Source organism: Perissodus microlepis, chromosome 20 (genome assembly GCF_051167445.1).
Source record: "Perissodus microlepis isolate ML-2025 ecotype Zambia chromosome 20, ASM5116744v1, whole genome shotgun sequence".
NCBI classification, from domain to species: domain Eukaryota; kingdom Metazoa; phylum Chordata; class Actinopteri; order Cichliformes; family Cichlidae; genus Perissodus; species Perissodus microlepis.
In genome coordinates, this window is record NC_140480.1 from 35,809,023 (window position 1) to 35,952,715 (window position 143,693).

At 46.4% G+C, this 143,693-nt stretch overlaps 3 protein-coding genes across 5 annotated transcripts; 1 reads left to right on the forward strand and 2 right to left on the reverse strand.

Annotated features, from left to right (window-relative positions):
* Positions 1 to 11,090: 11,090 nt before the first annotated feature.
* Positions 11,091 to 86,318, reverse strand: oprl1 (opiate receptor-like 1). Of its 3 annotated transcripts, XM_084918402.1 has the most exons (6): positions 86,065 to 86,315; positions 75,548 to 75,768; positions 40,697 to 40,784; positions 40,382 to 40,564; positions 39,831 to 39,915; positions 11,091 to 17,551 (listed from the first exon to the last, which is right to left on the reverse strand). In XM_084918402.1, exons 2-6 carry the CDS (start codon positions 75,733 to 75,735, stop codon positions 17,004 to 17,006), a joined length of 1,092 nt encoding a protein of 363 aa, XP_084774528.1. In that variant the 5' UTR covers positions 75,736 to 75,768; positions 86,065 to 86,315; the 3' UTR covers positions 11,091 to 17,003. The 3 variants fall into 3 exon arrangements, with proteins under 3 accessions (XP_084774528.1, XP_084774529.1, XP_084774530.1); XM_084918403.1 differs by lacking the exon at positions 75,548 to 75,768 and having other exon boundaries at positions 86,065 to 86,318; XM_084918404.1 differs by lacking the exons at positions 75,548 to 75,768; positions 86,065 to 86,315 and adding an exon at positions 41,503 to 44,014.
* Positions 86,319 to 107,011: 20,693 nt separating this feature from the next.
* Positions 107,012 to 108,004, forward strand: LOC146365091 (uncharacterized; the record flags this gene model as incomplete). Its single annotated transcript, XM_084917755.1, has 1 exon — positions 107,012 to 108,004. A coding segment is annotated over one exon (951 nt), but the record flags the coding sequence as incomplete, so codon positions are not given.
* A 2,649-nt stretch (positions 108,005 to 110,653) lies between these two features.
* LOC146365092 (uncharacterized) lies at positions 110,654 to 112,349 on the reverse strand. Its single transcript, XM_084917756.1, has 5 exons — positions 112,335 to 112,349; positions 112,082 to 112,207; positions 111,780 to 111,895; positions 111,372 to 111,596; positions 110,654 to 111,288 (listed from the first exon to the last, which is right to left on the reverse strand). The coding sequence occupies exons 1-5, from the start codon at positions 112,347 to 112,349 to the stop codon at positions 111,018 to 111,020; spliced, it is 753 nt and encodes a 250-aa protein (XP_084773882.1). The 3' UTR covers positions 110,654 to 111,017.
* Positions 112,350 to 143,693: the final 31,344 nt, after the last annotated feature.

Genomic DNA, 143,693 nt, shown 5'->3' on the forward strand with positions numbered 1-143,693 from the left:
CTGTGTGTGTCTTTGTGTGTCTCTGTGTGTCTCTGTGTGTGTCTCTGTGTGTGTGTCTCTCTGTGTGTCTGTGTGTCTCTCTGTGTGTCTCTGTGTGTCTCTGTGTGTGTCTGTGTGTGTCTGTTCTCTGTGTGTCTCTGTGTGTCTCTGTGTGTCTCTCTCTATGTCTCTGTGTGTGTCTCTCTCTGTCTCACTCTGTGTCTCTGTGTCTCTCTGTGTCTCTGTGTGTGTCTCTGTCTAACTCTGTGTCTCTGTGTGTGTCTCTGTGTGTGTGTGTCTGTCTCTGTGTGTGTTTCTGTGTCTCTCTCTGTCTCTCTCTCTGTCTCTCTCTGTGTCTCTGTGTGTGTCTCTCTCTCTGTCTCTCTCTGTGTCTCTGTGTGTGTCTCTCTGTGTCTCTGTGTGTGTCTCTGTGTGTCTCTCTCTGTCTCTCTCTGTGTCTCTGTGTGTGTCTCTCTGTGTCTCTCTGTGTCTCTGTGTGTCTCTCTCTGTGTCTCTGTGTGTCTCTTTGTGTGTCTCTGTGTGTGTTTCTGAGTGTCTCTGTGTGTCTCTGTGTGTGTTTCTGAGTGTCTCTGTGTGTGTGTGTCTGTCTCTCTGTGTGTTTCTGTGTGTCTCTTTGTGTGTCTCTGTGTGTCTCTGTGTGTGTTTCTGAGTGTGTCTGTGTGTGTGTGTCTGTCTCTGTGTGTGTTTCTGAGTGTCTCTGTGTGTGTCTGTCTGTCTCTGTGTGTGTTTCTGTGTGTGTCTCTGTCTGTCTCTGTGTGTGTTTCTGTGTGTCTCTGTGTGTGTTTCTGTGTGTGTCTCTGTGTGTCTCTGTGTGTGTCTCTTTGTGTGTCTCTTTGTGTGTCTCTGTGTGTCTCTGTGTGTGTTTCTCTGTGTGTGTCTCTGTGTGTCTCTGTGTGTGTTTCTGAGTGTCTCTGTGTGTGTCTGTCTGTCTCTGTGTGTATCTCTCTGTGTCTCTGTGTGTGTTTCTGTGTGTCTCTGTGTGCGTCTGTGTGTCTCTGTGTGTCTCTGTGTGTGTCTGTGTGTCTCTGTGTGTCTCTCTGTGTCTCTCTCTCTGTGTCTCTCTCTGTGTCTCTCTGTGTCTCTGTGTGTCTCTCTCTGTCTCTCTCTGTGTCTCTGTGTGTCTCTCTGTGTCTCTGTGTGTGTCTCTCTGTGTCTCTCTGTGTCTCTGTGTGTGTCTCTCTGTGTCTCTCTGTGTGTCTCTCTGTGTGTCTCTGTGTGTCTCTCTCTGTGTCTCTGTGTCTCTCTGTGTCTCTGTGTGTCTCTCTCTGTGTCTCTGTGTGTGTCTCTGTGTGTCTCTCTCTGTGTCTCTCTCTTTCTCTCTCTGTGTCTCTGTGTCTCTCTGTGTCTCTGTGTGTCTCTCTGTGTCTCTCTGTGTCTCTGTGTGTGTCTCTCTGTGTCTCTCTGTGTGTCTCTCTGTGTGTCTCTGTGTGTCTCTCTCTGTGTCTCTGTGTCTCTCTGTGTCTCTGTGTGTCTCTCTCTGTGTCTCTGTGTGTGTCTCTGTGTGTCTCTCTCTGTGTCTCTCTCTTTCTCTCTCTGTGTCTCTGTGTCTCTCTGTGTCTCTGTGTCTCTCTCTGTGTCTCTCTGTGTCTCTGTGTGTCTCTCTCTGTCTCTCTCTGTGTCTCTGTGTGTGTCTCTCTGTGTTTCTCTGTGTCTCTGTGTGTCTCTCTGTGTCTCTCTGTGTCTCTCTGTGTCTCTGTGTGTCTCTCTCTGTCTCTCTCTGTGTCTCTGTGTGTGTCTCTCTGTGTCTCTCTGTGTCTCTGTGTGTCTCTCTCTGTCTCTCTCTGTGTCTCTGTGTGTCTCTCTGTGTCTCTGTGTGTCTCTCTCTGTGTCTCTGTGTCTCTGCATTGTGACTTCTTGTGTCCTGTTTCCAGTCTGTCTCGTCTCCTCTCTCTCTCCCTGTCGTCTGCCTTTCCTCCACTCTTGTCATGTTCAACCGTTTCCTGTTTTACTGTGAAAGTCTTGTGTTTCCATGTTCGGTGTGTCTAGTTTTGCTTCCCTGTGGCGTCATGTTAATTTGTGTCAGTGGTTATGCTTCCCGTGTTGTGCTGCTCTGAGTCAGCATCTCTGTGGCTGTGTGTTTAGTAATTTCCCAGTTCAGTTTGTATTTCCTGTGGTCCAGCAGTAAGGCTGTGTTAGGCCCCCGTGAGTCTGCGCTGGGGTCCAGACATTTATGACAGATTGACCCATTTTACTAAAAGATTTTCTCCACAAACATGAAGCTAGCAGACTAATGCTTCTTAAACCAGAGCCGCCTGTCACATTTGACTCCATCTGTCTTGTGGTCAGCTCACCCTGCAGCCTGAACACAGCTGCTGTGTTTACGGCCGTATTTCTCTGAAAAGAGCAGCCAGTCTGAGCGACTGATGCTCGAGAGGCTCTGTGACCACAGCAGAGATTTCAGGTTCTAACAGGAGAAAATGAAATTCTGAAGCGGTAAAGCAGCGAGACAAAAAGGAGCATTAGAGCCATTTCATTTTTTTCATTTCATTTCAGGTTCAGTCACATTTAGCTTGAGGTGAATTCTGGTGAGTTTGTCCGAGGAGATGCTGCTCAAACAAAAACACGCTGCACTCCAAAGAAGACTGCCGCAAAGGTCATCAAGCAAATGTGCTCGCACAGAGCTGAAATGTGCTGAAAGGTAGCTGAAGAGAACACGTTGCAGCTTCTCTCAGCGTGTTTGTCACAGAGAGAAACGTGTGAGCTCTTTGTCAGCCAGCAGCGTTTCTGCCTGTGTTTGACCTGCAACTCTTAGTCCGCCTTAAAGAACACCTCACCGTGTCCTGCAGAAAAGCTGCACATTTTTCATTCTTTGTAATAAAGCTCAGCCTTGGTGCACCACGGCAAACATTATACGCCCTACTGAGAGAGAGTTCAGCCTGCCTCAGCAGCTGTTGGTCCATTTATGTTCTGCAGTACTCTGGGCTCTTCTTCATCCCTGCACGGCTTGGATCGGCACCAAACAGGACAAGAACAGACTGCAGTGCACGGTGAGGTCTGGTGCAGCCAGCACCGCTGCAGCCTGGACACAACTCCTGCCCTCCTGTAGGTGCTACAGAGCACTGCGGATGCCTGGATTTAAATATCCCTCATACATGATGTATGTGTGCAGCGAGTAAGCGGACGATATATAGTCCTAACCACTTATCCTTATCCCTACAAATGCCTGTGTCAGTGTGGTCAGTGTGGTCTGCGAGCAGTGCGTTCCTGGTATGCGTGCAGAGCTCGTCATAAAGCTGAATCTGATTCTCAGCGCAGCCACAGAGCAGGCTCGGAGCTTTCTCTGGGTTAAATCTGATTGGCTGTCAGGAGCTTTACAAACTCTTCATGTCTGAATGTGCAGCGTCGTTCTGTCTGTCATCCACTGTTTCTGTTGCACATAAGGAAGACCTGAGGACCTTGCAGTGTGAGTGCAGGCCGGCACATTACACCTCTTCTCTGCTCTGACTGCAGTCATGCTGTTTATCCTCGCAGTATGCACGGGCCTCCCAGCTGCTCCTCCTGCTGTTTGCGACTCTGAGCTCTAAGTTTCTTCAGTGCAGATCCATATTTGTGTGTGAGAGCTATTTTTCCCTCTGTTGGCTTAAAGATTATCAATCTGCTGCTGTTTTCTTTACACAGAGTTTTCTTGTATTGTGTAGCGCTGTTTTTGGTTGTGTTGCTTTATCTGTTTAATACTTCATGTTTAGTATTGGGAGCTGCTCTGATGTTTCTCATTTATTACATATCAGTTAGATAACTAACAGACATGGACCAGGAACACCTGGATCAGCACTGCGGTACGGTCCATGCTACGCATCGAGTCCAGCAGGTTGCAGAGGTCTTTAAAAAGTAAACCTAAGCAAACCTGTTTGTTTGTGGGCCTTCCTGTCTGACTCCAAGCAGTGAAACGCTCAGTTGGGCTAAGATCAGCTGACTGACTTGGCCCTTGAAGAATCTCCCACTCCTTTGCTTGAATAAACTCCTGGCTGTGTGTTTCGGGTCATCTGTATTATGAAACACACTGACACAGGCACACAGACATATATACACATGCAGATGTACACTCACCCCCCCCTCCAAACGCCTTCAATGCTTATTCCCCTCCAATGCTGACGGGGATCAAGGAGACCAGCGCACAGGCTGCAGGCCCGGATGTGCTGTCTAAATCGGCTGTCTCTCACCCTTTACCCCCCCCCGCTGCTTGTCATGTGTTTCTTTGGTGTATAAGAGTGTTTTCATGTGCAGAGGTGTTTTTTTCTGTTCTCAAACTGATCTCCCTGTTGGAGCTCAGTCTGGGGGGAGTTATTTTTTCTCCTTATCTTTCCTCATGTGGTGCATTTTCCATTGTTATACCTCTGACCTGTCTTCCCCATGTGATGTTTGTGTAATGTATGTATGGTCAGAGGGTAAGATGGCGCCGCCATTGCGTGCAATAGGTCGGCAGCCTTAACATGAAATTTCCAAATCGTGGGACTAATAAAGGTATATCTTATCTTATCTTATCTTATCTTATCTTATCTTATCTTATCTTATCTTATCTTATCTTATCTTAACACCTCAGAGTTCGTTCTGCTGCTTCGGTCACATCATCATAAACACTCGTGTCCCAGTGCCACTGGCACTGCTTTGGATCACGAGCTGTTCCACGCCTTCTCCATACTTTTCTCTTGATCTTGGCCTCATCTGTCCAAAGAATGTTTTCCCAGAGCTGTGCCGCCGTTTTTAGATGTTTGTAGCCGATCGAGCCTTTCTATTCGCGGGGCTTATGAATGGTTGCACCCTGCAGTGAACCCTCTGTGCTTTCTGTCATACAGTCTGCTCTTTATGCTGCACTTGGGTATCGACATGCCTTCCTCCTGGAGAGTGTTGTTCCCTTGGCTGACGTTGTGAAGAGGTTTCTCTGCACCATGATTCTGCGAGCATCCACCACCGTTGTCTTCCATGGACGTCCAGGTCTTTTTACCTTGCTGAGTTCACCAGTGCTCGCTTTCTTTCTCAGGATGATTTTGTCACTCCTAATATTGCAGCAATTTCTCAGACGGTTTGTCTTTGTTTGTTTCAGAGCTGCTTTGACTGCATGATGTCTGTTCACAGCAAAGTCTTCCAAATGCAAGAACCAAACATCAAATCTTTAATCTTCTTAACTGACGATGACATAATGAAGGAATTGCCCACACCATCAAACGGCCTTTCAGTCGATTGTCCGATTACTTTTGTTAAAGAGCGGAAACTCTTAAATCCTTCAAGTTTCAACTTGTATTGTCATGTACAGATAAACAGTGTAGCCACGTTTACCCATAATGAAATTCATTAGTGCTCCTCAGCTTTACATGAGCATATAGAAGTGTGCAGTTAAATTAAGAAGACAATAACAGAAAATTGCAGCAATAATAATGATAAAGAGAAAAAAGACAAAAAAGTATTGAATATTTCGAGAATTTAAGGCTAGTATTCATAGTTTGTGCAAGAGTATTTATTATTTTTCATCCAGTTTGAATGTAGATAACCTCGAATGAAAGCTGAGAGTGTGCACATGTATATGGAGCTAACAGAGAGACAGGGTGGAGAGGAGGAAACCTCAGCTGGTCTAACAACACTCACAGCAGAGGCTGCTCCTCCTACGATGCCTGAGCACATCTGGCACATCACCAAAGACCTCAATCATTTTTACGGAGCCTTGTGTGGAAGCTGCAATGTTCAGACACCACCGGGGTCATCATGAGGGCCCGTGGCACACACCCACAGCACCACCTGGTCACACCCCTGTCCTCAGGCGAACACTGTCTGAATCACAGACAAAAAAGAGCCTCAAACAGCTTCACAGGCCATCAGACTCCCGAATCAGAGACTCCCGAATTCTCCTGAACATCAGGACCATTACGGCTGCTGTGCAAATACTAGGTCACTTCTCCCAGTGGGGACAAAACGGCCCACTGGAGACATAATCCTCAGACATCGGAAAGTCATTCTTTCATGAGCTTTGCACTGGGTGGGAGTGCTTACGGAAGATGCATCGTTTGAGTGTCATAATAAGTCAGTGAGACATCCTGATGTTCCTGCGGATGCCTCGGTCTCAGGTCCTGTTGGTTTACAGTAAATATTTGCAGACGTGTGCTGCAGAGGAATGAACAGACTGAAGGCCAGCAGATGATTCGGTCCATTATTGAAAGCCCACACACAGAAACATAATCAGCAGGTAGCAGAAATGTCATTTGGGTAAAGGTCAGCAGGCTTTTTCCTCGGCGGCAGCTCTTTGTTTGTCTCTTTTCATCTTGTTGTTCTGACTGCACACCAATGAAGACCCTCATTAAGATTCCCCGTGTAGCCATCAAACAGAGGAAACAGTGCTCACTCTGCATCTCCACCCACACTGGGATGGATTCATTGTGAGAAACAGACATGAAGCTCTGCAGGTATCTGCTGCTGGTTTCTCTCTGAATGTTGATGAAGGTAATGCTTAAGCCCGTTCCTCCTCACGCTGACCCTCCACCTGCCTGGAAATGATGTTGGCGTAATTGTTGTGCACTTATTATCTGGTGGTGTCAGGCTGCAGTTTCCATTATGGATGGTTTTTGATCTGTGCTGGCAAACACGCACATACGACAGACCGGCAGGACCCAGGGTTCAAAGACTTCCAAGACACAACAAGATTTTAAAAGAAGAGTTTCAAACACAAGGAAACCAGGAAGGTGAAGACAGGCGAGACAATCCTTCACAGGAAAGGAAAACAGAAATGTGTGCTTAGACACTGGGAATCATGACAATGTGTTCCTCATCCTCATCTGCCTTTGTCGTTGCAGCATGTGTCATCGTCTAAAAGGATGTGTCTCCTGATTGGATGTATGAGGGTGGTGGGCGGGGCGCATGGCGGCGTCCTCCCACAGATTTGTGCTCAGGATTCTTTGAGCGTCTCCTGCGTTCAGCCTGTGATTATATGAAAGACGCAGATTGAACCTTTCCACAGTGTCTGCTGCAGCAGTGCTGGGACGTTCGACGCACACCGAGGACGCTGAAAGGTTCGTCACTGTCTCGTCATGGCTGGCAGCATTTCACACGATCCTCCATCGTGCTGTCACGGCGAGGATAAGAAAAGATTTCCTGCCCCAGAGTCGCTCCCCCGCTGCAGTGATTGAATGAGGCTGTTACTGAGTGGACGTCCGTGTCATAAATCAGTGGAGAGTACACAGTGCTGCTGGCTCACAAAGGCCCATCTCAGTCACTGATCCGTCCAAGGCTTATTTCTGGTTTGTAAACTGATTCATGGGACTAATTTTATTTTAAAGGTTCAAACTCGAGTAGAGCGGCCACAGAAAACTGCAGCTGTGCTCGTGGAGCCAGTCAGCTTCTTCAGCCCGTAGGCATGAACCACGTCAGGGCCTGGTGCTGTCCAACTCTTCATGCTGGAGACACTTTAATGTTTGCCTCTGTGATGCTGATTAGATCCTGTTGTGTCGTCTGGTCTTAGCTCCACTAGCCCCTGAGCATTGCTGTCCTCTGCTGCGTCTTTTCCCCATATGCTCTTCCAGTATTCCTCCACCTGCGGTCTTGGTGGGGCTGTTCTCACGTTGTTCCCGTGTCACTAAGAGTACATGTTGGATGGTTCAGTGCAGAACATCCTGTTCATTTTTGTGCAGTGGCTCCTGGCTTGCTGTCCTGTCCCTGCTCTGGTTCCTGATGTGATCTCAGTTTAATAAATCACCTTTAGCTGTCGTCAGTCGTTGGAGTCTGCTCCGTGGACCCTGACGATGCTCTTCTTATTCCACTGTACTACAGTCTATTAATCAATTCATTTATTTTAAGATCAAAGAAAAGTAATCAGCAAAATGTTTTGATAATCAATGAGCCATCTTCCAATTTAATAAATGCACGATGTTACGACCTTTCCGGGAGAACACAGGAAGGATCAGATGTGAAACTTGGGTTCAAAAACCGAATGAACAACTTTTCAGTGTGTGCAGGACGGATGATCGTCCTTTAACATCCAGTCATTCAGCACACGGCAGTCACTCACTTATACACCCGTCAGCACAAACGTGTTCATCAGCCTTCAGCTCCGGAGCGAAACAGACTCCTGGGTGAGAAATGCTGAAGGCCAAGAAAGATGCCAAGCGGATCATCATGGCCTTGCCATATTGGTCCATTTGATTGGCCTTTATTATAATTATGTATTTATTTTCTTTTATTTTCAGTTGTTACAGACGGGACAGACATGACTGGGAGAAAGAATGAAAGAAAGAGAGGGAGAGAAAGAAAAACAGAGGGGAGAAGAGAGTGAGAAAGGGGGAAGAAAACAAACAAACAAACAAAACCAAACAAAAGTAGTAGAGACATAATTTAATAAAAAGCCACCTTCTCAGGGCTGGACTCGTTTTTGTGGTTCTGGTCATATCCACCCATCAGCAGGCAAATAGGTGAGGAGGTCAAAGGTCTTAGCTGGCTTAGTCACAGAGTCAAAAACTGTCAGCCTTCTTGACCTCTCTGAAGGTCAGAGGTCAGCATGTGATGGAAGCAGATAAATATGATGGAACTTAAGCCTTGTGTGAGCTGATAACGACCTTTAGTTATCGCGCTTTGGGGTCCTTAGGGACTAGAAAAGCGCTATACAAATACAGGCCATTTACCATTTACATTTACCATTTAGTTCACACTTATCGGCACGACCTTCCCTCATCGGGTCCATCGGCTCTCAGCCACTCGCTTGATAACGTTAGGCTGCTTTTCTCAGCTAATGTTAGCTTGTGTTGCTAACTGCTGATGCTGGGAACCGAAGGAGGCACCGAGGTCCAAAGAGCTTAACCAGAGGAGCCCATGGGTTGTTAGAGGGATGCTGGGATTGTCACTGTTTAACTTCAGAGAGTTTTTCGCTGCAGCATCTTTGACCTTCCTCCACGTGAGCAGAGCACAGCGGAGCAGCCTGCACATACGTGCTGGATATACGAACTCTTTTCACCTAAGAGGCATATGCACTATGCATAACCTAAGCAGCGGGTCGATGAAAGCAGATGCAGGTCAGAGTGCCGATAGGATGAGGGTGAAAGACGAGGTGAGTGGTCTGAGGGCAGGAAGAAGAGGATGAAAGGAAGCACACACACACACACAGACGTCACACTCTGCACAGGTGAAGTGACGTCTGAAACAGATTCTCTAACACGTGCCTGACGTTTCCTTTGGCGTTTGTCTCTCCTCAGCGGCGAGCTGAGAATCATGACAATCATGACAATGTGTTCACCTTCCTCATCCTCATCTCCAATTCCACGTCTTTCCTTTCTGTTTGGAAACCAGCGTGGGATCAATAATGCGATTTATTTTTCTGTGAGTGTTTCCAGCAGTGTGACACGAGCACGGATCAGCGACTGCTCCGACACGAAGCTGACGAACGCTCTGAGAGAGGCTGCCGCTCGTGCACACGGAGGCCGTCGTGCTCGGTGACCTGCTGCTGCTCGCTGCGCCTGCCACACTACAACAATGTGTGAAAGAGAAGAAGTCTTTTGTAGTTCATGTATATTCAGCTCCAGTGAAATCATTTAACACAGTGCAGTGGGCTGAATATAAACCTAGCACAGACATTCTGGAAGTTTGTTTTTGGATGATTTCCTTGTTGTAACGATGCTTCTTGGCAATAAATCTCACAATGTTGGAAAGGCTATTTATTCCCCCATAAAAGGCGGCACATTTGTAAGGAAAAAATGGGCTGTGCATGACAAACTTGCCAAATCTTCTCTGCCAACAGCTTTTTCTGCTACTGCTAATCGAGTGCAGCATTATTTGGAGCCCTAGTTTCCTTTTCAGATAGAAGGCCAAGTTTCATATAACGATGTCAGAGACAGGCTGTGAAGTAGATGACAGCACAAGAAGACCGTTTCCTGAGCAGCCTTTAGTGCAAAGAAACTGTTACATCAAAGAAATCATTCAAACACAACTTCCTTTGCTCTTTGAGCCACGTTTATAATTTATGGTGATAAAGGAAGAAGGGAAAACTCTGCACGTCCATTTGCTGGGCAGACCTCTGATTATCCACGTGCTCGTTACTGATTGACTTTATTTCAGAGCTTCTGTCTGCGGAGCTGCTTTGAAAACATGTCCGATGTGTTTCTATTAACATTTCCCACTAATGGATTATGGAGGTGTTTGGGGGAAGGGCTCCTTGCTACTCCAGTGAGGTCCTCATCACCTGCCAGTGTGCAGCGATGAAGGCCGAGAGTTCACGCTCAAAGCACTTACTGACGAGCTGAATAAGAAAGAAGGGCACGCCGTAGGCTCGGAGCTCATCCAGCTAACTTCAGTTTCAACTTGCTGTTCTCACTGATATCAAAGTGTTGCACTTCTTAGCAGGCTATGTTGCCATGGTAACTGTTGCTTTGGAGCAGGTTACGCTCCTGATAGGAAATCAGCGGGGATGAAATCACTGCTGACTGACCAATTAGATCTCTGGAAAACAGCAGAAGCTCAGACAGTCACAGGGTCTGAAGGTTCGTCTTTATCTGGGGAGCCAGGAGTACCATTCACAGAGAGCTGGAGACTGCTGCAATCACAGCATTGTAAGAGGGTGTAACGTTATCCTTCTTCTATCCTGGATCGCCCCGAGTCTTCCCAGCTTTGACAAATGTCCTGGGGTACCTGCATTTACTCAGAGCCTCTCTGATATGTAAATGTAGTGTTTGTAACGTGGGGAAACCTGAGAGACAAAATGTTTAACCCACCGAGAACACAATGTCCAGATGAACAGTTTTTCCTTACCTGGATGAGCAACTTTTATCTTCCTTTAGAAAATGTTGTCAGTATATGTCCATGTTTCTGATTGGTCAGCAGCTGCAAACTCTGTTATGTCAGTGTGCCATAGCGGGACTGATAAACCAAGTTGATAACAACCTTTATGTGACCTGTTAGCCTCACTGATGATGTCTGACAAGCCAGATAAACAGAAGATATCCTGGATAAATATATGGATATGTTGAAGTGGACTGAGATGAAAGGAACTGGCCCCAACGAGGCGTTCATTATTGAATGAAACTGAACTGAGATCAGCAGTTGCCTGTTTAAATCTGAACCCTGCACTGTGACTGCTTCCTGAACGATGAGCTGACAGAATACATTGATGAGCTCAGACCGGCTTAATCATCATATCTTTATTCATTTAATAAGCACTGAAAATATACAGTTTAAAATTCAAGCTGAAGCAGAAGGTCTGTCTGCACTGACGACAAGCGAGCGAGCGTAAAGTTCGGTCTGTGAGTGCAGAACACTAATATGGCTGCAGCCTGGGTCACATGACTCAAACCGCTCCAACGTATTTACGATATGACCAAATATGTGCGATTAAAGCACAGCATCGTCATCATCAGGACGGTTTTCCTCCAGCTGTGTCGTGTGAGCGGCGTGGGGCGGTGTGGGTCAGTCACTCGGGTGCTGAGCTAAGTGCAGTCCACAGTAAAACACAGAGTACATTTATAGATATCTAGATATATATATATAACAGACTCTGCCCACCCCACACATTAGAAAGAGTAACAACAGAAACAACAGAAACACCAATGAAACACTTTTTTCCTCTGTTCATAAAGATATAGAAGAACAACAGCAACACGTTAGTTTTCTCTTTGTCAGGTCAGAACAGGTCAAACATTCATGTGGTCTGTAAATGTAAACTAACACGAACCGTTACAGCTGGTGACGAAGAACAACCAGAGAGGTCACATGATCGTGTTTTACACGTTCAAACAGAAAGCTGTACACGCTCCTCTCTACGTGCTACGAAAGAACGGCGAACAGGAGGAGAACGTCACGGACAAAGAGCTCACGGCAGCGTTAAAGCTCCAGAAACGGAGCCCTCGATGCTCCTACACACAGTCTGCTAGGTTTGTACGAAAGGTGACCTGTGCTCAGAAACCACCCGAGAGCAGCACACGTCCACGGAGAATGCTTTCAACCACGCCTGAGACAGACTTTTACGCCGATGACTCTGGGTCCTGCTTTGGACCTCCAAACCAGCCTTCAGCTGGAAGGAGTCCTGGAAGTGCTACTGCATTACAGTCACACCAGGAAGTGATGCAGCGTGTTAAATACACTTCACATTCTGATTCATGTCGTGGACCTGACTTCATGATGGAGATGTTTGGAAAACAGCAAACAAACTCGCTTCAGTTTGAGCTGTGGGTGGAGGTCACAGACTACCTTCATCAGTCCAGAGTAGCAGGTATACATCCACCTGTGGCTGAAGGCACCGCTGCAATCGTTCTCTGAAGGCTGATCAGTGTTCTGCATCGGCACCGGGGCCATGAAGGCAGACATGAAGCCTCATTTCTTGTCATACCAGAGGACACTTTTATCCAGTTTACTGATGACCTGAATCGTGCTGCTTAAAACCAGACAGCTTTGTTGACATAAAGGAGTTCGACAGATGGCTCCCTGAGCCCGGATGTGCGAGAAGTTTCTTCTTGTTAAAAGGGAGGTTTTCCTTCCCACGGTTGCCAAGTGCCTGCTCAGAGGCGGTCGTCTGATTGTTGTTGCTGTTGTTGTGATTTTGAAATGAATATTTGTGAGTAAACCGGTGTACCGTGTGTGCATCACAAACATTATTGTAAGTTTCATTGTATATTATGTATTTGGATGATATGGGGCAGGAATTACTCTGTTTTTCCATCACGTCTGGTTTTATCATGTGATCTGAGACAGTGAATCCAGATGCACAGGGCTCAATAATGAATGTAAGACTACATATTGTGTAGAACTGGAAATTTTTCATAAATATTAAGTATTAGTACTAAATATGTGATTTAAATGTACTGAAAAAAAATCTAAACTGGATTGAGATCCACATATTTTCAGTTTCTTACACTGGTTTCAGGATCGACCTGTCATACAAATAAGAAAAGATATTCGTCTCCCTTCAGATGAGAGATTGGCCATTTCTGAAGAGGTCATATCTTCAGTGAGAACGAGTGCTGTCCACAGACGGTTTCAGAGTACAGGTCTGAACTAGTATAAACTAAGAGCAAAGCACCATAAAACACATTGAATCCAGCCAGAGAGCGAGGTTTAGTGACAGACTTCACTTCGTATTTAAGGCAATGTAAGTTAATTGAAATGTTTCTCTCATAACGAAAGCTAAAGTAAACCAACAGAAGCATTTAAGGTGCTGCTAAGAGTGGCTGCAGCTAACGAAACCAGGCAAACCCAAACTGTCATGCTCGTTCTGAAAAACAGACCTGTATCAGTCTTAATGAATCGAGCAAACCCAACTTCATAGAGAGACACAAATATAAAAGCAAAGAGGATACTGAGCCGCGAACAGAACACGCAAGTTCTCAAAGGCCGCACAGTTTACAGAACAACCAGCATCCAGCTAAACGTAGAACCCATCTCATACAGATGAGTCTCAACGTCCCTGATTCATCCTCGCACTTCTGTTAGATAAACTTCAGGAGACCAAGGACTCTTTAATCAGATTTAGTGACAGCGAATAGAAATGAAAGTTTGATTTAAAGCATCACAGTAACACTGATCAGAGTACAAACACCAACCGATGAGCGTTTCATAGGGTTTGTTCTGTTTTTGTCAGTGGTACCTGAACGTCACACCAACATGCTCTGTGCACTCCAGTGCTGTCTGAAACTGTGCAGGATGGTAGGAATGCTCATGTGTTCCTGTTTCACAGCTAGTTTCCTCTTTAAGAGACCAAGAAGAAAGAGAGAGAGAGCCCCTTTGTCCCTTGGATTGGGGTCGGGGCACTGCAACCCTGTCCCCATGCTCCGCCCCTGTGGGGCTGGTAACACCCCCATTGTTTAAAGACCCACAGTTCAACTCTCCCGAACCCGACCTGCCTCTATATCCAAAAACCTGACAGCAGTTGCAGTTCAGTGGCCAGAGGTGGCATTTCCTGAACATCTGGGGTCATCTGACCCCTGTCAGGCCCACTCTGATTGCACCTGCGAGGTGTTTGAAGAGGACTGCTTTTGTGAGGGGGCGCTATTTTATGGCTTCAGTAAAACTACGTTTTCCCGTTTCCACCTCGGTCCGTATGTACAAGGATGGCTGTAGCTCCAAGTCTGAAAAATGAAGCCAGCGCTGAAGTACCTCAAACCTGCATTGCCTTTAAAGTCCAGCAGGGGTTGACTGTTTGGTCTATAAAAGTCTATGAGAAGATGAACATCTTGTTCAGTTGATCTCTGAACTCAGTGAACTCTTTAGTGATGAGTTTATGGTCTCAGTCGCTACTCAGGTCTGACTAGATAAAGCACAATGTTCGTTTTGGGGATAGTGGTCCCAGTAGAGTCACAAAGAACCGGGACATCGGGGTTGGGCTGCTACTCTGAGTGACCAGTGTACCTGGTGTTCAGAGTCAGATCCAACCCTCGCTCATCACTTCGTCTCGGAATGATGAAAGATAATGAAAAGTCAAGATTGATCTTCACATCATCCATCTTTTATATTAAATCTGTGACCAGTGGCACAGGGTTAGATTTACTGAGCTGCAGAACTCAGGGGCACACACAAACGTTTACAGGGATCATTTTCAGTGTTTATGAAACCGAACCTTTACCTTTTAACTTTTGTCGTTGTGTTGTCAGGTATCATATGCCTAACCTAAAAGTCGTTGTTGCCGATTACCCTCATTAACCCTACACTAGCAAAACATGTCATTAAAAAAAATGTTCCTCTAAGTCTTGGCTGAAGACAAGAAAATAATTCAACTTATTAACATTTGTAAGCAGAAGTCTTTTTGCTTATTTCTAAAACACAGGGTAAGAGTAGGAGTCGGGGTCATGGATGGAGTCGGGGTCAGGGTAGCAGTCAGGGTCAGGGTAGCAGTCGGGGCAGGGTAGCAGTCGGGGGCAGGGTAGGAGTCGGGGGCAGGTTAGCAGTCGGGGGCAGGGTAGGAGTTGGGGGCAGGGTAGCAGTCGGGGGCAGGGTAGCAGTCGGGGGCAGGGTAGCAGTCGGGGGCAGGTTAGCAGTCGGGGGCAGGGTAGGAGTCGGGGGCAGATTAGCAGTCGGGGGCAGGGTAGCAGTCGGGGGCAGGGTAGGAGTCGGGGGCAGGTTAGCAGTCGGGGGCAGGGTAGCAGTCGGGGGCAGGGTAGGAGTCGGGGGCAGGGTAGCAGTCGGGGCAGGGTAGGAGTTGGGGGCAGGGTAGGAGTCGGGGCCAGGGTAGGAGTCGGGGGCAGGGTAGCAGTCGGGGCAGGGTAGGAGTTGGGGTCAGGGATGGAGTCGGGGCCAGGGTAGGAGTCGGGGCAGGGTAGGAGTCAGGGTCAGGGCCGGAGTCGGGGGCAGGGCAGGAGTCGGGGGGGGGCAGGAGTTGGGGTCAGGACTGAGATTATTTAGACCTCACACTGTTAAAGTGTTGAAACAGCATTCACAGATGCTCAGGTAAGGCTGTTTATGTCCCACTTCAAGTGTGAGCTGCAGTTTTGAGTCTTTAACCTCAGATCAAACAGGTATGTATTTCACTTTGTATCTGCCAGTAAAAGTCCATCTGAAAGGCAGCGTTGTCTGAACGCTGAATCTCAGTTGTTGTGATTTTGTCCATCGGGAGCCAAACAAAGTCATTTTGTCAAAGCTGCTGGTGAGTCTGTTACACACATGTTGTCCTTTGGTTTCCAACTCCTGATTTTCATCACAAAGGCTCACGAGTCTGGTGGACACATTTTAACCTAAACCACAGTCAACAATCCTAAACCAAAATGATTTTTAGCGCCTAAACACTGAACAAAATGAACAAATGGCATCTCCGAACACAAAAGGTCATTAACCTCCTAAGACCCAAACTCTTCCACGGCAGCATTTTTAACTTCTCTTTGATATTTGGGCTGATTGGGGCCCGATGAATGTAAAAACAAAGAATTACCAGATTTTTTTTTTTACGTTATTTTTGTTTTTAAGAAAAATAAGAGCCACATATGAGGATATTCGTTTAAAATTTTGATAGAACAGTAGCAGTATAATGTCCTCGTAAGTGGATATCAGGCCCTTGTAGAGTAGAATTGAGTATTTTAGTCTAAATAACCCAAAATGTGATGTCCACATATGTGGACGCAGGTCCTAGGAGGTTAAACCTCAACGCGTTTCTCCACCATCTGGCATCTGGCAACACGGTGCAGTGTAAACCCCCAACCCCCCCGCACACAAGCACCATGTAGAAAGTCAAAGGAAACGTGTCCTTCCATGGGTGTCTTAGGTTTGTTGAGTCTCAGCTGAGAAATGTCGCTCAAATAAGAAATGACATTCACCTGACCCCCATATTTAACAGAATCTCGTCTTGCTCTTTTACTTCTACAAGCTGCAGATTTCACATCAGTCCAGTCACACTTCTGGCCCAGTAAAGTGCTGGCAGCAGCATATTACATCATGTGGCCCCCATTTACCAAAACCATCACAGAAAAAATGTCCTACTGTGAAGTTCTCCAGACTGAAAGCATTTCACACTTTAGGAATGATCTGCTCCTTCTCTGCATGTCTTCGTGGTCCACAGAGTTTCCGATGTTCTATTTATTTATTGTAAAAGCATCAGAGTTTCTGATTTGGCATCGGCAGCTCCTGTTAAACTCCTCCTGATTTTCATACATTCACTTCACCTCCTGCCTTCTCGTCACAGTCATCTCTCCAGGGACGCCACAGATCCAGTTTCTTTTCACAAGGCTGTTGTTTTGGAGCTCGAATGAATATTCATCACCTCTCTTGAAGCTGGATGAGAGTTTTTCCAGAGGCCAGAGAGCTGTTTCAAAGTATTTTATGTGTCCGTCTTATCGCATAAAGTTTCAAAACACGAGTCTGGGCATCGGACATCTCTGCTACTCTTCACTCTAAACTTGTCCCCACATCCCCTCTTTCCATCCCTAAATCCTTTTCCTTTCAAACTCATCCTCCTTGTCGCCCTCCCCCCCGCCCCAGGCCAGTCTCCTCGTTGGGGGGCGGGAGGGCTCGTGCCGCTAGAGAGCTGTAATCTGAGTCAATTCTGTGTTGGAGTTCCCAGTTCCATGGGTCTCTCCCCTCTGTGGGGGGTCCACCCCCACCAAGGGGAGCTCCACGCCTAGTCATGCTGGATTCGGCGTCCCTCCCCCTAGCCCCCCGCCGTCTCCGGCTTTGCAGCTGTAGGCAGCCGCCACCTCCCTGGCGATGCTCCTCATCCTGCCAGACTGCTGGGGGTCGAGGCGGAATGGAGACGGGTGGCAGAACTCTCGGAAGCAGCGCTTGAAGTTTTCATCGAGGAAGGCGTAGAGCACGGGATTCAAGCTGCTGTTGACGTAGCCTAGCGCGATGCAGAAGTGCATGAGGACCACTGTGAATAGGCTACTCAGGTTGAAGCCCAGAAACTGAGCCAGGACCATGATTTGGATCGGGGTCCAACACACCACAAATGCCGCCACCACCACCAGAACCATCCTGGTGATGCGCCGCAGGTTTCGGTCCTTTTCCTTGGAGCCAGACAGGATGCGGACGCTGCGCAGGCGTTTGACCATCAGGCTGTAGCAGATGCTGATGATGGCCACAGGGATGAGGAAGGAGAAGACGAAGACACAGGTACCAAAGACGGGATCCCAGTGGCTCTTTGGCTCGGGCAGAGCCACTATGCACTCCAAACCTACAAGTTCAAAAGAGAAATAAAGAAGAAGTATTAAATACGGGAGAAAAAGGGGGAGGGCAGGGGGGAGATGTAGGTTGGTCAGTGTATGTGTTGTTGGCATGAATGTCAAGGACAGCGGCTGATGTTGTTCTATTAAAGGTGGAATATGTTAGTGTGACGAGTTACACTTTCAAACAGAGAAGTACGGGGCAGGGTTTGTTTTGAATAACGTGATTTTATGAGTTCACAGTGACGTCGAGTGTACGGCAGCACTTCATGAGTTCCTGGTGGAGAATTGTGTGTGTTAGACTGCTTTTGATTGGATGTATGCTCCAGTTTTAGTTCAAGGATCCACAGTCCTGCACTCAGAGAGGAGTAAACCTCCAGCTACTCATTTGCAATGCAGCCGGGCAGGATGGAAGAGAACCTACAGGGAACAACGTTCCTGATATCTGCATATTAATGTGCTTATTAAAAATGCTAATTAGTATGCTAATAACAGAAACAGGCACATAAAAGCGAAAAGAAAAATGGGAGGTGCAAAGGATACAAGGTATGAATGTATGAATGAGCAGTGACAGGAGAGTCAGCTGGTTTAATCAGTTTAATCATAATACAGTCTGCAGCTGGAGAAGGCAGACAGGAAGATAAATGTGTCTGAGCCCATGGAGAGATAAGAAAGTAATGACTGCAGAGTTATGCCACAACCCAACGGAGGAGACACCAGAAGGAAAAAGAACAAAAGTTCACCGCAAACACCTGAAAATCCAAAACCAACACACTTCCAAATCAAACACAGGCATGTCAGTGGGACATCACAGCGAGAAACAGCCTCGGTTCACAACTGCACCTTAAAACAGCTCCGACCTTCTTCAGCAGGTCAGATACCTGATTGCAGCGCACCCTCATCAGTTCACCTTCATCACCTGCATTCACTAAATAACTGAAAACTGCACCTTAAAGACTCAGCTTAGACCTGAGCTCACATACTAGTCTTTTAAGTCCAGCACTGAGAACGATGACCACAGCTCATCCTTCATTTGGAGGAAGAGCCCAAACTCACAAAGATCGGAAAAAATTCCTTCCAGAAATGCAACGTTTCATACCAGAATCGAGTCCTGTGACCACAGTTATCAATCAACCTCGATTAACTGACCTGTCCATTAAATAAAGGTCTTCCTCTTCTCTTCAGGTCCATCTTCATCCTCCACCCTCCCTCCTCCACACATGTGCAAACCATCTCAGCCTCTCTGAGTCTGAGCTGTTCCTCTGATGGACTCGTCGTACTCGCACCCAGTGAAGGTCTTTACTGAGATTAAGATGCTCAGACCAAAGCGGACACGGTCATGTTCATCTAGAACTTTGACAGGGTTTAGTGTTAAAGTGCTGGGAGGAGTCAGGGGCAGCGCTTGACTCTGTTCCTGCTCAGACGAGCTCCGAGCCTGCCATCGATTCACCAAAGACGCCACAAACGGGCCTAAAAATGATTGATTACCTGTTGGCAGGTAAGTTTGCTGATATTAGCTGGTTTTGATGTTTTATTAATATGCTTGAAGAATGCAGATTACAGGCAGATCTTTTTATTCCTGAGGCCTGAGTGCAGGAGCATGAGCCACGGCCGAGCTCTGCACCAATCAGACGGGTCCTGATCCAACAAGTGTGTTTGTAATGAATTAAGAGCATTTTACAGTCCGCGGAGACTTCACACTAATTACAGCCTACTTTTAACTACAGGGGCAGCACTTTGTTTCTAATTCCTAACCATTTTCACACTGCACAGTTAGCAGAAACACTTCCTGTCACCATTAATTCAGCCATCCCTGAGAAAATGTCCTAAGAAAAAGTCACAGCAAACTCTGCAGAGCCATGACAGCGATTCAGCAGCGAGAGCAATAACCACACTCACTTCCAATTATGTCCCACTGCAGCCTCTGCTTAACCGTCTACATGATGTTAAAGCTGTTAACACAGAGTTTTCTCACCCTAAACAAAAACCAGACTGAACTGATTGTTTTTGGAGGCCACGCCCCTTTGGATGAGCTAACTCAGACCCTCGGTCCTCTCGCTTGTCATCATTCTCAGACTGTTAGAAACCTCAGAGTGTCTTTAGACGGATCTTTAAATGAGAGAACCAAGCTGTGAAAAACAGTTTTCATCAGTTGGGTGAAATTGCCAAAGCGATGTCTTATCTTCCTCCTAAAGACCTGGACAAACGTATTGATCACCACTAGACTGGACTACTGCAGTTCTCTCTGTTTGGGTCTCCAACACTCGTCTCTCCGTCGCCTGCAGTTAGTCCAAAATGTTGCTGTTGTTAGAAGACAAACTTACACCGGCTCCCTGTCCATTATCGTGTTGGTTTTAAGATTTTTAAAGTGTTAAACGGTGGCAACCTCCTCCACATATTTAACCTCAAAACAGCACTGAGATCATCCAACAGATGCTCTTGGTACAGCCGAGGTTAAAGCGTAGAGGAGACCGGGCCTGGACTCTGGAGTAACTTGATATTCGTACTTCAGAGTCTATATGGTGTTTAAAATCCCGTCTTAAAAGTCACTGTTTTACGTTCAGTTTGACGACTATCAGGTTTTTTATCAAAGTATCTGCTTCTTCATTTCTAAACCTGACGTGAATGTGTCAGTAAAAATGAAGCGCTGCAGTGAGCAGAGGAGAGCACTGATCACCTACACAGGTGTGTGAGTTCTGCACACAGGAAAAGGTTTAAACGATGGAAGACCATAAATTAATGACCACGTCCTCACGCCCGAGGACAGTGCAGCCTTAGAGACCCACGACTGGGGCACTACATAGGGATGATTTCCCATCATGCCCACATCTGTGGGTCTCCCAGATGTGTGTGTCAGTTACTAGGACAACGTGCCAACAGTAGTGCAGAACAAGCCGAGCGTGCTCAGAGGTCATGTGACGGTGGACAGGTCTACTTTTCGGTCTGTGATTGGTGGAAATCTGAGAGACACCGCTGCAGTTTGTCGCAGTTCTGGAAAAGGTCAGCCTGCACTGACTTAGTAACGGCTCTTTGTTACTAAGTGACGGCTCTTTGGACACGTCTCACATTTTTAAATGCGACGTAGTGGGTTGACCCCGCCCACCTCAGTTTGGACCTGGTGTATTTTATCTTATCTTTAAGTTCAGGAGACGGAGACAGAAGATTGACTCTGAGGTGCTTTAGAGTAGAGAGGGTCTGCGTCTGCTCCAGCGTTCACCCATCAGTGCATCACACAACAGTCTCAGCACTCTATGTCGCTGACAAGACTATGGAGATTTTTAAGCCTATTTAATGCTGAGTTTAAACACACCACTCTAGCTCCGCCCACAAACCACCCTACAATCTCGTTCACGTGACCTCTTCTGTTTCTGTCGGCAGCGCCTCACGTCTGATCCTGATTCTTTCACTATTTCTGTCAGTTTTAATTTAAGAGATATATTGATATCGTCGTGACAACCTCTGATTGTCTCTTGCTCAGAGTGAAACAGCCTTCCTTGCGCGTTCCCTCATCGCTTTCTCCTTTCTTTGTTACACAGTACGGGACCTGTAGCTTTGCTGTGATTGGCTCTAAGGATCCAGATGTTGCGATCTGTTTGTCTCTCTACTCTGTGCCAGAAACTACAGTACTAGTAAATAGGGTACTGTATACTACAGCTCAGAGTATATCTGCAGGTAGCGCGTCCTCAGTAAACCCTCCCCACTGGTCACGTTGGGTCTGTAACATCATCACACGGTCACTTCTATTTATGCTCGCTGTTAAGGTGCTGCAGTATTCTCCTGAACCACAGGTGTCGCCATTCAGTCACAACCGCAGCCAATACTTGCTCAAGTTTTCTCGTCTTTCATCGGGACCGTGGCTGTCCTCCTCAGGAGTAGAACAAATGTGCCGTGATGTTTTGTATTATCCATGTCATAAAAACTTGTCGGTTGGTTTCTGGAAAACAACGCCACGCAGAAGCACCTCTGCCAAAATCTTATCTGATGGCCACCAGATGGCGATAAGTCTTCCTGTAGAAGTGTATGTGAAACAGAACCTCCGTAATCAGTGCTGATGACTTCACGCTCAGTCATCATGGATTGGCGGTATGAAACTGCATGCTGATTGGCTCTTTTCGTATCTGAACCAAGATGGTGGCAGCAGTAAAACATCACAAACCAGCGGGGCATGTCACTGAAGCGCCACCCACCTTTCTGTGTTTGTGGATGCTGCGATAACTCCACCCTCTGAAGAGTCTGCAGCACCTGTCGCCGTGTTGTTTTGGACAGATCGGTCTGACAGCAGGGAGCTGCTGATTCTGGCCTCCATCCTGCCGCCCTGTCCTTGTGCAAGGCTTTTGACCCCAATTACTGTGAGCAGCGAGCTGTGACGGTGCCTGCAGCCGTCAGCTTTGAGGCTGCTCGACCCTCTGTTTGTTTGGAGGAGACAGAAGAGGAAGAGGAGCACAGCGAAGCTCCAAGAGCAGGTCAGCGAGGTGGAATTACACCGGAAGAAGGAGAGCAGATGGAGAAGGAGGATGGGAACGAAGATGTGAGACAGGAGGAGTTTGAAATTAAATGCAGCAGGGGATAAAGACAAAGATCTAAACTGGAAGTAAAACTAAACAGATGAGAATAAACTTACGAGAGATGAAAGAGAGACGGGAAGGAGAAATGTTTAGTGATTGAAGCCGACAGGTGAGGAAGAGGATGAAAAGAGGACGAAAACGAATCAGAGCAAAGCTGAACAGAGGAGGAGAAACAGGCAATGAAGGGGAGAAGGAGGCGGCAGAGGAGGCGGTGCAGATGTAGCTCAGACTAATAAAAGCGATGATGGGATTAGGCCGTCGCTGCAGGCCGATCAATAAGGAGCTGCCGCACTCCGGATCTCTCTGCTGCAGCGCATCGCTCCATTCAGCAGCTAATAAGTGTGCTGCGTGCGGCCACGTGTCCCAACGATTAGTTCAGCGCAGAAATAAATGTCAGAAAAGTTCCAGCATCGATTCGAATCAGCGAGTCACGGCGAACAAAGAGAGCGGCGTGCACAGAAACTGTTTTAAGGATGGATTTTATGAAGCTGAACGCCTTTCATCAGCTCACCCTGCAAACACGCCAAAACCAACTGCAGAAAAATCCATTTTTTGGGGGGAGGGGCAACCTCCCTCTCACCTGTGACCACGAGCTTTGGGCAGCGACCACAAGAACAAAACGGAAGATATGAGCAGCAGACTTGAGCGTGGGCTCAGAGCTCCTTAGCCGTCATTCCTCATGGCGGCTACAGGCTGACCTGGTGTCAGCTGACACACCTGGTCAGGATCAGCTGACTCATAGAGAACAGCAGAGTCCACCAATCGCAGTAAGTGTCTGACGCGCCGCTTTGTTGTTAGGGAGCAGAAATCCTGAATGGGGACAGCATGTTATCGACATGGAACACAAACAGGAAGTGGAAGACGCACAGGTGAGTACAGGTGAGCCAAAAGACTGTGTTGGTCTGTGTGAGTCTGTGTTGGTCTGTGTGAGTCTGTGTTGGTCTGTGTGAGTCTGTGTTAGTCTGTGTGAGTCTGTGTTGGTCTGTGTTGGTCTGTGTGAGTCTGTGTTGGTCTGTGTGAGTCTGTGTGTGTCTGTGTGAGTCTGTGTTGGTCTGTGTGAGTCTGTGTGAGTCTGTGTGAATCTGTGTGAGTCTGTGTTGGTCTGTGTGAGTCTGTGTTGGTCTTTGTGAGTCTGTGTGAGTCTGTGTTGGTCTGTGTGAGTCTGTGTTGGTCTGTGTGAGTCTGTGTGAGTCTGTGTTGGTCTGTGTGAGTCTGTGTGAGTCTGTGTGGGTCTGTGTTGGTCTGCGTTGGTCTGTGTGAGTCTGTGTGAGTCTGTGTTGGTCTGTGTTGGTCTGTGTGAGTCTGTGTTGGTCTGTGTGAGTCTGTGTTGGCCTGTGTGAGTATATGTGTGTCTGTGTGAGTCTGTGTGTGTCTGTGTGAGTCTGTGTTGGTCTGTGTGAGTCTGTGTTGTCTGTGTGAGTCTGTGTTGGTCTGTGTGAGTCTGTGTGAGTCTGTGTTGGTCTGTGTGAGTCTCTGTGAGTCTGTGTGAGTCTGTGTGCGTCTGTGTTGGTCTGTGTGAGTCTGTGTGAGTCTCTGTGAGTCTGTGTGAGTCTGTGTGAGTCTGTGTGCGTCTGTGTTGGTCTGTGTGAGTCTGTGTTGGTCTGTGTTGGCCTGTGTGAGTCTGTGTTGGCCTGTGTGAGTCTGTGTTGGTCTGTGTTGGTCTCTGTGAGTCTGTGTTGGTCTGTGTTGGTCTGTGTGTGTCTGTGTTGGTCTGTGTGAGTCTGTGTGGGTCTGTGTTGGTCTGTGTTGGTCTCTGTGAGTCTGTGTTGGTCTGTGTTGGTCTGTGTGAGTCGGTGTTGGTCTGTGTGAGTCTGTGTGAATCTGTGTTGGTCTGTGTAAGTCTGTGTTGGTCTGTGTGAGTCTGTGTGTGTCTGTGTGTGTCTGTGTTGGTCTATGTGAGTCTGTGTTGGTCTGTGTGAGTCTGTGTGTGTCTGTGTGAGTCTGTGTTGGTCTGTGTGAGTCTGTGTGAGTATGTGTGTGTCTGTGTTGGTCTGTGTGAGTCTCTGTGAGTCTGTGTGAGTCTGTGTGCGTCTGTGTTGGTCTGTGTGAGTCTGTGTGAGTCTGTGTTGGTCTCTGTGAGTCTGTGTGAGTCTGTGTGCGTCTGTGTTGGTCTGTGTGAGTCTGTGTTGGTCTGTGTTGGCCTGTGTGAGTCTGTGTTGGTCTGTGTGAGTCTGTGTTGGTCTGTGTTGGCCTGTGTGAGTCTGTGTTGGTCTGTTTGAGTCTGTGTTGGTCTGTGTTGGTCTCTGTGAGTCTGTGTTGGTCTGTGCTGGTCTGTGTGAGTCTGTGTTGGTCTGTGTGAGTCTGTGTTGGTCTGTGTTGGTCTGTGTGAATCTGTGTTGGTCTGTGTGAGTCTGTGTGAGTCTGTGTGTGTCTGTGTGAGTCTGTGTTGGTCTGTGTGAGTCTGTGTGTGTCTGTGTTGGTCTGTGTGAGTCTGTGTTGTTCTGTGTGAGTCTGTGTTGGTCTGTGTTGGCCTGTGTGAGTCTGTGTTGGTCTGTGTGAGTCTGTGTTGGTCTGTGTTGGTCTCTGTGAGTCTGTGTTGGTCTGTGTTGGTCTGTGTGAGTCTGTGTTGGTCTGTGTGAGTCTGTGTGAGTCTGTGTTGGTCTGTGTTGGTCTCTGTGAGTCTGTGTTGGTCTGTGTTGGTCTGTGTGAGTCTGTGTTGGTCTGTGTGAGTCTGTGTGAATCTGTGTTGGACTGTGTAAGTCTGTGTTGGTCTGTGTGAGTCTGTGTGTGTCTGTGTTGGTCTGTGTGAGTCTGTGTGAGTCTGTGTTGGTCTGTGTGAGTCTGTGTGAGTCTCTGTGAGTCTGTGTGAGTCTGTGTGCGTCTGTGTGAGTCTGTGTTGGTCTCTGTGAGTCTGTTTGAGTCTGTGTGCGTCTGTGTTGGTCTGTGTGAGTCTGTGTTGGTCTGTGTGAGTCTGTGTTGGTCTGTATTGGCCTGAGTGAGTCTGTGTTGGTCTGTGTGAGTCTGTGTTGGTCTGTGTGAGTCTGTGTGAGTCTGTGTTGGTCTGTGTTGGTCTGTGTGAGTCTGTGTTGGTCTGTGTGTGTCTGTGTTGGCCTGTGTGAGTCTGTGTTGGTCTGTTTGAGTCTGTGTTGGTCTGTGTTGGTCTCTGTGAGTCTATGTTGGTCTGTGTTGGTCTCTGTGAGTCTGTGTTGGTCTGTGTTGGTCTGTGTGAGTCTGTGTTGGTCTGTGTTGGTCTCTGTGAGTCTGTGTTGGTCTGTGTTGGTCTGTGTGAGTCTGTGTGAGTATGTGTGTGTCTGTGTTGGTCTGTGTGGGTCTGTGTGAGTCTGTGTGAGTCTGTGTTGGTCTGTGTTGGCCTGTGTGAGTCTGTGTTGGTCTGTGTGAGTCCGTGTTGGTCTGTGTTGGTCTCTGTGAGTCTGTGTTGGTCTGTGTTGGTCTGTGTGAGTCTGTGTTGGTCTGTGTGAGTCTGTGTTGGTCTGTGTTGGTCTCTGTGAGTCTGTGTTGGTCTGTGTTGGTCTGTGTGAGTCTGTGTTGGTCTGTGTGAGTCTGTGTGAATCTGTGTTGGACTGTGTAAGTCTGTGTTGGTCTGTGTGAGTCTGTGTGTGTCTGTGTTGGTCTGTGTGAGTCTGTGTGAGTCTCTGTGAGTCTGTGTGAGTCTGTGTGGGTCTGTGTGAGTCTGTGTGAGTCTGTGTTGGTCTCTGTGAGTCTGTTTGAGTCTGTGTGCGTCTGTGTTGGTCTGTGTGAGTCTGTGTTGGTCTGTGTGAGTCTGTGTTGGTCTGTATTGGCCTGAGTGAGTCTGTGTTGGTCTGTGTGAGTCTGTGTTGGTCTGTGTGAGTCTGTGTTGGTCTGTGTTGGTCTGTGTGAGTCTGTGTTGGTCTGTGTGTGTCTGTGTTGGCCTGTGTGAGTCTGTGTTGGTCTGTTTGAGTCTGTGTTGGTCTGTGTTGGTCTCTGTGAGTCTATGTTGGTCTGTGTTGGTCTGTGTGAGTCTGTGTTGGTCTGTGTGAGTCTGTGTTGGTCTGTGTTGGTCTCTGTGAGTCTGTGTGAGTCTGTGTTGGTCTGTGTGAGTCTTTGTGAGTATGTGTGTGTCTGTGTTGGTCTGTGTGGGTCTGTGTGAGTCTGTGTGAGTCTGTGTTGGTCTGTGTGAGTCTGTGTGAGTCTGTGTGGGTCTGTGTGAGTCTGTGTGAGTCTGTGTTGGTCTGTGTTTTGATCTGTGTTGTTCAGCACTTTGGTCTGCCTGGTGTGTTCTTAAAGTGCTATACAAATAAACGATGATGATGATGATGATGATGCGTTGGTCTGTGTGAGTCTGTGTTGGTCTGTGTGAGTCTGTGTGAGTCTGTGTTGGTCTGTGTGTGTCTGTGTGAGTCTGTGTTGGTCTGTGTGACTCTGTGTTGGTCTGTGTGAGTCTTTGTGAGTCTGTGTTGGTCTGTGTGAGTCTGTGTGAGTCTGTGTTGGTCTGTGTGAGTCTGTGTGAGTCTGTGTTGGTCTGTGTGAGTCTGTGTGAATCTGTGTTGGTCTGTGTAAGTCTGTGTTGGTCTGTGTGAGTCTGTGTGTGTCTGTCTGTGTCTGTGTTGGTCTGTGTCAGTCTGTGTGAGTCTGTGTTGGTCTGTGTGAGTCTGTGTGAGTCTGTGTGTGTCTGTGTGAGTCTGTGTGAGTCTGTGTGGGTCTGTGTTGGTCTCTGTGAGTCTGTGTTGGTCTGTGTTGGTCTGTGTGAGTCTTTGTTGGTCTGTGTGAGTCTGTGTGTGTCTGTGTTGGTCTGTGTGAGTCTGTGTTGGTCTGTGTTGGCCTGTGTGAGTCTGTGTTGGTCTGTGTGAGTCTGTGTTGGTCTGTGTTGGTCTCTGTGAGTCTGTGTTGGTCTGTGTGAGTCTGTGTTGGTTTGTGTGAGTCTGTGTGAGTCTGTGTTGGTCTGTGTTGGTCTCTGTGAGTCTGTGTTGGTCTGTGTTGGTCTGTGTGAGTATGTGTTGGTCTGTGTGAGTCTGTGTGAATCTGTGTTGGACTGTGTAAGTCTGTGTTGGTCTGTGTGAGTCTGTGTGTGTCTGTGTGTGTCTGTGTTGGTCTGTGTGAGTCTGTGTTGGTCTGTGTGAGTCTGTGTGAGTCTCTGTGAGTCTGTGTTGGTCTGTGTTGGTCTGTGTGAGTCTTTGTTGGTCTGTGTGAGTCTGTGTGTGTCTGTGTTGGTCTGTGTGAGTCTGTGTTGGTCTGTGTGAGTCTGTGTTGGTCTGTGTTGGCCTGTGTGAGTCTGTGTTGGTCTGTGTGAGTCTGTGTTGGTCTGTGTTGGTCTCTGTGAGTCTGTGTTGGTCTGTGTGAGTCTGTGTTGGTCTGTGTTGGTCTGTGTGAGTCTGTGTTGGTCTGTGTGAGTCTGTGTGAATCTGTGTTGGACTGTGTAAGTCTGTGTTGGTCTGTGTGAGTCTGTGTGTGTCTGTGTTGGTCTGTGTGAGTCTGTGTGAGTCTGTGTGTGTCTGTGTGAGTCTGTGTGAGTCTCTGTGAGTCTGTGTGAGTCTGTGTGCGTCTGTGTTGGTCTGTGTGAGTCTGTGTTGGTCTGTGTTGGTCTCTGTGAGTCTGTGTTGGTCTGTGTTGGTCTGTGTGAGTCTTTGTTGGTCTGTGTGAGTCTGTGTGAGTCTGTGTTGGTCTGTGTGAGTCTGTGTGTGTCTGTGTTGGTCTGTGTGAGTCTGTGTTGGTCTGTGTGAGTCTGTGTGTGTCTGTGTTGGTCTGTGTGAGTCTGTGTTTCTCTGTGTGAGTCTGTGTTGGTCTGTGTGAGTCTGTGTGTGTCTGTGTTGGTCTGTGTGAGTCTGTGTTGGTCTGTGGGAGTCTGTGTTGGTCTGTGTGAGTCTGTGTGAGTCTGTGTTGGTCTGTGTTGGTCTGTGTGAGTCTGTGTTGGTCTGTGTTGGCCTGTGTGAGTCTGTGTTGGTCTGTGTGAGTCTGTGTTGGTCTGTGTTGGTCTCTGTGAGTCTGTGTTGGTCTGTGTTGGTCTGTGTGAGTCTGTGTTGGTCTGTGTGAGTCTGTGTTTGTCTGTTTGAGTCTGTGTTGGTCTGTGTTGGTCTGTGTGAGTCTGTGTTGGTCTGTGTGAGTCTGTGTGTGTCTGTGTTGGTCTTTGTTGGTCTGTGTGAGTCTGTGTTGGTCTGTGTGAGTCTGTGTGTGTCTGTGTGAGTCTGTGTTGGTCTGTGTGAGTCTGTGTTGGTCTGTGTGAGTCTGTGTTGGTCTGTGTTTGTCTGTGTGAGTCTGTGTGAGTCTGTGTTAGTCTGTGTTGGTCTGTGTGAGTCTGTGTGTGTCTGTGTGAGTCTGTGTGTGTCTGTGTTGGTCTGTGTTGGTCTGTGTGAATCTGTGTTGGTCTGTGTTGGTCTATGTGAGTCTGTGTTGGTCTGTGTGAGTCTGTGTTGGTCTGTGTTGGTCTGTGTGAGTCTGTGTTGGTCTGTGTGAGTCTGTGTGAGTCTGTGTTGGTCTGTGTGAGTCTGTGTTGGTCTGTATTGGCCTGTGTGAGTCTGTGTTGGTCTGTGTTGGTCTGTGTGAGTCTGTGTTGGTCTGTGTTGGTCTGTGTGAGTCTGTGTTGGTCTGTGTGAGTCTGTGTGTGTCTGTGTTGGTCTGTGTTGGTCTGTGTGAGTCTGTGTTGGTCTGTGTGAGTCTGTGTGTGTCTGTGTTTGTCTGTGTTGGTCTGTGTGAGTCTGTGTTTGTCTGTGTGACTCTGTGTTGGTCTGTGTTGGTCTGTGTGAGTCTGTGTGAGTCTGTGTTGGTCTGTGTGAGTCTGTGTTGGTCTGTGCTGGTCTGTGTGAGTCTGTGTGAGTCTGTGTTGGTCTGTGTGAGTCTGTGTGAGTCTGTGTTGGTCTGTGTGAGTCTGTGTTGGTCTGTGTGACTCTGTGTGTGTCTGTGTTGGTCTGTGTTGGTCTGTGTGAGTCTGTGTGAGTCTGTGTTGGTCTGTGTTGGTCTGTGTGAGTCTGTGTTTGTCTTTGTGAGTCTGTGTTGGTCTGTGTGAGTCTGTGTTTGTCTGTGTGAGTCTGTGTTGGTCTGTGTGAGTCTGTGTTGGTCTGTGTGACTCTGTGTTGGTCTGTGTTAGTCTCTGTGAGTCTGTGTTGGTCTGTGTTGGTCTGTGTGAGTCTGTGTTGGTCTGTGTTGGTCTGTGTGAGTCTGTGTTTGTCTGTGTGAGTCTGTGTTGGTCTGTGTTGGTCTGTGTGAGTCTGTGTTGGTCTGTGTGACTCTGTGTTGGTCTGTGTTGGTCTCTGTGAGTCTGTGTTGGTCTGTGTGAGTATGTGTTGGTCTGTGTGAGTCTGTGTGAATCTGTGTTGGACTGTGTAAGTCTGTGTTGGTCTGTGTGAGTCTGTGTGTGTCTGTGTGTGTCTGTGTTGGTCTGTGTGAGTCTGTGTTGGTCTGTGTGAGTCTGTGTGAGTCTCTGTGATTCTGTGTTGGTCTGTGTTGGTCTGTGTGAGTCTTTGTTGGTCTGTGTGAGTCTGTGTGTGTCTGTGTTGGTCTGTGTGAGTCTGTGTTGGTCTGTGTGAGTCTGTGTTGGTCTGTGTTGGCCTGTGTGAGTCTGTGTTGGTCTGTGTGAGTCTGTGTGAGTCTGTGTGTGTCTGTGTGAGTCTGTGTGAGTCTCTGTGAGTCTGTGTGAGTCTGTGTGCGTCTGTGTTGGTCTGTGTGAGTCTGTGTTGGTCTGTGTTGGTCTCTGTGAGTCTGTGTTGGTCTGTGCTGGTCTGTGTGAGTCTGTGTGAGTCTGTGTTGGTCTGTGTGAGTCTGTGTGTGTCTGTGTTGGTCTGTGTGAGTCTGTGTTGGTCTGTGGGAGTCTGTGTTGGTCTGTGTGAGTCTGTGTGAGTCTGTGTTGGTCTGTGTTGGTCTGTGTGAGTCTGTGTTGGTCTGTGTTGGCCTGTGTGAGTCTGTGTTGGTCTGTGTGAGTCTGTGTTGGTCTGTGTTGGTCTCTGTGAGTCTGTGTTGGTCTGTGTTGGTCTGTGTGAGTCTGTGTTGGTCTGTGTGAGTCTGTGTTTGTCTGTTTGAGTCTGTGTTGGTCTGTGTTGGTCTGTGTGAGTCTGTGTTGGTCTGTGTGAGTCTGTGTGTGTCTGTGTTGGTCTTTGTTGGTCTGTGTGAGTCTGTGTTGGTCTGTGTGAGTCTGTGTGTGTCTGTGTTGGTCTGTGTTGGTCTGTGTGAGTCTGTGTTGGTCTGTGTGAGTCTGTGTTGGTCTGTGTTTGTCTGTGTGAGTCTGTGTGAGTCTGTGTTAGTCTGTGTTGGTCTGTGTGAGTCTGTGTGTGTCTGTGTGAGTCTGTGTGTGTCTGTGTTGGTCTGTGTTGGTCTGTGTGAATCTGTGTTGGTCTGTGTTGGTCTATGTGAGTCTGTGTTGGTCTGTGTGAGTCTGTGTTGGTCTGTGTGAGTCTGTGTGAGTCTGTGTTGGTCTGTGTGAGTCTGTGTTGGTCTGTATTGGCCTGTGTGAGTCTGTGTTGGTCTGTGTGAGTCTGTGTTGGTCTGTGTTGGTCTGTGTGAGTCTGTGTTGGTCTGTGTGAGTCTGTGTGTGTCTGTGTTGGTCTGTGTTGGTCTGTGTGAGTCTGTGTTGGTCTGTGTGAGTCTGTGTGTGTCTGTGTTGGTCTGTGTTGGTCTGTGTGAGTCTGTGTTTGTCTGTGTGACTCTGTGTTAGTCTGTGTTGGTCTGTGTTGGTCTGTGTGAGTCTGTGTGAGTCTGTGTTGGTCTGTGTGAGTCTGTGTTGGTCTGTGCTGGTCTGTGTGAGTCTGTGTGAGTCTGTGTTGGTCTGTGTGAGTCTGTGTGAGTCTGTGTTGGTCTGTGTGAGTCTGTGTGAGTCTGTGTTGGTCTGTGTGAGTCTGTGTTGGTCTGTGTGACTCTGTGTGTGTCTGTGTTGGTCTGTGTTGGTCTGTGTGAGTCTGTGTGAGTCTGTGTTGGTCTGTGTTGGTCTGTGTGAGTCTGTGTTTGTCTTTGTGAGTCTGTGTTGGTCTGTGTGAGTCTGTGTTGGTCTGTGTGACTCTGTGTTGGTCTGTGTTAGTCTCTGTGAGTCTGTGTTGGTCTGTGTTGGTCTGTGTGAGTCTGTGTTGGTCTGTGTGAGTCTGTGTTGGTCTGTGTTGGTCTGTGTGAGTCTGTGTTTGTCTGTGTGAGTCTGTGTTGGTCTGTGTTGGTCTGTGTGAGTCTGTGTTGGTCTGTGTGACTCTGTGTTGGTCTGTGTTAGTCTCTGTGAGTCTGTGTTGGTCTGTGTTGGTCTGTGTGAGTCTGTGTGAGTCTGTGTTGGTCTGTGTGAGTCTGTGTTGGTCTGTGTTGGTCTGTGTGAGTCTGTGTTGGTCTGTGTGAGTCTGTGTGTGTCTGTGTGAGTCTGTGTGAGTCTGTGTGTGTCTGTGTTGGTCTGTGTTGGTCTGTGTGAGTCTGTGTTTGTCTGTGTGACTCTGTGTTGGTCTGTGTTGGTCTGTGTGAGTCTGTGTGAGTCTGTGTTGGTCTGTGTTGGTCTGTGTGAGTCTGTGTTGGTCTGTGCTGGTCTGTGTGAGTCTGTGTGAGTCTGTGTTGGTCTGTGTGAGTCTGTGTTGGTCTGTGTTGGTCTGTGTGAGTCTGTGTGAGTCTGTGTTGGTCTGTGTGAGTGTGTGTGTCTGTGTTGGTCTGTGTGAGTCTGTGTTGGTCTGTGTGACTCTGTGTGTGTCTGTGTTGGTCTGTGTTGGTCTGTGTGAGTCTGTGTGAGTCTGTGTTGGTCTGTGTGAGTCTGTGTTGGTCTGTGTTGGTCTGTGTGAGTCTGTGTTTGTCTTTGTGAGTCTGTGTTGGTCTGTGTGAGTCTGTGTTTGTCTGTGTGAGTCTGTGTTGGTCTGTGTTGGTCTGTGTGAGTCTGTGTTGGTCTGTGTGAGTCTGTGTTGGTCTGTGTGACTCTGTGTTGGTCTGTGTTAGTCTCTGTGAGTCTGTGTTTGTCTGTGTTGGTCTGTGTGAGTCTGTGTGAGTCTGTGTTGGTCTGTGTGAGTCTGTGTTTGTCTGTGTGAGTCTGTGTGAGTCTGTGTGGGTCTGTGTTGGTCTGTGTGAGTCTGTGTTGGTCTGTGTGAGTCTGTAAGTCTGTGTTGGTCTGTATTTGTCTGTGTGAGTCTGTGTTGGTCTGTGTTTGTCTGTGTGAGTCTGTGTTGGTCTGTGTGAGTCTGTGTTGGTCTTTGTGAGTCTGTGTGAGTCTGTGTTGGTCTGTGTGAGTCTGTGTTGGTCTGTGTTGGTCTGTGTTTGTCTGTGTGAGTCTGTGTGGGTCTGTGTTTGTCTGTGTGAGTCTGTGTGTGTCTGTGTTGGTCTGTGTGAGTCTGTGTTGGTCTGTGTTTGTCTGTGTGAGTCTGTGTTGGTCTGTGTGAGTCTGTGTTGGTCTTTGTGAGTCTGTGTGAGTCTGTGTTGGTCTGTGTGAGTCTGTGTGAGTCTGTGTTGGTCTGTGTTGGTCTGTGTTTGTCTGTATGAGTCTGTGTGGGTCTGTGTTTGTCTGTGTGTGTCTGTGTTGGTCTGTGTGAGTCTGTGTGAGTCTGTGTTTGTCTGTGTTGGTCTGTGTTGGTCTTTGTGAGTCTGTGTGAGTCTGTGTTGGTCTGTGTGAGTCTGTGTGAGTCTGTGTTGGTCTGTGTTGGTCTGTGTGAGTCTGTGTGAGTCTGTGTGGGTCTGTGTTTGTCTGTGTGAGTCTGTGTTGGTCTGTGTGAGTCTGTGTTGGTCTGTGCTGGTCTGTGTGAGTCTGTGTGAGTCTGTGTTGGTCTGTGTGAGTCTGTGTTGGTCTGTGTGAGTCTGTGTGAGTCTGTGTTTGTCTGTGTGAGTCTGTGTTGGTCTGTGTTGGTCTGTGTGAGTCTGTGTGTGTCTGTGTTGGTCTGTGTGAGTCTGTGTTTGTCTGTGTGAGTCTGTGTGAGTCTGTGTTGGTCTGTGTTGGTCTGTGTGAGTCTGTTTTAGTCTGCGTTTGTCTGTGTGAGTCTGTGTTGGTCTTTGTGAGTCTGTGTGAGTCTGTGTGAGTCTGCGTTCAGGGTCGGTGTGTAGATGCCTTTAGATGGAGAAAAGCTTCTTTTTGTGCGTGCGACTGAACTGAGCAGCATTCTCTGGATATTTTGACCTTTTTGGGAGACAAACGTTTATGTTTGAGCTTCAGCTCCACTCCTCCTCACTCTCACACAGGCCTGCAGGATTGTTCATTTATATGAGTTCATCAATATGAATGCGTGTGACTTACATCACCAGATATAAGTGCCTGAGTGGGCTCAGAGTGCAGAGAAGGAGCAGGTGGAGGCATTTAGCAGAAACCGACGGGTCTATATGGAGAGTAGTGAAGAGCAGCGTCTGAGAGCAGATGTGGCAAACAAGTAAACTTTCCAACCGTTTCATGCCTTTGAACATCTGGAGCAGAAACAAGGCTTCATGTCCTGGTTTGTGATTCAAAGCCAGGACCTGCTGACAAGAACAGAAAGGATGACGACGATGTTTTAACTGTGCTACAGGCTCCTTCAGCGGCGGCCCGTTGGCGCTCTGCTGTAAATGGGTAAATGGAGTCTGTGCACCAATAAGAGCAGAGCTCTGTGTCCTCTAGCACGTGCTCAGTGGCTCTTGTTGCATCTTTTCAGCTCATTTGCAGAATCTGTTCACACCCCAGTCACCTTTCTCACTCACTATGTGTTAACAGACCTCTCTGCATTGAATCATACCTGTTATTAATCTCTGTCTCTCTTCCACAGCATGTCTTTATCCTGTCTTCCTTCTCTCACCCCAACCGGTCGCAGCAGATGGCCCCGCCCCTCCCTGAACTGGAGGTTTCTTCCTGTTAAAAGGGAGTTTTTCCTTCCCACTGTCGCCAAAGTGCTTGCTCATAGGGGGTCATATGACTGTTGGGCTTTTCTCTGTATCTACTGTACAATATAAAGCGCCTTGAGGCGACTGCTGTTGTGATTTGGTGCTATATAAATAAAACTGAATTGAATTGAATCGCTCACGCTCAGCCAGAGCCTCTGATCAGAATTCCTGCCATCAGACTGGGATTTCTTTTAAAGCTTTCCAACGAGCTGTTTTAGAGTTCACACAATAAACATAAATAAAGTAAATGCTCATTCAACGCTTTCTGCATTTGTTTGGATGTTTGCAAGACTCAGAGGTAACTCATCAGCCCAGTAACCAATCAACCTGCGGTTTGAATTTATGTCATTTTAATCTAAACCGTCGCCTGTTTCTAAGACTGTCTCACAAGTTTTTATGATGAAACAAATCAACAGGAATCATTAGCCCGACACATCAACCCTCCAGAACTTCCAGAACTTCTCCTCTTGCACACATGAATGAGCAAATATGTCATGAACTGTGTGTGGAGCAGGCAGGATTGGACCCAAATGTCAGGCAGGACTTGACACAAACACACAACTTTATTGTTGGAACGTCAAAGAAAAACAAAACTAACCTAAACTGGGAATATTGAAACCTAAACAAACACACGGAAACACACAGCCAGGATAGACACGATCTCCCACGGGAAACACAGCCGACACAAATGAACGCGACACCACAGGGAAGCAAAACTAAACACACTGAACATGGAACGCGAGACTGTCAAAATAAAACAGGAAACATAATGAGCCGTACGCTGTGACAACATGAAGACTGCGGAGATGGGATGGAACACAAGGACAGGAACACGGGAACAGGTGGGGGGACAAAACACAGACTCCACTAAGAGGGCGAGGGAGAGAGAGGTGAGAGACATGATGAGCTGGGAAACACGGGATAAAACATAAAGAGGAGAACATGGGAACAGAAAAGGGAAAGAACATAAAAGGACACACACATAAACAGAGACACACAGAGGGCAGAGAGACAAGGGGAAGCTAATAACCAAGGAGCTATGACAGGACAACCTAGGCAATATAGAATAAACTCACGACCGACTAAATGAACTTAGACATAGTGCTGGGTGATATGGCCTAAAATCGTGGTATAATTTGAAGCATGTGTGGTAACGATATATATCCCGATATATTCTTTTCTTCTGTATAACGTATTTTACACACTATAAGGCACACTTAAAATCCTTTAATTTTCTCGAAAGTCAACAGTGCGCCTTATGTATGAATTCTGGTTGTGCTTACTGACCTCCAACTGATTTTATGTGGTACACGGCGCTCAAAAATCTGTCAAAAATGTTTTAGTACGACTTTGGTAAGCTACGAAGCCGCACCGCTTGATGGACTGTCGGAGTGTTACGGCTACCGTAGTCTGGAGCCTCACGGAGTGATCTGGGTCCTAAACTTCAGGTCCCAAAGTCAAACGAACTCTGCGGCATCACTGAGAGTTAAAAACTGTCTAAGTTCTTTCATCTTTAATAAAATGATCAGCATTGCTGCTTTACCAGGTGTAACAATTAAGTTTAACATCCAGGCATCCATGAAAACAGAATTTGTTAAATTTAACAGAGTTAGAAGTTAGCAAGAAGTTAGCTCACTAGCTTCCACCTAAACATGATATAGCATGTTCTGACTGAGAGATTTCTGAAAAATTCAAACGTACAGCTCTGTTATCACTTCCAACATAAATGAAGACAGAAAACTAAACAGCAGTGACGTTTGTAAGGTTACTGAAGTTGGGCTAGCTGGTATATAATGATGTGCTACGTGATCGCCAGCGACACAGCTATGTTAGCATAACATAAACACAGTGAAGCTGGAGGATGAACGTTAACCTTTTTCCACTCGATAAAAGTTAACGTGAAGGTTCCTGATGGTTAGAGACAAATGCAATCACATGGCAGGATGCTGTAAACGGACCAAACTTCAGTCAGGAGAACAACTGAGATAATCCATCCACAATACCAGGTTAGTCATTAACAGTGTTGGGCAAGTTACTTTGAAAAAGTAATTAATTATAGTTACTAGTTACTAGAGGGTCCGGTGGCGCCAGTGTCCGGCAGCCTCGCCTCTGTCAGTGCGCCCCAGGGTGGCTGTGGCTACAAGGTAGCTGCCATCACCAGTGTGTGAATGTGTGTGTGAATGGATGTGTAAAGCGCTTTGGGGTCCTTAGGGACTAGTAAAGCGCAATACAAATACAGGCCATTTATTCCCATTAGTGGTCATGAATATACTGCAACAACACGGGAACAGAGCAGCTGCGAGAGAATTCAACATTATTGAATCAATGTTACAGAAGTGGAGGAAGCGCAGTTTTTGGCTTTCCCCATATTCCAAAATGTGCTTCGTCTCTTCACTGTTACTGTCGCCCGACATAATTTGCAGATGATGTTGTTTAACCCTAACCCCTAATGCTTTCGACCACAACAGGCGCAGCTTGATGAACCATCAATATACGCTATCATGGTAGAGCGGTACAGTCAAAATCTCTACTGTTGGCCAATTTCATACCGTTTCTACTGCCCACCCCTACTTAGACATAAACCATAATACAAAATTACATCAAAACACTGGGTCAACTGACCCAGGACATGACAAAATATGAGACTAGATTCAAAATAATTGTGTTCATGTCCAGAAAAACAAATAAATTCAGTTTCATGAACATTTTGAAACCTTTGCTGAAGGCTCCCTACAGAGAGCATGTCAGATGTCACCAAATGAGCCGTGATTAAAGTCCGTCTGAGCCTCACCAGTGCCCAACATTTGCAATTTGTTGCTTGTGCTTTTGGGAGGGGATCAGAGCTCTTCTGACAGATCCTGCGATGGCCGATATGTTGGAGTGCTGTTGTGTGCTCCAGGTCTTTACACCAGACGATGAATAATGATGAGAATTTCCATCGAAGCTAAGCGGCCAGTCAAAACGCCAAACGCTGAAGGACAAAGTGAGGTAAATGCCGCTGAAACACATTATTAATGACGAGCAGCAGAGAGCAGGTTAAAGAGCACAGACATGCTCAGCATCAACAAAGAGGATTCAGAGTACGTCCTGGGAACGAGCACAGTGGGTTTCATAATTACGGATGTTTGTGCACAGACTTCAGAGAGAGACACAGCCAAGCAAAAACAGCTGAGAAAAGTGAAACAAAGTTTGTTTTACCAGCCCAGTCGGGCCTTCACACCAGGTCAGCACTCATCAACACTCCAGTCACGAGGAAACGGCAAGCCTGATAACATCCCGCTTTGCTCGGCCATTCGCTGTCTGAAGACTCACCTCAGCAGTCCTGAGACGTCTCACGCAGAGAGACCAATTTGAGTTGAATCTAACGCGCCTGCAGTTGATCTGCAGCCATGCCTCAGCTTTTAATGGAATAAAATGGCCTGCATTTGTATAGCGCTTTACACTACATCCAGTCATCCACCCATTCACACACTGGTGATGGCAGCTACATTGTAGCCACAGCCGCCCTGGGGTGCACTGACAGAGGCGAGGCTGCCGGACACTGGCGCCACCGGGCCCTCTGACCACCACCAGCAGGCAGACATGGGGTTACTTTCTTGCCCAAGGATATTTGGCATGCAGCCAGGAGGCAGCCTGGGATCGAACCACCGACCTTCTGATCAGTGGCTGACCGGCTCTGCCACCTGAGCTACAGCCAAAATGAAAAGCTTGTCAGGGCTGAGCTCAGCACAGTTGACGGGAACAGAACCTGATCCGGCCTGACTGAAGCAAAGCCGTGCACGTGGCTTCCCGCAGTGCTGTGACGAAGCAGGTTTATGGTCTCGCTCCCAGCCCGTCACAGGTGGATGCTCTATTGGCGATGGCGAGCCGCGCTGACCCAGACAGACCTAAAGCAGCACGCGGCCACATGTTCCTGATGAAGTGAGTTCTAATGCTAAACACAGCGTTCAACTCCCTTCTTGGAAAGTTTAACACGTCTGCAAACAGGCTGCACTGATCTGCACACCTTGTTGCTCAGAGTCTAACAGGTTCCTCCTCTGGGAGTGATCGCTGATTAGTCTGTGCTGATTGGTTGAGGGTAAACTCTTCAGAGATGCTGCTGAATCTTCTTCCAGCATCAAAAACTTGCTCCTGCTCGATGTGTACATAGCAGGCCCGTGCACCAGCTTCCTTCTTCTTATCCAAAGTGAAGTTGTACTGGCAACAGGGTAGGCTGGGCTCCTCCCGTGCAGTATTATATCCAGGTTTTTCCAGCCAGACAAGACAGACATGAGGTCTCTCCAGTGAGTTCTGGGTCTGCTTAGAAAACTTCTAAGAGGAGGCGTCCAAGAGGCCTTCCTGAGCACCCGCCTCCCTTTGAAGGGGCGCAGTAACGGCTCTGGCACCTGTATCCTCAGTCTGCAGGTGTCCTGCCAGAGCTCGCAGTGACGTTAGGACCACAGTCTGACTGAAAAGCTACTCCTGTCTTCAATGTTATCTATTATACTATTACAGTGATCATCTGAGGATGAAATTATTATATAACCTGGTGAATTTTAAGAGTTTAGGTATAAAAACTTAGTGGAATCTGATTTTTCCCCTGTGACTGTGAAAAGTAACCACAAAGCTCCGTGGGCCTCCCGGCTGACAAACCTGTGATTAATGAGTTTACCCCGAGATGCAGGGCTGTGGTGCAGAGCTGCTGCTGCAGTGCATTCATGAATAAAACACGATGCTGGAAACAGCGTCTTTCATGATCTGCACCGGTACGGCGACACTGACCTGCACGTGTGCAGGCTCCTTTTAAATGAAAGCCTCGTGTCACGGACTTTAGTTCTGCATTATTTGCTTTATTATTCAGTCAAAGTGGTGATAAAGACATGCTGACATTGGTTAACAGCATTAGTCAGACAGCGCGCAGTGACAGCAGTAAGGAGCAGATACTGATCACACCCTCTCTGCAGGCAGCAGTGTGTAAAGCTGCACGTTACTGTATTTAATTAGGGTTTAATCTTTATGGAAGTATCTGAAGGTGCAGTCTGTGCAGGGACGCTCTGTGTTGAAGGTTCAGATCAGTGCACGGCCACGTCTCGCTGCGAAGTACAGCCTTCTAATTCAGCCTCTGCCTCACTTCAGGTTCTTCTTTGTTCCGCCCACTAACGTGTCCTCAGGAGAGATAAGAGACTGAGGATCTTTACTGAGAGTACCAATCACTACATGAGGCACATAAAGTTCGTCCTGACTGGCTGATCCACACACCCTCCTCGAGGCCTCCTCCATCTTATCCTTTTGGTCCCGAGGTCGAGCGGTGACTCAACAGCTTCACTTCGGCACTCGACCCTCGCTCCAAGGAGGCGGGACAGGCTTAGAGTTATAGCTAACCCGATCGTGGCTCAAGAGTTGGCAGTTTGTCTTGTAATCATAAGGTTGCCGGTTCGAGCCCCAGTCTCGGTCGTTGTGTCCTTGGGCAAGACACTTCACCCGTTGCCTACTGGTGGTGGTCAGAGGGCCCGGTGGCGCCAGTGTCCGGCAGCCTCGCCTCTGTCAGTGCGCCCCAGGGTGGCTGTGGCTACAATGTAGCTGCCATCACCAGTGTGTGAATGTGTGGATGACTGGATGCGTAAAGCGCTTTGGGGTCCTTAGGGACTAGTAAAGCGCTATAAAAATACAGGCCATTTATAACAGCAGTCTGCATGTTCTAGCATTAAAGTCTGTCTATCTGCTGTAAGCAGGAAATAGACATCACAGAGTCAGAGCTTCTCACTGGAACAGAGAGGAGTGAGGGCGCTGTGCTACAGCTTTAACAGCCATGTTTCACTCGTAGTTGTCATTAGGATTAAATTCCCCTACAGCCCGAAGCTGTGATTAAATTCAATGCCCTACGGTGCAGGCAGATGAAGTGCTCGTGGGAACAGGTCGCTGCAGCTGATGATGATAATGGTTTTATGTAGACGTGGAGCTGTGCAGGACGTACACGTCAGATCTGCAGCCTGTGGTCCTCGGTGACACTGAGATGTGTGTGTGTGTGTGTGTGTGTGTGCGCGTGGCGTACTGTTCTCGTGCTCTTCCACATTTCCCAGGAACGTCGCTGGAACTCCGAAGGCGGACGCCAGCACCCACACACAGATGTTCACCACCTGAACACATGAAGACATGAACAGCTGAACATGATCGCTTTAATGTTTTTAAGACTTCCACATCATCATTTTTACACAAATTAAGAGTCAATCACGGAAATTAAAATTTGAAAACAAATTTGTCAGATGGTTCAATAAACTCTCCATTTCCAGAAAACTGGAATTTTATATTTCAGCCTTTAAGGGGTTTACAGCCAATCAGGGCTTTATATTGTAAGGTCCTGATACGTCTATAAAAAGAGTCAAAATAACGAAGAAACCTCTGAAAAGTTCTTTAAACCTGCATTCTACACAATGACCAGCAGGAGGCAACTCCTCTAGCTGAAGACAGAAAGGTCAGGAAAGCTGCTCACTGGTTCATAACGTTTCACTAATTTAGACTAAATGAACGCAAAGTTTCCCTCTGATAGGAGCGAGACGGTGATGTCACAGCGGCGGCTTTTTATGACGGCAGGATAAAACGTACCTTGGCCTTGTGAGGAGTCCTCATGTCCAGCGCTTTGACAGGGTGGCACACAGCCACGTACCTGTCCATGCTCATCACCGTCAGCGTGAAGGTGCTGGTGAACATGTTGTAGTAGTCGATGGACACCATCACTTTGCACAGAGTGTTCCCGAATGGCCAGAAGCCCAGATACAAATCAGTGCCCTGGAAACATCCGGAAAGCAGAGTCTGAGCGTGAATCACACAACTTATCCTGCTCAGGGTCACAGAGCCGGAGCTCCTAAAGGAACAGGTGGTTAACCTACAGAGTTTGCACGCGTGCAGATGATGCCGTACCTGGAAAGGTAGCGTAGCCAGAAAGAGCGAGTCAGCCAGTGCCAGGTTAAAGATGTAGATGTTGGTGGCTGTTTTCATCTTGGTGTACCTGAGCGAGAAGAATCAGTTCAGTCAGACACACAAACACACACCTCAGTGAAGCACCTGACAACGCTCACAGCAGATAACCACCGGCCCCGCTGACCACCCTCAGTTCATCACTGTCACCAACCAATCAAAATCAAGAAGGGGAGGGACTTGTGGCAAATTTGTAAAAACATTTTTTTTAGTTTTTATTGTGGCAGATGAGGAGGAGCACTCGTTCCAGCTGTTCAGCAACCAGACTGCAGGAGGCACGCGTAGCGCTGTGACCTCCCACAGAGGCCGCGTGAACGCGAGCTTCAGCTCGGACCCTCGCATGACGACATTTCAATGCGACATTTTCAAACTTGAACCGTCACGTGACGCACTTTAGTCACGTGTGTGTGATTTTAGAGACAGCAGGAGGCGCTGTCAACACAGCCACACCTAGAAGACAGGTTTGTAACCTAGCAACCCGTCTGAGCCTGTAAACAGCGCCTGAGCCTGAGCCGAACCTAAATCTAAAACCAGGTCTAAGGCGGCCGATGAAAAGCAGAGTCGGGTGAGGGGCAAGCTCTGCTTTTTTAACCTTAATTTAGGAACCACCGGAGGATGGCAGACATCTGGGGCGTAGAAGGAAACACAAACAGAAGCACGCAGCGGAGAGTCATGTGACCTGCGTCTTATCTGAGCGCATCGGCTGCTGCAACTTTGAACCAAGTGTAGAAAACGCAGTGCAGTCAAACCTCCTCCCTGCCCTCAGCCGGTTTCACCCTCGCTCTCTCTCCTCAGCACATCCCCTTCTTTCTTCCACTCTTCCTCTCGTCTCCTCCTCTGCCTCCTTTCCTCTTCAGTCCTCTTATTATTTCTCCAGCTTCGGTTTTAGCCGATGTTCCTCGCTTCCTTTACATCCCAACATCTGTGTCTTTCACTCTTTTATGCTTTCCTGACTCGTTGCCTCCCTCTGATGTATCCCTGCTGTACTCAGCCCTCTGACTCCGTCTCCACCTGCAGCTCACAGGAAGCCGCCTTTATCAAGTTAAAATCAGGTCTTAAAGGTCAAAACTGAGAGATGAAGATTCATAGAGAGCGGCTGAGAGAGGCAAAGGAGCGGCGACGTTCAGCCGTCACAATATTAATCCAGGGAAATCTTAATTTCTATTCATGTGCTTCTGGATTATTTCACTCTAAAAAATGAATTCACTGCTCCACTTAAACACCTGCAGCCTCCGCAGCCAGAGAGGTGGAGGAAGAAGCTGCGGGTGCGTCAGGCAGGAGGTCAAACTTCCTGTTTTTGACTCTCACCATGGTCACGTTTCGTCTGCTATTATCATTATCATTTATTTTCTCCTCCACCTTTCCACTCTTGCTGCTCTTCACTGCTCCACCTCCCAGCTCCAATCAGCTGCTTTCATCTCTCGCCCGGTTCTTTCCTTCCTTCGGTCCTTCCTTTCTGTCTTTCCTTGCTGCCTCCTTCCCTGTGCATGCTGGAGTCTGGCCGGGAGCTCGGGAGTCTTCACACAGAATATTTTATGGTGTTCAGCTGAGCTCTCCGCCCATTTTCACATCGGGACCACATCTCCCCTCCTAACCCTCTCCACCTCCACCTCCTCTCTCTTCTGTTGCTCTGTTGCTGTAGTTAAAAAACCCTGAAATGCTGATTATGAGTTCAGTGCTCGTGGGCACAAAGGAAGAGGAGAGTGACCGGTGAGGCCGGAGCTCAGAGAAGCGTCGGGCAGTCGTGTCTTCTCACAAACACACACGAACATTTTTACAGCACTGCGTTTGCACCGAGTTTCATCAGCTCTGCTGCTTTGATGATTTACCGCAGGATTGTGTGCTTCACTGCAAAAGCACGCCGACAGTAAGAAACACAAGTACTGAAGACAAACGAGTCCTTCGTGCAGCGGATGCTTAAAGAGCGTCCCAAGACAAGATCCTCAGGAAGAAACAGATCCATCCTCTGCGTGCTGCGCAGAAATGATTCTTCATGAAAACCCTTCAGAATCAGGATGAAGGACAAAGATCAACATTCAGTCAGTCTGCCTGTCAGCAACACAACAAACTGCATCTCTCCATCAAAGCTGGAAACTGACCAGAATTCCTCCCGGTTTCTCTTCATTTCTTTTGGTGCGTACATCTGAAGATACCGGACGTCTGCAAAGGGATCCAAGCCCGACCCCTGAGGACGTCTCCGATGTGTTTAACAGTAATCCTGCTAACACACATGTCATGGTCCCGCGTCTGCCGGCCGGCCCTGCAAGGCTACATGTGTTTTTGATCTCTCCCTCTTTCTCTCGCCACTCCGCCTGGGTGGAGCTTACTGCTCCCGCCCTTGGCCCACACACCTGTTGGCCATCAGGCTGGGACGCGGACAGTCTCATCGCTGGATGATTGTGCGAGTGAGTGAGCCTTCAGTGAAGTCTTCTTGTGTTAATCTGTGATTCTGTGTAACCGATGTCTCTTGTGTATAGTTTTCCCGGACCTGTGACCAACCGCCGTGTGGACGTGTGTTAGTTGGAGTGTGAAGAAGAGAGCGAGTGTGAGAGAGCTTCCCCCACCTGGATTTCCACCACCGTATATATTCTGCACCTGGTGACTGTGTAAATAAACTGTGGAACTGACCCCTGCTCTGCGCTTGAGTCCCTGCCATCGCTTGTGACAACACAGTGACACACAGTCAGGTCAAATAAAGACCTGAAGAGGTTTGAGTTTCTCAGGGCGAACACGAACCCCGCGACCTCAGTCGCTATCATTCATGACTGCTAATCTCTCACATCTAATTCATCTATATGATACCAAAAAACGGTGAAAAGCTGTGACATTTCCATGAACCTGTCTTTAGTCCAAAAGCGTGACCCTGCTTTACGCGAAGCCTGTGCAGCAGCAAACGTGCAGCAGCCTCCTCGCCATGACGGGGCCCTTCTCCTGCCTCTCTGAGGTCCAGCTGAAGCTTCTGTGTGATAAATGAAGTGCTCACACAGACACTGCTGCTGTGTGTATCCCTCATAATCCTGAAACGAACACTTGATCCTGTTAGCGTTCTCTGTGCGTCTGCACTTAAGGAATCTCCAAAACAAGCATGAAATATTTAAGCATCCATCACAGAGGCTTTACTGCCTCACGCCTCCTCTCAGCTAATTCCTCAGCTCTCACTCTAATTGTCTCCTCACCACTTCTGTGCTCCTCGGAGCCAAGCTAATCCAGCACGCCGCCTCTCACAGCTCCGACCGCGGAGGTCGCTCAGGGCGGGTTGGATTCCTGCTGCACGCCCATCCACCACCCCAACCTCCACCTCCTGATTATATTCAAACTGGATGCAAACTAGAGAAATGCATTTAAATAAACGATCTGACACTTCTGTTAGGAAATTACCTCATTCGTGTTTTATCGATGATTACACATCTGTGTTGTTTAAACTTCTCCCCAACTCTTTAACCGGTCACGTCTCGTTTGTGCCACTTTGTTTACTCGGCAGCTTTTCTTCGTCTCGACTACTGGGCAGAGGGAGGTCCGTGGTACTGACCTTCAACCGTTTAATACATTTTGAACATTTATAATTTGAGTTTGTGTATCTTCTGTGAAAAAAACCACCACACTTCTGTTGTGGTGGGCTGGTGACCCACCTTCTTTCTCTACGACAGCTACGAGCACAGGCAGAGGCTCTCTCAGCTTTCTGCAGACGATGTGTTTGCAATGGTTTATCCAGTGATCCAGATCAGCATTCAGCCGAGTGTGAAGCACCACAGATGAGAACTAACACCTCCAATCATGGTGACGGCTCCATCACAGTTCATGAAAAAGGGTGAAGTGGGTCAGGAGGAGTTCAGGTATCTCAGGTTAATGAGCGAGAGGAAAGAGAGGTGTCTGCTTAGACCACTGAGGCAGAAGACGCATGAGAAAGTGCCAACTCAGGGTGGGATCACACCTGAACGCTTCCTTATAAACATTCAAACCTTCTCTTAGGCTACACTAATCCGAATACATTTGAAAACAGCGTTTTCATCTAAAAACGCTCCAGTCCTGCGCATGCGTACAACGCAAGAAGATTCGGCCTGCCTCATTTCTGTCTGCCGCTTATTTACTTTCTGGCTCGTTGAAACGTCGCGGCAGAATATTGAGGAAAAGCACCGAGTTTTTTAAAATGGACTAACGATGAGGTGGAGTTGTTGCTGCGAGTAACACAAAAGTACAAAGTTGCAAAAGCGAGTGAGAATGAAAGAATTTGACGAAGAGCTGTCTGCAGCACCTACAGACTGATGTTAATCTTTAATAGGGCTGTCAAACAAAACAGCTGCTGTATAATGCCATCTTAGTTTAATTGGTCACATGACTGCATCACATGATAAAATGTGTTATCGTTTCCATTTCAAAAGTATCTGCATGACATGACATGGCCTTATCCAGAGGGTGGGGGGTACACCTGGACAGGTCACCAGCAGCAGACACAGAAAACCGTTCACCTCTATGAATAATGTATGATAATGTTTTTTAAATGTCACTGAATGAACCTGTGGCCTCGGTGCTGTGATTGGTGACAGTCTTTCCTTTAAGTCAGCAGCTATTAAAGAAACTGAGGCTGAAGTTGGGCACATCATGTTTCTCTTTCACTTCAACAAAGACTCGTTGCTGCCACTTTTTGACCTTTCCTGGATCACGGTGACATCATTTACACGAAAGCCTATTTCTGGTTGACTGCCCTCTGATTTATCAGAGTACATGTTACACAGTTTGGTGACAGAGTGCACTCTCAGGACATCATCACATTCGTCGTTCCATCGGTTCGTGCAGAGCTCAGGAAGAAGGCGTTGTCCTTCTCTGCTCCGTCTTCATGGAATACGTTACAGAAGGACCTGAAGCTCCTCGATTTCACAGACTTCCAAAGACGTACAGATGTTTTTGTGAAAAACTTGTCTTTGATACGACTGTGTACATTTTATTGTTGTCTGTTTGTGTGGAACAGGTCTCTCCGGTACATGACACACTGAGTCTCAATGGGACTCAGTGAAGCTAACCCCATTGAGTGCATGTGTTTGGACTGTGGGAGGAGCCTGGTGTACCTGAAGAGAACATAAACTCCACCCAGAAAGCCAAGATGGAGGACGACCAACAGTAGTAACCACCGCGGTTAAACCACGTGGTTAGTACGTGCTGTTGGCTGACTTGTGACTGGACGATAATCAGCTTTGGTTTTCAGCTATTCTTCAGAGTGCCCCAGTCTGTTCTTCATTGTGCTGAAGACCGCCAGGCGGCGGGACCCGCCTCCTCGCTCCTGTTGCTTTGGCTGCTCATTGTTGTACTAATAATAAAGGAGACTTCTTCTGCGGTGCCATCGGAGACAGAAAACATCACGCAGCCATAAAACTGATGGAAGTGTGACGAGCATCCTGCCTTCTGCTCTATTAATAATTCACGTCGAGTCGAATTAGAGCAGCTGGAATAATTCAAACCTCTGTGTTTTTGTTGGTTTCCTCTCTTTGATTGCTCGGTTCTCTCTCGCTGCTCACCTTCATATTTCCTCTTCACCTTTCCCCTTTATTTGCATGAGCCCATTATCTTATAATTAATAAATGCAATTAGACCTGTGAACCTTTCAGCAGACACACTCGCAGCAGGTCATGAAATGTGCTGCTGCGCGGCGAATAAATGACGACGATGATCGGATCTGCACACAGAAGATGGAGCCCGACCTGTCGTGGTGCGAGGCGCTCTTCCTGTAGATGTCCCTGCGGTGGTTCAGCTGAAGGACGAGGCTTTGCCCGAAGCTCCGATTCAAAGCCTCGGCCAGCTGAGGTTTGATGGTACTCAACCCCGGTCTGCTTCACTTCCACTGCCGTCATGAGTCACGAGTGCACGCAGACATGCACGAAGGGCTGCAGTGAGTCATCGAGCAATTCCAATAATTCAATTAGAAAACACAAATTCTTTGCTTCGTTTAACACGCGGCTCTGTAGCGCTACTGTCACCGTGGAAACGTGAGCGTTTCACAGACTGACCTGCAGAGAAATGTTTTCAGGAGCAGTGCACAAACGAAACGATTACGCCCACGCACACCGGCGCGTTAGCATGGAGGCAAAGAGGCGGAGCATCCCCATGACGCTTAGCTCAGGTTCCTGTGACCAACATTAAAACCTTCACTGCGGTAAAGCTAGCAGGAGTCAGCAAACTGCTGTGAAAAAAAGCAAACTCTGTGGCTCCGCCTCTAAGGTTGGCTGATAGCAAACACTTTCCAACCGACGACAGGCGATATATTCACACAGGTGACTTTTTGATGGGCGGAGCGATGTAATCATGCACAGACTGATTTGTGCGTTTAAAATTTATACATTTTGTTTGAAGGGAATTTTTGACCTTCTTTTCTTGTTTGTTTCCGTAGTAACGTAGATACTTACTGGATTATTTATTTATTTATTTGAGACGTGAAAAACATAACTTTAAATCAGAGGTTTTTTTATGTTCGCCCGAAGATACATTTTGATTTTTAACTGAATTTTTGTTGAATTGTGTATTTGTTCTTTGGTTGAGTGTGTAAGACAAACACAGAGTGGAAATAAGAAGCCAGATTCTCTTTGCCTCCCTCCACATCACTGTGGGTTTTTATCCAAATCAAATGCAGCCCTAATTTCATCACGTAAAGGCACCGTCTAGACCTCAGACTCAGCAACAACACTTGGACCTAATGATAGTCGGACCTTTATCATGTTTGCTTCCTGTTTCTGAAACTTGCTTCTGGGCAGGAGGACATCAAAGCTTTCTGACTGAAGGCTGAGCAGCTGATGGCCCGAGCTCTGCTGATGATGAGTGGCCCATGAAGCAGCAGCTCTTAATGTATGACAGGACGACTCAAAGTGATCTGATGTTTGAACAAGTAAAGGTAAACAGAAACAATGAACGGTTTGATGGTGCTTGTTCTTCGAAGGCTGTCCTCGTCTCTGTGGTTCTCTCAGACTTCATTTCTCTCTCTGCTTCCTCTGATGATTCTTTAATCCACTGAGCCGTTTGGCTTCAAATATTAATAATCACTGAATTATTCACGCTACCACTGTGTGTGTGTGTGTGTGTGTGAGGAAACCACAGAGACTGAAACGCTCTTGGAGAAACTTCGATTCTAAGTGTTTTGTGAGTTTTTCTCTCTGCTCTCAGCTGCTCCGACTCCACCAGCAGGTGTTCCAGTTATCAGTCATGGATGTGATTACATATGATCACAAATCATTCTTCCAATACTCACATGGCATGCTCCACTTCTGTTTCCTTTGGATAAAAGTAAGGAAAGAAAGCAGCACTCGTACATTTATCTTCTATTGACAAACTCAGGGTTACGAACTGGAGGAGGGTGTGGTTAACATCCACCTGCTTCTAAAGAAAGGAGACCTGTCGACAAACGCAACAGTAGAACACAAAGTTAACGGTACAGCCTCCCCGTCACCCCAGGTGCTGGCCTGGTGGTGTCACCCACCCGGTGGTGTCATCTGGTGCTGACTTGGTGGTGTCACTCGGTGGTGTTACCCACCCGGTGGTGTTACTTTGACACGTTGTGACTCACCCGGTGGTGTCACTCCGTGGTGTCACCCGGTGCTGTCACCCACCCGGTGCTGTCACCCCGGTGCTGACTCGGTGGCGTCACCCGGTGGCGTCACCCGGTGGCGTCACCCGGTTACAGCACATTCTGTTGCATTTGTGCCGATGGCTCCGTGCCAACGAGCCGCTCATTGTGCCGTGTGCTGAAGCAAACCTGAGGCTGATCCACGATCACAGGAACAAAGTGCTCACGTTCAGAGGAGTTTACAGGAGGTAACGCTGCCTCCGAGTAGCAGCTGCATAAACAGCACTGTGCAGTCTCTTCTTTAATGACACAGCTCATAAAGACGCATTTATCTGCGCCCTGACTCACTCGAAGCTTTTTTATATGCCTGTGTATCTTCAGAGGAAAGAGCTGTTGAAGGAAAGCCTCTCTCAGCGACAATCACAGCCTAATTCACTGCTGGCAGCTGCTGCAGAGGTTCACAGTATTATCATCCCTCTCCTCGGGCCACAGCATCACCAGCCATGTTCTCAAAGAAAGCCATGCAAAGGATCTACAATTATCTCCACCCTGCTGGATGGAGAGAGAGGGATTACTGAAGCACGTCCCACAGCAGAGGAAGGCTTTTCCTTGTACTCTGAGGATTACACTGCTCCTTTTGAGACTTTAGGACCTCTCCCACTCATTTCTACACAGCTGCTCTCTGCGCAAAACACTAATAGTATTAGACCAAGCAGGCAGCGTGCATCACAGTGACATAAAACAGATGCCTTTAATGCCTCTCAACACTCTCCGCTTGTAGCAGCACAAACATTTTATCCATCCTCACAATGTTCCCGATGGATTCAGCGATCCCAGGTCGTATACGGCCTCTCCACAGACCTCTGGATCTGCTCCTGTTGGCCTGTCCAGAAGAACACGTGTGTCCTCTCAGGGTGGAGGAGCTCTTGCCTGAGCCAGGACACCCGTTGAGGAAACTCCTTCCTGTCACTCTCATTCCTTCTGCCCTGCCCACAGCTGTGCTCACAGCACAGGGGTGAATGAAGATGGCTCAGTAACTCCACAGCTGAAGGCCACAACCTGCTGAGGCCAGCAGCTGCATCGCGTGCAGGAAATGAGGAGGAGACGGGCTCCTCGCAAATCCTGCAATATTACAGATTTTAATATGGAAACTTCTTCACAGGAGTTTACCTGTGAAACCTGCGTCTGAGCTCAGAAGCGAGGTGAGTAGTGATGTGTCGGTCGCGAACGAAACGGCTCGTAGAGCCGGGTCTTTGAAGTGAACGACGCTGGGATTTTTTTTCTCTCTCACTTTTTCCCGCTTCACTCCGCACGCCAGCCTTGTGCTTGCGCTGAGCAGAGGGGGGAGGGGCGGTAGTTACACTTGCAGTAGCACAGGAACAGAGCGGGAGGGAGAGAGAGCAAACCACAACACAATTAGATATAAATTAATAATAATAATAGATTGGATTTATATAGCGCTTTTCAAGGCACCCAAAGCGCTTTACAATGCCACTATTCATTCACTCTCACATTCACACACTGGTGGAGGCAGCTACAGTTGTAGGGGGCAGACTGACAGAAGCGAGGACGCAACGACCAGGACAGAGAGCCCGGGGATCGAACCGGCGACCTTCCAGCTACAGATACACTTCCCAACCCCCTGAGCCACAGTTGCCCCAAATTAAATGCACAAATTAAAATATGAAAACACAAAGAAGATGCATATTCTCTGTCATATGGACCTGCATGAATAAACTTTCTGAATCCTTTATCATCTGCAACTGAAAATAGTTGTGGATGATTACTATACCTTTCTAATGTGACGTTGTTGTCCCTGGCTCTCTCTCTCCCTCCCGCTCTGTTCCTGTGCTACTGAGTGTAACTACCGCCCCCCTCTGCCCAGCGCAAAGCACAAGGCTCGCGTGCAAGTGAAGCGGGAAAAAGGGCGAGAGAGAGGGTGAGAGAGGAAAAAAAATATGGCTCCCAATAAGGAGCCGGCTCGCGTCGTTCACTTCAAAGATCCGGCTCTAAAAGCCATTTCGTTCGCGACCGACACATCACTACTCCACAGCTCTTCATCACGTCCTGTTTAGAGCTGCTGGAGTTCACTCCTCATATTCACAGTTATATCTTCAGCCTGCTCTGTAGCTCACCTGCTGACCCCTGTCTAACACCTGGCTAAAGAGCCTGCGGAGCCTTACCTGACAGGTGAATGCTTTAAAAAGCCAGACACACAGAGGTGTGCCTGCTTGTGTGCAGCATGCTGAAGCAGTGTGTCTTCTGTCTGCCATCAGGTGTCAAACTGCAGCTCTTAGTGCACATTTATACCGTGGACACATCACTACACGCAGACAGTCCACTGTTATAACAGTTCATGTGACCACAGTTAGTCTCACTGAGTATTTATCACAGTCGTGTCTTTGTATAATGTGGTGAAAATTGTACTTTTTAACAATAATATGGAGACTTCACATTCAGCACGTTCTGGTAAAAGTGGGACATTCTTCCAGCGCCGACGCCTGAGCAACAAAGTTGGACGAACCCTGAATCACCGTTCATTACCATCGTCTTTTTTCAAATGAAATTCATCTCTCTCACTGCCACAAAATGTGCAAGCTGCAATGGGCGCCATGTTCAGAAGAAAGCTAGGGTGTTTTGTTAACTACGCCCCCACAAATGTGGCATCACCAGAAAGGCCAAACAGATGCTCGACGTACAGGTCTCAGACTGGTGGATAAGAGAGAACGAGAGGCCCTGAACGTAACGTTTTACTAACCGAAGAAGAGGCGGTGAAAGGAAAATGATCCCGAGCTGAACCTGCAAGACGCAGACCAGAGGAAATGCCAGCAGACTCTCAGACACACACACGTCCCAGCTGATAGAGTGTGAGAAGAGGTCCTTATCTCTGATCGTGATGATGTCGTCACTAAGCTAACGTTGTTAACTCACAGGTAATATGACGTGTTTACTTACACAGAGAAAAAAGAGAAATCAGACGTCTTCAGACGGTCTGGCCGGATATTTGACCTCATCAGTTTAATGCCCGTCTGGTAGACACAGGCTGTCCTCTCTAGGGTTTAAAACAACGATGTTCACATCAGGGTTGGAGATACTGTGTACTTTTGCTTTGCATCACCATTGGCAGCAGCAGCCCTGAAAGCTGCACCGCCAAAGCTCATTTGGCTTTGACAAGATGAGAACAGGCCGTCTCTGCTCATTATCAGTACCACAGTGGAGGACGACAGAGCGACTCGAGCAGGCTGAAGGACGGGAAAATGCACAAAGTGTTTCTGTGCAAAACAAAAAGCTCTTCGTAAAGAGAATTTCTCCTTGAAGAAGCATTTACCCTTTGCACACACACAAAGTCTAAAAGACCTGAAAGCATCTGTGTCGGAGGCAGGCATCAAACACATCACGACATCAGTCCACAGAAGGTGGAAAAGCTTCGGTGATGAGATTCTCACAGACCACGAGCACAATCCAACACACACGGCTCGGACAGAAAATCAGCGGGTTAATGATCCATCAGGGTTAAACCATCTGCTCCCTTCACACTTCTCCTCAGAAAAACATAAAGGAACGAACTGAAAACTGCAGAATTTATTTTAAAATCGAGTTCACGGGACGATATCAGCATTGCAGCAGCAGCACGAACAGCTCAACATGCTTTCAACATCTTTCGCCTGCAGGTTCTAAATTCATCCGTCAGCAGACCTGAATCTGCTCACCCTGTTTAACATGTCAAAGGCAGCCACGGAGCACACGTGCTTCCCTCTGCAGAGGCTGCAGAAGGTAATTCAGCTGCAAATTAGCCACAAATCACAGGCTGAGAGGATGTGCTTTAACCTTTTAATGTGTCCTCGAGTCAGCGTGTTACGCAACAACAAATTTAAGAAGTCATTTATCTGTTTCATTGCTGCTTTTATCCAGAGAGCATGCAGACTTAATGGCAGTCTTTTAAGAGCCACTCAGGAAATTACAACTACGACGATGACAACCCGAGGACTCACCTGCCACTAAAGGAGAAGCAGGTGAAGTCGGCTACGCGGCGAGCGCTTCAGCATAACTGCCAACCATGAAACAGCAACAGTGGAGCGAGGGCTCCGAATGATTTACATCATCTCACCGAACACATGGAAGGTCGACCAAACCGTACGCGAGTTTGTGACGGTTTGTGACATCTGTGATGTCATCACGAAGGTAGCCATTTCCAGAAAAGCACGCAAGCTGAGACTCGAAGCAGTGTGACTGTTAGTGACACAGGTACTACGCAACGCAACCTCTTTAGATTACTGCCAGAAACCACTGGCAGAAGGCGGGGCAAAGACACAGCGTGTCTGCAAAAACAACAACAAAAAAAGATCTGCGCTGTGTCACATGAAGCCAGAACAGGGCGGAGCCTGTGGAGTCGGACGCAGCTGTGGACTTCAACATGCGTCTTTCCTCCCGTTTCCACAGCTCAAAGGCTTCCTGTGCTTAGTCCTGACCCGAGCATGCACTCACAGTTGCATCTGCAGGAGTCGTCAGCAGACCTGTATGAAGACCTGCAGACACGTGCAGAGGGCAGAGATGTGACGACGTGCGTTTGTCACAGCCTCACAGCAGCGCTCACTCTGTACCTGCACCCTGAATAATGGATGCTTAAATGTGGAAAAGGAAGTGCTGTGCGTGCTCAGACAGCCGACAGCTCTGCCATCACGCCGCCGGCCTCAGCATGGCCGACTGATGTCAGACGCCGTCATAAAACCAGCTGACAGAGCTCATCCCTCCTCTTTGCAGCTGCAGATGAGGAGCAGCTTCACTCGTGTTCCTTCATTCAGGTCCAGCTGAGCACTCAGATTAGCTTCATCCTTTTCTTCAGATTTTACTCCTCTGTCCTTTCTTCAGAGAGTCCTAGAAGTGATTTAGGAGCTGGGAAAAAGGCCACAAACTTAGCATAGATATGCTTTTATCCATGATGTTTCCAGGAGACTACAAACTGCAGCGGTTCAATTACAGAGTCAGAGGGTGGAAGGAAATCCCACAATTGGCTCAGTTCGTGTATTTATTAGGTCTGAATAAACAGAAGTGAGAGGCGACCTTCTGTTCATCGAGTTTACTCACGCTTCGTGTTTGGAGGAACGTTCAGCTTGGCTGTCGGTCCTGTTAGCATGTATGTGGTAAACAGCACCTGTCTAACAGTTTGAAGGATCACAATTTATTAATTACAAGTGTTTAATAAAGAGAAGCCAGCTGCCCCCCAGAGCCGCCCGCAGCTTCTTCTTTAACCCGATCGTACGCTCGTCCATCACGGATGTAATCCTACCGCCTGCTGCCCGCTGCACTTGTATGATTCCCAAAGCAGGAAGACAAACAGAAAGCAGGTGAGTGTGTTTGCCTCACAGACTGCCTTTGTGCGAGCTGGCCGTGCGTCTAAACCAAACGTTGCCATCTCCTCTCCGAGATCATTGTCAAGAGGACGCGGCCGTCATCATGTGTGAAATTAGTTTGGATGGGATTCGATGGGGCTCTGTGGGCACATTCAAAGCTGCTCTAATTAGCATGTGGAGCAGCAGAGGAGATAACCGAGGCTGAGCAGCAAACCGTCGGATGCACATTTACTGCGCGTCCTGCAGACTCGGGGACTGATCTGTGCTGTTGGGATTTACGAAAGCCAGTCACAGGCGTGGGCACGTCTGACTGCGAATGTGGGAGCTTCTGTTATTTCAGTGAATCCCAGAAACGCCTGTTCACCACCCTGTTACCCTCAGCCGTCTCTCTGGGGGACTGCAGCGGTGGGTGTAGTAACACGTTCTGGCGTAGCTCAGGTCCAGGCTTCCGAGTGGATTTACGGACGTAAAATCGAGGCTACTTTAATCTGGAGAGCACAGTCGGAGACTCTTCATTCCCTCCATCAGATCCTGTGATGAATCATCTCCCCACCCTCCGTCCTCCTCTCTTATTGTAGTTCTTTGCTCCTCTTCATCATTCCTTCACCATCCTCCAGTCTCAGCCCTGCTTTCTGTTTCCTGCTTTAGTCCTTCTTCATCATCAACGCGTTTCTTCATCAAAACAATCAAATTTATTGATCAGTGCACACAGGCAAGAATCGATCGAGGTCTCCTCGATTTAAAGGGCCAGCACTCCAACTGTGGAGGGCGGAGTCCTACAGTAAACCCACCACTCTGCTGCCTTAGTTTGCAGGTAAGCAGCAGCACCGTCCTCGGTTAGATTCAGGTGAGCGGCCTTGGCGCCGAGCTGTAGCTTTCGTTGTTGGGGCTGAAACAGGGCAGTGTTTTCTTCTGTATGTGCTGCGAGCTGCGCCGTGACAGAAATCATGCTCACGTACCCGACAAATAGATCCCATTTTCAGGTTTGTCCACGATGCCGGAGGATCCGCCCGACACTCTTCCTCTTTTTAAATACCAATTGATTTCATAATAGCTTTCTTGATAAACATCACAGTGCTCTTCTTCTTCCTCTCGTCTTCCTCTTCACATCACCCTCCACCTGTCCCTTAACTTTTCTGTTTTTTTCTTCAGTAAGTGCTGTAAATGCAGGTTTTAGAGGCACATCACTCATTTTTACCTCTAAATGGCATTTAAAGAGCTCTTCATGCCCCCCCCTGCCTCCACCCACTCTCCTCCTTAATTAACAATTCAATTCCCAGCATGCTTCATGGGCACATTCCTGCTTTCTCAGCCCATCTTTTCATTTTCCTCTCTGACTGTTATCTACACATGAATCCACATTTGCTCTGCTGTTCATGGGGCTCACACACACATACGAGAGGATAACCTGCTGGCCAAAAACCTCGTCTGCATTTTATTAACAACAGCTCAGCTGTGAACATGACCTGTGCTGCTCTTTGTTAACACTGCACATGATTTATTTTAGGGATCTTTGTGATTCTTTGATGGCTGCAATCAATACAACAATAAGTCCCAGAAAAGCCATGTGTGATGACACCAAGTTAAATACGGCTTATTAAAAAAGAGGAATATTTATGACCTGCAGCCTGCGATGGAACAGAAACAGAGCTCAATAACAGTCAGATTACTGCGCTTGTTTAGAAGCTGCTGCGATGCGTTCACTGTACGCTCACACATAATGGGTTTGCTTTCTGCAGTCTTCTCTGCCTCTCACACCAACTGCTTTTAAGCACACACTCACACACACAGCATTAATTATTAATTAATCAGCTCGTTTTCATTCAGCAACAGAGCCGACGCGCACGTACGTGAGGAGGAGAAAGACAGAACAGACTAAACGTTTCAGAAGTGCACACTACCTTTATTTTTACTGAACAAAGGGAAAACAAATGCAAACTGCATCCAGGGCAAAAACATCTGCATTACACTGCTAACATCTGCAAGACAGCATGCTAACGCTAAGCTAGCCACGAATGTTAAAGCTGAGTGAGCAGACTCCAGTCCAGCAGCCAGAGCCTGAACTCCAACAGGTAACAAACTGAAGAGCAGTCAGGCTCTTTCTACCTGTTCATATTGCTATAGCAGCATCACCTTGACGACCGTAAATACTGCGAGAACATTCATGCGTGTCGTCATTAGGGACAGGGATTTGTGTTGGTGTGTGTGTGAAAGTAGCCTCAGGTTTATATGGTTAATTGTAATTATGTAACAGTGTGTTTCAGGTCATTTTACACAGTGATGCCACAAATTACTCCCTGTGGCAAGTAATTAAGTAACACATTTTTAATAAAAGTAATGTGTAATAGATTACTTATTTTGAGTAATGACACCACCACACTTTCACAGCCTCTCTCTCTTTTCAGGATTTATTTCTCTTTGTCACCGTTCTCGTCAAACACGCTACTGCAGGTCTGACCCAAAAGCCCCACAATTAACTCAGCTTATCCTCCTCTGCCTCCTCCTCCTCTACCTTGCTCTGTCGTCTTTGCTTCCTTCAGGATTACACTGCATGGCAGTGACAGACACACAAACACAGTGATGGGACTTTAATGGATTGTGGTGTTTTAAAATTGCTCTCAGTACCGCAGTTCTGCAGAGAAACTTGAAATGAGGTGGACCTGTGAGGGTGTTTCAGACTCAAACGTGTGACGAAGGCTTTATTTGAACAATATTCGGACCAAATCGAGGCTCTTTGGTTATTTAAGGTCGCGCCATATCAGTTCGGCTGTGACGCTTAGAGCCTGCGATGGCGCCACTCAGCATGTTGCGCTCACAGAAGATGAAAAAAAAAATCACAGCTGTCCGTTCACACTCCATCTGTCCGCACATTGCTTCCTACTGTAATGCAAATGAAGCACTCCCCGGTCAGAAATCATGCCGGCCCTGCATTGTTAGGAATCAGGAGCAGGTCCTGCAGATGTGGGGCCATGTTTGGGCAGAGCCGAGCACAAATTGGCCGTGCTGATGGTAAATGGCCTGGCTCTGCTTCACCATCTGAGGTCCTCATTAAGGGAAATGCCTCGCAGAGGTCCAGAGTGGGGATGATTGCACACGTCATCAACCAGCCAACACCATGCAGTTTGTGTGTGTGTGCGCGCCTGTGAGTGTGTGTTTTTGAGTCTGTGTGCGTGCAGAGTCAATCTCGTGGCGTCGAGAGGAAATGATATGACTGAGCCAAGCTGCATGTTCAACACCAGGCGAGCCACCTGCGTTTGGCTAGACGCTGCCACCTTCTCACTTCAGCCTCCATGCCTGCTCAAACTATGAACTCGTTTCTCCACAGATGAAAGAAAACAGCGCCCTTTAGAACAGCACGCAGCAACACTACATATGAGCGGGTGGAGGGAGGTTTGGGGTCTTCACTCACCCCCGTTCTGTTAACCGTCGGGGCTGGGGGGCTGGGAGGAGGTGCTGGCCGTCAGATTGGGGTCTGGGATGCAGGGCCTCCCCGCTACTGCAGATAAGGAGGTGGTCCGCTTTCCTCCACCCCAGAGAGAAGGGTTACATCTCCTGGGTCCGGTTTGCCCCTCTGGGGGCGGGGGTACCTGGACCTGGGGTATAGAGTATGTTTGGGAAGTGTGATTGTGTAACAGTGTCTATTTGTGTCTGTCTCCAAGTCGGGTGAGTGCCGAGTATTTGGTTGTGTATATGGGGGTGGGAATGCACGTTTGTGTCCGTGTGCGCCTGTTCATCGGTGTCTATATGTCAGCTTGGGTCTTAGACTCGGCCTCTCTGGGAATATCTCAGGCTCTCCGAGGTATGGAGGCCCATCTCCCCTCACCACACTCCCTGCCAGTGGCCGATGCCCTCAGACGTTGGTGTGTTCGTGGTTCTTGGTGTCTGGGGCTGGGCGCTCATGTATGTACTGACTCACTCCTGGTGGCCGATTGGCAGGGCCTGGCGCCTGTGGGCCGGCTGGGACCCTTCCTGGGGGTGGGGGGCCCTCAGGCCCCTGGGCCTGAGGCCCGGTCCTCTCTGGCACAGCTGGCTGCCGGCAGAGCCCGCGGGCACGTCACTGCAACCCCCTCTGGCCTCTGCTCCGTGGCTGCTGGGTGACCTCTCGTTTGGGACTCTCCTCAGCTCTTCCCAGGAGGGTGGCACGGTTGCCCCCCTGGTGGTCCTCCTTGGGTCCTTGTATTCTGGGGCCTCTGGATGTCTGAAGCCTGGATCTCCTCCATACCTGCTTCATGCCCTGGGGGACGGGGCTATGGCTCCCCACACCCTCTAGAAGATCATTACATGAAGGAACCTTTTAAATACAAGCGTGCTGATCCACACAGGTGAGGTGTACATAGACACAAACTACACCTTTCTTGGCTGCTGCCTCAAAGCACATTGTGCGCTGTCGATCTTACGTTACTGTTATCTACTGTTAGCTAGTTTATTGTGATGGTGCTGTTTTTATTATGTTGCTCTTTTGTGTTTGTTTTCTCTTCTGTTTTTTTCCCTCCATACAGGTGATCCAGGTGTTTTGTTTGTTTTTCTTTATTTTCTTCTCACCGTCTCTTCTCCCCTCTGTTTTTCTTTCTCTCACTCTCTTTCTTTCATTCTTTCTCCCTGTCCTGTCCCCCCGTCATGTTAATGGCTGGTTGAGCCAATCTTAGCAGCAACAAGTGCAATCAAGCACTTGTGATAACTGGCAATGAGCCTGTTTCAGCACCATGGAGGAAGTTCGGCCCACTCTTCTTTGCAGAATTGCTGTGTGTGTTTTGGATCATTGTCCTGCTGCAGAACCCAAACATCCTCCTTCAGGATGTTTTGGTAGACGGCAAAATTCATGGTTCCATTTACCACAGCAAGTCTTCCAAATCATGAAGCAGCAAAACAGCCCCAGACCATCACTCTACTACCAACACACTTTACTGCTGGTATGATGTTGCTTTTCAGAAAGTGTGTGTCCTATTACATGTGGCTGGGACACACACCATTACAAGTTCAACGTTTGTCAGTCCACAGAGTACTTTCCCTAAAGTCTTGGAGCTCATCGAGACCATTCCAGGCAAATCTGAGACTCTTTGTTCCTTCTGCTCAGCAGTGGTTTTCTCCTTGAACCCCATTGTTGCCCAGTCTCTTTCTTGTGGTGGAGCCTGCGGTCCTTTGGATGTTGTTCTGGGGTCTTTTGTGACCTCTTGGGGTAATTTTGGTCAGCCGGGCATTCTTAACCCTATTTCACTCACATGTGCTGCACCAGTGTACCAGTAATGTCATGTGACGATAAAAGTGATTAGATTTGATTATTTTGTTTGTCATTTGTCTATCTCAGTTTTTCCTCCTTAATAATAAACACCTTCATCTAAAAACTATATTTTGTGTTTAATTGTGTTATCTTTGTCTAATGTTTAAGTTTGTTTGATGATCTGAAACATTTAAATGTGACAAACATAGAAAAAAATAGAAAATCAAGAAGGGTACAAACACTTTTTCACACACCTGTATCATCAGGTGACCCTGAATCCTCCCTTAGTGATGCTGCAATAGATGTAGACTGTTTTCCTTTCCAGTCACCTTCTTCACTCCCTATGTGTTAACAGACCTCTCTGCACTGAATCATATCTGTCATTATTCTCTGTCTCTCTTGTCTATTGTGGGGTAGCAGACAGAACAGAAAACGAGCTAAACTGGGAAAGAAAAAAATAACATGCAGGCTGGCAAACAGAACACACAGTGAAGGATGAGGGACAACGCGACAACGAGCAGACGCACACACTAAATACAAGAGGTGATCAGGACTGAGAGGAAACAGCTGGGAGACACGGACGAGACAGGGAGAGCACAAAGCTGAAGGCGCTGACATAAGGCACAGACCTACAAAGTAAAACAGGAAGTACACGACAGACACAGCGATCCAGACGAGACACAGAACTTAACAGACGCAGACTCATGAGCAGACATAATAACATCATGGACAGACAGAGGGAACAGAGAGAAGTGGGACCAGGACAGCACAGAAGCCTAACAAATGGCAAATCATAATGGAAAACACAATCAGAATAAACAAGAACATAAAATACGATAAAGCAACACAAAACCCTGAGTCGTCAGACTCAGGACCACGACAGTTGTCATTTGGCACTGTATAAATAAAATTGAAATTGAATTAAAAGTCGGGTCCATGCCAGGAAACCAACAAATTTAAACTTAACCAAGAGTGGTCACATATCCAGCCAGAAGATCTGATGGAGATAAACAGGCCAACAAACAGAGAGAGTCATGATAAATCCAACAGAAAACAAACCAACTACTGAGAAGGACTGCACTTTGCATCTTTCAAAATAAACCACAAAGTATCGAACGGTCACAGGAGGCACCCAAAGACGGATTCGTCCCCGAATCTCAGATAACCACCGTCGTTTGTTCTTCAGAGCTCTCTGTTCAGATCCAGCTCATTAAATGAACATGAAGAAAAAACGGGAGCAGACAGATGATGAAGATAATCAGAGATGAAAGCATAAAAACAGATAATGAGGGACACAAGCAGAAGAAAGGACCGAGGGCTTCTCCTGCCTCTCCTCGTCCTTTTCTTCTCACTTCTTCAGCTGCTCCGTGATTGAAATGTTCGGCTGATTGGCTGTTCAAAGCCACTCTTCTTCTTCTTTGACGGTGAGAGATGAGCACAAAGTGCACAGATACCAGACATGAAGCAGAGGGAAGAAGAACCAGAGGAAATTAATATTTAACATAAACACAAACATAAAACTAACCTGATGGTACTTCAATTAAAAGCCAGCGTATAAAAAGTGACACCGTATAGACTCTGAAGTACGAATATCAAGTTACTCCAGAGTCCAGGCCCGATCTCCTCTACGCTTTAACCTCGGCTGTACCAAGAGCATCTGTTGGATGATCTCAGTGCTGTTTTGAGGTTAAATATGTGGAGGAGGTTGCCACCGTTTAACACTTTAAAAATCTTAAAACCAACACGATAATGGACAGGGAGCCGGTGTACGTTTGTCTTCTAACAGCTGTTAAAAGACGTGCAGCAACATTTTGGACTAACTGCAGGCGACGGAGAGACGAGTGTTGGAGACCCAAACAGAGAGAACTGCAGTAGTCCAGTCTAGTGGTGATCAATACGTTTGTCCAGGTCTTTAGGAGGAAGATAAGACATCGCTTTGGCAATTTCACCCAACTGATGAAAACTGTTTTTCACAGCTTGGTTCTCTCATTTAAAGATCCGTCTAAAGACACTCTGAGGTTTCTAACAGTCTGAGAATGATGACAAGCGAGAGGACCGAGGGTCTGAGTTAGCTCATCCAAAGGGGCGTGGCCTCCAAAAACAATCAGTTCAGTCTGGTTTTTGTTTAGGGTGAGAAAACTCTGTGTTAACAGCTTTAACATCATGTAGACGGTTAAGCAGAGGCTGCAGTGGGACAGAGACGTCCAGTTTAAAGGGGAAGTACATTTGGATGTCATCAGCATAACAGTGTTTCCTGAAAATAGATCCCAAAGACAGCAGGTATAAGGAGAAGAGACTTGGACTGAAAACAGACCCCTGTGGCACACCACAACTAACAGGGGCAGAGGAAGAGGAGTGTTTCCCAGAAACAGACCTCTGTGACGGCTATGATTTAAACCATGACAAAACTGAGCCTCTGAGACCAACAACGTGTTCAAGTCTGGATGAAAAATGTTCTGATCAAAGGTGGCAGTCAAATCTAAAAGGACTAAAACAGCAGAACAACCCGAGTCGACAGTTAAAAGAAGATGATTAAAAAGCGTCGTCTCAGCACTGTGACGAGATTCAAAACCAGACCGGAACGCTTCACAAACGCTTTGAGGGTCTAAAAAGCTCTGAAGGTGCTTAAACACAACTATTTGGACATATAACAGAGTTTAGAGGCCGGCCTGTAGTTAGAATTTGGATCTTTGTTTTTAATAATGGGCTGCATGTTTGAAAGCAGCTGGTACACAACCTGATGACAAGGAAGCATTTAATAAAAATAAAACACTAGGCCCAATAACATGAAGAGCGTTCTTTCGGCTCCCAACCGGCTCTTCAGGTTGTTTTGTTGCTTTAATTAATTTATTATCAACAACAATATAAAATTATGCACAAAAGAAATTACGAATGTAAAAAAAGGGGTTTTAATTATATATGTTTATATATAAATATATACGGTGGCCCCCAGAGACAAAGCACATACAAACTCCAAAACACATTTCTAGCATTAACTGAACTTCCCAAACAGAGCTACTAGATCACTTAAATTACACAATTGAAAGTATGTGTGTATTGTTTGTGTATTTATACACAAGCACTCATAAATATTTAAATAATTTAAAAGAAAAGTTCATTTACCTGTTACTACCACACACCAAATCCGGTCGTTGGTACTTGCTGGCTTGTGTAGCCACTCGGTAACAAAAGCTCAACACTGCCCCCTAGCATCCTGGAGCACTTCTGTTGTGTTTTGTACGTGTTTTGGAGTTTGTACGTGTTTTTTCTCTAGGGGCCACCGTAAATATACTTTTATTTACTCACTCCACATAAAATGTATTAAATAAATCATATAATACAAAAAACAAAAGCTTTAAAAGCTTTTCACAAAGTGCAGAGGAAGCCTCCATAGGAACGGTGGCACAGGGGTTAATCACACAATGAGAAATATTCAAAAAAAACTCGGGGTTTGTGACTGATGACGCTGGACAGAAAAGCAAATTTTGCAGCTCTAACAGTGGTCTATAGTAGGACGCCCAAAGACACCTGGAGTTTATCCTTTTTCCACTTTGTCTCTGCACGTCGACATTTGCATCTGAGAGCACGAGTGGTTTCATGCAGCCAAGGGTGACGTGAAGATTTAGCGTTTAGTCCTGACATCAGCGACAGAGTACCAGAGCATGTAGAGTTAAAAAGGTCAGCCGGACCTTCAACAGGCAGTTCCACGTTGAGGTCGGCATCGTAGAGGACAGAGTTCGGAAAAGTGGAGGCAAAGTGAATTTATCATAAATGAAAAAACACTGGAGTGTCAAAGTTTAAAGATGGGCACATGCTAGGTCTCTCTAAAAACACAGTATCAATACACACTGTGCTAAGTCATTACTGTGTTTCTGCCAAACGTGCTGACACACTGCTCATTACATGAGCGTCATTTATAGGTTAAAAGTTTTGGTAACACTGTTGCTTCACAGCACTCGAGTCCAACCTCACAACTTTCAATGTGCACAATGTAACAAAAGCCCTGACTTAAATATAGCCCAGTACAGCCACTGCACCCCTTTCTTTCACTCAACCTGAGCTCAGTCTCCACCTCTTTGCTCTCCCTGTGTGTAAACAGACTCCGCCTCCACTGCTTGGAGGCATGGGCTTGATGTGGTCAGACTTTTGATTCGTATGTACTGCAGGTATGTGTTCAGTCGAAACGCTCGTGTTTACATCGTTTAAAACATCGGCGGGCATTAAACGAAGCATCGATGCACAAAGAATCTGAGTAGACAAATCTAATCTAATCTAATAGTTGAGTTACTTGATGAACGGTTGCGGCCCTGGTTCAGTCTTTTCCCTCTCAGCGGGGGAGCTTCAGCCGCTCGCCTGGCTTTCCTCCTCTGTTAGATATGCACAGGTGATACCTTCAGGTGATTTCTCTTCAGTGTTTCCTCTCACTGCGGCCTCACATTTGCGTTATTGTATAGTTTCGTGTTCCCAAGCGCACTGCGGGCTCCTGTAGCTGGTTAGGTTTAGACTTCAGCGTGTTGGAACAAGCGTGCAAAGCCTGGTTGACGGGAACAGATCCAGGACGATAAAACATTTTGTTTGATTTAGGAGACTTCTGGCCAAAAGAACGCTGGCAATGAAAAAGCTGAGCCAGAGTGAGCGCAGTGTGGATGACTGATGAGCTTTGGTTGAAGTGCAGACGTGGAGCATCAGTCATGTGTCCTGTGGCTCAGTTTAACCTCATCACTGCTCTCCTATAAAAGAAATACCTCCAGAGCGCCCAGGCCGGCCTGCAGACGTCAGACTCTGAGGGGAAAACAGCGAGCGTGAAGCCAAACAGCTTCTGTCCCTCTGAGAGTCAGTCGGTCAGAACCGAGCCTCCTCCACAAAAACAGACAGCACTGATGGTCTGGACGCCTCAGCGGTGGCGTTTAGCCGTCACCATCTTGTTTTCCTGACACCACTAGTAACTATATGTTATCAGCTGATGCTAACTACCTATGTTATCAGACTGTATGGGAGCATCGCACAGACTCAGACACCTGGAAATCAGTATCATCCAATCAAAACAATAGAATTTTACTCATTAAACCTGGAGCTCCACCTTCTTGGATGCTCTGTTAATACAGTGACCTCACAGCAGCCATGTTATTGGTCACATGATCCAGCTCAGCCTAGCAGACAGCTAGCAGCTACATCTGCCTGTGTCACCATCCACCTGTAAGTCGAAGAGGCAGCACCCCTATTATTGCAAACAGGTGAGATCTAAAACCATCATCCCTCCACACATGTGCTATGAAGGGCCAGAATACTAACGGAGACCAGACAGTTTATTTCTGCAGGTGTAAAGATGAACGACCCACCTCTTCCTCCCACAGTACAAGAATAATAATTCACACTGTCCTGTCACCTGGACATTTGACACAGAGACCATCAATAACAGGTTCATGCAAAGCTCCAATTAATAACACAGACAGGTTATACACATCAGGCTTTGCTGGGAGCCCAGTAAAACTGACGGTGAAGAAAGGACGGCCGTCTGAGTTTAAAAATATGTAATGTTTATTATAAACTGACACACACACACACAGACGTCTCCTTCCTCTTCAGCTGTCTTTCTGTCATTTACTCTGGAAACCTGTGAGCCGGTGTTAGACGGGCAGACAGGAACACTGACAGTGTTTTCAGTGCTGTGTGTTTCGTCTGCAGTCAGTACTGTGTTACTGCTGCTGAGAACCACGAACACTCAGTTTACAGTGTTTCTGTTCATGCAGGTGAGAACAGAGGCAGAGACCTGCTGCTGTTTAATAATCAGCTGTGCACAGCAGCTGAAGAAGAGTCTGGCCTGCTCCTCGCACAGTATGATACTGGTCATTACCGTACGGACACAGTCACGGACACGGTCACTGACACGGTCGAGAACTTGGTCACTGACACGGTCACTGACACGGTCACTGACACGGTCAAGGACACGGTCACTGACACGGTCACGGACACGGTCACGGACACGGTCAAGGACACGGTCACTGACACGGTCATGGACACAGTCACCGACACCGTAACGGAAACAGTCACTGACACAGTCACCGACACAGTCATGGACATAGTCACGGACACGGTCACGGACACTGTCATGGACACGGTAATGCACACAGTCACTGACACAGTCACTGACACGGTCATGTGGACATTAGAGGAACTGCAGCTTATGGTGCTTCAGTGTTTTTCAGTGAATCCAAATAAAAAAGTGGAATGAATAAACAGATTTCATGAACAAAGGTAGATTACAGAGCCTATGTGTCCGTCATTGTGTGGAGGAGAGCAAGCCATCCTGTAATGCAGCATTGCAGATTTCCTAAACTTTCCTCTTTGTGCTTTTTTCCTGTTTCAGTCTATTTTCTGTAAAAACTTCAAAAAAACAGCCGTGAGCTTGACCTCCACCTCCACACACACCACCATCCCACTGCTGCACAGACTTTCCCTCAGATGATTGAAAACACAGACAAAGTGTTGGTTTTGACCTTTGTGATGATAACGGTGAATGTAATCTGACAGAATGAAGCGCCGACTAATGGAGGTCAGACTCGACACAATGCGTGTGAATGCGTTTTCATTTTTCTACGACTCTCAACGCAGAAAATCACACTTGGACCATCTGTGTGTAATTATCTATTCAGTCGGCTCCAAGCCTCCGAGCCAAAGCACGAACGTTTGATGTCTCTCTCCCTGCACGGACACTTTTGGATGTTATCCACAAACCACCAACCGACAGACACCTGTAGCCTGAAACCGTTCCAATCGTGGCTCACGATGAGTCTTTCTTCATTTGAATCACCTTTTCTTAGCTCACATTGTTTAATGGGTTTCCGTGAAGATGCTTAAACAGTTGTTAACACTGTTACAGATTGCATCGTCTGATCAATGCAGATATACGAACCTCTGCTGGGCGTCAGGTCATCCAGCAGCTGAGAGAGCAGCAATTATTCTCCATACCTGAGGCGACACATGCTGTGTAGATGGTTACAACTAGCCCGCTAACTTCCTCTGTGTTGGCTGGTACTGCAGAAAGTGAGCTCCTCATCTTTGCTCTGTGCCAGTGGAGGATTTACTGATGGATGGTTTCGCAGGAAGTTTGTATGGACTGTTGATACACAGACATTTTCAGAGCTTCAGGATTAACTGGACAAGAAGCAGATAACAGAAACGGTGTTGAACTGTTCAGCTTGTATTTGGCTGCCCATGACCACACTCAGCATGGAAACCAGAAGACCGTCCGAACAACACACACACACACACACACACACACATAGCAAGAGGTCCAAAGAGATGTAAGTAATGGAGGCCATCATTAGGCTGAAAACAAAAATAAGCCAATCAGAGCGGAGAAAGTTTAAAAGTGTCCAGATCATTGTTAAAAAGACGGGCCGCACTGAGCCGACCACAGAAGATATGATGTGCATCTGAGTGAAGTCAGCTCTCACTCATACAGCAGCTGGACCTGTAGCTAGCAACACACTGTGCACACACTCAGACTGTGTGTTTGCGGGAGTTTGCTGAGCTAACAGAGACATCCTTACTCACTAAGACTGGCTGTAGGGACATGGAACATCACTTCTCTGTTGGGAAAGGAGCCAAAGCTACTGCAGACCACAGAAGACGGCCAAGAAAACAAACTTCACAGCAGCTAACTAGGTCAGAGACAGCCGGATCACTGTAAACATCTACGATCCAGAGTCGCCTTCATAGATGGAGATACAGAGCGTTTACAAGTGCAAACCTCTGGTTACACTCCAGGACGGAACGCCTTGCAGAGGCTCGAGGAACCGAGGGGATGAACGACCCTACACGACCGTCTCACATACCGGTGTGTTCAACAAGCGTAAAAGGATACAAGGTTCCAGTTATGATCTGGGAATCACTTCGATCATGTTCATCTGGACGGTCTGGATCCATCAGCGCAGCTCAAACTGCAGACTGGGACTAATCAGAGTCTGTGGTACCAAAGGCTCAGTTCACCACAGCAGACGAGCTGACAGACTGACCGCACGCTTTGTAAAGCTGGCTGGTAAATTCTTTCCACTTACACAAACGAAGGAGATCCACGATCCATTAGAATAGAATAGGATAGAATAAAATAGAATAGCCCTTTATTGTCATTGTACATGTTACAGCATAATTATGGGTGCTCCACACCAACTGTGCAGGAATAAATAACTAACAGTAGAAATATATACGAAACAACAAAGAACAAAGGACCTGGTCTGAGTAGCCCTCACTCACATATGGACCCTACTCAGACCGTGGCTCAGGTTGGTGGGCGTGGGGGTGGGGGGTAGTGTTTGGGGGAAGAAGCCCTAACGCCTGTGAGACAGGAGGATGTGGCGATGGCCTCCAGGGGTATCCTGGGTGTTGTTAATGACCTCTGTGCAGTACCAAACACCATAGCGTGCTCTCCTCCACCCTGTGAGGATTCTCTCCTGAAAGTTTTCTGGAAATAAAACTGCAGTCTTGTAAAGTCTGACTGTAGACTGAGTAACGCCAGCGTTGTGTCTGGGCTCAAAGGAAAAGCAGCAGCAGGCTGACTCTTTGCACATAGTTAGGCTGGATCAGGTGAGCCTCAATCCTCCATTACTGCAGGATCACTGTTAACGTTGCTGTAATTTGATGTATAAATAAAATTGAACTGAACTGTTTTTAAACCTGAAACAATACTGAAATACTTTGATTACATGAAATGTGTTCTCTCATCACACCCACTAGAGTAAAGCTCCCACAGACACTGAAAACATCTCATTATGTTCCTTTGAACACATCGTCCTGCGTTCAGGGTGCTGTCAGAGTGAAAACATGTCACAGCACTCCCCCGGAGCAGCTCCGTCACCATGAAGGCAGCACACACACACACGCGCGGTGGAAATGACTCTACATGAAGTTATTGGAATAAATGTTTGAGAACGAGGAGCGAGGTTCTGTTTATGGTTATCAGACCAGCCTGAGCGATTCTCTGCCTGTGGCGCTCAGTCACTGCTGTCATGGCATTTAGCGATTTTCTACACTTTTTCTTACGTCTCGTCTCATGTTCAGCCGTAACGCACAGCAGCACGTTTGAAGGAAACCAGATGGCTCATACCACCTGTCAGCACGCGGATGATGTGAGGGGACCACCGACTCCTCTGTATACCAAAGTGAAAGAAAAGAAAAGACTCAAACTGCTGCAACGGTCAGAGCTGAGCCAACAAAAGGACCGTCCAGCTGGAGCTACAGGACTGCAGAAGCACTGCTTCTAAATGATGGTTTCACTTTTCATGAATAAACAGTGACATAGTGCGTTTCGTCCCGTGCTTCTTTTACCTGATTATAAGACTAGGCATCGTTTTAAGTGACAAATTTCAGTGTGGCGTCCTTCATCGTCTTTGTTAGTTTTGTGTCTAATGGTCAGCTTTCGTCTGAAAGCACGCCGCAATCTGGAGCTCTGATAGGAGGGTTGGTGCTTCTGGGTCACCTGACACCTGCGAAGCCCGTTCCTTCCTTCAGACCGACAGTCCTCTCATCGTTTGAGTTTTCCTCCGAGGAGCATCGCCACGCTTACGTCTCTGAAGTGATGCAGCGGGCCGACAATGTCCTCGCTGTACAACACAGATCGGCCTGTTGTTATGGAAACAGGCTTCTTTTTTCCTACTAAAATCCCTTCGGGTAACACACAAGTAAAGAATAAAAGTGTTTGGTGTGAACACAGCTCCAGCCTGTCATCGCCAGGCTCCCTCTGCTCTCTGTCTGCAGGCAGGACGCCTTCCCTGCGGTCCTCTGCCTTTTCAGGCTGTGCAGCCAGCAGATGCTCGCAGGAATCTCTGCTCGTGGCCAAAAACACGTCTGACGCTGGAGTTAAAGCTCTGTTTCCACCTTTGTCTGACAGCACAGAGGGCTCAAAACAAAAAGCACAGTTTCCCGACAGACACAAAAGCTCATTTAATGCTGCTCGACGGCTCTTCCTCTGTGCCTTTTATCCTTTTATGTTTTTGTTTACAAGGAAGAGCTAAATTAGATGCCGCTGGCTGCTTCCATCTGTCATTAACCCCACCATTTAAATGATCAAATCTTAGCTTTTTCTTCCACCTCCTTGCCATTAAAAAGGTTGCTGTTGGAGCAAACCTCCACCTCTCTGTTACATCTGCATATCACATATTCCTCACACAGTTTTAGGTTTTCTCTGACTCTGATCAGAGACAGATCCTTAAGTAGAGCAACCTTGGTTTATTTGCTACTGCCAGAGGACAAGGATCAGCACCAGACCTGATGACAGACAAATAAATATTCAGCAGATGAGTTTGGATGTCCTTGAGTTGGTAAAAGGCAGCACAGGGCTGCTGCTCTTATTTCTGTAGTGTTCATGTGCACACCACACCATCAAAACCCAGAAGACCTCAAATTCAGTATATTCAACGTTCAGACAGGAAGCCTTAACTGTTCTGATTTTTTAAATATTTCTAAAATGAACAGGGAGCCAATGACGAGAGGTTATTTACAGGAATGATGTCATTCGAGCATCGAGCTAAAGCCTTATCAGCAGACTCTGCTTTCACTGATATCCAATCAGCTTGAGCCTGGTTTCCTGAGACACACTGTGTCCTTTATACAAACAGACGGACATCTGAGGCCGTTAACGCTCGGACAGGAGACAATATCAATGGCTGCCATGTGAGTTTTATAAAAAGATTGCATGTTGGGACTTGTTTGGTCCTCCTTTCTTCTCGAGGTGTTCCAGCAAAAACACTCCTCACTGAACTCGCTGCTCACTGACGTTTCATGTTCACAAAGTATTTATATTTCTCTAACAAAGTCCTTTCTGCTCGTCTCTGACCCACGGGGTGAGGCCCAGTAACCTCCTGGAGTTCATGCACACATGACTAACTTTGTTACCTCAAGGTCAAAGTGAGGACTGGCTTTTAATTTCAAAATAAATCTTCACTTTTAATTCATATTGTGGAAGGTCCAAAACTAATCATGCAGATATTGGATTTATAGAGGCGTGCATATTTTATGAATATGCCAACATAGCATCCATCTATTTTCTAAAGCTATCTGGGTCAGGGCAGCAGTCAAAGCACAGACCTCCCTCTCTCCGGGTACCTACTCCACCTCTTCCCAAGTCATCTGATATAATAGTGTGCTCAGGGTATGCCCTGGGGCTCCTCACAGTAAAACATCCCTGAAACACTTCCTGGTCAGATACCTGAACCACCTCTGCTGGCTCCTGTCAATGTGGAGGAGTAGTGGCTCCACTTTGAGCTTGAGCTCCTCACCCCATCTCTGACCTAGACTACCAGCAGAGGAAGCTCACGCCTGCAGTTTCTACCATGAGCTAATTCTTCAGACACTACCCACAGGAAAGGGTGGGAATGCAGGTCAACTGGAAAAGCAATCTTTCACACCCGGCTTTCACACACAGCTCTTTGGAGAAGAGTGCCCGGTTAAAGAACACCACAGGGTCGTTGCTGTAGACCAGGGGTGTCAAACTCCAGTCCTCGAGGGCCGTTGTTCTGGACCTTTTACATGTGTCCCTGCTGCAACACACCTGGTTACAATTAGTAGGTCATTAGCAAGACCTGACTGCATACTGAGGTGCCAAACCCTACCCACACACGAGTAAATTTGGAAAAATGTAACTAAATGTAACTGTTCTGAAAAAAAGAGTACTTTTATTGGACCATGTTGATTGTGAGCTGCTGTAACATGAATCAAATGGCTGCCACCTCGGCATGCAGTCAGGTCTTGCTGAAGCAGCAGGGACACATGGAAAAGTTTCAGGACACCGGCCCTCGAGGACTGGACTTTGACACTCCTGCTGTAGAAGATCAGTGCTCTACAGGTCAGGCAGCAGTCAACCCTCGCTTAGTAGAACTGGCTTTAGGGATGTGCATGAGGTCCCCAGTAGATATAATTGGAACCAGTCTTCTGGAGAGGACATGGACTATCCAGAAGACTGGTTCCACTCTGGAGTTACCCTCGGAGAGTATCCCTATGGCTCTGTGTCAGTATGTCGGGGTTTTCCCACAGTGGACGAGAGGATGGTTTAGCCTTTGTTCAGAGTGCCCAGACTTCTTGGAGTCCCTGAGTGGGTCCTGGAAAAAGCCCCATAAGGCAATAGCACCAGGACACTCAGGTGAAGATTGGAGCAGAGCTGATCACCACCTGGTGGTGACACTTGGTACACCCATAAATCAAAGGCATCACCTCCAACCAGCTGCAGCAGGTGGCTGTCCCTTTCTGAGCCTGGTTGTGCTGGACATTTCTTCCTGCTAAGAGGGAGTTTTTCCTGCTCACTGTCACCGAGTGTTTACTCACAGGGGCTCATATAATTGTTGTTTTTTCTGTATTACTGTAGGGTCTGTAAACAAAAATAAGCTGTGATAAGCTCTTGATATATAAATAAAACTGAAGTGAATGTGATTGTTTGTCATTGTTGTCCATTGTTGGTTTTTCACTGCTGCATTTTGTATTTGTTGTGTTTAAATGTGTTGGAGGCAGAGAGGGTACAAATCCACAGTTTGGAGGTGTCTCTAGTAAACCACCTCTTTGTGTTTTCAGTACTGATGTCAGTTCTGCCTTTGGAGCTTCGATTTCCTTTATCTGTAGCGGTGGGGTTGCTCCAGCTGATGGAATCCATCTGTCTCTCTCTGTTTGGGAATAAATTACAAAGGGAGCAGTACAAATCCCCCTGACCCCCCACCCACACCCCCACAGCCACCCTGTTTCAAAAACCTACCGTTCATCAGCGGGGAGACTGTGGACCATTGGCTGGTCAAACTGCTCAGTTAGGTTATAGAGTAGGTTTGAGAGTAATGGTCTTTTAGCTTAATACAGAACAGTAACCCTCATTGGTCTTGTTTGGGAGTGATGAACTCATCTCACCGATGCCATAAACCGGGCAAGGATGCCAAACGACATCTCGAGCATAAACGAGCAATGCGACTGATGCCCCAGGCAGAAAACGAGCCGGAGGATCGGAACGTCTCTGCACATGCCTTAAACGATGTCAAAGGTATGAACTGCCACCACCTCAAGGGAGACAGCAGAAACTAAGGCTACGTCCACACGTACACGAGTATTTTTGAAAACTGAGATTTTCCGTTTTCGTTTTAAAAAATAATCCCGTCCACACGTAAACGCAGAAACAAAGGAAAACGCTGCTGGGAACATGCCAAAGCAACAGGTGGCGATATATTCCTAACCGTGTAGAAATGTTGGCCAATCAGAAGTCTAGAAACCTCGGTGGGAAATATTAAACAAGGATGGGGCACAGAAACAGAACCGAGTCGTATGTGTGGAGGGACAGTAACTGTGTGTGTATATGTAAGCATTTAAACACTGCAGAGAGTACAAGTAACAGTAACAGTATTGTAGAAATTCATTTCACCGAAACAATAACGTGGCGCACAGTGTGACGTCAAAAAAGGCGCACACCTTTGACGCTGCGTTTTCTCCGTTTTTCTCATCCACACGTAAATGCAAAAACTGAGTTTTCAAAAATATCCACCCTGGCCGGAGTTTTTAAAAATCTCAGTTTTCAGTGACCGAAAACGCCGTTTACGTGTGGACGAAAGGTGCAAACGCATAGAAAAATCTGCGTTTTCAAAAATACCCGGGTACGTGTGGACGTAGCCCAAGTTTTGCTGTTTTTATCTTCACTGCAGATCCAATGAGCCCCCTGAAATGTTGTCCATTTCCTGGATCAGGTGCTGCTACGCGTCCTCCAGTGAAACCAGTGTAAGGAAAAGCATGTGGGAGCACAACACCAGAGGACTGGGATCCACGTCTGTTTACACCAGCAACCTAAAAGATTACTGATCCACAAAGAACTCCTCCAATGCTAACCCGTCCTCAGTATCAGAGCACCACCTTCAGGGGAAGCAGGGACAGCAGGTCCAAACCTGGACCAGAGCGGGACTGTACATGGATCATCTCCAGGCAGGAGTGGAAGAAACTACCCGCAGTGGTGCTTTACAGCATTTACAGCCTGCTCATTATTAATGTTTTGTAATTCATCTTATTTTCAATTACATGAAATTATTTTTCAAATGTTTTGTTTTTCCTCGTGTTTGAAACGTGAAACGCATGACAGGAAACTCTGTGGTAAATAACCCGGATTATTTTCTCTCATCAATTACACAACTTCATACATGAGTGCTGCTTTGCTGCAGGGTAAACTTACACACACACATCAGAAACACAAACAAACAACAGCTGCCCGGTGGGCAGATACGCCAACTGTCAGAACATCTGTGAGTCCACCTACGCCACATTCAGTCAAATCACACAAACACACACACACAAAGTGCATGCTGATAGTGCAGATTAGGGCTGGGCGATATGGCGTAAAATCCATATTGCGGTATAATTTCAAGCACGTGCGGTAACAATATATATCGCGATATATTCTTTTCTTCTGTCTAACGCAAGGCACACTTAAAATCCTTTAATTATCTCAAAAATCGAGATTTTGCCTTATGTATGAATTCTGGTTGTGCTTACTGACCTCGAACCGATTTTGGCTGCAGAAATCTGTTAAAAAATATTTTGGTACAACTTTGGTAAGCTGCACTGCTTGATGTATTGTCAGAGCATTACGGCTGCCGTAGTGAGGAGCTTCACGGAGTAATCTGGGTCCAAAACTCTGTCTGCTTTAGGTCCCAAAGTCAAACGAACACTGAGAGTTAAAAACGGTCTGAATTCTTTCATCTTTAATTAAATCATCAGCGTTGCTGCTTTACCAGGTGTAACAATTAAGTTTAACATCCATGAAAACAGAATTTATTAAATTTAACGGAGTTAGAAGTTAACAGGAAGTTAGCTCGCTAGTTTCCACCTAAACATTTCATACCATGTTTTGACTGAGAGATTTTAGAAACTAATTAAAACGTACAGCTCTGCTACCACTTCCAACATAAATGAAAACAGAAAACTAAACAGCAGTGGCGTTTGCAGGGTTACTGAAGTTGGACTACCTGGTATATAATGTTGTGCTACGTGATTGCTAGCGACACAGCTATATTAGCATAACATTAGCACAGTGAAGCTGGAGGATGAACGCCAACTTTTTTTCCACTCGATAAAAGTTAACGTGAGGGATTCTGGTGGTCAGGGACAAATGCAATCGCATAGCAGGATGTTATACACGGGGCAAACTTCAGTCAGGAGAACAACTGAGATTATTCATCCACAATATGAGGTTAGTTGTTAATATACTGCAACAACATGGGAATAGAACAGCTGCCAGAGAATTCAGCTCTGCTCCTATCTTCACCTGAGTGTCCTGGTGCCATTGCCTTATGGGGCTTTTTCCAGGACCCACTCAGGGACTCCAAGAAGTCTGGGCACTCTGAACAAAGGCTAAGCGCAGTTTTTGGCTTTCCCCATATTTCAAAAGTGCTTCATCTCTTTGCTATGACTGTCGCCCGGCATAATTTGCAGATGATGATGGTTGTAGCCGCTGAGATGCTTTCGATCAAAACAGGCGCAGCTTGATGACATCATCAACATGCGGTAGAGCGGTATAGTCAAAATCTCTATCGTTGGCCAAATTTATATCGTTTCTATCGTATATCGTTTCTATCGCCCACCCCTAGTGCAGATCTCCTGCAGCAGTTCAGTGTGATGCTTCTAAATGACTGTAATCTCTGGTTACCCAGTTATGCTCAGTCACTCACAGAAAACAAGGCCTGATTGGAGCTTTAGAGGTACAGCAGCCTCAGAGGATCTGCAGTTGTGCCTCTGACAGGAACTACTCACGTCACAGAGGCCGGTCTGAACCTTGGCTTTACTGCTTTAATACAAAACTGGAGAAAAAGTGCAAAATGAAGTAGAGTCTGATGCTGGTGTAGGACGTCATTAAACACAGCATGGTGTTACGGAGCGCTCAGAGCTTTTATCTATGTCGTGTTTGCTCCTTGGGCTAACTCAGAGACTGATACTGAGACTGGATCCAGATCAATTAGTGACTCTTTATTGGAGACGTCGAGATGAGCCTTTTATAATTTCATGATACGGTGGTGTTTTTATTTGTCACACTGAAATGTTTCAGCTCATCCAACAAATTCAAATATTCGACAAAGATAACACAAGGGAACACAAAATGCAGTTTCTAAATAAAGATATTTATTATTGAAGGAAAACAAATCCAAACCTACACAGCCCTGTGTGAAAACGTACGTAGTCCTACACCTAATGAGTGGTTGAGACGCCCTTATCAGCAATCACAGCTGGATGTGTCATGTAAACCTGTCCAGATCACCAACAAAGCGAGCCAATCAGCTCCACGGCAGTGAAGCCAAAGGAAAAGACAGCTCTTACTTTATAAACCTGCCTTTTAAATCTCTCATCATGTAAAATTATTCTCTAATAAAAACAGTTTTAGCTTATCTGCGCAGCTTTGTAGGACTCGGGTCCAAAAGTTTCTCAAAAGTACGAAGGACTCCAGCTCAGAAAGGATGAAAGAGATTTTATTAAATGACTGTTAAAACTGAAAATGAATAAAACATCTCCCAGCCAGCACACTGATGAATAACCCTCGAGGACAACCTTTTCTTTGTTGAAGCTGAATTATTTCTGTCAAAGCATCAGATCATAGAAGAAGTATCTGACTGCACTGCTATAGACACTGAGGTCATATCCACCACAGCTTCAGTGTGAGGAGGTGTGTATCTTACCTTATGATGACATACATGACGAGGAAGTTTCCCACCAGACCAATGACGCACACGATCATGTAGACGACCACGATGGTGACCTTCACCCCCATTGGCAGGTAGTCGGTGTCATTTTGAGGGTAACTGAAGTTGTTCAGAAACAACGATAAATTGTACGGCTGCAGGGCGAAGTCTTCAGGGTAGTCCATGTTTAGCTGAGATCGAAGAAATTTTTACGCTCACTGTAAAGGAAAAAAGAAATGTGGTTAAACACTGTAACATACAAAAATGTGACGGAGCATTTTTACGAGCTCTCACTTCTTAAGTTTACTCAAAAACGCCAAAACAGTCATTAAAAAATGTGTTTGCCGGTCCTGTGCAAAGGTTTGTAGTTACTGATTTATAAAATCAATAGATCAATCGCCCCATTTTAATTTGATTTGATTTCGAAGTGGGGTGACACGTGTGGCTGGAAAAAGACATTGATTGGCCATTTCAACCAGTCCTGTACACTAAAAACAGAGGTGGAAAGAGTACTAAAATATTTCACTCAAGTAAAAGTACTATTACTTTGCTGAAATTTTACTCAAGTACAAGTAAAATTACCTGTCTAAAAATCTACTCAAGTAAAAGTAAAAAGTAGCTCATTTAAAATGTACTCAGAGTAAAAGTTACATAGTTACTTTTCTGTCAGCAGGAGGACAGCCGCTTCTGAGTAGTGCAAAAAAAGACAGTGGGATATAAATCTCAAAGTAGTTCTTTTTTAGTGAACAGAAAAACTTTACAAATGAAAGTGCAGTGGCAGTTAAACTGCAAGTCTATACATGAAAATGGATAATGGTCACCAAACCAATCAACCAAACTGTCAGGTATCACAGTGTTTTCAATACAAAACCATATCATTCTTTCACATGAGAATGTGTTCTAAACTGTCAAATAAGAGAACAAGTCCTGAACTGAACGTCCCTAATAACACATCAATGCATTACATAGCTACCGCTGGTAAATTATACCAATATACCTCGTGTTTTTTTTTTATTGGACAGTAACAGGCTAGTTAACGGAAGGTTGCAAGTGCTAATTAACAAGTAACAGAAGTCAGCTGTCTTTGACTAATCTAAGGTAAGTGAGCGCTCTGTTATTCTTTTGCCTGCAGTGTGAACATATGTGGGTTAAGTAAGAAAGTAGCCGCTTCTGTCTTTAATTTAACTTTTTTTTAAATAAATTATTATTATTAACAAACAGGAAAAACGTAGGTAAACACATTTTCTTTTGGCAATTTACCAACCCAGTAAAAAAAATGTAAGTTGCGTGGACAACAACGTGCCCGATTACAGCAAGTTGCTAGTACCAACCAACGTTATCTGTGTTCTTCACAGATGTCTTAACTTAATGTGATTAATTTGAACACAGCCTTTTTGCTACCATAACGGTACGAGTTGTATTTAACTTACCTCTACATGCTTGCGCAGGTTTGATGTGGAATTTTTAAAAGCTGCTAACTCGGCCTCTCTGGGCAAACACAGCTTACACTGCATAATAAAGCTGTTGCCTTTCTTGCACTTGAAGCCGAAATGGTCCCTTAAATACGGCCAGGGGTTCACATCTGTTTCTTCGAGTTCAGGGTCAGCAGAATTCGACGGGGCTTCTTTTTTCACTGGATCCGTAACACCGATGTCAGACTCCATCTTTAACGTGACCTTAGCGCCAATTTGTTCTACTACCCATCGTTCCCTGCAGTATTTCCGAAGCGCAATGTTTTTTTGTTTTTTTTTTAAATTTACTCAGTAACGGGTGTGATTGAAAACGTAGCGAACTACAACACTTTTTAAAAAATATACTTAAGTAAAAGTAAAATTACAGACTTGAAAAATGACTTTAAAAAGTACAAATACACAAAAAAACTACTCAATTACAGTAACGCAAGTAAATGTAATTCGTTACTTTCCACCTCTGACTAAAAAGTGTATTGTTCCTCCGCCCACTCTATCGAGGATGCAGCAGGTGGTGCCAAGGATCCCAGAGAACAGGTGTCTGCGTCACAAAATAAATGCACGTTTTTACGCAGGAATCTAGTGGATCTATCAACATACTGCCTGCCTGCAAAAGAGCACCATCGCTGGCCTAGATTCTGGTCTCAGTGGAGATTAAAGGTAACAAATACTTTCCAATGTTTACTTTAAATCAGTGTTTTGTTTGTTATGGAGCAAATTGGCTAAGATTTCAAACTGAACTTCATCATTTCATTTCACTTTAATGTTTTGCTCTATCCGTTGATAGACGTGAAAATAAACGTTTATTTTCACGTCAGCAGTAATAACAGCCGTTTACGTCAATCGGAGGTCTGAGTGGTGTCCAAAGACGATGTGGGCTTTATAGATAATTGGTAAACTTTCTGGAGGAAACCTGGTCTTGTTAGGAGAGACGGCATCCATCCCACTTTGGATGGAGCAGCTCTCATTTCTAGAAATATGGACAAATTTATTAAACCCCCCAAAATATGACTATCCAGAGTTGGGACCAGGAAGCACAATCATGTGACCCCCTATGAGCAAGCACTTTGACGACAGTGGGAAAGAAAAACTCCCTTTTAACAGGAAGAAACCTCCGGCAGAACCAGGCTCAGGGAGGGGCGGGGCCATCTGCTGCGAGCCGGGTGAGAGAACATGAAGGCACTGAAATGTGAGAAAGGGCGTGGCAGTAAGGCAAAGATGGATGAACCAGAGGGCGGAGACATCGATCTTTCTGGATCAGTGCAGTGGCAAGAGAAAGCAGAGGTTTCAATCATCGACTACTGCAGTTCTACAGGAGAACGGGTTTCTGCATTTACGGGAAAAGTCGATGTTGTTCTGTAGTGTTTAAAAACCCATGCACCCACACAGACATCCTGTCTTCTCCACAACGTCCCCCCTGTTGAAACAGCTCACCTCGGAGGGTCCAGCAGGGGAAGCGGTCTTACTCAGCCGGCTCCTTTTGAAGTCTGCCACTTAAGGCACAAACAAAGATGATCCTCAGCAGAGAGTTTCTGGGCTAATTAGCACGATTCATCTCAACTTTCATCCTCATCAGATGATGATGATGACGTATGGTCCTTGATCCCACCTCTAACTGATCTAACAGCAGGTATGTGGTAAGCAGCGATTAGTTAGAGCGCCACCAGACTGACTTTGAGCTGTTGAGCTGAGCACAGGGCATTCGCTGCTTCATCAAACTGAGACTGCAGCGATGCAGCTGCAGGCCTAAAGGTCTGAGGCTGCAACACGGAGAGCTGCTCCGCCTGGTCTGGGAGAAAAATCGCTGATGGCGGCCTTTGGTGCTGAGCAGTTAGTCGCTACATGTAACGGAAATATACCTGCATGCACACGGACAGCTGAAGCACCCACTTGGGCTTCAAACCTCGCGGCGCTGTGGAGCGCAGTGATAGGGGACCTCTGTTAACTGCCTTCATACTGACTTTCTAATATGATCCTAATATGACAACAATTACCTCCAAATGTATGTTTGAATCTTCAGCGACAGGCTGTTCAACCCACAGCTGAACATCACACTGCTGCAATACAATCTGTTACTTATCAAGAATGTAGGTTTATATGCAAATCAATCTCTATAAGAAAAAACTATCAAATGATCAAAGTGAGTTTAAGGTTCTCCATAATTCAGTTTGCATTTGTCCTGCTGTGTTGTGTTGCAGCCTTTATGGTGATCATGAATGACATCTATGAGCCAATCCACAGGAAGCCTGAATGACAGAGGACTCATCTCTGCAGCAACGAGACCAAAGATCAGTGAAAGTGAGTGTTTTATAAAGTATGAGCCAGCTCTTTGTCCACATGTGAGTTTGCTTTAACATTTGTGATGAGGTCAAGTAACACAGGATGATACTGTTTTAGTCCACCATCACATTATGACTGTTAGGATGGGTGCAGAGGAGGGCACAAATCTGCATGTGTGCAACAATGAAAACAGGAAATACGACACAATCATGTAACAAGGTTGGAGGGGAAAAAGACCAAGTATACAGAAGAATGTGTATGAAACACTAAAAACCTAAAAATCTTAGAAATAGGAACCATCTTATCTTAATGACCTTGTAGTACCATATCACCCTATTAGAGCACTTCGCTCTCACACTGCAGGCCTACTTGTTGTTCCTAGAGTATTTAAAAGCAGAATGGGAGGCAGAGCCTTCAGTTTTCAGGCCCCTCTTCTGTGGAACCAGCTTCCAGTTTGGATTCAGGAGACAGACACTATCTCTACTTTCAAGATTAGGCTTCAAACTTTCCTTTTTGCTAAAGCATATAGTTAGGGCTGGACCAGGTGACCCTGAATCCTCCCTTAGTTATGCTGCAATAGACAGAGGCTGCCGGGGGTTTCCCATGATGCATTGAGTTTTTCCTTTCCAGTCACCTTTCTCACTCTCTATGGCTGCGTTCACACTGCAGGTCTTAATGCTCAATTCCAATTTTTTGATCAAATCCGATTTTTTTGTCTGCTTGTTCACGCTACAAATAAAATGCGACAGCAAACGCGCTCTAGTGTGAACGCTCAAAGCGGCCGCATGCGCAAAAGAAGACGTCACACACAACGCGCTCTGTTTAGACCCAGAGCAACAGTATTGTTTGACTGATGGCCTTAATGTAAAGACTTTGGACTTTACGTTTCCCAGTTTTTGCTTTAAGTTATTTTGTTATTTACATAATAATGTAAATAACCTAATAATGATCCTTATTGCTGTTTTAGAGGAGCGGTGCTTCAAAGGATAGCTGCAGATTTCTGTCAGAATCTGCAGATTATACAGTACAAATAACATGTTCATGCTGTCTTCCCAACAATTTCACTGGATGGCCAGGAAGCGTTCACGATGTCTTCTCGGGCGCTGATAATTGGCGTCTGTCTTGTGTCAGTGACGTAAAAGACAGATTTAATGCGACATGACCATCAAACAGCAGTCGCTTTCTAAAACATCAGATATGTATTGGATTCAGTACCACATACGAAGTGACCCAAATCGGATTTGGAAATATCGGATTTGTGCCGTTCACACTGTCAGACCATGATCGGATATGGGTCGCAGAGGGTCAAAAAAATCGGATTTGATGCGCTTTCGCCTGCAGTGTGAACGTAGCCTATGTGTTGACAGACCTCTCTGCTGAATCATATCTGTTATTAACCTCTGTCTCTTTTCCACAGCATGTCTTTATCCTGTCTTCCTTCTCTCATCCCAACCAATCGCAGCAGATGGCCCCGCCCCTCCCTGAGCCTGGTTCTGTCGGAGGTTTCGTCCTGTTAAAAGGGAGTTTTTCCTTCCCACTGTCGCCAAAGTGCTGCTCATAGGGGGTCATATGATTGTTGGGTTTGTCTCTGTATCTATTATTGTACGATCTACTGTACAATATAAAGCGCCTTGAGGCGACTGTTGTTGTGATTTGACGCTGTATAAGTAAGGCTACGTCCACATGTATTTTTGAAAACTGAGATTTTCCGTTTTCATTTTTTTAAAATCCCGTCCACATGTAAACACCAAAATTGAAATGTTGGCCAATCAGAAGTCTAGAAGCCTGGCAGGGAAAGACTAAACAGGGTTTTGTACCCTCACAAAACATTAAGTACTTCTGAAAGTTTGTGTTTTTCTGGAAAGGCAGATAATTTTGTGTTACTTCTCAGGTGCCTTCATCATTTCAAACGTTAATAACTTAAGACAGTATTTTGGACTCACAACTTAGGAATGAACAAAGTGCATACAGCATGCATAAATTTAAACTTTAAAAAAAGTTAATCTATTCAAAAACGACGCGGGGATTTGGGTTGTGTCTGTGTTGAATGAAAGCTCACTCTGACGCCTCTGTCTGTGTAAATGGAGGGACAGTAAGTGTGTAAAAACTGCAGACAGTCAGATTAACAGCAACAGTATTTTGTCTCTATCCACCATTGTAGAAATCTCATTCAATTCAATTCAATTCAATTTTATTTATATAGCGCCAAATCACAACAAAAGTCGCCTCAAGGCGCTTCATATCTCATGTAAACAATAACGTGGCGCACAGCGTGACGTCAAAAACGGCGCACACCTTTGAGGTTGCGTGAATAAATCTCTGTTTTCAGTAATTGAAAACGCCGTTTACGTGTGGACGAAAGGTGCAAACACATAGAAAAATACCGTGTACTTGTGAGCGTAGCCTAAAGCTGAATTGAAATGAAAACGCACAGAGGACACAAGATTCTATATACATGTAAGATGCAGGAAGGAGGAGCTGAAGCAGATAATCACAAGAAAAGAAAAACAAAAACAGAAATGACAGAAACCAACAAATCAAAAGCACACAGGTCCTGAAAATCCAACAGAGCTGTGTGCTCTGGAGGTAACAGGAAGGACCGGAGGACGCCACCAGACACATCCTGGACTCAGAAGGCCTCATCGTCTGCTCTGACACAGGCTGCGATCCAACACACACATATAGAGAGAGCTGGGATGTGTGTGTGGGGCGTAAACACAGTGTCCACCATAATAAAGCAACACGTGTGTTACACGTCCACCGTGGCGTTACTGTACAGGCTTGATCCCAGGCTGCTTCACCGCGACACGCCGGCATGCAGTTGCAGCAGCAATACATCACACTGCCGCCATAAAGCGGCGCCTGCCTCTGCATACTCATGAATATTCATCGAATCCCAGCAGCAGCAACTCGCCGCGGCTCCCCGAGGGTCCTGCCAGCCTTCATATACGGGCCTCCGTCTGCAGAGCCTGTGTGCCATAGCTGTGATTAATAAGCAGTTAAAGTTGAAGTCCGCAGTGTGTCCATGTAAGGCTGCGATGCCACACTGGGTGGGCCACTCTGTGCCACAAACAGCACGAGTGAGCACATCGAGGAGCTGTAATGAAAGGAACGAGGCACTGAACACATCCATGTATGTGGTACTTATTTAAAACAGGAGCTAACTGGTGGAGATGTGGATGGTGGTCCGGTTCCATCAGCAAGCAGAGCTCCACGGGAATGAGAATCGAGAAGGAGTGGCGGTTCAGTCTTAGGCTGCTCCAGACTGCATGCCAGATATCTTTGGGCAGGATACTAAGCCTGAGTTGATTTCAGATGCTAGATCAAATGTTAGATAAAAAAACACTTGTACAAAGTGCTTTGACTGCTTAGGTAAAGCAGAAATATACGTCCATGTACCAGTAGCTAACATTAGCACACGGCTTGGTCCAGTTTTAGAAAGCTTCAGTTTACAGCGAATAATGAGAAGGTCACTGCACCTTTAAATCTTGATCCCTTTCAGTCTACTTTTAGTGCATAAGAGCCCAGTGTTTTTTTCATGCCTCTGTGTGTTTATTTGGAGAAAGTGAGGCCAGAGACTAAATATGACGGGAAAGCTCGAAGAAGGACGGGTGGATTGTGAAAATGTAAACAGACAGAAGAGGGCAGCTTCCTCTAAATCTCAGAGGAAACAGGTAACACAAACAGCTGTTAATACGTCCAAACAGGTGAGGCAAACTGTGGAGGAAGAGGAGACGCAACCCTGCAGAACACACAAAGAGCTGCGGTCCTTCAGCAATGAGCCCGCACGTGTGCGCCACACAGGCTGATATTCAGCTGCAGATCTGCTGCTTTCCTTTAAAGGTCTGCAGGCGGGGAGCATGCTCGCGCAGACGTACAGCTGCACGCAGAGACGGCAGGTCTACGGCTGCTGAGCAGGTCCGACTGCAAACACACCGTTCGGTTACTGTTTGGATCCGAGCGATGATTCATTACTCCACACATCTCTGCACCGCCGTGTGCTAAACATGCTTCATCTTCATCAGCATTAAAGCCTCAGCTCATCCCATCCAGCAAAGAGGCACAGATGACACTGAACAACAGCTTCTCTGAATTCAGAGGAGTGATCCAAACGCTCCGAGGAGCTTAAAAGTTTTGCCCGTCTCCAGTTCAGGAATATCTTGTTGTGCACCTCTGGACAGTTTCCGATTTTTTCAGACCTCTCAGAGGATTTACTGTAGTCCGTGTGCTCGTCCCTCTGTGGTGTGCTGGGGTCAGTTTTCATGTTCAGAAAGTGGACGAAAAGGTTTCCTGCACACGCTTCGTGCTGTTACAGGAAAACACCTGATGGGATTTGTGGCGAGCTGCCTTCAGGTTCCAGAGGGGATCCTTCACCTAACATTTAGTTTAAGATGTAAAATCTCAGCGTTCAGACCGACATGAAGAGCTCTGCCATCTCATGTAACCATGGTGATGGAGTCATGTGGTCCACAGGCTGAGCTTGGTCTGTGTTCAGTCACTGAACGCTGCATTAATTCTAAGTTTGTGGTTAATCTCAGACGTGGCTGCTTTAACTGCACAGGACCAGGACCCCTGACCTGAGTTTATGTGAGGATTTTCATTCTAAAAAGCTTTAAAAGAAAACCAGCAGGACTGCTTTGAGTTTCTTAATCCAGTCTTTAAGTTATGACGTATGAATCCTGCTTCCGGGTCCAAACTATCCATCCATTTCCTTCCGCTTGTCCGGGGCCGGGTCACAGGGGCAGCAGCCCAAGCAGAGAAGCCCAGACCTCCCTCTCCCCAGCCACCTCCTCCAGCTTATCCGAGGGAATGCCAAGGCGTTCCTTGGTCTACCGTTCCAGGGTTACCGGGGCCCCGCCCTGGAGCCAGGCCCGGGGAGGGTGCCCGAGGGCGAGGTCTGGTGGCTGGGCCTTAGTCCATGGTGCCCGGCCGGGCACAGCCCGAAAAAGGGACATGGGCCCATCTTCCTGCAGGCCCACCACCCGCAGGAGGCACCGTAGGGGTCGGGCGCAATGTGAGTCGGGCGGCGGCCAGGAGCGAGTCCAAACTGCTCTGCGTTTATTAAGGCTGTTGTGTTTTTAACATGTTTTAATGTTTTGTAAGTTGTTCTATTTAATCTCCACAAGCCCCTAAGAACAGTCAGTGATCACTGTCGGCCTCTCTCAGTTTTTATTACCACTGTTTATTTTAAAGCTCAGTTTTTAAGACCTTCCACTGTAACTACACATCATTATATACCAGCTAGCCCAACTTCAGTAACCCACAAATGCCACTGCTGTTTAGTTTTCTGTCTTCATTTATGTTGGAAGTGATAACAGAGCTGTACGTTTGAATTGTTTCAGAAATCTCTCAGTCAGAACATGCTATATCATGTTTAGGTGGAAGCTAGCGAGCTAACTCCCTGCTAACTTCTAACTCTGTTAAATGTAATAAATCATGTTTTCATGGATGCCTGGATGTTAAACTTCATTGTTACACCTGGTAAAGCAGCAACGCTGATCATTTTATTAAAGAATGATGCTGCAGTGTTCGTTTGACTTTGGGACCTGAAGCGGAATTTGGACCCAGACGTGGTTAATGACGTCAGACTTAAAGACAGGATACGTTTCATCCCAGAGAGTCCCAGATTTAAGCCCTGTTGGGACTCCTCTCTTTGGGACGTGGATCAAGCTGCGCCTCATCACATGAGCCAAGGTGTGAAAACAGGTGTTGGTCACTATCAGCAGAGGTTTCAGGTGAACCCATTGTGACGGCTTGCCTCACCCTATCATGTGACCTAATGAGGTCAGCTGACACAAGATGTGAGGGGGTTTGAGGCACCTGGGAAGGATTACATATGGCAGACAGCTGGTGTCGTAAGCCCCGCCCTCTGTCCAGTCACTGGAGTACCATGACCTGGATGATCGGGAACCTAAACGTCGTTGATTCAAGGCATTTATTTATTGAACTACCTTTCACTGAACGCCAAACTTTAGTCCAAACAGACGTCAAAGTTCAGCTTTATGAAACTGATGTGAGAGCAGACTGACTGCTTTAAGATGAAAATAGGACTTTTACTTTGAAAATCAATGTTTACAGAGCTCGTTTCCTTCAGGATTTCTCTCTTAAACAGCTGCAACGAGTTTGCATGCCTTCCTCAGGTCTGAACACGATGCTAGCTAACATTACTGCCGTCATCGTTTTATTTCTCTTATTTCATCAAACGCAGCCGCTCTCTGCGCAGGATCGACTGACACGACTAAACTGAAGTCACTTCCTGTTTTTAACCTTGACTGATTACTGCAGGTACTTTCAGTTTTTTGACTGGTTTTGTTTTTAATTTTCTAGAAATGGGGTCTCAAAGTCAGTGACCCCCTAATGGGCCCTGGAGGTACTGCAGGAGGGCACTGTGATGACCACGTGACCATGTGTGTTCTCTGTGATAGGCTGGACTGAACATGAGCACGTGAAGAGCAGAAAGGCGGAAGTTTGGAAGGACCGGTCCAAAGTTCGGGACTGCAGCTGCGCAGAAACCCGCCCTGCTTCAGCGCATGCACGTGGACGAGCCGAGCACCCAAATGCAGCACCGGGACAGGCCCGTCACGGGTCCGAGTGTACCTTAACGCGCAACACACCGGGCGCGCGTGCACGCACGCATACACCTTAGAACCACTGCGTCGCGCACGCGCGGTGTTCGCTGACATGCACACGAAACAAAGACGGACACGCGCATCACGCACATGTCGGCGAGTACACAGATGACTGCAGCAGGCTGCGCGCACTCACCTCCAAGTTGTTGTTCGTCTCCGCGTCGATGCGCGCTCACGGCTCCGGTCCTCCGAGCTGAGTCCGAGCTCCGGCAGCGCGAACACTCCGAACCGAACCTCCAGAACCTCCAAGATCCACGCGGATCCACGCGAACTGCAGCGGGACAAAGAGCCGAGACAGAAGCTTCACCTCCAGCATCCGCGGCACCAACAAGAGGAGGAGGAGGAGGAGAGGAGGAGGGGTCTGAGAGATGAAGATACTGCCTCTCTCTCTGTGATCGATCAGGGTGTGATTTCCCCCCCCGCCCCCCCCCCCCAACACAGACACACAAACACAAACAGACATACACACGGATTTCTTTTGCACATTTGAAACACCAGTAAAATCTGTGTGTGTGTCTGTGTGTGCGCGTGAGTGTGTGTGTCTGTGCGTGTGTGCGCGTGAGTGTGTGTGTCTGTGCATGAGTGTGAGTGTGTATGTGTGTGTGCGCGTGAGTGTGTGTGTGTGCGCGTGTGTGTGTCTGTCTGTGTGTGTGTCTGTGCGTGAGTGTGTGTGTGTGTCTGTCTGTGTGTGTGTCTGTGCGTGAGTGTGTGTGTGTGTGTGTGTGTGTGTGTCTGTCTGTGTGTGTGAGTGTGTCTGTGTGTGTGAGTGTGTGAGTGTGTGTCTCTGTCTGTGTGTGTGTGTGTGAGTGTGTGTGTGTGTGTGTGTCTGAGTGTGTGTGTGTCTGTGTGTGTGTGTGTCTGTCTGTCTGTGTGTGCGCGCACGTGTGTCTGTCTGTATGTGTGTGTCTGTGTGTGTGAGTGTGTGTCAGTGTGTGTCTGTGTGTGAGTGTGTGTGTGTGAGTGTGTGTCTGTCTGTGTGTGCACGCGCGTGTGTCTGTCTGTATGTAACCCTAACCCTGTATGTGTAACGGTTCAGATGTCGTGTTAAAGCACGAACACACAGCATCCCTGTGACAGCCGTGCTGCGTCGCATTAAAAGCACGTTATTTTCAGAAATTAACGAATCTTTATTAAACCCCAGAATGGCAATGTTAATCATACGAAATCATGCTGCAGATTCTGAGAGCACAGACTGAGGCAGCTTTTCCACGGAGGTGTCACAGGAAAGTCACAGGAAACCTGTGGGGGGGGTGCAAGGCTGGGGTGGGGGCCTGGTGTTTCTGTTCCAAGGCCCAGATAAGTTGCCACAGTGGCGTATCACGGCTACCTGGTTACTGCCCTGCAAACGCTGCCCCTAAGTACAGCCGACGAGGGAATGCCGATCGAGCGATCTACTTTCCATCTAAAGACGGCACACCACGCCATCACTACATGAAGTCATCAGCACAGGAAGAAGGAGGGCCAGAGTCAGACTCTTCTCAGTAACTACATGTCGAGAGTCTCTGATGGGTGGAGACAAAAGCCGTCATGTGACAGGAAGAAGATGCTGAAAATGGAGCAAACTTCAGCCCGCAGCCTGAGGGCGGCGATTAATCTGCTCTTGCTGGTGTGATTACTCCTGATCTTCAGCTCCACACTGGGAGGGATTCTTCTCTGAAGCCCTCACATGGCTGCAGTTTTAAAACCTAAACGTTCACATGAAGCCAGTTATCGAATTGCTAAATTAACCCACCGTTTAATCTGCATGAAGGGGCGGGGCTGGCAGCCTCTGAACACAGGGCCTTTCACAGATCACGTGATTTTTCTTCCACAGGAAATGAGCCCTGAGTGTCACCCACTCCAAAGGCACAGGGTGATTAAAATCTATAGAGGTAGAAGACAAAATGCATCATTGTTGTAAAAAGCATGAGAAACTACATGGTGATTTTAGCACAGAGCCGTAAAACACAGACACAGAGTTTGTGTCTGAGCGCGCTCAGTGCTGCTGTTTGTTTCTAAGGTGACGACGCACATTTCATTTATTTATTTATTCCACACATGGTTCAACAGTGTTTCATTTCCTTCATACAAATCCTCCTTCCCACATCAGAGGCTTTAAACTGGATCCATGAAGCCTGATGAAGGAGGCGTGGGAATCAGAGCAGAGGGAATGAATGTGATTGGCTGAACAGGTATCCTGTGTTTGAAGCAGAGCTGAGGAGAACAACGTTTAGACAGGAGAGGCTCATTAATACACGGATATTACCGTGAGCGTGCGACGCACAGCCCCCGCCTCATTCAGCTGCACGTCTGAAACATCCCCCCCAGCAGAGAATCTCCTGAAAACAGGTTGCAATAAAGGAATCGGTGAACTCCAGACCAGTGAAACTTCTCTCAGCTGCAAACTCGCTGCTGTTTAAGAGATTGACAGCAAAGATTAAACACAAAAACACAATTCAAAGTGTATATGAGGCAGTGTAGGTGTGTCATGGTCCTGAGTGTGATGACTCAGTGTTTTTGTGTTAGTTAACGTAGTTTCTGTCTTCTGCTGAGATTTCTAGTTCTTAGTTTTTGGTTCCCATGTTCTCTCTGTTTCAAAGGCAGTCATGTCTCAGGGTGAAGTCTCTGAGTCTGTGTCTTTGCATGTGTGTCGTGTTTCCTGTTTTACTTTGAAGGTTCGTGTCTTATGTCAGTGTATTCTGCTTTGCTTCCTCCCTGTCTCATCATGTTCAGTTAGGTTCAGTTGTGTCTCCCCCATGTGCCATTTCCTCGTTTCCCTCTGTGTATATTTACTGTGTGTTGTCCTTTGCTCTTCGTCATGCCCCGTGTCACCCCTCCTCTCGGTCTCCTCACGCTTCCAGGTTTTCAGGTCTCTAGTTCCAGGTTCGTGTTCAGTTGTAGGTTCTGTTCGCTCCACGCCAGTCATTTCCTGTTTTGTTCGTATGTCACAACTGTAAATAAAAGCTCAGTCTCAGCAAAGTCGGTGCCTGCACTTGGGTCCTTTCTCTCATCTGTTCACCAGTATAGGGACTAACGCGTTATTAAGTAATGCATTACAGTAACTACGTTATTATTGTGGTAATGAGCACGGTAACTAGTTATTATGCCAAAATCAGGAACGTGTTAATTGTTACTGGGATTTAGATCGCGCTAAACAACAGCAGCGCGTTTAAGCTTGATCAGCTGTTGTTAGAATTTATTTAATATTAATTTCTAGTATCAGCTGATGTTTGCTGGAGCCACAGCTGTAAAGCTGCTGGTCATGATGTCGGTTTGGATATGTGGTGAGAGGGACACATGAAGATGAAACCAGGAGATGTCCTTACTGAATCATCAGAGCTGAACAGGTGATGGAGAAACAGGTTTACCTTTTAGGTGACATGAATGAGTTGAAGTTATGGTCTGAAAGACAAATACCACCAGGATCCTTTTTTTTTTTTTTTTTTTTTTTTACAGCTGACAGCTGGTAACTGTGCAGGGGCGGGTCTAGCAAAGCTTTGCCAGGGGGCCAGGTAGGGCATTAACAGGGAGAGGGGGGCACAAAGAAGTACTTTTCTTTCTTATTCTCATTGAAAATGTCTCGCTTTTAAAAAATAATTATCTGGATTTTACAACAAACAATTGATAGATTGATGCATACATACCATCAAAACAGTGAACATCACTGTCACAACAGTGTTTGTTTTCATTCAAAGGCTTTATGACTTTTCCTATAATGGCGGCCGGTCTCTAGTAAAAATGCCCGGGCCAATTTTTTGTCCCAGTCCAGCCCTGTATGCAGCTCATCTGCAGTCTGGTGTTACCTACATCTGCCTATTCAGAAGGCAGAATTTCCGAGTTCTGAGTACAATCGAAAGCACCACGACTGCAGTTTTTGTGCTGGATGTAAAAAGTGCACATGACGCAGGCTAGAATCATGGCGGCGGTCAACGACGGTCCAGGCGTGGGATTTCTCTCATGGAAATATTCACATTATCTTTTCCTTTCTATTGGTAGGTGGCACAGTGCACTTGTGGAAAGTTAGCAAGCTAGAAGACTGGCAGCCTGGCTGGGTATCCAGTTATGGAAGCAACACATTAACAAGAGAATTCTGAGTAAAACCAAAGTTACTTTCCCTAGTAACTAGTTACTTTGAAAGTAACGAGTAACTTGAAGTAACTGAGTTACTTTTGATAGAACTAGTAATGTAACTAAGTTACTACTTTAAAGTAACTTACCCAGCACTGCTCTTCACACTTCTGCCGTCGCAGCCTTGACAGTGTAATGGAGACCAAGGGTTCCATTACCTCGTTTGCATTGTTAGTAATTGATCGGGAATTTAAGTATAATAAAGAAAACACACATTAGTTCTTATGAATTCTTTATTAGGTTTATTTGATGTAGGATTAAATTGAAAGCTTGTAAAGGTAGTGATGTGACGTTCTGTATCGAGGCTTCGAAGCTTGTGTCGAGTAATGGAGGGGGCGTTTCCGCGATGCGCGTATCGAGGCTTGCTTCATTTATGGGAGGAGCTGAAAATGATGACGTCCGAAGCCTCGCTGCCCGGCTGTATCACGTGACTGGTTCAGGAAGTGGTTCGAACTTTGCTGCGAGCTATGACAGCGATATAAACCCCTCAGACTTCATTCAAAATGTGGGTATTTGATGGAGAGTTGCGGTTAGTGAGAGTTTGGAGGTTTGGGGGAGTGAGGAGAGAAAGTCAGGAGAGAATGGAGCCAGCTAAGAAGAGGAGGATGTCCTCCCCTGTGTGGGAACATTGTGATTTGATTCCTCCCAACAAGGTATGTAAATTTCTACAGAAGATGTATTTTCATAATACTGATGGTGCAATACAATTTATGTTAAGCTGTCTTTACTTTTGTACAAGGTGAAGTGTTTGCTATGTGCCAGGGAGCTGGGATATAACAACAACACCTCATCCATGCTTAGGCACTACAGAGCTTTGCATGAGAATACGGGGAACACCGATTGTTGAGCAAGACCAGGTGATCCATCAAATGGCATGATAATATAGCATAAATGATATAACAATATTATACAACTGTAATAAGTTACGTGTGTGATATTTATATTTGTGCTTTGTCTTTATTGTCTTTCCTCAGGAGAACAATCTCAAATAGATGAAGACCTGGTTAGCATGGTGATTGAGGACTCCCAGCCATTTAGCATTGTGGAGGACAAAGGATTTAAAAGATTTGTTAAATCATTAAATGTTTTAAATGTTATCCCCACTAAAAAGGTCATAAAAGCTGTGAAAATTTAGTTTTTACTGAATAAAATGTGGGCAGGACTGAGGCTCAAAGCCTCAGTGTGTAGCTGTCCATACCTCAACGTTACAAAAGCACAACTACTGTCCACACCCCAACCACACCTCACAGTAAATGATCATTTCCATTTTAAGCATTTCCAAATAATCATTTTCCATACTGCCAGTATAAATATAAACATTATACTGCCATCACTACAATATACATGTTTTACACACTCCTTTTGTTGTTGACATTTACAGGCTGTGTGCAAAAGGCCACACTCTTCAAATTCATGCCAACTAATATTTTTACGTCCAGTAGGTGTCCTACTAGAGCAAATGAAGCTTCAAGACGCTTTGCGCTGGGGTGAACCAATTGGATGAAAAGCTTCAGTGCTTCATGAAGCTTCATCTGCCCATCACTATGTAAAGGTGAAGAGATAAGGGGACTGGCCATCCTACCTGTGTCAGATAAGAGCCGAAGTTAGAGCTGCTTACATTTAATCATTTGTCGGTAACCTAAACATATGTGAACAGAGAATTTGTGAAAGTACTCACCTGTCCTGGTTGCTTCTTGTAGGATGTGCAGCAAAAGAGTGGACGCAGCTCAATCACCTGCTGATGAGCTCCTGGAGCAGACCAGTGTGCCAGGTTAGGGGAGTGTGGATAAGAAGGGTTTTAATTTAGATAGTCATGGTTGAAGCTTATGTTATTGATGTGTTTATAATATGTGTTGGAAATATGTATATGTTTGTTATGTGCTCTAATGTTATTGGATGTTTGTTTGTGTGGAGGGTTATGTTTTCATTTTGAGTAGTTAACCCCCATACCTGGGCTAGTCCGGATGCTCACCTGAATAGGTAGAGTATAAAGGAAGCCATTTTGTTTTTAGTGGGTTGTTGGTGTTTGTGCTGCTAACATGTGCCTTCTTTAATAAAGTGCCAGTCCATGGATATATTTTATTCCAGTCTCACGTCATATTATTGGAAGGAACCTATGACCGCCAGCCAAAACTGACAAGTGGTGTCAGGACTGCTGCCTCTAATGAATGAGGTAAACATGATGACGAGAAGTGGAAAGAAAAATGACTTTAATGAGCTGGCAGAGGATGGTGAAGGTGCTACAGCTGATGCAGTGGCTAAAGCAGGAGCTAAACCGGGCGATAGACTGGATGAACTGACAGATCTGGTTGATGCAGTCTCAAGCAACAAGAGACCAGAGAACGGATAAAGAATCAGCCCGACAAGAGCAAAGATGGAAAAGTATGCAACACCAGTTTCAGCAAATTCAACCTCAGGTGAAAATGAGGAGGGAGGTGAACCTGATGGGGGGCCTGGTCTGACTGGTCAGCAGATGTGGTCTCTGCCAAGAGAGGAACCATTTCACCAGAGAGATCCCAAGTTGTTGCCACTCACTCCAGATGATGACATTGAGCATTTTCTCACGACCTTTCGGAGAATGGCTCGAGTCTGCTGTTGGCCTAGAGAAGAATGGGCCGTTCGACTCGTACCTCTGCTCACAGGTAAAGCACGTAGTGCTTATGTGCATATGGACATTGCTGATTCGGAAGCCTATGATAAAGTAAAGGATGCCATTCTTGCTAAATATGAAATAACTGCTGACACATACAGAAGAAGGTTTCGAGCCCTGGATATTCACCCAGGTGAAACTCCAAGAGAACTTTGTGTGCAATTAAACGATATGTTTTACAAATGAAAAATCTACAGTGAAAGACATTTCTGAGCTGATGATCTTGGAGCAGTTTCTGAGGATGGTCCAACCAGATCTGGAGGTGTGGATCAGGGAACGTGCCCCCAAATCTGCAGAGGAGGCTTCACAGCTAGCGGACATCTTCATCTCTGCCAGAACAGGATCGAGAGGAACCACCTTTGGCTGGGACAGCTTTGTGACTGGACAAAGTAAGTCTGATGGGGGTGTAAGGAGTGGTGGTATAGGCCAGAGTAGAAGTTATCCTGCAAGCAGACATTTTGTTTCTGGTAAAAGTAGTCATACTAAAAAGTCACATTCAGGTTCAAAAGCAGATGTTATCACTGTAACCAGATAGGCCACACTCAGTATACCTGCCCAGCAACAACACAAAGTAGGCCATCCCTTTTGTGCTCAGCCCCCAGACCCACTTTGCCAGGTCCTGATCATGAAGCAGTAAGAATGGCACCTGTACCTGTTAATAGTCAGCGTGAAGAAGCACTCTTAGATACAGGGAGCTTTCAGTCAGTGGTTTTGGCTAGTTTAGTACCAAGAGAGCTATGGAGTGACACAAGGACTAAAATAAGCTGTGTACATGGTGATGAGAAGGATTATCGCATGGCTGAGGCGTATTTCACTGTAGGTGGCCAGACATTTCTCCTGCCAGTGGCTTTAGCACCCAGACTACCATATGCAGTGATATTGGGCTTAGATATACCTACACTTCTAGATTTGGTGTCTAATGAAGTTCCTGGACATTTGAATGCATTTCATGTACAGGGTAGGCCATTTATATGGATACACCGTAATGAAATGGGAATGGTTGGTGATGTTAAAGTCCTGTTTGTGGCACATTAGTATATGTGAGGGGGCAAACTCCTCAAGATGGGCGGTGACCATGGTGGCCATTTAGAAGTCGGCCATCTTGGATACAACTTTTGTTTTTTCCATAGGAAGAGGGCCATGTGACACATCAAACTTATTGGTAATGTCACAAGAAAAACAATGGTGTGCTTGGTTTCAACGTAACTCTATTCTTTCATGAGTTATTTACAAGTTTCAGGCACAGCCAGAAAGTGCAATCCCCAGTTTGATCACCACAAGAGGTCAGAGTGCAAATGACCTGTTGAAATAGCTACCCTTCTATGATGAAGAATTGGAAGTAAGCCCAGCAAAACCAGCTAAATCTCGAGCGCAAAGACGAAGAGACAAATTTAGGGGTTCATCCAGGTTAGAGGTTGTAGACCAGAGTCCCAACTAGGGCTGGGCAAAACGATTATTTTCCTAATCGATGAATCTAACGATTCATTTTTCAATCCGACTCTATTTTGATTTGATTTGATTATCGATTATTATCCCATTATTTGACTTGTATAGCAATTTCATATTTACTAATTTATGTATCTCAATGAAAAACACAAATTTCTTCATTTGAATACCTTTTAATAAAAAAATTGCAAAATAAAGTTGTAGTAGTAGTACAATCTTATATTAGAGATAGCATTTAATAAGAAATGAAATGTGCAAACATATATAAAATTAAGGAAAAGTTAACAAGGCATTTAAAATAAATAGCAGCAATGGTGTCTTTAAACAAACAAAATGTAATTTTGTTTTCTGCAAAAAAATGGTCTTCATTCAAAATAAAATCCATTTTGTTGCCGTTTCTCACGTTTCTGTGTGTGTGAGTTCAATCATCAATCATGCGCTGGTGCATAGCCGTCGTGCTTTTATGATAGGCCATTTCCACCTTACAATCACTTCCTTTTCTGTTAAAATATCCCCATACTGTAGAACTGCGTGTTTGGGTGGAGTGATTTAAGTTGACTGCGGCTGCCTCACTCATGTTGCTGCTACTCGCTGCCGCCATGTCTGTTTTGAAAGTGACGCGTCGACGCACATTTTTTTACGTCGACGTATTTTACGCGTTGTCCCAGCCGTAGTCCCAACCTCACTCTGGAACTTGATATCCCACCAGATATCGCTTCACTTCAGCGGGCAGATCCAACATTAAAATCCTAGTTTGATAAGGTGTCTGAGGTTGATGGACAGGTGCAAGGGAAAGTAGATGTGTTGGCAGATGCAACCTATGTGCTGAGAAATGGTGTCCTTTATGAGTGTAAAGGCAAGACTGAAGCCATAGCATTACCACAGGCACTACGACACAAAGTCGTGGAACTTGGTCATTCTGTACCTTGGGCAGGCCGTCTTGGTTTTCAGAAATCTCTACATAGGAATGCAAGCCGTTTTGTGTAGCCTGGCATGTACACTAAGTACAGCAGTTTTGTACCTGCAGGATTACTAACTCTGAGCTGTTTCTGGACCCAATGGCTCATTTTGGTTTTCTGCTTTTTCGCCTTGCGTCACATTTGTCCTTTGTTCCCATCTCCTCCCTCGAGGTCCTTTGACCTGCCCTCAGGCTCTCGGTGCCGCTCTTAAAGTCTTTACCACTGAGCGCAATTAATCGCGGTGCAAAATAAGGCTGATATCTGAGGGGTGTCGTGTATCACATATCACAGCAGCATTACTGGAGATATTTCAGCAGCAGTGAGTCACTCAGGTGTCATGCATGGCTCTGGTTGTACTCAGTGTCTACTCTCCGAAGAAACTCCGAAGAAGTGTACATGTGGTGTGCTATGACAGTCTTAAGACAGGATGATGATCTTTATTAGGTGAGAACATCAGAGGACAAAGTGCTCCTGTGGACTGATTTCTAATGGCAGTAAGGATGCGTAAACAGGAAACATGGAAAAACTCTTTCTGTCTTTGAATACGAAGAAGAGGAGGAGGAGGAGGCGCAGGAGGAGGTGCTGTGCTCCTGCCATGGACGTAGGGATCACTGACACTGTGACTATATAGTTTAGAAGACTGTGATGGCTGAAATACTCTGGTAATGTTCGTGTTTACATTGTGCTGCAAAGCTTGATGACAGCACAGAGCCTGTTTGGTTATGGCTCTGTATGCTGTATGAATGATTTTCTGCTGTTTTTGAGTGACCTGACAGCGAGGATGGATGTCTCTGTCGCTTTAAAAGACTGAGCTACAGTTTAGTATGCAGTAAAGTTTTTAACCGTCTAATGAGGTCACATACGACAGCACTGTAGTTTCTCTCAGCACCTCTCATTCCTGAAGTAATCTCAGTCCAGGTGTTACCTGGAGCAATGGAGCTGGTTCATCTGGATGATACACACAGGAACTAGATCTGTTTTCATTTTTTATTCTCTTCTAATCTCCAGCACTAAGTCTCTGCGGCTAAAAGCACTTTACATAATAACCGGAGACACAAAAGACATTCGAGAGTTTTGTTTTTCTGAACCCGACTGTAGCCCTGACCTTTCTGCACGGACTGTAAATACAGAGAAAGGCGTCATCATCGCAGGTTTGGAAGCCTCGAGCTGATTTGATGCCTGACTGAGACTCCAACAGGTGCTGCATGCTTACCTGTCGAGCAGAAGGTAACCTGCTCTAAATCCAGTCTCTAAAAATAAAAAAACATTCACATCTTAAAAGTGAAGCCAATACAGACATGTCTGCTTTCTCTCTAGAGTCCATGAGAAAATGAGCCTGCTGGTCAACTGATCTGGTCTGACTGGTCCCGTTAGAGCCACAGAGGAACAGGAAGCGGGGCAATGTTAGGCATGTGGCTACCTTCGTTTGTCACGTCAGTCTGTGGATGTTTAGCCTTGATTCTGATTGTGTAGAATAGTTTGAGCAGTTTCCTCGTTTGTTCTCACAGCTGAATGCATTTTAATATGTTCATCACCATATCCACACATTAGGGCTTCAGCAGGAGGGGAACGCGTCACAGTTCACACAGTCTGCCTCAGCCTCATTTTGTGTTATCGGATTCACATTGTTCCTGTGATACGGGGGTCTTTAAATACACTTTGAATGAGAAAATAGCACAGTGAGTCAGCAGCACATCACCAGGGAGAAGCTCCACTGCTAAAACCCTCTGGTTCAATCAGTGACAGCATTGAGAGCGAGTCATTCATCCATGTGCTCGACACCTATGCTCTAAAGAGTCTGTCAGTTACTCCGTAATATAGTTCACAGCAGCCATGTCAGGTACACTGTGAAAGATCCACGACAGACCAACCGTGGTTTCATGCTTTTGCTGTTTACACTGTCACGGCTGCAGCTTTTCAGTTGCCAGCCGAACACACCAACAACAGCAACATTATTCAGGACCCCGTGCAGACTTTAGGCTGGCGAGGCATGATTGCGGATGCCGTGCAGGTGCGTTCGCCTCCCTTGCAGCATTACGCCCCACACAGGAGGGGGAGGGAATCAGCTCTGACCATCAGCACCCCCAGTCCCTGGCCCAGCGACAGGGAGGTGTTGGTTTCGGTGGCTGCCCGCACATCCAGCGGCAGCGGTGACAAGGTGGGTCCGGGTCCCCCGAGCTGGTCCAGGGGCCACCTGTGTGGCAATTAGACAATACTGCGCAAGTACAGCTGGTTTAAAGTGTTTCAAGCAGAAATGATTTTCTCTCTATAAAGGACTGCACCTGCCCACCACCTGTTTGACCTGCTGCCTGCAGACTCACTAACAGCTTCTTCCCCCCCCCACCAATCCGAGCCATGGTCTGAGTAACCTCCATCACTCAGGTCACTCAACCATGGACTCAATCCTCACACCAAGTCAACGGTTCCTCTAATGTGTTTCTATGTATTCCTGCTATCTACTATTTATATTCTTTTCTGCACAGTTGGTGTGGCTCACCCACAATATCGTTGTACATGTAGAGTGACAGTAAAGGGCTATTGTCAAGGTCTGCTGTGTGGCAGGAAGGTTAGGACCCAAATGCATGAACTAAAAGAGGCAGCTTTATGTTGGTGGTAAACAACTTTGAATACAAAACAAACCAGGAACTGTGAACTAGGAAACAGCTAAGAACACGGAGGGAAAAACACAGCATGGTGAGGGTACGACACAACAAAGGGCAAAGGAAAACACAGGACTTAAATACACAAGGGTGTAAGGAGGGAATCGGAAACAGGAGGGAAACACAGCTGGGAATAATCTGACATAATGAGACAAAACTAGATACACTGAGACAGAGAGGCTGGGGGCTGTTAGGGTTGGAATTATTGTTTTTATTATTTTTTTATATACACTATGCAGTGTGCTGATAAACGTGCTGGCGCTCCGTGTCTGAGGGTCAAAGGTTTCGTCCGGCGCTATGTCTGGATTTGGGGGTGGCTCAGTGTTTCACACTTTGTCATGGTCTCATGGTTTAACTGATGAACATCGTGCTGTCAGGTCAGTTTGTTGATCATTCATGTGCAAATTGTCATGACATTGATCAACAACCACTGTTCAAAGTGGGACCTTTTGGGGCTGAATGGCACTGGTCTCAGCACAGAGCCCTGTGGAACTCCATAAACGACTTTGGTGAGTAAAGAAGACTTTTCATTTATATGTGGACTCTATCAGACAGAATCCACACCAGCACAGCACGTTTTGTCTAACAAGAATTTATTTTCATCTGCATATTGAAGTGTTTTGAACAGTGTTGCCAACTCCTCAGTAAGGAAAATCGCTATTGGCTGTCCTAAAAGTCGCTAGAAGTCGCCAAATGACGTCATCGCCTAATTTGCATAATTGGTCATGCTAATGTAATTGTAACCTACGTTGTTGGAGAGAGAAATAACATCGTGGAAGAGACATAAAGTGAGTAAAAAACGTCCTAAATGCAGTTAGAATTTATTTAGAACTACAAATTAAATTTCTTTTAGCAATTATTGTTTTTTAATGTCACAATTCCAACCCTGCTCCTTTATCCGGGCCTGGACCAGCAAAAGTGACCCGAAATTGGCACTCTAGTGGAGTTACACTGTGTGTGTGTGTGTGTGTGTTTATAAGTACTTTTAAACCTTGTGATCCACAAAACAGCATAACAGTAAAAGAAGAATTGACTGCGTTACAGTCAGTGCGGGAGCAGCGGCTTTGCTCATGCGCGATTCATTTGCCGTTTGGACGCACAGTTGTGAACGTCTCCTGCCCTGATAGCAGCTGGGGGAGGACTATCCTCCGCCTGGGAGCGCTTTGGCACGGGTGAGGTGCCCAAGGCAGCACCGCTGTTTGTTGAGAGTAAGAGCGATACGCGTTTTCACGTCAAAAAGTCGTCATAAATAAGTCTCCAATAATACCAGAAAAAGTCGCCAGATTTGTCGCTAGTCGCTTTTTAGATAAAAAGTCGCTAAGGGGGTCTGAAAACTCGCTAAATATAGCGACAAAGTCGCTAAGTTGGCAACACTGGTTTTGAATGTATCCAGCGAGACAGAGATAAGTCCACTGTCTTAGGCTCTGAGTCACGTACAGCTCATTTACGAGTCACTCTTTAGATGCTGGGAGGTGAATGTTTCATCATTTCCTGGGCTAGTAATTCCAGTAGGTAGTCTTGTGTTAAGGCGGCATGACACCACGGGAGACGGACAAATATGGAACAAAGAAAGAAGAGAAATAAAACTTAAACATGGGGAAAGCTGCAACATTATTATTATTATTAGTAGTAGTGTGACATCTTTGGCTCATTTCTGTTGCCTGTGTGTGATTATTAATTAGCTTTGGTTATTTATTAATACCCACAGTTTTTTCCTTTTATTGGCAGAAAAAAGATTCATTATTTTGTTTATTAATTTTCTGTGATGTTGTGATGCAAAGATTTATATTAAACCATATGTGGGTTTCATTAGATTTACAATGAAAACTACTTTAGTAACCAGTTACAAACAATGTAAAGTCATTTTGTGTAGTATGACATCCTATGGATAATTTTTAAAGGACAGACACGGTGGGGAGTGGAGGGTGTATGTCTCTGCTGCCTTGCAGCTCACACTGGGGTGGTTTACACATGAACTTGAAGCAGCCGTGACACTTCCACGCTTGAGGCCGTGGTTTGGGAACCAGAGTGTTGCTGGATCGAGTGTTAGACTGACAGACAAAATGGGCTAACATCCGATCACTGGTTGTAAATGTCTGTAAAACTGCCCTCTGTTGACAGTTTATTAGGTACAGCTGTCCAGGACTAATGGTAATAAACAGCAGACCTGTCTCCTAAGCCCAGCATGTGTTTCTATTGTGTTGTTCAACCTGCTTGTATTACTGGTGGTATTTTAATACTAATACTGCAATACCGTGGAACTGCTCCACGTAAACTTTCAGCGGACTCGGGCAGGATAGGAAATCTTTGTTCCTCCTCTCAGTTACCCCGAGCAACAGGATGTCCTGTTTTGGTCAGATGAAGCCGAATCAGTGCATGGTGGTGAAATGCAGCTGACCCTCGGAGCATCCCGTTGCTGCCTCATTACGCTGTCATAAGAGCTGTTTGTCTGAGTCGGCCGCAGGGCAGCTCGGAGGAAGGCTGCCTCATTACTTCAGCTGTCACTGCTCAGCATGCAACAGCCTCCGTGATTGGAGCAACAGGTGCATGAATTCTGACTGATCGCTGTAGTGAGCATGCTTATTGCAGCTCTCTGCATGCTGCCACGTTCACATAAAATAACAGTAAAAGTGAAATGCTGTAACGTTACGGATTTTATCTATAAATATTTTTCTTTTAAATTTAATCCTCCAAACTTTAATGACCCGTTAAAGTTTTGTATCAATTGGTGTCAGCCCGGTGCGTCATGGTCCTGGGTCATGTGACCCAGTGTGTCTGAGTTTCATGTTATTTTGTTATTTCATCTGTATTCCAGTTTCTTTTCAGTTATCTAGATATTCGGTCAGGCCTAGTTTGCAGTTTAGTTCATGGTTTATCAGGTTCCCCTTGTGTCATGTCTACATCTCAATGCTTCCTGTTTTATTTTGAAAGAGTCCAGTGTCCTTTCTTCATTGTATTTAGTTTCACTTCCCCTGTCCTGTCATTAGGTTCATGTGTGTCAGCCGTGCTCCCATGTGTGGCTACTTCCCTTGATCATCCCTTATGTGTATTTAGTCTCTGTGTTTCATTCAGTCTGTCGCGTTGTCTGTGTAACCTTCCCAGTTATGTCTCGTCATAGTCGTCACAGTTCTCACAGTCATAGTATTAGTTTACAAAGTTTCACAGCTTTATCACAGTTTCATAGTCTCGTATAGCGTTCAGTGTCATAGGATTTCATAGTCTGTTTTCCAGTTTAGTTGTCTTGCCTGCACTCGTCTTAGCTTTTGTTTTGCCTTCTGTCATCCGCCATAATAAAGGCTCGCCTTTTAAGTCATATCGCGTCTCCTTGCCTATGTCTGCTCTTGGGCCCTGCTCTAACTAACACAGCGGCGCACCTCGCCGTGACACGGTGTCGTTCAGCAGCAGCATACGACACGTCTGTCACTCTACGCTCGTCACATGGTCGCTTGTAAACGACCCCTTGGCTTCGCATTTAAACACATTTGGTAAGCATCCCTACATCCTGCTGGGAACAAGCTGTTGTCTGTGCAGGCTCCTTCATTTTGCAGACTTCTGTCTAAACACGACCAACCACAGCTTCTCCTCAAGACAGAGCAATTTATGCACAGGAGACGTGAGAGGAGCCATGTTTATCTGAACAGTGAATTACATGTGGTTCTTCCAATCCAGCTGAAACTCAAATGAAGAAAGGTTGAGTAGACATTGCACACCTTCACAAGTGCCATCTAGGACACTACTGCATATATAGATAGATCTATAGGCAGATAAATAACTGGAATGTAACATCCAAAAGTAAAACAAAATGTAAAGAATGTCCATTTATAAGTAACTCAAATTGTACGCTTGAAAGGGAGTGGGGAGTGTGGCTGTAGCTCAGTAGGTGGAGCAGATTATCTGCTACTCGGTAGGTTGGTGGTTCTATCCCCAACTGCTCCGGTCTGCAAGCCAAATATCCTTGGGCACGACACTGACCCCAAGTTGCTCTCCAAGGCATCTGTCAGAGTATGAATGTTAGAGAGAAAGCACTGCAAAAAAGTGCTGGTGTGAATGGTGAAACAGGCAAGTTGTATAAGTACTTTGAGTACTCACATTGAGTAAAGTACTATATAAGAACCAGTCCATGTATGTTGCTACCCCTCATTGCTGTCTAAGGAATAATTTCAAAGTTTGTGTTACTTTCAAATGGCCAGTATACGTGCACATTCATTCCTGACCATTCACATGCAAACAAATCAAATTACACACACCTGTAGCCATAGATTCACTCACACCTGCACACTCTTTATAAAGGAGAGGAGTGATGAGCTAAGACTGACTACATGGTTAATGAGACTTGCCTTCTCTGGATCGCTGCCTCTTTTCTGCTCTTTACCAGCAGAAACATCACACAGAGGCGAGTCTGAAACATCAGTGTCACAGCTGATCAGCTGTGTCTTGGAGACACGGATGCAGACAGGTACAGACTGCCAACAGGTGAGACATCGGAGCTTTATCTGATTAGATGATGTGGAGCAGCAAGGAGCTCCACCGAGGGCTGAGCTATCTCCAATCCTGCTCACTGTTTACAGCTTGAATATGAGAACAGCTTACTGAATGATGAGCTGCTGTTTCTTCTCTAACAGGTATAAGTTCAATCTTCAGGCGAAGCGACGTGTTTTTGGTCGAGGTATGAGATCCCATCCTGAGGCTGAATGCTGGGTGTTAAATGGACGACAGCTGCTGCGTCTGATGTGTTTCCACTCCATTAGTCTGGCTGAGGAAGTGTTTCAGCCACAGGGCGCCTGAGAGCGATCTCGTCTGTCAGTGTCAGTCTCTCAGCTCAACAGGCGACAAGCGCTGCAGCAATAACACGACTGCTCTGAATCCTGCTGATCCCTGCTAGAGGCCGTGGACCATCAATACCAACAATCACATGAGATTTAGTGTCAGATGACCAGTTTAACCAGTTTAAGTGGTGTTTATACACCTCTGCATTTAATCAGTACTTATTAGTAATCTCTGGCTCTTATCCACGGTGTGTCTTTGTCCTGTCGTCCTCCCCTCACCCCCACTGTAGATGGCTGCTTCTCCCTGAGCCTGGTTCTCCTGGTTTCTTCCTGTTAAAAGGTCGTTTTCCCTTCCCACTCTTGCCAAAGCACTTGTGCACAGCAGGTCATACGATTCTTGGAGTTTTCTCAGTATTATTGTAGGAGCTTTACTTTACATTATAAAGCACCTTTAGGCAACTGTTGTTGTGATTTGGTGCCATAAAAGTAAAACTGAAGCACTTAGGCTGGTGCTGGTGTGAATGGTGAAACAGGCAAGTATAAGTACTCTGAGTACTCAGAAAAGTAGAAGAACTTGCCATGCTTGGTGTAATGCTGATTCTTCTTAGTCTGACTCATTTCATCCACACCATGGGGACGCTGTCCACGAACATCTGCTGCTCGGTGGTGAGGTTACACTTTTTTCTTTTGCAGTGCTCAGAAATGATTATCGAAGATAATTGCTTTGGGCCGGCACAGAGTCCTTTCATCTGCTTCAGGAAATAAAGACAAAAAGAGGAACAAATCAGCATCTCTGTGGCTGATTACTCCAATAAACCACCTGCTGAGTGTACAATGCCTTTAATGCCAGTCTTTGAGTTCATTCCTCTCATCTAACTAACAGTTTAAAATCACCTCAGTGTTGGTTTGAGCTTAACTTTTGCTCAGTGTGCACAGTTACCTCTCTAACCTTTCCAGCTCGACTCTGCTGAACGTCGGAGCAGACCTGAAGGTGTCTTTGGATGTTTGAGATCATTAGAAAATGATGTCTTACCTCCAACATTTCTACCTGTACACCAGAAATATGGTTGAGATTAAAGACTTTCACCTCTGCTGATTCCTCCTTTGGCTCGAACGGGTCTAAAAAGCTTTGCATCACAAAAAGGTCAATGTTGATTTTTCAGACATACACGACATAAGAGAAGTTCACAGACAACCAGCTGAGCTGAAGTGATTGGAGAGCTACCAGTGAGGTGAAGCAGGAAGTTCACAAACACAGAAATGACAAAGGAAAGAAGAAGGTGAAGTCAAGCCTTCAGAACAACAGTTAAAATCAACACTGGGTTCATTTGCTGCGGATATCACTGAGGCATTATGGGTATTTGAGTGCCTTTTCGTCAAACTGGCAGATAAAATAATGTGTTCACTGCACACATGTATACTGTCCAGTAAACGTAACTGGTTTTACTGGTACTGTCTATTTAAATGCACAGTAAGAGGCTGTTAGCTCCCTCAGCTCAGTGTGCAGCGCTGCAGTCTGGATTCACTGCAGTGACGTACGTTTGCTGCTGAATAATTAATGGAAGACAGAAACTGAACGACAGCAGGAAACCGATGAGGGGAGCTCTGAAAACTGGTCAACTTTAAATAAAGATGGTGGGTGGCAGAGACTTTCTGGTACGTTCACTCTGTTCCCTGTCTCCATCTGAAGTCACATCTTAGTTTGCTCATTGCTTTTGTGCTGAGGTCAAACGTGTCAGAGTGGATTTCTTTCTTCTTCCACTGCATGTTAAAGAAATGTGCTATTTTTCTGGAAACAGCTGGCGGCTCACACTGAGCAATGTGAAGACGCTGCTAAACGGTCTCTCTGCTTAACTGGTGTTTGACATTAAAACTGTCACCATAAAGACTGAAACACGCTGCAGGAAAATCACCGAAATAGATCAGCAGTGAAAGACGAGGCAGAAGCTTTGTGAGGACGAGTGAGGACATACATCAGAGGGCTGGTGCCTCGTTCACTGAGCACCACGAGGCAACATCCAAAGTGACCTCACTGGTATCCCTCTTGTCCGATAATCACACAAGCTTTTAAACTTAGATCGTGTGTGGTGCTTCCAGTTTAACCCAGCAACGGTTCCCCGTGCCCAATCCGCTCGTCTGCTGACGCCGACTCTGCAGGCAGCTGATGGGTTTCATGAATTCCTGTCTCATTCACAGGTTATTGTTAATGATTGCTAATACATCACAAAGCTAACATCATCATCAGGTAATAGCTGACAGTCATCAGCTTGTTTCTGAGAAGAAAGGTTTGCTTCTGTCCTCTGAAAGCATTTCTCTATAACCTGAAACCACAGAAAGTGACTGCTGCCTGCAGACTGTTGATTCCCGTGTGCAGATATGTAACAGAGGTCTTACAGACCTGCAGAGGTGGTTGTTTCATCTGCCTGTGTGTTTGCTGTGAGACATAATTCATTCATATGTGCTGCATCATTTAATCAGATAAAACTCTTCCAACTTCTTGCAGTCTGCACATGTCTACATCCTTCACCTGTCTGCACCTGTCTGTGATGAGCCCGTTCTCACTCCCGAGGCGTAACATCCCGACGTTTTGTCACGTCCCGCGGCGTTCCTGAGGAACGCGAAAGGTGACCTTCCACGTTCTTATGGTACGCACCGGGTTATGGATTAAATCCAGTGGAATTACGCTCCCGTGGTAATAGACGTTCAAGCCCTGTATTGCAGCCCTAAACATAACCTTATCCCTAAGCCTAACCATAACCTTATTTCTAACCTTAATCACAACCTTATGCCTAACCTTAACCACCACTTTAATGACGGGAAATAATGTTTTCCCAAAGCGATTTTAAGGAAAAGAGCAAACATGTGTAGATTGCGTCCAAACGGTTCTCATATGTCCTCAGTTTTCCGATGTCGTGATGTAGGAACGTGTTAGGTGCCAAAAAAAGTATGTTGACGATTTGTCACCTAGCGTAAAATGTTACGCTTTGGGAGTGAGAACGTGTTGCTGTGATCTGTCTGTACCTGTCTGTGATCTGTCTGTACCTGTCTGCACCTGTCTGTGATCTGTCTGTACCTGTCTGCACCTGTCTGTGATCTGTCTGTGATCTGTCTGCACCTGTCTGTGATCTGTCTGTGATCTGTCTGCACCTGTCTGTACCTGTCTGTGATCTGTCTGCACCTGTCTGCATCTGTCTGTGATCTGTCTGCACCTGTCTGTGATCTGTCTGCCCCTGTCTGCACCTGTCTGTGATCTGTCTGTACCTGTCTGTGATCTGTCTACCCCTGTCTGTACCTGTCTGTGATCTGTCTGCACCTGTCTGTGATCTGTCTGCCCCTGTCTGTACCTGTCTGTGGCGCTGTCACTTGGTGTTCGCTCGCTCTGCGGTAGAGTATCACTTCCTGTTCCTGCTCAAACACAGTGGTGTTTCTGAGTAGCTTATTTGCTTAGCAATTTAATTAACAACTTTTAAATACATTCTTCTTTCATAGTATAATCTTCACGTGCTTCATCCGAAGCACACTTTCTGTGTACTCACTACCTAATTTATAGCCAAAGTATTCACTCACTGTCTCTGTACTGTTTCGCTAGCTTAGCTTAGCTCGTAGCCGACTCGTTAGCACCATGGCTACTTCACCTGTCCCTCCTGCACTTTCTTGCTCATTGTGTCAGATGTTTAGTTACTCCTCGGCCTCCTTTAGCAGTAATGATATCTGTAACAAATGTAGCATATTTGCAGCTCTGGAGGCCAGGATTACTAAATTGGAGACTCGGCTTCGCACCCTTAATTCACCCGTAGCTAGCCAGGCCCCTGTAGCTGGTGCAGCTGAAGATAGCGTAGGCCCCGCTAGCTGTTCCCCGGCAGACCCCAAGCAGCTTGGGAAAGAGGGCGGCTGGGTGACGGTGAGGAGGAAGCATAGTCCTAAACAGAAGCCCCAGGTACACCACCAACCCGTTCATGTGTCTAACCGTTTTTCCCCACTCGGCGACACACCCGCCGGGGGTCAAACTCTGGTAATTGGTGATTCTGTTCTCAGACATGTGAAGCTAGAGACACCGGCAACCATAGTCAATTGTCTTCCAGGGGCCAGAGCAGGCGACATTGAAGGAAATTTAAAACTGTTGGCTAAGGGTAAACGTAAATTCAGTAAAATCATAATTCACGTCGGCAGTAATGACACCCGGTTACGCCAATCGGAGGTCACTAAAATCAATATTGAATCGGTGTGCAACTTTGCCAAAACAATGTCGGACTCTGTAGTTTTCTCTGGTCCCCTCCCCAATCAGACCAGGAGCGACATGTTTAGCCGCATGTTCTCCTTAAATTGCTGGCTGTCTGAGTGGTGTCCCAGAAATGATGTGGGCTTCATAGATAATTGGCAAACCTTCTGGAGGAAACCTGGTCTTGTTAGGAGAGACGGCATCCATCCCACTTTGGATGGAGCAGCTCTCATTTCTAGAAATATGGACAAATTTATTAAACCCCCCAAAATATGACTATCCAGAGTTGGGACCAGGAAGCAGAGTTGCAGTCTTACACGCCTCTCTGCAGCTTCCCTCCTCCTGCTACCCCCCCAAAAACCCATCTCCATAGAGACTGTGTCAGCTTCCAAAAAGACAAAAAACAAACTAAAAACCAGCAACAAACAACTTAAACATAAACAATTACAAAGAAAGAACAATACAGTATCCACATCTGAACCAAAGAGTAAAACAGTGAAATGTGGATTATTAAATATTAGGTCTCTCTCCTCCAAGTCTCTGTTAGTACATGACTTAATAATTGATCAACAAATTGATTTACTCTGCCTTACAGAAACCTGGTTGCAGCAGGATGATTATGTTAGTTTAAATGAATCAACACCCCCGAGTCATTCTAACTACCAGAAATCTCGAAGCACAGGCCGAGGGGGAGGTGTGGCAGCAATTTTTTACACCAGCCTATTAATTAATGAAAGACCAAGACAGACTTTTAATTCATTTGAAAGCCTGATGCTTAACATTGTCCACCCCAGCTGTGAAACTCAGAAACCAGTCTTACTTGTTATCATCTATCGTCCACCTGGGCCTTACACAGAGTTTCTGTCTGATTTCTCAGACTTTATATCTAATTTAGTTCTGAGCTCAGATAAAATAATTATTGTGGGTGATTTTAACATCCATGTAGATGCTAAAAATGACAGCCTCAACATGGCATTTAATCTGTTATTAGACTCAGTTGGTTTCTCTCAAAATGTAAAAGAACCCACCCACCACTTTAATCACACTCTAGATCTTGTTTTAACATATGGCATAGAAACTGAACATTTAACAGTGTTTCCTGAAAACCCTCTCCTGTCTGATCATTTCCTGATAACATTTACATTTACAATAATTGATTACACAGCGGTGGAGAGTAGACTTTATCACAGTAGATGTCTTTGTTACGCCCCTAGTCTAGGCGTGTAGAGACGCACATAAGGTTGGAGGAGAGAGAGACAAATACCCTCCCTGGTTCCCAAGCCAAACATCCAAAACCAGTTGTGAGTAAAAAAAGGTGATTTTATTGAAGGTAATGAATCATAGCTCCAGGGTGAACCCAGGCCAAAATAATAAACAAAACCAACTAAGACCCACCAGAAAACTAACTAAACCCTAAGAAAGAAACAGAACAAACAAATGACAATACTAACCCTCGCTCCCTAACCCGGAAAACAGGAGAAAACTGTTCCAAAGAAAAAGGCGGCTCACCCCTTCCGCTTCAGCCTAAGGGTGCCTAAACGCTAAGTTAATGCACCAAGAGCGGCTCTCACAGATCACGCTCACACAAATACACAACAAAAGTACAGGCTGGAAACCAGGGTCAGGACCGCGTCGGCTGCCAAGCTGCTCGCTCGCTCGCTCCACTCTCTCTCTCTCTCCCGGGAGCTGTCAGAGCGGCTTTTTGAACGTGGTCACCTGTTCCATGGTCCAATCAGCTGCTCACTACTCTTCATTAGGGGAGGGACCTGCAAAGAGTCTTAAACACAGTAAAGAGACACAGAACAAAACAGCCCACACAGTGTTCTTATGGCCACAGCCGTAACAGTCTTTCTGAAAGCGCAGTAACTAAGTTTAAGAATATAATCCACCCACTGTTATCATCTTCAATGCCCTGTACCAACATAGAGCAGAGCAGCTATCTGAACGCTACTCCAACAGAGGTCGATTATCTTGTTAATAATTTTACCTCCTCACTGCGTACGACTCTGGATACTGTAGCTCCTGTGAAAACTAAGGTCTCAAATCAGAAGTACCTGACTCCGTGGTATAATTCTCAAACACGTACCCTAAAGCAGATGACTCGTAATCTGGAGAGGAAATGGCGTGTCACAAATTTAGAGGATCATCATTTAGCCTGGAGAAATAGTTTGCTGCTTTATAAGAAAGCCCTCCGCAAAGCCAGAACATCTTACTATTCATCACTGATTGAAGAAAATAAGAACAACCCCAGGTTTCTCTTCAGCACTGTAGCCAGGCTGACAAAAAGTCAGAGCTCTTTTGAGCCAACCATCCCTTTAACGTTAACTAGTAATGACTTCATGAACTTCTTCACAAATAAAATTTTTATCATTAGAGGAAAAATTACCAATAATCATCCCACAGATGTAATATTATCTACAGCTACTCTTAGTACCATTGATGTTAAGTTAGACTCTTTTTCTCCAATTGATCTTTCTGAGTTAACTTCAATAAGTACTTCCTCCAAACCATCAACGTGTCTTTTAGACCCCATTCCTACAAAACTGCTCAAAGAAGTCCTGCCATTAATTAATTCTTCGATCTTAAATATGATCAACCTATCTCTAATAATCGGCTATGTACCACAGGCCTTCAAGCTGGCTGTAGTTAAACCTTTACTCAAAAAGCCATCTCTAGACCCAGCAGTCTTAGCTAATTATAGGCCAATCTCCAACCTTCCTTTCATATCAAAAATCCTTGAAAGAGTAGTTGTCAAACAGCTAACAGATCATCTGCAGAGGAATGGCTTATTTGAAGAGTTTCAGTCAGGTTTCAGAGTTCATCACAGCACAGAAACAGCTTTAGTGAAGGTTACAAATGATCTTCTTATGGCCTCTGACAGTGAACTCATCTCTGTGCTTGTCCTGCTAGACCTTAGTGCAGCGTTCGATACTGTTGACCATAATATCCTATTAGAGCGATTAGAACAATGCTGTAGGTGTTACAGGTACTGCACTGCAGTGGTTTGTATCATATCTATCTAATAGACTCCAATTTGTGCATGTAAATGGAGAGTCCTCTTCACACACTGAGGTTAATTATGGAGTTCCACAGGGTTCAGTGCTAGGACCAATTCTGTTTACATTATACATGCTTCCCTTAGGCAGCATCATTAGAAGACATAGCATACATTTTCACTGCTATGCAGATGACACCCAGCTCTATCTGTCCATGAAGCCAGATAACACACATCAATTAGTTAAACTGCAGGAATGTCTTAAAGACATAAAGACCTGGATGGCCGCTAACTTTGCTTTGCTTCTTAATTCAGATAAAACTGAGGTTATTGTACTCGGCCCTGAAAAGCTTAGAAATATGGTATCTAACCAGATTCTTACTCTGGATGGCATTACCTTGGCCTCCAGTAACACTGTGAGGAACCTTGGAGTCATTTTTGACCAGGACATGTCCTTCAACGCACATATTAAACAAATATGTAAGACTGCTTTCTTCCATATGTGCAACATCTCTAAAGTTAGAAATATCCTGTCTCAGAGCGACGCTGAAAAACTAGTTCATGCAGTTATTACTTCCAGGCTGGACGACTGTAATTCATTATTATCAGGAAGTCCTAAAAACTCCCTGAAAAGCCTTCAGCTAATCCAAAATGCTGCAGCAAGAGTCCTGACAGGGACTAGAAAGAGAGAGCAGATTTCTCCTGTTTTGGCTTCCCTTCATTGGCTTCCTGTTAAATCCAGAATTCAAAATCCTGCTCCTCACATACAAGGTCTTAAATAATCAGGCCCCATCATATCTTAATGACCTTGTAGTACCATATCACCCTATTAGAGCACTTCGCTGTCACTCTGCAGGTCTACTTGTTGTTCCTGCTAAAGCATATCGTTAGGGCTGGACCAGGTGACCCTGAATCCTCCCTTAGTTATGCTGCAATAGACGTAGGCTGCCGGGGGATTCCCATGATGCATTGAGTTTTTCCTTTCCAGTCATCTTTCTCACTCACTATGTGTTAACAGACCTCTCTGCATTGAATCATATCTGTTATTAACCTCTGTCTCTCTTCCACAGCATGTCTTTTATCCTGTCTTCCTTCTCTCACCCCAACCGGTCGAAGCAGATGGCCGCCCCTCCCTGAGCCTGGTTCTGCTGGAGGTTTCTTCCTGTTAAAAGGGAGTTTTTCCTTCCCACTGTCGCCAAAGTGCTTGCTCATAGGGGGTCATATGATTGTTGGGTTTTTCTCTGTATCTATGAAGCGCCTTGAGGCGACTTTTGTTGTGATTTGGCGCTATATAAATAAAATTGAATTGAATTGAATCTGTCTGCACCTGTCTGTGATCTGTCTGTACCTGTCTGTGATCTGTCTGTACCTGTCTGTGATCTGTCTGTACCTGTCTGTGATCTGTCTGCCCCTGTCTGTGATCTGTCTGTACCTGTCTGTGATCTGTCTGTGATCTGTCTGCCCCTGTCTGCACCTGTCTGTGATCTGTCTGCACCTGTCTGTGATCTGTCTGCACCTGTCTGTGATCTGTCTGCACCTGTCTGTGATCTGTCTGCCCCTGTCTGTACCTGTCTGTGATCTGTCTGCACCTGTCTGTGATCTGTCTGCACCTGTCTGTGATCTGTCTATACCTGTCATCACCTGTCTGTGATCTGTCTGTACCTGTCTGTGATCTGTCTGCCCTTGTAAGTGATCTGTCTGCACCTGTCTGTGATCTGTCTGCACCTGTCTGTGATCTGTCTATACCTGTCATCACCTGTCTGTGATCTGTCTGTACCTGTCTGTGATCTGTCTGTGATCTGTCTGCACCTGTCTGTGATCTGTCTGCACCTGTCTGTGATCTGTCTGTACCTGTCTGTGATCTGTCTATACCCGTCATCACCTGTCTGTGATCTGTCTGCACCTGTCTGTGATCTGTCTGTGATCAGCCTGCACCTGTCTGTACCTGTCTGTGATCTGTCTGCACCTGTCTGTACCTGTCTGTGATCTGTCTGCACCTGTCTGTGATCTGTCTATACCTGTCATCATCTGTCTGTGATCTGTCTGTACCTGTCTGTGATCTGTCTTCCCTTGTAAGTGATCTGTCTGCACCTGTCTGTGATTTGTCTGTACCTGTCTGTGATCTGTCTGTACCTGTCTGTGATCTGTCTGTACCTGTCTGTGATCTGTCTATACCCGTCATCACCTGTCTGTGATCTGTCTATACCCGTCATCACCTGTCTGCCCCTGTCTGTACCTGTCTGTGATCTGTCTGCACCTGTCTGTGATCTGTCTGCACCTTTCTGTGATCTGTCTATACCTGTCATCACCTGTCTGTGATCTGTCTGCACCTGTCTGTGATCTGTCTGTACCCGTCTGCACCTGTCTGTGATCTGTCTGCACCTGTCTGTGATCTGTCTGTACCTGTCTGTGATCTGTCTGCCCTTGTAAGTGATCTGTCTGCACCTGTCTGTGATCTGTCTGCACCTGTCTGTGATCTGTCTATACCCGTCATCACCTGTCTGTGGTCTGTCTACACCTGTCTGTTATCTGTCTGCGATCTGTCAATGACCTTGGAGATGATGGAGGTATTGAATGACCCCCCTGTAGCATCTGTCTCAGTACCAGCAGCTGTATCATGTTTAATTCACTGGAGGAGATGTTTTAACCTGTGTTCTCATGTGAAATCAGTCTCTAAGTGTAGCAGGTGAGGATGAAGCTCTGATGTTTAATGGTCGTCTTTTCCATTAAAGGATGGAAGAAGTTGTGAACATGCATTAAATTACATAAGGCAGACTGTGTGTTGGGTCTGTGTTTCCACAAGCCCCGCTAGTTTAGAGACTTATTCCTCATGAAGAACACAAGACATAACAGAACATCTTCAACCGTTTTTTCACTCGCTAACGAGGGACGTTTGGGTCAGAACCAGCTCTTGGAGCTCACGCTCCTCACCTGACTCCAGCCCAAATCCTTCAAAGAGCAGCTTCCTCGCAGCTATTTATTGACAAACTGTTACAATGTCATGGTCGCCGTGCCTGCCCGTCCGGCTCCACAAGAATACATGTGTTGTTTGGTTCTCTCTGTCTCTCTCTCTGTCTCTCTCTCTGTCTCTGTCTCTCTCTCTCTCTGCCTCTCTCTCTGTCTCTCTCTCTCTCTGCCTCTCTCTCTCTCTCTCTCTCTCTCTCTGCCTCTCTCTCTCTCTCTCTCTGCCTCTCTCTCTCTCTCTCTCTCTCTCTCTCTCTCTCTCTCTCTCTCTCTCTCTCTCTCTCTCTCTCTCTGCCTCTCTCTCTCTCTCTCTCTCTCTGCCTCTCTCTACCTCTCTCTCTCTCTCTGCCTCTCTCTGTCTCTGTCTCTCTCTCTCTCTCTGTCTCTCTCTGCCTCTCTCTCTGCCTCTCTCTGCTTGGGCGGAGCTTACTGTGGGCTCCCGCCCTTGGCCCACACACCTGTCAACAATCAGCGGTCATCACCAGGAGCACTATTTGAGGCTGGAACACAGATCCTCTCGTCGCTGGATGATTGTATTACTGACGTTAGTGTTTCTCCCAGCTCTTGTGAACCTGTGATTCGTGATTTGTGTGTGACTTCCCTCTCTTCTGCGACAAACTTTCCTCCCCGTACCTGTGACCCCCCAGTCGTGTGAACGTGTGTGAGTTGGGCAAGAAGACGTGAGCGAGTGTGAGAGAGCTTCCCCGAGATTCCCTGGAGTTTGGATTCCCCTTCACTGTATATATCGTGCACTGGTGCTGTAAATAAACTGTTTTTTGGAGACGCCTACCGCTCTGTGCTTGAGTTCCTACTACCAGGTTGTGACAGAATCATCCAGCCACGGAAATGGACTCAGCAGATTCGGCGATCTCAAACCCCACCCTCGCCACTTTGGCCACGATGCTGGAGCGTCATGAGCAAATGTTCACCTTCGAGAAGAGCTCACAAACATCACTCAGGCCGTGGCCCGGTTAACACCGCTACCGACAGCTCCACCTGTCGCCGCTCCTCTGCAGGAGGCGCTAGCTCCAGCAGTAAGTGCCACACCACCTGCTCCCTCACCTGTTCACTATGACAGATTTCTTCCTACACCAAAAGCTTTCACTGGAGAAATTGATAAATGCGCTGGTTTCCTTACTCAATGTACCCTTCAGTTTCGCCAGCAACTGCAAGCCTTTTCTACTGATGGTGCGAAAATTGCTTATATTGTCCAGTTACTCCAAGATCGTGCTCTGACCTGGGCACAAGCTGTGCTTCAAGCAGATCCGGACATCACTTTCACTGACTTTCTTGTTAAGTTTAAAGGTGTGTTTGACAGAAAGGGCACAACTGCCACCGCCGGCCAGCACTTGCTCGCGCTCAAACAAGGTAAACGAAGCATGGCTGATTTTTCTATTGATTTTTCTACTTTGGCCGAACAGACGAAATGGGGGGAAGAGGCCCTTAAGAGTGCATTACTTACTAATGTTAATGAGGAAATAAAGAATGAACTGATGCTTCGTGAACTACCTTCCTCCCTCTGTGTATTCGGGTGGACGACCAAGTGTGCGCACGCCGGAGCGCACGCACACGTTCGGGGCATGAACCGCTGGATTTCTGTGGGACCTCTACTGCAGCTCGTGGGCCGCGTGACGCCGACACCTGGGTTGAGGAAGAACCCATGCAGCTTGGGCGCTCACGGCTGTCGCCCGCGGAGCGCCAGCGCCGCCTTGCGCTGTCTCTGTCTCTTCCTGCCCGACACTGGCAAAAGGGCGCGCTCACCAGTGATCGAGAGGGTGCTGGTGGGTGATCTGTCGAGTGAAAGCCCTCTCCCCAGACTTCTCTTACCGGCTAAACTTGCCGACAAACTAAACATTGCCTTGGAGCCTCTGTCACGGCCTCTTCAGGTCAGCATCTGCACGACATCACTCATGTTTCGGAATTCCTTTCATTATCCCTCTCGGGCAATCACACAGAAAGGATTTGTTTTTTTTCGTTTAAAGCTCCTCTCACTCCGCTGGTTCGGGGTCACCCCTGGCTTGTTCTCCACAACCCACATATTGACTGGGAGAAAGGTGACATACTGGGTTGGAGCGTGAACTGCCTCCAGGCTGCGGCTTCACCCGTTCCGCCCACGGCCTCGCCGTCCGACGCCCCGGACCCCCGCGGGTTTATCATGATCTGCGGGATGTTTTTTGTAAGGATCGTGCGCGGTCCCTTCCCCCCCACCACCCGTACGATTGTGCCATCGATCTTCTTCCTGGAGCTCCGCTGCCGTCTAGCTGCCTGTACAGCCTCTCCCAGCGAGAGGGATGCTATGGAACGTTACATAACGGAGTCGCTAGCGGCGGGGTTGGTTCGCCCCTCCTCTTCCCCTGTCGCAGCTGGGGGTTTTTTTGTGGATAAGAAGGATGGTTCACTGCGGCCGTGTATTGACTCTTGGGGCCTTAACCAGATCACTATTAAAAACAAGTACCCTTTGCCGTTGCTTTCCTCAGCCTTTGAACTGCTTCAGGGTGTGACTATCTTTACCAAGCTGGATCTGCGCAACGCTTACCACCTGGTGCGCATCAGAGAGGGGGATGAGTGGAAGACCGCGTTCAATACGCATCGGGGAAACTTTGAGTATCTCGTGATGCTGTTTGGGCTGACCACCGCCCCCGCAGTGTTTCAGGCGATGGTTAATGATGTCCTTCGTGATTTTGTTAACCGTTGTGTGTTTGTGTACTTAGATGACATCCTGATCTTTTCTAAGACTCTCGAGGAGCACCAAGTCCACGTACGGCAGGTCCTGCTACGCCTCCTGGAAAACCAGCTCTTTGTGAAGGGGGAGAAGTGCGACTTTCACGTGACTTCAGTGAGTTTTTTGGGCCACATCATCGAGAAGGGGGACTTGCAGACTGATCCGGAGAAGGTGCGGGCAGTGGTGGAATGGCCTACTCCTCCTGATCGCCGCCAATTGCAACGTTTTTTTGGGATTTGCTAACTTTTACAGACGGTTCATTCGCGATTTCAGCAGGATCGCTCTCCCACTTACTAAACTCACCTCTCCCAAAGTTCCCTTCCAGTGGGATCCTGCCGCTCAGCGAGCCTTCGCCCTGCTCAAGGAGAGATTCACCACTGCACCCATACTCCGGCAACCGGACCTTACACAGCAGTTTGTTGTGGAGGTGGACGTGTCGGACTCCGGGGTGGGGGTGGTCCTGTCTCAACAGAAGGACGGTAAGCTGCACCTGTGTGCTTTTTATTCTCGCCGTCTCTCTCCAGCAGAATGTAACTATGACATCGGGGACCGGGAGCTTCTGGCTGTCAAGATTGGCCCTGCAGGAGTGGAGACATTGGTTGGAGGGAGCAGCACAATCATTCATCGTCTGGACGGATCACAAGAATCTGGAGTACCTGCGCTCAGCTAGACGTCTCAATTCCCGGCAAGCCAGGTGGGCGCTGCTTTTCTCTCGTTTTGACTTCACTATCACCTACAGGCCAGGATCACGGAACGTAAAGCCAGACGCCCTGTCCAGGCAATTCTCCATCACTGGGGAGGACTCGGACCCCGAGCCTGTCCTCCCGGCCGCCTGTGTGATTGGAGCCATCTCTTGGGAGATCGAGAACCTCATCCAGGAGGCGCAGGAGACCGAACCGAATCCTGGAACTGGCCCGCCTGGTCGCCTCTTCGTTCCTTCAGCCGTCCACTCTCAGGTTCTCCAGTGGGCTCACACCGCCCATTTTTCATGCCATCCTGCCCTCAGTTTCTTTCATTCTTTCTCCCTGTCCTATCCCCCAGTCACGTCTGTCCCGTTTGTAGCAACCAAAAATAAAATAAATACATAATTATAATAAAGGTCAATCAAATGGACCAATATGGCAAGGCCATGATGATCCACTTGGTAAAATAAATCCGCTTGGCATCTTTCTTGGCCTTAAGACAACAATTCTGATGGCTAAAGATCCAAACGGGACACAAAAAAAAATAAAAAAATAAAAAGCTGTCTCCTCAGTTTATTGGCCCTTCTCCCATCTACGCCATTGTGAACCCTGTGTCCGTCCGCCTCAAACTGCCACGCAACATGTGCATTCACGTCTTTCATGTGTCTCAGGTCAAGCCAGTGCTCTCCAGCCCGTTGTGAACGTGTGTGTGTGTGTGTGTGTGTGTGTGTGTGTGTGTGTGTGTATGTGAGAGTGTGTGTGTGTGCATGCATGTGAGAATGTGTGTGTCTCTCTGTATGCATGTGTCTCTGTATGCATGACCTCCTGCTCACCAAAAGAATCATAAAAGCAGGAAGCAACATCACAAGAAACAGATCTTCCAGATAGGATGTATCTGCAATAAAACCTCCCCCAGCACAGAGTGGCTGGAGAGGTGGTCAGAGACAAAGGAATGGCTTTGATCCTACTGCTTGAACCAAGACTGTACAAATTTAAGAAACACAATGACAACATTCAACAATTAGACTTAAGACTGTGTGTATAGTGTAAAATGCTAAAAGTCCATGTTTGACTATATTATGATGTACATTTGATAGCATTAAATATTCCCCAGTGAGTGCAGGTACACTTCAGTCAGAGAGCATCTTTCCTGCCATGAAATCAGCATCACAGTCTCTCTGGTGACTCACAGACAAACTAGCAGAGCGCAGATTCCTGATTTGTACTGGACATGTTAAGAGAAAAGAGAGGAAGAACGACCACCACCACCCTCCCAGTCCAGACTCAACGACCTCCATCACACCTCTCACCCCCCTTTCCTCATCCCTGAAACTCAGAATACACACTCAGGATGTGAGCCGACTATTTCAGAAACAGAAGCCCAGGAAAGCCCCCGACCAGACGGTGTTTCACCCTCCTGCCTCAAATCCTGTGCTGAACAGCTGGCTCCCATCTTTACCCGCATCTTCAACAGATCCCTGGAGCTGTACGAAGTTCCTTTATGCTTCAAACGCTCCACCATCATCCCGGTCCCCAAGAAACCCACCATCACAGGACTGAATGACTACAGACCTGTCGCCCTGACGTCTGTGGTCATGAAATCCTTCGAACGACTGGTGTTAGCCCATCTGAAGGACCACCAGCTGGACCCTCTGCAGTTTGCCTACCGGGCAAACAGGTCGGTGGATGATGCAGTGAACATGGGGCTGCATTACATCCTGCAACACCTTGACCGCCCGGGAACGTATGCCAGGGTCCTGTTTGTGGACTTTAGTTCGGCTTTTAACACCATCGAGCCTGAACTTCTCTCCTCCAAACTCTCCCAGCTCAGCGTGTCACCAGCTACCTGTCAGTGGATCACCAGCTTCCTGACAGACAGGAAGCAGCAAGTGAGGCTGGGGGAGATCACCTCTGAAACTCGGTCCCTCAGTATTGGTGCCCCTCAAGGATGTGTCCTCTCACCACTACTGTTCTCCCTCTACACTAACGACTGCACCTCCAAGAACTCGGCTGTTAAACTCCTAAAGTTTGCAGATGACACCACTGTCACTGGCCTCATTCAGGATGGTGATGAGTCTGCATACCGGCAGGAAGTTGAGTAGCTGGTACTCTGGTGCAGTCAGCACAATCTGGAGCTGAACACTCTTAAAACTGTAGAGATGACAGTGGACTTCAGGAGACATCCCTCAACTCTGCTCCCCCTCACCATATCAGACAGTCCTGTGTCGACTGTGGAGATCTTCAAGTTCCTGGGTACAACCATCTCCCAGGACCTGAAGTGGGAGACCAACATCAACTCCATCCTCAAAAAGACCCAGCAGAGGATGTACTTCCTGAGACAACTGGGGAAGTACAGTCTCCCACAGGAGCTGCTGATCCAGTTCTACACTGCGGTCATTGAGTCTGTCCTGTGCTCCTCCATCACAGTCTGGTATGGAGCAGCCACTAAACAGGACAGGAGCAGACTGCAGCGGACTGTACGGGCAGCAGAAAGGATCATCGGCACCCCCCTGCCCTCCATCCAGGACCTGCACATCTGAAGAACCAGGAACCAGGCAGGGAAAATCATCACAGACCCCTCACACCCTGGACACAGACTTTTTGACCTGCTGCCCTCTGGCAGACGGTACAGAAGCCTGCAGACCAGGACCACCCGACATAGGAACAGTTTCTTTCCCCTCGCCATCTCCCTCCTAAACAGTTGACCTGTCACACTGCTCCCACTGCCAGACTGCAACTGCAACTTATGTACGTTCTGTAGTATTCATCCACCTCATTTCATTTCTGTCATCCTGTAGTTTATGTATATAAGATCTAGATTGGATATTTATGGTTGGTTTACACAGCTGTGTGTGTTTGTGTATGCATGTGTAGCTGTATATATCCACACATGTGTGTGTGTGTGTGGGTGAATTGTGCTGCTTACATTGTTGAGATATACATTGCTGTGCTTGAGAGTCACCATCTACTGGAACCAAATTCCTTGCATGTGTCTGTGCATATACATGGCCAATAAACGCGATTCTGATTCTGAAGAAGCAGAAATGGCTTTGGGAGAAGATATTCCAGGATTCAAACTTGAGACGAGGGAGTTTGTTTCTATCAAACATCAACGAGAACAACAAGGACTCAGTCTGTTGAAGCCACTTGTACCTTCGTGTGTTCGTGCTGGAAAACTATTAAAGACATAAGAGATATGATTTTCATGTCCACATAGAAAACTGACTGAACTCTGTCGCCACGTCTTTCTTTCGGGGGCTTCTGCAGAGAGAAAAACCACACAGCTGATTTGTTATAGCTGCAATCAAAGCAGGAGGATGATGAGGAAGAGCTCAAACAGGAGTGTTTTTGAGAGAGGAAGATGGACGAGAGGACAACAGGAGAGCTTTTGATTGTTACTGCGTCTTAGATGGGATTATTTTGAAGTGGAAGGGAGATGTGTGTTTGCCTGTCCCCACGAGTCAAAGTGTCACAGAAATGAAAGCAGAAAAAAGATATTAGAAAATGATTTCCTGCTGCTACAGCCAGATGGGTCTGTGCCACTCAGAAAGAAGAAACAGGTTGGCGCTACTGGCAGCTGCTGTCATTTACACTGTGAGTTGGGGAGCTATCCAATTTCCTGAGATGAGTTCAGCCAGACGCTGAAAGAGTGTAAAAATATCTGTGTCCATAAAGTCACACTCAGGAAGTGATAACCACACAGCAACGGGACTCCTCCTAAAATTAGGCTGAAGTCCGAGGACACGTAAAAACTCCTCGTGTTTCAGAAATCTGTTGTGTGAGCGTTCGTGTGCAGAGATCCGTCGAGTCCTCCCAGGTTTGAGGCATCGATCAGTGGTGACATTTTCCTCCGGTGAGAACGCCACACAGGAACTTATAAATCAGTTTTATTCAGTTCAGTCTGAGTCTCCGGTGACGTGTTTGTACCTTAACCCTGTAAGGCCTAACGTATCACATTTCATACGTGAGTGTTGGAGACTTTTATTTAGCAGGCTGATTGTGTTTCCTCTGAAGAACTGCATAATACAGCTTCAGCAACAAACCTGGATAATAAAGGACTGACCTGAACAGGCTCCTAGATTCAGAGATGGTCTTTCCCTTTTCACGAGGAGGGGGCCTAAGGGTACATCTGTCACCATCTTACAATGCTGTGATTGCAGCCATTCCCCAACTCTCTGTGAATGGGACTCATGGACATTGATCAGTGGGCTTTGATCAGTGGGTTTTGGTCAGTGGTTGTTGATCAATGGTCATGAGAATTTGCATAATTACGATTAAGGAACTGACCTCCCAGCCCATTGTTCCTTCAGTGGGTTGGTTTCAGTCATTATGCAAATGTGCTGTTTATAAGATTGAAACCTGCAGTCAGCTGAGACTGAAGACGTCACTTGGATGAGTGACGAAACGTTTCTCCCACAAAACGCTACGTCCAGATGAACAGAATCAACTTTTGGAGATTTACTTACCTGGATGATTGAGAATGCATCAAGACAACGTAATGACATGCATCGTGGTAAATGAACACATTATGAGTGGAGGATGAGGATGAGAGGGGACCCAGGAGTCTACAGCAGCATGAAGCATGTTCTGAATGAAGCTTCAGCCCAGATCAAATAAAAAATATTTGTTTCAGTCACTTTTCAGCAGCTCTCTGAGTCAGCCTGCCACAAAAGGAAGGGTGAAGCGAGGCCGGAGACAGTGAGGCAGAACAATAATCACTCATACAGAGGAAGATGTGAGATAGAGACATAACGAGGTAGAAACTGACCTGGGACTCTTCGCTGATTGTTTAAGACAGCTGTAAACATCTGTGTGCTTCGCTTTGCCTCCCCGTCACCTCTCCTTCCCCCTGTCTGACAGTTCAATTCAATTCAATTTTATTTATATAGCGCCAAATCACAACAACAGTCGTCTCAAGGCGCTTTATATTGTACAGTATATCGTACAATAATAGATACAGAGAAAAACCCAACAATCATATGACCCCCTATGAGCAAGCACTTTGGCGACAGTGGGAAGGAAAAACTCCCTTTTAACAGGAAGAAACCTCCAGCAGAACCAGGCTCAGGGAGGGGCGGGGCCATCTGCTGTGATTGGTTGGAGTGAGAGAAGGAAGACAGGATAAAGACATGCTGTGGAAGAGAGACAGAGATTAATAACAAGTATGATTCAGTGCAGAGAGGTCTGTTAACACATAGTGAGTGAAGAAGAAACACCCAGTGCATCATGGGAATCCCCGGCAGCCGACGTCTATTGCAGCATAACTAAGGGAGGATTCAGGGTCACCTGGTCCAGCCCTAACTATATGCTTTAGCAAAAAGGAAAGTTTGAAGCCTAATCTTGAAAGTAGAGATAGTGTCTGTCTCCTGAATCCAAACTGGAAGCTGGTTCCACAGAAGAGGGGCTTGAAAACTGAAGGCTCTGCCTCCCATTCTACTTTTAAATACTCTAGGAACAACAAGTAGGCCTGCAGTGTGAGAGCGAAGTGCTCTAATAGGGTGATATGGTACTACAAGGTCATTAAGATAAGATGGGGCCTGATTATTTAAGACCTTGTATGTGAGGAGCAGGATTTTGAATTCTGGATTTAACAGGAAGCCAAAACAGGAGAAATCTGCTCTCTCTTTCTAGTCCCTGTCAGGACTCTTGCTGCAGCATTTTGGATTAGCTGAAGGCTTTTCAGGGAGTTTTTAGGACTTCCTGATAATAATGAATTACAGTCGTCCAGCCTGGAAGTAATAACTGCATGAACTAGTTTTTCAGCGTCGCTCTGAGACAGGATATTTCTAACTTTAGAGATGTTGCACAAATGGAAGAAAGCAGTCTTACATATTTGTTTAATATGTGCGTTGAAGGACATGTCCTGGTCAAAAATGACTCCAAGGTTCCTCACAGTGTTACTGGAGGCCAAGGTAATGCCATCCAGGGTAAGAATCTGCTTAGATACCATATTTCTAAGGTTTTCAGGGCCGAGTACAATAACCTCAGTTTGATCTGAATTAAGAAGCAGAAAGTTAGCGGCCATCCAGGTCTTTATGTCTTTAAGACATTCCTGCAGTTTAACCAATTGCCGTGTGGCTAGACCGTCCCATTTCACCTGACTTCGTGTTGATGATGATTAGATTGTGTGTGTTGGAGGGCACTGAATACGTAACCCCGGCTCCTTCATTTAAAACCATGATTACCCAGCTTCCTCTCTGTTTCTCCCATTTCCAGCTGCACTGCAGCATGTGGAGGAGGAAGAGGAGGGGCAGTCCAGCTCGTCTTCACTTTGTAATTTCACTTTGACAGTAAGCAACATGTTCACCCGAGAGGACAGAAAAAAGCTACAGCTCGTCCTCCTCACGTCACTGAGCTCAGTGTCCCTTTACCGTTCTGAAATAAAAACAGCTGACTGGCTCACAAACGGTGAGAAGGGGCTGGTCTGGACTTTTCTTATGTATTGCAATAATGCTAAGTTCTTGTGCTATTATTTAGATTGGGTTTAGTTGTGTTCAGTCGAGTTTGTTTCCCCTGTGTCCCTGTGTATGTGAGTCTTTTCCTTCTTCTGTCTTGTTCTCTTAATGTCTAGTTATGCCGTGCTTGCGTCTCCCTCATCTGTTCTCATGTGTCTCTCCAGTTTGTCTGCGTGTTCATGTTGTCAAGCTGTGTCATCACGTCTCTCCAGGTTTCCTGTTTTATTTTGAAAGTCTGGTGTGTCCATGTTCAGTGTGTTTAGTTTGTGGCGTCATGTTCGCTTGTGTCAGCTGTTTTCCCCGTTGTTTCCACTTCCCTCATTGCCTGTCTGTGTATTTAAGTCCTCTGTGTTCAGTGTTGGGTCATCTGTTCGTCTTCATGTCAGGTCACAGAGTTTCAGCTTCACGCTCATGTTTGGTGTCTTTCATAGTCACATTGTTGCATGAACCTGTTCAGTTCCATGTTCTTGTCTCTTGTCATTGAGTTTAGCTTCGCACGTTTTTCTGTATCAGCCGTCATAAAGGCTCGCGTTTTCTTTGATCATCAGTTTTTTCTCATCTGCTTTTGGGTCCGCTCTGCAAACACACCGGCGCTCCCCGCTGTGACAGGGAAGCCGCTGAGTTTATCTGTGATCGAAGCCTGAATGATTCGTTCACTGAGGAGGTCGTGGAAACTCCAGCACTGCTGAAGGTCACGGATATCGTCCCCGCGCACAGAGATTCCTCCGGGTCCTCTGAGTATGCTGTAGATGTCATGGTATGTAGATGATGTCATGTTCACAGTGAGGATTCAGTTTCTGCAAGTTGGCGAAGCTCTGCCCGATCATGTGACCAGGCTGCTGACAGGTCAGCTGATCAGCTGTTTTTCTTTCTTTTGCAATCTTTATTGACCTGTACTCAATTTTAGAGACGTGTTAGCTGCCATCAAGTTCAAACTGAGCTCATATTTCTATTGAAGCACTTTATTTTCTCCGTTCATGTTTTCTGTGTTGTGAGTGTGAATAAAATCTGGATTTATGAGATTCTCATAAATCCAGATTTTATTCACACTCACAACACAGAAAACATGAACGGAGAAAATAAAGTGCTTCAATAGAAATATGAGCTCGGAGGGTTTGAACATTGATGGCTTTCCTCCTGCTGCTGCTGTATTGTTGTTTTGAGGAGAACCAGTGTGAACTCCCTCGAGAACAGAGAAAGACGTCTGCAAATAAACACACCAATCTGCCAACACAACACAAAACACACCCACACAAAGCTCTGCCTGTTGCTTCGGTCTGTGATGCTAATCACAGTTTTCAGCACGAGGGGGTGGAGAAGAAGACGGCAGGAGAGGAGGAAGAGAGGAGGCAGTGAGAGGAGAAGAAAGGAGAAAATGAGTGATGATAAGGTAACTCTTACCTCCTCAAAATGATCTGTGTGTATTTCTAAAGCGGTGATCCAGCCATGGTGTGGTAGTGATGGTTGTCAGAGTGAAGGAACGTGTGTGAATGGGCTGAGCTCTAATTTGGCACTCACGTGTGATCAGAGGTGACTCCTGTGTGGGATAGTCTGCATGTTAATCAGTGTTGGCTCCCTGAGGAAGACGGGAAGGATGAACACCAAAACCCTTTTTCTTTTTTAAAGTACCCACTTGGATCGGCTCGACGCCACTGCAGACCACACGACTTGGTCGGTCCGATGAAGAGCCTTCCAGACCGCTGCTACATGTTGTAGCTGTTCTCTGTCACTGGGGGGCAGCGTCACAGACGTGTTCATGTTTGAGCTGTTGGCACTGCTTTAAGCTGAGCATGCAGACTGTCTGAGCTTCCAGTAGTTTTTTCACATTTCTTGCTCTTGTTGTGAGCTCAACTTTCAACCAATCAGGGTGCTACCTACGCATCGCTGTGATCCCCATCAGGCTTTGACAGCTGCATAGCAACATGTCTGCGTAGGCTGCACATCCAAAAAGTGTGCTGCAGAGTAAACTAAGCTGGAATTCACCAGTCAGACCAAACTTGTCAAACATGACCAAAGTCTGCTTTTTTACTTTAAACGAGACTGTGAAGCTGTCTCAAAGGCTTGATGCTGTTTATCTGGACGTAGCGTTTTCAGGGGAAGAACAAGAAAGCTCCAGGAAAGAAGGACAACCACTGCCTAAGTGAAAACCTGTAGCGATCCCGTATGTGTCGAGAGTATCAAGTGAGACACGTTTTTTCTAAAACCGGGTCTCTGTGGCTTTTAAACCCAAAACACGCTGCGCCAAAAATTGGTCCACAAACAGCGTAACATAGTGTACGCTGTTAAGTGCAGGAGGATTGCCAGGATTTATACATCGGGGAAACCAAACAACCTCTGGCGAAGCGGATGGCACAACACAGAAGAGCCACCTCGTCAGGCCAGGACTCTGCAGTCTATTCACACCTACAGGCCAGTGGACACTCTTTCAATGATGAGGATGTTCACATCCTGGACAGGGAGGAACGCTGGTTTGAGGGCGGAGTCAAGGAGGCCATTTACGTGAAAAGGGAAAGACCATCTCTGAATGGAGGAGGGGCCTAAGGGTACATCTGTCACCATCTTACAATGCTGTGATTGCAGCCATTCCCCAACTATGTGAATGGGACTCATGACCATTGATCAGTGGTCATGACAATTTGCATATTAATGATCATGTAACTGATGATGATTGCTCATGCATCAAGACTCTATGAAGGCTGGGCCTTTTCAAGAAATGATAATGAAGTAATGAGAAAGAGCTACAAACAACCATAACTGTCACAGGACCACAGCTGAGACTCTTTATTATTTACAACAATTTGATATGTGTGCACTGGCAAGCTGAAGATTTCTGTTGAAGTCGTTTGTCTGCAGAGAGGGGCCCACATCCAGGTACCTGCATAGGGCCTCACCTGTTTGTGCAGCGATGCTGTGAAGAGGCCTTTATGGAGAGAAGAAAGCTCAGCGACACCTAAGAATGTATATTTTTGTGCCAATGGGACCACATAAGGAAAAATTAAAAGCTACTCTTCGTTTCATAATAATGAAACAGGAAACAGAAGGAAAATGATGAAGACAGGTGAGAGAGACAGAAGAAGAAAAGCTCAAAGCAGGAACAGAGAGGAAAGGTGAGCTGGATACCGCTGGGCCATGACTGTAAGGCACCAAACTATGTAAGAACCCTTAAAAACCTCGTATTTCTCCCTGTTTAAGAAGCGGGTGGAGGCGTGTTTCATTAGCTGCTTAGGAACTCCTGGGCTAACACTCATAGTTCACACTGCAGGCTGCAGACGGAGCACCTACAGAGCCTCCACCTCATGACTGTTGCCTCTCCATCCCCCAGCAGCCTTCACTCACTGTGTTACATGCACTGATGAAACACTGGGCTTGTTTTGTGTCAGCAACAAGAAGACATATGAGTCATGTGCTCTTCCCATCCTACACAAATCTGATCACGACCTCCAGCCTCCATCAAGGAAGAAGAACTGGTCTGGTCAAGGATGAGAGAAAGGACCATCCTGACACATCTGTGTGGGGGGTGTTTGGCGACGCTCATGAGGAGGGCATCACCAGTCTCCCTCAAAGCTTTATGGACTAAGAAGCTTCTCCAACAAAACCCCTACATCACTCCTGATGTCGAGGCTCTTCTCAAATAAACCAGGGAAGCTTTTAGGTCAGGCAGTGAGGAGGAGCTGAGGAGGAAAATCGGGTCCAGGAGGAACATGTCAGAGCCTACTGCACCACCCTCCCCTGCAGCTGAGCCAGGGACCACACCTCCGCCACAGTCACACTCTGGTTTCCTGCCCTCTTTCCACAGCTGTCACCTCCTCCCGCCTCCGAACTAAGAGTACTTTGTGCAAGAGTGGGCTGATACTGCAGATGAAAAACCAGCACTCACTTCTTCACTTCTGACCAATATTATGTAAAACAAACTTCATGCCTACTTTTATTTTTCTCACTTCCTCTTTTTAATCATGTTGCACTGCTCAGTGTTTCCTTTTTGTATTTCAGTGTGGATTTATTAATGCTGCTGTTTATGAGCTGCACAGCAGGGAGATTAAAGGCTGATCTTAAAGATCTTAAAGATCCTTTCACGGAGACCTCCCCATGGCTCATTTAACTCTGAACCATCATTTCACTGAATGGTTCTGCAAACAGGAGACACCGACGGCTGTGCAAAGCTTTTATTCTGCACTTCCCTATTCTCTGTGGTCTGTAGGGCTGTCATTGGTTGGGTCAAAGGTCAGACTCACTGAGCTTTAACTGTGGGATGTTTTAGTCCATCTGCTTCTTATTCTGTGAGTGAGAAACTATTGTCCTGTTTTCTCTCAGTGGAATGTGTTTGAGCACATCGTTGCTGCAGATATCAGCCTGCTGCAGGAGGCCATGCTTCCACACTCCTGAGAGTGCTGCGCTGAACTCCCTGTGCAGTGACAGGAGTTGTTTTACATCAGGGCTAATTAGCCGGATATGAAGAAGCAGGCAGACAAATCCGATCAGCGAGCTCTCCTGAGCTTTAAAGGTTTATCGGGTTTCAGAGTGAGAGCCACCGACGGGAGAATGGGGAGAGGAACAAAGACAAAGATAATGAGCAGCTACAAACACAGACTGAGGAGGAAACAAGCAGCAGGAATGCATTTTGGATTATTAGAAGAATCGCTCATGGTTTTCTGGACATTATGATTCCTTTCATTTTTGCTAATAATGAAACAGCAGCAGTTAAGTGAACTGCAGCCATTCTGCTACTGTGTGTCTGTGTTGTTTCAGTGCTCATCAGACTGATTTCATTCACTGCTGAATCAGAGAAACTGTGAGTGAATGAAGAGCTTCTGATTGTTGAGTCGCATCTGCAGTCTCTTCCTGTGTATGATGACCAAGAACTAGCTTAGCACTAATAATCCCCCAGAGGATGCAGACTAGTCACAGAGGTTCATCTCATCATTCATTGAACTTTAACAAAGTTCACTTCAGTCACCATAAACCTCTTCTGGAGGCTTTTCATGAGCTACCTCTCACAGCTGCACGTCACCACTTTTGAAGCAGGTTTTTCTGTTTTTGCTTTTCAGCTCATACATCATGAGAAGTCCTCCTTTAATCGCTGATATCAGGGCTGCACTCATTTATTGTTTTTAACACTTAACGTTTACACAGACTCAAGATCCTAAATTTTATTTCACAAATGAAATGAATGACATTTGTGTTCCTATCATACCCTCAGTTACACAGTTACACAAGCTAAGGTGCAGTGTTGGGGCTGAGGATCATAGGTCCATAGGTGCCTTAGAAGGGCCGTATACTACGACTGCATGAATTATATGTTTACAACAGTGATTTTAAAAAAGAAAAGAAAATTAAAAATGAAGTTAGTTTAAAACAGTGAGGACACACACACACAGACACACACTGTATTTCTTTTATTGTTCACACATGAAGACACAGTAAAGTTAAAACCAGTCAAAGAGACATCAGAGTGGTCGTCACGGTGATCCTGCTATAGAAACATGAACAGGTAGAAAGAGCCCGACTGCTCATCAGTTTGTTACCTGTTGGAGTTCAGGCTCTGGCTGCTGGACTGGAGTCTGCTCATCTTTAACATCACTCTGGGTTCTTGGCTAGCTTAGTGTTAGCATGCTGTCTGTACAGATGTTAGCAGTGTAATACAGATGTTTCTGTCCTGGCCTGGTTTGCCTTAGTGAGAACTTCTCTGAGTAATGACATAATTGTAACTGTAATGTTATAACTGATTTTAGCACAGTACTATGTGTTACAGGCATGGCCCCTTAAGGATGAAGCATCATGGGAAATGTATTTCGAGGAGAATATGTGGGACTGCCCCTCCCGTTGTGTGTGTGTGAGCGTGAGGGAGAGAGTCGGAAAAAGAGGTTCGAGTAGCTACTGAGGAAAACGGCAAAGGAAAGCATAAAAGCATAATAACTCCCACAGGAGCCAAGGGGTGTGTCTGCGGTGCCCATTGTAAGTAAGCTGTTAAGAATCATCTGTACACGGTCTTCGCGCCTCTGAAGTAATAAAGTTTCGGTGAAGCAGCTTTCCAGTGCCCCTCTCTGTCTCTTCACTAGCAAAGTTGGCCTGCACAGTAAGCCAGTTACCGGCTGCAAGCCAGTCACAGAACCCGACGTATTAGCCAGAGGTCTCTTTGCTATGGAGCCACAGACCTGGCTGAGGTAACACATGTTACATTACTGTGTTACTGAAAACTGTAATGCGATTACAGTAATACACTGCTGCACCCACACATTACACCCAACACTGCTGAAATGTAAAGCAGTGCCTCGAATGGCAGGAGTCACATAACGCAGCCAGGAGTCGAACGTCAGCAAAGCTTCAGCAGGTCTGGAGGTGACTTTAATGGACCGGGTGATTAAGAGATGTAAACCAAGCAAACAGGTGTGTTTGCGTGAACCAGGTGAGCGGCATGGTGAGACAGGTATCAGCATGTTGGCGAGGCCTCCTGAAAGTATCAAACAGTGAATTTGATGCTTTCATTGGGTTCTGTTTCTGCCATCAGGACTCTATCAGGACTTGTGTGACGGATGGATGATGTTTCAGCTTCACGTTTGCACTGATGTCTGTGCGGCTTTATAAAACACGCGTCTTCAGACATGAGGGAAAGGCAGACCTGAGGGTGATTCACCGATGAGTCAGAGTGGTGCACTGAGGGAGATGACTGCGACTTATTGTCTTTGGTCGAGTGTCCGATGGAGGCTCTCTCCCAGCATAGCTAACAGGATTTGTGAGCGCGGTGGTACAGCTCAGTAAACAAAGAAATCATCCACTCCTCCGCACTAACAAGGAGAGCTAACAAGTCCCCATAGACCCCGACCCCGTTCACCTTGTAGCTCCTGAAGGCAACAGGCAAATCATTTAGTGATCCAATCTCCTTAATTCCCAACAAGACTGAAAAAAAACTGCAATGAAAATGATCATTATTAAAAAGATAATGATCCAATTCAGCGCATCATATTGAATGAAGAATCATATGATGGTCACATTAACGTCCACTGGAAGGAAAACTGGAGTTTTCATAGCTTTAAATTTTTAATTTTTTTTAAATTTTGAGTCTGTGAAGAGAGGAATGTTGTTCCCGTCTGATAGAGGATTCTAGCAGCACCCATGAAGCCTTTCCAGATGTTCCATAGGCTCTCATAGCCCCACCCTCCTCCGAGCACTGATAAGAAGCCGGGCTCTTCTTCCTCTTCTCTTTAGTTTGAGGTGTCCATGTTTGGATGGGTCTGACCTCAGATCAGTCTTAAAGGAGACGGCGCTGTTTCTCCATCGTGGTCACGCATGGCTTCTCATCCTCGTGATGGAGCTGTAACCTGCACGTGTGCACTGCACGCCGAGCCGCTCGCAGACTCGGGTTTCTGGAAGCGTTCCTGAGCCCGTGTACTGATTTATCACAGAGTGGCGTTTGAAGGTTATCGTCCTCGTCCCCGTGCAAGGAGATTCCTCCAGGTCCTCTGAGTATGCTGATGATGTCATGTTCACAGTGAGGATTCAGTTTCTGCAGGTTGGTGAAGCTCTGCGTCTCTAAGGCTGCGTTCACACTGCAGGTCTTAATGCTCAATTACGATTTTTTGATCAAATCCGATTTTTTTGTCTGCTTGTTCACACTACAAATAAAATGCGACAGCAAACGCGCTCTAGTGTGAACGCTCAAAGCGGTCCGCATGCGCAAAAGAAGGCGTCACACACAACGCGCTCTGTTTAGACCCAGACCAAACAGTATTGTTTGACTATTTCGGACTTTATGTTTACCGGTTTTTGCTTTAAGTTATAAAGTTATTTTGTTATTTACATTTGGCCTAATAATGATCCTTATTGCTGTTTTAGAGGAGCGGTGCTTCAAAGGATAGTTGCAGATTTCTGTCAGAATCTGCAGATTGTACAGTACAAATAAAATGTTCACGTTGTCTTCCCAACTGTTTCACTGGATGGCCAGGAAGCATTCACGATGTCTTCTCGGGCGCTGATAATTGGCGTCTGTCTTGTGTCAGTGACGTAAAAGATGGATTTAATGCGACATGACCATCAAACAGCAGTCGCTTTCTAAAACATCAGATATGTATCGGATTCAGTACCACATACGAAAGTGACTCAGATCGGATTTGAAAATATCGGATTTGTGCCGTTCACACTGTCAGACCATGATCGGATATGGGTCGCAGAGGGTCAGAAAAGTCGGATTTGATGCGCTTTCGCCTGCAGTGTGAACGTAGCTTTAGATGTTCTTTTTCATATGTGTACACATGTGTGTACCTGTGAGTAGATATGTGTACTTGTGAGTACCTGTGTGTACCTGTGAGAACCTCTGTGTACCTGTGAGAACCTGTGTGTACCTGTGAGAACCTGTGTGTACCTGTGCGTACCTGTGTACCTGTGCGTACCTGTGTGTACCTGTGAGAACGTCTGTGTACCTGTGAGAACATGTGTGCACCTGTGAGAACCTGTGAGTCCCTGTGTGTACCTGTGTATACCTGTGAGAACCTGTGAGTACCTGTGAGAACCTGTGTGTGCCTGTGTGTACCTGTGCCTACCTGTGAGAACCTGTGAGTACCTGTGTGTACCTGTGAGAACCTGTGCGTACCTGTGTGTACCTGTGAGAACCTGTGCATACCTGTGTGTACCTTTGACAACATGTGTGTACCTGTGAGAACCTGTGTTTACCTGTGAGTACATGTGAGAACCTGTGCGTACCTGTGAGAACCTGTGCGTACCTGTGAGAACCTGTACGTACCTGTGTGTACCTTTGAGAACCTGTGTGCACCTGTGAGAACCTGTGCGTACCTGTGTGTACCTGTGAGAACCTGTGCGTACCTGTGTGTATCTTTGAGAACCTGTGTGTACCTGTGAGAACATGTGTGCACCTGTGAGAACCTGTGTGTCCCTGTGTGTACCTGTGTGTACCTGTGAGAACCTGTGAGTACCTGTGAGAACCTGTGAGTACCTGTGAGAACCTGTGCGTACCTGTGTGTACCTGTGAGTAACTGTGCGTACCTGTGCGTACCTGTGTGTACCTGTGAGAACCTGTGCGTACCTGTGAGAACCTGTACGTACCTGTGTGTACCTTTGAGAACCTGTGTGTACCTGTGAGAACCTGTGGGTACCTGTGAGTACCTGTGCGTACCTGTGAGAACCTGTGAGAACCTGTGCGTACCTGTGAGAACCTGTGTGTACCTGTGAGAACCTGTACGTACCTGTGTGTACCTGTGAGTACCTGTGCGTACCTGTGTGTACCTGTGAGAACCTGTGCGTACCTGTGTGTACCTGTGAGAACCTGTGGGTACCTGTGAGTACCTGTGCGTACCTGTGAGAACCTGTGAGAACCTGTGCGTACCTGTGAGAACCTGTGAGTACCTGTGTGTACCTGTGAGTACCTGTGCGTACCTGTGAGAACCTGTGCGTACCTGTGAGAACCTCTGTGTACCTGTGAGTACCTGTGCGTACCTGTGAGAACCTGTGTGTACCTGTGAGAACCTGTACGTACCTGTGTGTACCTGTACGTACCTGTGTGTACCTGTGAGAACCTGTACGTACCTGTGTGTACCTGTGAGAACCTGTGTGTACCTGTGCGTACCTGTGTGTACCTGTGAGAACCTGTGCGTACCTGTGAGAACCTGTGCGTACCTGTGAGAACCTGTGCGTACCTGTGCGTACCTTTGAGAACCTGTGCGTACCTGTGAGAACCTGTGCGTACCTTTGAGAACCTGTGTGTACCTGTGAGAACCTGTGTGTGCCGGTGAGAACCTGTGTGTACCTGTGCGTACCTGTGAGAACCTTTGCGTACCTGTGAGAACCTGTGTGTACCTGTGCGTACCTGTGAGAACCTGTGCGTACCTGTGAGAACCTGTGCGTACCTGTGAGAACCTGTGCGTACCTTTGAGAACCTGTGTGTACCTGTGAGAACCTGTGAGTGCCTGTGTGTACCTGTGAGAGCCTGTGCGTACCTGTGAGAACCTGTGCGTACCTGTGCGTACCTGTGAGAACCTGTGCGTACCTGTGAGAACCTGTGCGTACCTTTGAGAACCTCTGTGTACCTGTGAGAACCTGTGTGTGCCTGTGAGAACCTGTGTGTACCTGTGCGTACCTGTGAGAACCTGTGCATACCTGTGAGAACCTGTGTGTACCTGTGCGTACCTGTGTGTACCTGTGCGAACCTGTGTGTACATGTGCGTACCTGTGAGAACCTGTGCGTACCTTTGAGAACCTGTGTGTACCTGTGAGAACCTGTGTGTGCCTGTGTGTACCTGTGAGAACCTGTGTGTACCTGTGAGTACATGTGTTTAACTCTGTGTACCTGTGAGAACCTGTGTGTACCTGTGCGTACCTTTGAGAACCTGTGTGTACCTGTGTGTACCTGTGAGAACCTGTGAGTACCTGTGAGTACATGTGAGAACCTGTGTGTACCCGTGAGTACATGTGAGAACCTGAGAGAACCTGTGTGTACCTGTGTGTACCTGTGAGAACCTGTGTGTACCTGTGCGTACCTGTGCGTACCTGTGAGAACCTGTGCGTACCTGTGAGAACCTGTGCGTACCTTTGAGAACCTGTGTGTACCTGTGAGAACCTGTGAGAACCTGTGCGTACCTGTGAGAACCTGTGTGTACCTGTGCGTACCTGTGCGTACCTGTGAGAACCTGTGCGTACCTGTGAGAACCTGTGCGTACCTTTGAGAACCTGTGCGTACCTGTGAGAACCTGTGTGTGCCTGTGTGTACCTGTGAGAGCCTGTGCGTACCTGTGAGAACCTGTGCGTACCTGTGCGTACCTGTGAGAACCTGTGCGTACCTGTGAGAACCTGTGCGTACCTTTGAGAACCTGTGTGTACCTGTGAGAACCTGTGTGTGCCTGTGAGAACCTGTGTGTACCTGTGCGTACCTGTGAGAACCTGTGCGTACCTGTGAGAACCTGTGTGTACCTGTGCGTACCTGTGTGTACCTGTGCGAACCTGTGTGTACCTGTGCGTACCTGTGAGAACCTGTGCGTACCTTTGAGAACCTGTGTGTACCTGTGAGAACCTGTGCGAACCTGTGTGTACCTGTGAGAACCTGTGCGAACCTGTGTGTACCTGTGTGTACCACAGGTTTCTCTGGTCAGGTTTGTTTCTGAGGACAGTAAAAGACTTTTCTCCACACGATTATGTTTTTCTAACGTGTTTGAGAACACACACACACACACACACACACACACACACACACACACACACACGCGCACACGCACACACACGCACACACACGCGCGCACACACACACACACACACAGTGGTGTGTTGCCTGGAAACAGGTGACCTTGTGTTACCTGTCACAGCTTGTGGCTCTGACACGGACTGAGTCAGTGTGTTTGTTGTTCTTTAATTGTGTTCTCAGTTTATATGTACTCCATCCATCCTGTCCCTCTGGTCCAATCAGAGGGACAGGATGATCCAAACGCAGGACTATGGAGCAGCGTGTTTGTCCTGTCAAGTTAATGTTCTGTGATGAGTGTGTCAACCACACATAAAGCAACACTCTGATGTTCCTCATGCTTCTGACTCATTTAGCAGGCGTGACGACCTCGCTGTGTAAATAAGAGTGAAAAATTAAAGTAGACGTATTTGATTCCTACAGCATCTGAACAGTCTGTGGAAGCAGAGCAGCAGGATGTGAGGGCCCAGGTGAGTGACAGGTGAACTCAGCGAGGTGTCTGAATTTAAATGTGTGCACAAAAGCATCTCGCAGGCACGTGTGTGTGCGTGTGTGCCTGTGTGTGTGTGTGTGTGTGCGCGCCTGTGTGCGTGTGTGTGTGTGTGTGTGTGTGAGCACAGCCAATTTGCTGATAACCGGCACCGTCTCGTAGGACTAGTGTGTAACTATGGCAACAGCTGGAGAAGGCAGTGGTTGGTGGTGATGGAGCAGCAGCTTCTCTCCAGCTGTTTATGGCGTCTGCTTTGATTTGGTTTCTGTTTTTTATTCAGAATTTTTTGAAATGAGTCAATTAGCCTGAGCGAATGAAAAAAGAGCAAAAATAAATGAAATCTACTGAAGTCTGATCCCAGTCCTGTAAGTACTGGATCGAGTATCTCATAAACAGTAAAAGGTCAATAATAAAAGATGTGACAATAAAACACAAGATTAAACAACACATCACATCATCAGACTGACAAACTGCTCCCAGATTTAATCTAATTTAGTCGATTGAATCGATTTCTGTTGCAGATACTCTATTTTTTCTTCATCAGCTGGTTAAAAACTGTTGTGCTGGATGTGCCGCTTAGAGTCGGGCAGGAAAAACAACTCAGATTACATAAATGTTCAAATAAAACGACTATTTGAAATCAGAGTTTCTCCTTTTTTATTTTTCAGTTCAACCCAGCTTCATCTAAACAGCATCAAATCACAAAAACAGGTGACCTATAGAGTAAGGTGAACTCATCGGGTCAAAACGCGACGTCTCTACGAGACAGAGTCCCCCGGTTTGTGAAGGTCCATGAAAAGGTTTGGGTCGACGAGCTGCACCTGACAAACTGACCCAATCACATGACCTCTGTGATGGCGGGGATAAAGGTTAGTGAGGGTTTCTACTGCGGTCGCTGCTGATGAATTATTTTGGACTTAGTAAAATAAAACAGGAGATTGAAAAGTCCAAAACAGGTACAAATACAAGGAAAACAGGCTTGATGCTACATGTCATGCACATTTTGTGTTGGAGATGTCCTGCTTTTCTTTCTCTATCAGGTAAACTCACCTGGATGCTGGAGGAAGGGGAGAGGTGAGAATAGAGTTTTGTACCTGGCAGCACTCTAAGTGAAGCAGAATAAAAATCAATCCGACAACCTTCAGTGGACACAACGTGCTCTCCTACCTAAGTCTGACATTCAACACATATCAGCTGAGGGCGGAGGAGGGGGAGGGGGGGCTGAGAAATAATGATTGGGGGTGGGGACAAAAGAGGAGGAAGGGCACCGAAGATAACAGCGAGTTTAATCATTCACACCTTTCAGACAGGAAGTCTGTGGGTGTCTTTAGGAGGACCAAAAATCGTCATGCCACAATACTCGTGGGGACCAAACGGCAGTCCTCATAAATCTGAAGGTGCAAAATGTTGTTTTAGGGAAGGGGTTACAATTAGGTCATGGTTAGGCTCAGGGTAAGGGTGACCTCTGTGATGGAGGCCACAGGTGGTGCATAGAGGTAACTCGATGTCCTCACTAAGATGTGAAAATGTGTGTGTTATATCAAGGTCTTAAACGGTGTCCTCTCTCTCCTTTAAAACTGAGTAAACACTGTCCAGCTCCACATGTTGACTCTCAGAACAGCTGATGGGAGGAGGAGGAGGTATATTCTCTGTGTAAATAACACCGTCTTTTAAAGCTGTTATCATCTTTGATTTCTGCTTTGTGAAACAAACTTGGAGACAGCATGAAGGACACCTGAGCCTGAGGCACGCCATCCAAACGTGTCAGACGTTCATCTGCACATGCTCAGAAACGTCTGTCAGCTGTAGCAGCATCTGAGGCAAGCAGCTAAAGAGTGCAACACCAGAGCTAGTTAGACGGGGACTCAGATACCAGGAAGCCGACAGAATACTATCATTGGTGAGGCCTGCTGAACCTGGTAGGACAGAAATATTAACAGTATTTCCACTCACACGCTGTTTCACTCATATCTCCAAAAAGTTGATTCTGTTCATCTGGACGTAGCATTTTGTGGGAGAAACATTTCGTCACTCATCCAAACTCTCTGTGAATGGTACTCATGTCCATTGATCAGTGGTTGTTGATCAATGGTCATGAGAATTTGCATAATTAAGATTAAGGAACTGACCTCCCAGCCCATTGTTCCTTCAGTGGGTTGGTTTCAGTCATTATGCAAATGTACTGTTTATAAGATTGAAACCTGCAGTCAGCTGAGACTGAAGAAGTCACTTGGATGATGACGAAACGTTTCTCCCACAAAACGCTACGTCCAGATGAACAGAATCAACTTTTTGGAGATTTACTTTCCTGGATGATTGAGAATGCATCAAGATGTTTCACTCATAACTTCCCAAACCGACTACTACATTTCCAACAAACAGGTCATCACAGAGAATCACTGAAGTCAGGAAAGTCCTCTTCAAAACATCTCACTGTCCACAAAGGCGATCAAAGATCTCCTACATCCTGTCTTCTGTTTCCTTCGAACCAGAGAGAATTTGACTGAATGTGATGTTTGGTCGCATTTAGGCTGCTGTAAACTGAAAGTTTTAACCAACCAGCTAGTTTCTACCACTGTCTGTGTATGAAAGCAATTCCAGTCTGTATTTCTGATAGTGAAACACATGAACCCAGAGACTCCAGTGTAACCCTAAACCAGGGCCCGGACATTAAAAATAATGAGTCTCTTTTCTCAGACATGAACTCTGGCCAAGTGTTCGGCTGCGATTATGACACATTAAAACTAAAGCTTCGAGTCATTGGACATTATCAAGGCAACATTTTCTCAACAAAAACCAGCAGAAGATGCGATTTAACAACACATGGTCCGACCATGTAGAAATACACCCCCTTCACATTCTGTCTTTCTTATAAGATCTGCTCTGTCACCAGACTGTGACCACTGGCTTCAGGTTCTTTGGATCCTTTAGATACATTAAAAACTTCATGCTCTAACTATGATTAAAACATGGGGCCAGAACTTCAGCATTTGAGGTTAATAAGCAACCATGGTTAGCAACTAATGATGTCAATCATCAGCAAATGAACATCAATTTCACGGAAATCTCGGAAAATTTAATTTCATGGAAAGTTTTATTTAAAGTAGTGACAGACACTCGATATTATAGTCAGAACTTCGTGTTTACACCGAAGTGCTCCAATCAGCCAATCATCAGATTGAATCCTGAGGCTGACGATAAGCTTGAGAGCAGCCAGAGAGGTTGCTTTTTTACTGCCTTAAAGGTTTTGCTGTGAAGTCCACATCACGCTGCTGATGGTTTAGTGTTCACAGTGCCGTGTGCTTCCTTTTCCTCACAGAAGCTTCAGGTCCTCACCTGATACCCTGCTGGATTGTCAGGGTTGTCACATCCGAAGGAGGGATTGGTGGCTGAGAACCTGGCAACTCGGTGCCAACGTTTGCTGCAGAGTTCAGCAGATGAGAGGTTGGGAACCTGGCAACTCAGTGCCGAAGCATACTACATATCGCCCCCGATGGATAACCTTGCTCAAGCATTTCGCGAAAGGAAGGATGGAAACATCATGACGGCGAAGAACAATAGAGTATGGAACTAGCGACAGATTTCCAGTTTGCTTTAAATAGTGTTAGTAGGCAAACGGAGCTGAGTTTCCCCCTGCTACCTGGCGCTGGCGGGTGGGTGGAACTACGCTGTAGCCTTTGTTGTTGGAGTCGCGATTTGTTTGGAAGCGTGGGTCCGTCGGCTTTTCGGCTAACTTGCCCAGCCTGTGACCCGTTTCGGAGCAACATGAGAGGAGCTGTGAGTTCTGCTGGCGGGCGAGCTCGCTGGTTTTCACTGAAGTAGCGGGCGGCCGGAGTTACTTCATGACTGGATTTAGCGAAGATGACTGGATGGATGGACGTAGCAGACCGTATGTTGGGTGGTGAGGAAACCGCCAGGAGCTCGTCAGCAGTGTTGGGTAAGTTACTTTAAATTAGTAACTTAGTTACATTACTAGTTACTTCTATCAAAAGTAACTCAGTTACTTCAAGTTACTCGTTACTTTCAGAGTAACTAGTTACTAGGGAAAGTAACTTTGGTTTTACTCAGAATTCTCTTGTTAATGTGTTGCTTCCGTAACTGGATACCCAGCAAGATTGCCAGTCTTCTAGCTTGCTTACTTGCCACAAGTGCACTGTGCCACCTACCAATAGAAAGGAAAAAATAATGTGCACATTTCCACGAGAGAAATCCCACACCTGATTCTATCCTAGCCTGCTTTTTACATCCAACACAAAAACTGCAGTCGTGGTGCTTTCGATTGTACTCAGAACTCGGAAATTCTGCCTTCTGAATAGGAAGATGTAGGTAACACCAGACTGAAGATGAGCTGCATACAGAGCTGGACTGGGACAAAAAAATCGTCCTGGGCATTTTGACTAGAGACCGGCCCACCATTATAGGAAAAATCATAAAGCCTTTGAATGAAAATAAACACTGTTGTGACAGTGATGTACACTGTTCTGATGGTATATATGTATCAATCTATCAATTGTTTGTTGCAAGACTCAGATAATTATTTTTTTAAAAGTGAGACATTTTAAATGAGAATAAGAAAGTATTTCCTTGTGCCCCCCTCTCCCAGTTAATGCCCTACATGGACCCCTGGCAACACTTTACTAGACCCGCCCCTGCACAGTTACCAGCTGTCAGCTACTTAGAAAAGGATCCTGGTGTTATTTGTCTCTCAGAAACAGTTCATAACTTCCCTTCAACTCATTCATGTCACCTAAAAGGTAAACCTGTTTCTCCATCACAGCTCTGATGATTCAGTAAGGACATCTCCTGGTTTCATCTGCATGTTTCCCTCTCACTCACCACATATCCAAACCGATATCATGACCAGCAGCTTTACAGCTGTGGCTCCAGCAAACATCAGCTGATACTAGAAATTAATATTAAATAAATTCTAACAACAGCTGATCAAGCTTAAAAGTGCTGCTGTTGTTTACCGCGACATCCGCTGGTTTCCTCTTTCTGGCGCAAAGTGGGCGATAAACAAACAAGAGAGAAAAGCCGATCAGCTGATCATTGATCAGTTTCATGATTGAAGTAGAAACAGGAGAGGGGGTGAGAGAATGAGAGAAGAAGAGGCAGCTGTGTAGCGTAAACACAGAATAACTCCAGCTTTGTGTCTTTTTCATGGTAGCTGAAGTCCGGGACAAACGATTCCGTTTTTTACGGGACGGTTGGCAACTCTAATAATTAACCTTACGAACAAAATAAAGTTCAACATCAGTAACATAGCACCACCCAGCTGTATAGAAACTCCGTCATGCTAGCTAGCACGCAGTACGAAAAAGTCAGCATAACGAAAATAAACTCCAACTAAACTTGGTTCATATCTGACCCAGATAGACTGCAGGTTATAACTTCTTACCTGAAGTTCAGTTCACCTGACACTCTCGGACCAGCGGCCGCTTCGGGTCTCTCCTCTTGCCTCCCTTTTCCTTCATCCACCTGCTGGCTTCCACCACTTGCTAATGTTATTGAATCTGTGGAAGCTCCGCAATAGCCACCACACGAAGTAACGAATAACGAGCCTATCTAAATCCCAGTAACGAGTAACGCGTTCCCGGTTTTGGCATAATAACTAGTTACCGTGCTCGTTACCACAATAATAACGTAGTTACTGTAACACGTTACTTAATAACGCGTTAGTCCCAACACTGCTCATCAGCATTTGTTGTTTGGAAGCGCCGCCGTGACGTTCGGTGTGTTTCTGGGATTGCCGGAGGAAAAGCGATGGATGTAGAGCTTGAGTAGTTGTACGTCTGATGCGCTGACCGACGACAGGGCGATCGTAGCGAACGGAAGGGTGAGTAAAATTACGGCACTCCTGAGAGATGAGCTTTGTTTAAGGTAATCGCCAAGAACGGACCCTGTTTCCACGTAAACGAGAATGAACAGTTTGCAAAACTGGGGGAACCTATATAGGTGGCAACCGGAAGGAGCGTGTTTGGAGGCGTGGTCCCGCTCCTGAAATTCAGATACATAAGCTGTGTCCCAAAACGTCGGCTGTATCCTCCGGAGGCCGCATTTGAAGGCCGATTACGTCACAGCCAGGTGACGAAGGCTGTCCCAATTCATCGACTCCTTCAAATGCGGCTGACAAATGCATCCTTCATTTTCCCGAATTTGAAGGATGGGTCGGGTGTGTCCTTCGTGGCCCACCATATCCCAGAATTCATAGCGCGGCCCAGCCAAACTCCAGTTTCCAACAATGGCGGCAGCTACTGAGTTTTAAAATTACTCTTATTAATCTTTCTGGGTCAGAAAATAAACTTTTAACATATTTTAAGGCGAGAAAGTAGCTGTGTAAATTACAAATATCTGCTTGGTTTATCAAGACATCGCATATTTGCAAAAGTGTGCCGACGTTTTCGGAGACGTCTGTTACCCACCCGCTCGATAGCAAGCCGGGGGGTTCAATGGTCACTCCAGCCGGCGAGAGCAGCGGACTCCCGGCTTCATCGTTTTCAGACCCCCGCTCTTTCGCTACTCAGGTTAAACATGATATTTAAGTCACTCGGATAACTTAAAAATGTAATTGTTTGCCTTTTTTTCGGTGTTTTATTTGTTCCGGAGTAAATCGGTTTGGTTGAGATCAAAGTTATTAGATTATTAGATTAAATAAAACTTTATTAATCCATCGGGTGGGTTCCTCCGGGATTTTCACACAGCTGAATAAACGTCAAACAGAAAACTGATTATCAGAAGTGTGAGACGGTCGACAACTTACGCCAGTGTCTTGTTATATTTTAGATAGCAAGGAGCAGACGGCCGAGTTTATTAAACTCCACCGACACAGCGGTGACGCAAATCTGAAGGCTAGACCGTCCCATTTCACAGCCTCGCACTTCCGGCCTTCTCGGTCTTTGAAGGACCCGGCCCACGTAGACCACGAAGTCCGGGATAAGACCGGGTCCTCCGAAGGATGCAGCCGACGTTTTGGGACACAGCTATAATCTTCGAATAAAGATATGTTTTTTTAATGCAGCACAGGGATGAGGGCAGCATTAAGCTACAACAGGTGTTTTCAACATAGATATGTCAATTGTGATAAGTTATCACTGTTATTCGACATATTACATGCACTCAGGAAGAAGCTGCACAACTACATGACTGAGCCATAAATATGTGAAGGTGGTGGGAGTATACAAGTGTTACTTCTTCCCACTGCTTTATGAGCACCTGTTGTACTAGAGGACAGTATTGTCCTTCCTGTATATATGCTCTGTTTTGTATATATGTACACATATGCTCAAAATAAATGATCAAACAATCAGTTCAGACCCAGATTCTGCAACCTACAACTGCTGGACACGACAGGTTTAGAAAAGGGTTATTTATCCTCAGTAAAAGGTGTATTTCTCTCAGCAGTATTGATCTTTACATGGGTGCCGTCTGTATGTCGGAATATTGAATCAGAGCATGTGGGTGGAGAGGTACAGGTGGTCATGGTCAGCCACACAAATTAGAGCAGTAAAAAGGCTGACAGCCCACACAGAAAGCTTTTATTGGACCACCATGTCAAAGAGAACACAAATGCTTCTGTTTTAATCAATTAACAGCACCAGAGTGACGGCATAAAAGAAGCCATCAGAAATAACTCATTGGAAATGGTCAGGAAAAGTTTCTCACATGCCCTCTGAGCACAGACAAGTCACACTTTTACATCAAGACATAAAGGCAGCAGTCCAGCAAACAAAAGGCAAGCCTTTATCCATCCATCCATCCATCATCCATCCATCCATCATTCATGCATCCATCCATCATTCATCCATCCATTCATTCATCCATACATACATACATACATAAATCCATCATCCATACATCCATCAATTCATCCATCCATCCATCCATCATCCATCCATCATCTTTGCTCCATCCATCCATCATCCATCCATCCTCCATCCATCCATCATCTTTGATCCATCCATCCATCCATCCATCCATCCATCCATCATCTTTGATCCATCCATCCATCCATCCATCCATCCATTCATGCATCCATCCATCATCCATTCATCCATCCATCCATCCATACATACATACATACATAAATCCATCATCCATACATCCATCAATTCATCCATCCGTCCATCCATCCATCCATCCATCATCCATCCATCCATCATCTTTGATCCATCCATCTGTCCATCCATCCATCCATCATCTTTGATCCATCCATCTGTCCATCCATCCTCCATCCATCCATTCATCCATCCATATCATCCATTCATTGTCGATCCATCCATCCATCAATCCATCATCCATCCATCATCCATCCACCATCCATCCATCCATCAATCCATCATCCATCCATCAATCCATCATCCATCATCCATCCATCCATCCATCCTCCATCCATCCATCATCCACCCATCCATCCATCATCTTTGAGCCATCCATCTGTCCATCCATCCATCCATCCATCCATCCATCCATCATCCATCCATCCATCCACCATCCATCCATCGTCGATCCATCCATCCATCAATCCATCATCCATCCATCATCCATCCATCCATCCATCCATCCATCATCCATCCATCCATCCATCCATCCATCATCCATCCATCATCCATCCATCATCCATCCATCCATCCATCCATCATCCATCCACCATCCATCCATCCATCAATCCATCATCCATCCATCATCCATCCACCATCCATCCATCAATCCATCATCCATCCATCATCCATCCACCATCCATCCATTGTCGATCCATCCATCCATCCATCTTATCATGGCTGATAAAAGTCCAAATCACAAACATACAAACAGTACAGGCAGAGGCACAGGACAACAGTTTGACACAGAGCCAATCAGAGAGCAGGACACAGCTCAGCGATGAGACACAGGTGAAGACAATCGAGGAAAAAAATGAAACTCAACAAAGACTAAGGCTACGTTCACACTGCAGGCGAAAGCGCATCAAATTTGACTTTTTTGACCCTATGCGACCCATCTATCCGATCATGCTATGACAGTGTGAACGGCACAAATCCAATATCTTCAAATCCGATCTGGGTCACTTTCGTATGTGGTACTGAATCCGATACATATCTGATGTTTTAGAAAGCAACTGCTGTTTGAATGGTCATGTCGTATTAAATCCATCTTTTATGTCACTGACACAAGACAGTCGCCAATTATCAGCGCCCGAGAAGCGCCCGAGAAGACATCGTGAACGCTTCCTGGCCATCCAATGAAACTGTTGGGAAGACAACGTTGGAGAAACGGGAACATTTTATTTGTACTGTATAATCTGCAGATTCTGACAGAAATCTGCAGCTATCCTTTGAAGCACCGCTCCTCTCTAAAACAGCAGTAAGGATCATTATTAGGCCAAATGTAAATAACAAAATAACTTTACGTTTCCCAATTTTACTTTAAGTTGTAAAGTCCGAAGCAAGTCTTTGTATTAAGGCCATCAGTCAAAC

What these genes read in the sequence shown, in the direction of transcription:
- oprl1 (XM_084918402.1), bottom strand. Translation starts at nt 75,735, where the DNA reads ATGGACTACCCTGAAGACTTCGCCCTGCAGCCGTACAATTTATCGTTG. An exon ending in GTCATGTATGTCATCATAAG is followed by an intron (nt 40,785 to 75,547) that starts GTAAGATACACA and finishes CTTCTCGCTCAG; the next exon opens with GTACACCAAGATGAAAACAG. An exon ending in GGACTCCTCACAAGGCCAAG is followed by an intron (nt 39,916 to 40,381) that starts GTACGTTTTATC and finishes TCATGTGTTCAG; the next exon opens with GTGGTGAACATCTGTGTGTG.
- LOC146365092 (XM_084917756.1), bottom strand. An exon ending in GGAAGACAGATCACAGACAG is followed by an intron (nt 111,597 to 111,779) that starts GTACAGACAGAT and finishes TGACGGGTATAG; the next exon opens with ACAGATCACAGACAGGTACA. An exon ending in TACAGACAGATCACAGACAG is followed by an intron (nt 111,289 to 111,371) that starts GTGATGACAGGT and finishes AGGTACAGACAG; the next exon opens with GGGCAGACAGATCACAGACA.